This window comes from Thalassophryne amazonica, chromosome 11 (assembly GCF_902500255.1).
Source record: "Thalassophryne amazonica chromosome 11, fThaAma1.1, whole genome shotgun sequence".
NCBI classification, from domain to species: Eukaryota; Metazoa; Chordata; class Actinopteri; order Batrachoidiformes; family Batrachoididae; genus Thalassophryne; species Thalassophryne amazonica.
This window is the reverse complement of record NC_047113.1, coordinates 30,989,250-31,133,428: the sequence shown is the minus strand read 5'-3', so window position 1 is coordinate 31,133,428 and position 144,179 is coordinate 30,989,250. Positions and strand designations below refer to the sequence as shown.

The 144,179-nt window shown below is 41.3% G+C and overlaps 4 protein-coding genes across 5 annotated transcripts; all 4 read left to right on the top strand.

The window, feature by feature from the left end:
• Positions 1–27,934: 27,934 nt before the first annotated feature.
• Positions 27,935–96,679, top strand: LOC117519654. Its single transcript, XM_034180927.1, is given in 29 exon segments — positions 27,935–30,689; positions 32,687–32,745; positions 33,642–33,769; positions 34,899–35,198; positions 55,301–57,642; positions 58,218–58,327; positions 59,087–60,657; positions 60,660–60,740; positions 60,743–61,018; positions 61,021–61,197; positions 61,200–61,492; positions 81,351–81,612; positions 81,615–81,737; positions 81,740–81,793; positions 81,796–82,229; positions 82,231–82,638; positions 82,641–82,935; positions 82,938–83,534; positions 83,537–83,788; positions 85,225–85,493; positions 85,495–85,899; positions 85,901–86,371; positions 86,374–86,473; positions 86,476–87,528; positions 87,531–87,639; positions 91,342–92,018; positions 92,579–93,750; positions 93,993–94,009; positions 94,237–96,679. Coding segments are annotated over 29 exon segments (17,001 nt in total). The 5' UTR covers positions 27,935–28,166.
• On the top strand, positions 91,156–92,470 carry LOC117519861 (protocadherin alpha-C2-like). Its single transcript, XM_034181128.1, has one exon. The coding sequence runs from the start codon at positions 91,361–91,363 to the stop codon at positions 92,363–92,365; it is 1,005 nt and encodes a 334-aa protein (XP_034037019.1). The 5' UTR covers positions 91,156–91,360; the 3' UTR covers positions 92,366–92,470.
• A 2,321-nt stretch (positions 96,680–99,000) lies between the features above and the next one.
• On the top strand, positions 99,001–138,327 carry LOC117519860 (protocadherin alpha-C2-like). Its single transcript, XM_034181127.1, has 3 exons — positions 99,001–101,599; positions 131,925–131,960; positions 137,843–138,327. The coding sequence occupies exons 1-2, from the start codon at positions 99,194–99,196 to the stop codon at positions 131,934–131,936; spliced, it is 2,418 nt and encodes an 805-aa protein (XP_034037018.1). The 5' UTR covers positions 99,001–99,193; the 3' UTR covers positions 131,937–131,960; positions 137,843–138,327.
• Positions 113,707–138,327, top strand: LOC117519859 (protocadherin alpha-C2-like). 2 transcript variants are annotated; one of them, XM_034181126.1, is made up of 2 exons: positions 113,707–116,433; positions 125,333–125,353. In XM_034181126.1, the coding sequence occupies exons 1-2, from the start codon at positions 114,025–114,027 to the stop codon at positions 125,336–125,338; spliced, it is 2,415 nt and encodes an 804-aa protein (XP_034037017.1). In that variant the 5' UTR covers positions 113,707–114,024; the 3' UTR covers positions 125,339–125,353. The 2 variants fall into 2 exon arrangements, with proteins under 2 accessions (XP_034037017.1, XP_034037016.1); XM_034181125.1 differs by lacking the exon at positions 125,333–125,353 and adding an exon at positions 137,843–138,327 and having other exon boundaries at positions 113,708–116,433.
• Positions 138,328–144,179: the final 5,852 nt, after the last annotated feature.

Below are 144,179 nucleotides of genomic sequence, written 5' to 3'. Positions count from 1 at the left end.
TATTTATTTTTGTTTATTTGTTTTTGTTTCTTTGTTTGTTTTTGGTGGTTATTACGAATATCTGAAGAAATAAACGTCATCTCCAATCACGTGACCTATATGAGCGGTTTTAGTACAAGCTGCACCTCGAATAGAACACACTGCTTGCACAATCACATTATGACGTCAAATGGGATATTTACAATAAATAATGACGAAAAAAGCCAGTATTAAAAATAAATAAATAAACTTTGGCTTTTTTTCTACGTTTCATATTTGGAAATTAAGCCACCACTTGACATTAACATACTTTGTCCGTTGAAGTCAGTCAGTATTTGACCCACAGGTTCCTCTCAGGTTCTCCGGCGCTGTTTGGCTCAGCAGTTACTTCCAATCAAAGTGTGATATGTCCAACTTCAATAACCTCCAGGTTAACGGGGTTCAAACCGCGGGTGCTGTCCAGTGTTTTTTCCAGCCAACTACGGCATTTTGGTACTTTTAATGTATTATTTTCCTGACTATGTCTGCTGCTGAACATGAGAGTGTAAAGTAGGCAGTTCCGCATGTCAGCTGTAAAATAAGAAACATAATCAAATAAGCAATAAAAATTCGAAAAAATATCTTCCACAGATCCCATATTTTATAATTCTTTACTAAATCAAACGATGTATTTGTCAAGATCATAAAATATTTTCTGTATTCATGACTGATTTTTTTTTAAATGGAAAGACTTAAATAGGAAAGGAAAAAAAAAAAAAAACTTTTTCACACTTTCACACTTTCCTTTGTGGTCATAGGAACTGTTGTGCAACTACAAGTCCAGCAGATGTCGCCGTGGATGCCGTTGAAAGGAGTTTTGTTTAATGAATTTTTATTTTCAAAATAAAACCTGAACTATTTAATCGTTTGTGGTTCTCGACTGTTTATCCTCGAAACCTTATAATTGATCCCAACAGATCACAGCCTGACTTCATCAAATCATGACTAAAGTGTTATCTTCTTCCTATTGTTGTATTCAGTGTTTTTTTTTCTTTTTGTTTGTGATTATTGACAGTAACACAACTTTATTTCGATTCACAAACGTTGCCCATCGCATGTTTTGACTGAGGCGTGCTAAAAATATCTGATTGTTTTCATGGACAGAGCAGATGTACAGTTGTGCTCAAAAGTTTACATACCCTGGCAGATTTTTTATTTTTTTTTACTCATGGTTAGTGGTTGGGTGAAGCCATTTATTGTTAAACAACAGTGTTTACCCTTTTCAAATCATAATAACAGAAACTATCTAAATGACCCTGATCAAAAGTTTACACCCCCCTGTTCTTAATACTGTGTATTGCTCTCCTTTAACATCAATGACAGTTTGGAGTCTTCTGTGGTCGTTGTGGACGAGGCTCTCTGATGGTATAGCTGCCACTGAATATGCTTTGGACGTCATTTGCATCAGTTACAAAGAAATACAAACAATATGACACTCTATGGTAAATCTGCATGGAGAAGACAGTTCTCAAAAACTGAGTGACTGTGCAAGAAGTAGAAGAGTGAAGAGTAGAAGAGAAGTAGAAGTAGAAGAGTAGAAGCCACCAAGACAACCCAGAAGAAGTTATAGGCTTACGTGGCTGTGATTGGAGAAAATATGCACAGTGCAAGCTTTGCATTTTGTATCATGTTATCCATCTTCATGATGAAGTGGTATAGAGGAGGATTTTCTTAAAAAGAAGACCTGATAGTTTAGCTACAAATTGTCAGAAGGTACATCTGAGAATGCAAGCCTGGATTTGATTTGTTTTGGTGAAAGAAAATCCTTCTCTGCTCTACTCCACTATGAAGCTAAGAGTAGTGATGCAAAGCTTGCACTGTGCACAGTTTCTCCAATCACAGCCACATAAGCCCATAACTTCTCCTGGGTTGTCTGGGTGTCTTGGTGGCTTTCCTCATTCTTCTCCTTCTTGCACAGTCACTCAGTTTTTGAGAACTGTCTACTCCATGCAGATTTACCATAGTGTGCCATATTGTTTGCATTTCTTTGTAATTAATGTAAATAAAGTCCAAGACATATTCAGTGCAGCTTTACTATCAGAGAGCCTCGTCCACAAACTACCATCAAAGACTCCAAGCTGTCATTGATGTTAAAGGGGGCAACACACAGTATTAAGAAAAGGAGTATGTAAACTTTTGATCAGGGTAATTTGGGTAGTTTGTGTTGTCATTATGATTTCAAAAGAGCAATCACAGTTGTTTGACAATAAATGGCTTCACCCAACCACTAACCATGAGTGAAACAAAGTTTTTTGTGTCATTCATATTCTCTGGAAAATGGCCCAAAAAAAAAAAACAAACAAAAAAACCCAAAAACAAACAAACAAAAAAAAAACCCAAAAACAAACAAACAAAAAAAAAACCTAAACTTCTGCCAGGGTATGTAAACTTTTGAGCACAACTGTAACTATTTTCAAACACTGCAAGAACATGTAGGGATGGATTTGCAGAAAAGGACTGAGCCTGGTTCTAAATGAAAATGCTGTTCAACACAGAATTGTAATATTTCAGTTTATAATTCATGCATTAAAATAGTAATTTATAGACTGCACTGAATTTAAATGGTCACATTCACTGGTTTTCCCATTGTTTAAAAGTGAAATGAATTTATTTCATCTTGGTATATCTGTCAGGTTTCGACCCCGGGGTGGGGGCAGTTCTCTTATTTACCCTTTCCACAGCTCAATATTCTAGTCATTCTTTGTTCTGAGTTCCTCATTTATTTTCTGTTCTGTATTCTGTAGTCTCTGTTTTTGTTTTCTGTTTATTTTGTATTTTCTGTTCTTCTTACTTTAGTTATGTGGTTTATTCAGTTGTAGTTTCTGTCCAGTTATTGTCTTTTCCATTGTGTTATGCTTTTGTTTCTGGTTTTATTTTCTGCTTCTTATAATGTAGTCTTTAGTTGTTTCATTCTTTTTTTGTTCTTCACTTAACTAATACAGTTAGCTTGTGTTTTGTTTTCTGTTCTACTGTTCAGCTGTTTATCTATAGGATCTTTGGTATGTTTATTATCTTTTAGACTTTAGCCATATAGATAGATAGATAGATAGATAGATAGATAGATAGATAGATAGATAGATAGATAGATAGATAGATAGATAGATAGATAGATAGATAGATAGATAGATAGATAGATAGATAGATAGATAGATAGATAGATAGATAGATAGATAGATCGATCGATCGATCGATCCCAAGGGAAATTGTGCATTGTCCGTGCTCCAAGGATAGATAGAATTAAAAGATACAATAAAATGGAAGGAACAAAGTCCACCACAAAAGTAAATAAATAATAACTAAAAACTAGCTGCTAAAGCACATTCTCCCTCCTGCTCCTTCCAGCAGAGGCCTCGTTAACAGCCTGATGGCACGCAGAACAAATGAGTTCCTCGGTCTCTCTGTAGAACATCTCAGTGAGAGAAATCTCGAGCTTACTGAACTTCTCTGGATGGAGAAGACAGAGTTCAGAGGGTGACAGGATGGCATGGGTCTTTGTGTTTAGTTTATTACATTTATAGTCATTGATTTTGGTCACCATTTGTATTTCTTTCACTTACACTCTTGCACCTGTCTGTCTCTTCTTTGTCTCTGTTTCCCCCGTGTGTTCCCTTCTCTCTTGCACTTGCCTGTTTCATCTTTGTCACAGTTTGCCTGAATCACTCTCTCAGTCTCTTGCATCTCTTCCCTCCTCTTGGATTCACCTGACCACACCTCCCTTCTAGAACATTCTTCCACACGTGCACCTTGTTAACCTAATTACCCCACCTGTGTATTTATGCCCGTCACTTTCTCCGCTCCCCTGCTTGTTTGTCCTGGTCCTTGTATCCACAGTCCAGCCTTTTGCCTTTGTCTTGTTTTGCCTCATAGTGATACAACCTTGCTTTGTTTACCGGACCTTGTTTTTGCCTCTGCCTTTGATACAGTATCTCGCAGTGTTTTTGAACCCAGCCTTGTCTCTCGACCACGTTTTTGCTTAGCACTTATCTGTACTTCTGCTTCACTGCCTACCTTCCCATGTACCGTACCCCTGCTTGTGTATACGATAAAGATTATTTTTCACTTGTAACACCTTGTCCTCGAGTCTGAGTCTGCATTTTGTGCCCCCCCCACCACATTCTGTGCCATGCATCCTCGAGTTCTGACAATGTCTGTCAATTCCACAAAAGTTGATTGCTGAAATGAGAAACATAAGCAGCTAATGGCAACAATTTGTTACCATTTGCTTTTCCCATTTAATCTACCAAGTTTTGTGGAACCAGTTGACGTAACTACATCAAGTAAATATAATGTTTTGTTAGAGTGCCTTGAGTGTGAAAGCAGATTTTAAGATCCTTGTGTTGATTTATACAATAATACAATGTTGTAGACATTCTTAACTTGTAGAACATCCTCTTTTTTTTTTTTTTTTTGACATGCTCATTTCTTAGTGTCCCTGAAAGTGCTGCATAAATAGCCTCACTCCCTTTTTATTAAGTCAGTTGCAGGTCGAGGTCAAGATCCAGTCTGAAGTCTGGTTATTAACGGCAGGTTTAGATTTGATTGGCACGGGGGTTTGAGTTATAGGTCACCTAGAAAAAATACTGAAATGACCCATAATTGCAGAAAAATGCCACTGGCTTGCTCCAAGCACACATTTGGGGTATGTTTTGGTGGCGTTGCTATGGTTATGTCCCCACTTGCCAACTTCACATTTGGCAAAGATGGACCCTTGGGGGTGTCCCCTTTCCAATGATACCAAACATAAAATTATTTATTGAGTTGCAACACAGGGCCATTCTCAGCATAGTCTCAGGATACAGATTCACTCTTTATTCTGAGGGTTGAGAAAAAGAAAGAGATTTTTCCAATTCATTGAATAATCTCCTAGTGGATGTCAAGTGGCGTTCAGTCAAAGCTTTCAAAGGCAAACTCTTCTGTTGTTTATAATTAATGTATATTTAACTTAATTCATCCAAATATTTTAAATTCACATTTTTTGATTTCTCATTTGTTTTATGTAATAAATTATTTATTGTTTTGATGTCCAGTTGTTGATGTGAAGTGCTTTGGAATGAATTATCCTGAAAGTGATACAAATAAAGCTATTATTGTAATGAGCTGCTTTCAGAGTTAAAGATTTACCTTTAATTCAAGAATAAATCAGGGTTTAAACTAAACTTCCAGAGAGGCAGGGATATCTTAATCCTTATATTATTTATCATTTGAGACAACATGATTGCATCAGTAAACAACAGCAATGACCATTGACCATCCCTGACTGGAGTGACCCATTACATCATTGTTATGACATGCAGTGGGAGGCATTTCATATTTGGTACCAAACATTTCACCCTTTATATATCACATCTTATTTATAGTGCAGCAGATAAGAGAATATTTAGAGGGGAATCCTGCAAATGGTGGTAAACGCATCAAATTCGGCAGAAATACTCCTCAGACAATGATTGGCCACTTGAATTTTCAATTGGTGGTCAGGTAGGGGTCAATTGAAGAATTACACAGAGGTCAAAATTAAAAGATGCTCCAATCATATTGAAAAATATTCCACATTATTTGCCTGATCATAAAGATTCCAAAAAGGTATAGTTTGGACTATCTGTGACTGAATTCTATGGAGTTATGGGATAAAAACAGCAAGAATGGTGACAAAGGTCAGTTTCATTTTCTACAGGAGTCAAAAGTAAAAGTTGATCCAATTTTGGTAAACAGTGACGCAAATTACTAGTTGAGTCAACATCTTTGGCATTGACTGAATTAACAGAAGAAATTACAAATTGTATAGAAAAAAAGTATATGCAGCTGGACTAGTCATAGATTTAAAGAAAGCATTTGACACAAATGATCATGGCATACTTTTTCATAAATTAGAGATGTATGGTGTAGAGATGAGATGAGATCTACTTTATTGATCTCACAGTGGAGAAATTATTTTTACACTCCAGTTACCTCAGACAGCAATTAGTCCACAATTATTACTTGTTTACCATAATAATGGCACACATCAGAATTAAAGACAGCACATACATATTTGACATTGTTTATGTGCACTAAGTTTGAAGAAGTTTGTTATCCGAATTGAGGCAAGTGGGTGAAGGCCACGCAGCAACCCTGAGATGCGCCGCTGTCAGCTTGGGGGGAAGAACGGGGGCTGCAGCTAAAACTGCACTGCCCCCGCCGAAGGGGAAAGGAGTGCCGTTAGCAGGCGCCGGAGAGGGGAGTGTTGATGGGGGATAGGAGGTGGGTGGGGGGAGGGAATGGAGCATGCTTCAGTCCTGTGAAAAGCAGTTTATTGTCTTTGTGAGTTGAGATAAGAAACAGCCAATGTTCCACAGGCCGAAAAAAAATTCCTCTGTAGGAAAACAGTCGGGCAATTTGACCTTCAGGCTTGATAAGCCTGTAATGTTATGGTTTGAGCAGTGAAAAACACTTTTTAACAGTTCCACTTGAACAACCAAATCCCAATTATGAATTAAGAATATTCCCAATTATGAATTAAGAATATTCACCGGCCTCTGAAATCTTCAGCTTCAACTGCAAGGCACGCATCTGCTCCAGGTGTAGAGAGGTGGGTCTGAGTTGTGTGAGAAGCTATATCAGGCAGCAGGTTGTACAGTTAGGTGATTAAATCAGAGGGCATCAATATACACTCAACAAAAATATAAACGCAACACTTTTGGTTTTGCTCCCATTTTGTATGAGATGAACTCAAAGATCTAAAACTTTTTCCACATACACAATATCACCATTTCCCTCAAATATTGTTCACAAACCAGTCTAAATCTGTGACAGTGAGCACTTCTCCTTTGCTGAGATAATCCATCCCACCTCACAGGTGTGCCATATCAAGATGCTGATTAGACACCATGATTAGTGCACAGGTGTGCCCTAGACTGCCCACAATAAAAGGCCACTCTGAAAGGTGCAGTTTTATCACACAGCACAATGCCACAGATGTCGCAAGATTTGAGGGAGTGTGCAATTGGCATGCTGACAGCAGGAATGTCAACCAGAGCTGTTGCTCGTGTATTGAATGTTCATGTCTCTACCATAAGCCGTCTCCAAAGTCGTTTCAGAGAATTTGGCAGTACATCCAACCAGCCTCACAACCGCAGACCACGTGTAACCACACCAGCCCAGGACCTCCACATCCAGCATGTTCACCTCCAAGATCGTCTAAGACCAGCCACTCGGACAGCTGCTGGAACAATCGGTTTGCATAACCAAATAATTTTGCACAAACTGTCAGAAACCGTCTCAGGGAAGCTCATCTGCATGCTCGTCGTCCTCATCGGGGTCTCGACCTGACTCCAGTTCGTCCTCGTAACCGACTTGAGTGGGCAAATGATCACATTCGCTGGTGTTTGGTACGTTGGAGAGGTGTTCTCTTCACGGATGATGCGAAGGAGATGTGTTGCACTGCATGAGACAAATGGTGGTCACACCAGATACTGACTGGTATCCCCCCCAATAAAACAAAACTGCACCTTTCAGAGTGGCCTTTTATTGTGGGCAGTCTAAGGCACACCTGTGCACTAATCATGGTGTCTAATCAGCATCCTGATATGGCACACCTGTGAGGTGGGATGGATTATCTCAGCAAAGGAGAAGTGCTCACTATCACAGATTTAGACTGGTTTGTGAACAATATTTGAGGGAAATGGTGATATTGTGTATGTGGAAAAGGTTTTAGATCTTTGAGTTCATCTCATACAAAATGGGAGCAAAACCAAAAGTGTTGCGTTTATATTTTTGTTGAGTATAACTTGGGGAGTACCTCAGGGCTTAGTTTTCCTGCCTGCTCCTCCAGAACGGAAAGAAGTCAGGCACACACATTGGCAAACCTGAGCAGAAACCATATAGAATCTTTATGGCAGAAATGTGCCTGGTTGTGTGGTTACTCACAGGAAAAGTGGAGAAATTGATTTCTTTATTTTCTTTGCTGTTCTGCTTTCATTTTGCATGTGAGTGAAAAAACATTTACATGGACAAAAAAAAAAAAAAAAAAAAAAAAAACAATTTATGAATAATATAATTTTATGCAGGGACAAATAAACATGCATAAAAAGAGCCTATAAGCGCTCAGGGCTCTGATGACCTCAGAGGAGGCGGGTCCCAGTCAGCTTGAACTTTTCTTTTTTTTTTCAGCTTTGAACTTCCTCATATTTGCTGCGTTCTGTGACGTCGCACCAGACAAAGTCTACATATGACACTTGTACTGATTCATCACCTGGCGCAGGTGTGGCTCAGTGGTTACTTCTGTGCCCTCGCTAAAAGCATTCGTTCCCTAACTAGTCCGTGGGCTATGGGATCATATCACGGACGCTGTCCAGCGTTTTTACCCGTCATATTTAACCTTTTTCTACCTTTAATCTGTATCATCACTGTTGACATTAGATAGTGTTTTATAAACCACCTCCACTGTCCAGTGTCGTTACTTTCCGCTCTTGTTTTAACTATGGAAGGTACAGGTTTTAACACTCAACGATCAACATTAACAACAATCAACATCCGCAAAAGCCAGTGCTTTTCGTGACGGGGGCACGAAAAAAAAGTGAGACTGGGTTGGTATTTTCCTGACTATGTCTGCTGCTGAACATGTGTACAGGCAGTCCCGCATGTCAGCTGTAAAAATATAATGAAAATCAGATAAACAATAAATAAATAAAAATAACGAAGATATATCTTCCACGGACCACATAATTCCTCACTAAATCAAATTATGTATTTGTCAAGATCATAAAATATTTTCTGTATTCATTCATGTTTTTTTTTAATGGAAAAACTAAAATGGGGGATTTTTTTCCCCCACACTTTCCTTTGGTCATAGGAACTGTTGTGCAACTACAAGTCCAGTAGATGTCGCCCGTGGACGCTGTTGAAAGGAGTTTTGTTTCATGAATTTGTATATTCAAATTAAAACCTGAACTATTAAATCATTTGTGGTTCTCGACTGTTTCTCATCAAAACCTGATAATTGGCCCCAACAGTTCACAGCCTGACTTCATCAAATCATCACTAAAGTGTTATCTTCTTCCAATTGTTGTATTCAGTGTTTTTTTTTCTTTTTGTATTTGATTATTGACAATATACATTTGAAACACAACTTCATTTTCAATCACAAAAGTTGCCCAATCGCAAGTTTTAACTGAGGTCAGTTTATAATTCATGGATTAAAAAAGTAATTTACAGACTGTAGTAAATTTAAATGGTCACACTTGTACTGGCCTCCATGGTTTCCTACTGTTTAAAATGGAAATTTATTTATTTCGTCAGCCAATTCCACAAAGGTTGATTGTTGAAACGAGAAACATAAGCAGGTAATGGCAACAATTTGTTACCATTTGCTTTTCCCATTTAATCTAGCAAGTTTTGTGGAACTAGTTGACATAACTAGATCAAGTAAATGTAAAACTTGATCCAGAATCCGGATCCCGATCACCTCCAAAATTTAATGGAGTCTTCAATGGCCTAATATCTCTGTGGTGAAAATGTCATCAAAATCTGTGCAGTAGTTTTGACATAATCTTCTAACAGTCAGACAGACAGAGAGACAAATAAACGCCAATGATTTATTATGTCCTTGGAGGATGTAGTAATATATTATTATTATTATTATTAAATCATCCTATTTTTTCAAAGTACTAGAATCAGATTACTGTTAATATTGCTTTTATTATTATATTATTATTATTATTATTATTATTATTATTATTATTATCATCATCATTATTATTATGTGCAACAAATGTCTTTAAAATGGCTACAAAAGTGAACCTTTAAGGGATGGTGGGTGGCTTTCCCACCCCTCACCCCTGTGGGCCCACTCCTGCACCAGAGCCCTGCAGTGTGTGTGTGTGTGTGTGCAGTTGTAGAGAAAGAGTTCTCGACGCGGTGCTCTCAAACAGAGACTGATGATCTAAAATAGACATAATGCATATTTAAAGTCAAGCAGTGTGTTTGTGTATTTAAAAAAATAAAATAAAATAACTGTGTCAACCCAAAGAACATGCGCTTCTTTAAGTGAATCACCTGACTAATCAAAAAACACCTTAGAGAGATTCTTATTTGATTTGATCAGCAGATAGGAGGGTCTTCAGTTTGGTGGGCTCAAGGTCTCATCACAGCTTTTTACAGATGATGTGGTCCTTCACTGTCTTGTGACCTCCAGCACTCACTGGGTTGATTTTGAATTTAACCAGATTAGTCCCATTGAGATCGAGACCTCTTTTGCAAGGGAGACCCGGGCAATTCTAAAGTTTCCAATTCATCTAACCTGCATGTCTTTAAATGTGGGAGGAAAACAGAGCACCCAGAGGAAACCCACACAAACTCTACAGAGAAAGACCACAGGTGGGAATCGAACCTTCTTGCTGTGAAGCAACAGTGCTAACTACTACTCCACTGCGCTGCCACCATGCTGCCCACACTTGGTTCTCAGCCATGTGTGAAGTGGCTGGGATGAGGATCAGCACCTCTAAATCTGAGGCCTTGGTTCTCAGCAGGAAACCGATGTATTACCTACTCCGGGTAGGAAATGAGGTCTTGTTGCCAAAGTCAAGGAGTTCAAGTATCTCGGAGTTTTGTTTATGAGTGAGGGGACAATGGTGTGTGAGATTGGCCAGAAAACTGGCACAACAGGATGGTATTGCACTTGCATGATCGTACTGTTGTGAGTGACGAAAAGAGAGCTGAGCCAAAAGGTGAAGCTCTCGATCTACTGGTCAATCTTTGTTCTTATTCTCACCTATGGTCATGAGGGATGGGTCATGACAGAAAGAACAAGATTGCAATACAAGTGGCTGAAATGAGCTTCCTCAGGAGGATGGCTGGTGTTTCCCTTAGAGATAAGGTGAGAAGGTGAGTCATCCACTGCTCCTTTGCATTGAAAGGAACCAGCTGAGGTGGTTTGGGCATCTGGTAAGGATTCCTCCGGGGTGCCTTCCTAAGGAGGTGTTCCAGGCACGTCCATCTGGGAGGAAACCCTGTGGAAGACCGAGGACTAGGTGGAGAGATTATAACTCCACACTGACCTGGGAAAGCCTCGGTATCCCCCAATCAGAGGTGGTCAATATGGCCCGGGAAAGGGAAATTTGGGGTCCCCTGCTGGAGCTGTTGCCCTCGTGACCCAATCCCTGATAAGCGGTTGAAGATGTATGTATGTATGTATGTATGTATGTATACATGCCTTACTGAATGTTTCTCACCAAAACCTCATATTTGAGCCCAGCAGGGTGATATCATAAAAACTCATGAGCAAAGTGTCATCTCCAATCACATGACCTGTATGAGTGGTCTAGCTGCACCTCGAATAGAACACTGCTTGCACATAAAGATGCTCAATGTGATATTTACAATAAATAATAACGATAAAAGGAACTATTAAAAATAAATCAATAAACATTGGCTTTTTTTATTGTTCCATATTTGGAAGGTCAGCATTAATGTTAAAGTTTGTCCGTTGAAGTCAGTCACAGTATTTTACCCACAGGTAGAGGTGGGCAGATCGATCCTAATATCGATAATATCAATACCACCGCTGATATTGATAGTGAACGATCCTCGTGTAAAAAGATTGATACTCAAGCTTTTTTTTCTCTCCCCCACACACTGACTGCTGCGCACGCAGATTCATCAAAGTCTACTCTCTGTCTGTAAGAGCAGCGCTGCGCTGTGTCACACAACATGGAGCAGCGCACCCTTGCCCCTCTGGTCTTTTGTTGTTGTGCCGTCATGTGGCTCAGCAGCGCCAGCCAATTTTGTTGTGGTGTGTTAATTTTGTTGTATTGTGGTTTGTCAGCCCTCTACCTCAGGAGATTTTGTTTTAAGTTGTGTTGAGTGATACTTTTTTAAAAAAAAATGTTGATTGTTATAATAAAGTATTTTGTTGTCACGTACAATGTTTGGCGAAATTCTATCCTAGGTCTTTTGGATACTTTGGATCTATGAAGCTTAAATATGAAAAAAGTATCGGTATCGGTATAAGTATCGATATTGGCGATACTGGGCCTGTATTTACTTGGTATCAGATCAATACCAAAATTCCCGGTACCCACAGGTTCCTCTCAGGTTCTCCAGTGCTGGTTTAGCTCAGCGGTTACTTCCAATCAAAGTGTGATATGTCCGACTCCAATAACCTCCAGGTTAACGGGGTTCAAACAGCGGGTGCTGTCCAGTGCCTTTTTTCCCCACCCAACTACAGTGTTTTGTTATTTTTTAATTTATAATTTTACTGAATATCTGCTGCTGAACATGAGAGTGTAAAGTAGACAGTCCTGTATGACAAATGAAAAGTAAGAAACATCATCAAAATTAAATATATCTTCTGGAGATGCCACATTTCATAATCCTTTACTAAATCAGACGATATATTTGTCAAGTTCATAAAATATTTTCTGTATTCACGAATTATTAAAAAATGAATAACATTAAAACAGGAAAAAGTTTAAGCCTTTTCGTTGTTTTTAAATCGGAACTGTTGTGCAACAACAAATCCAGCAGATGTCGCCCGTGGACCCTCTTGAAAGGAGTGTTTCATGAATTTGTGTGTTCAAAATGAAACCGGAACTATAAAATCATTTGTAGTTCTAGATTTCTTGCTGGATATTTCTTATCAAAACTTAATAAATGACCCCAACAATATCACGACTAAAGTGCCATCGTCTTCCTATTATTTATTGTTGTTGATGTGAAACACTTTGGAATGATTTATCCTGAAAGAGCTGTACATATAAAGTTATTATTGAAATAATCCGCTTGGCAAGAACAAGTTAAATATACTATGAAAACAGAGATATCATGATGATGTTTCAGTTACAAATACTAATAAACCATCCTCATGGCCAGCTACAAAATGTAGGATATCATTTATAACCATTTTTAAATGCAGCATGTCAAAATGACAAACCCTTGTTTCATTTTATGACAAATACATTTTTTGTACTATTTGAACTTCCATTTATTCACCGTGTTTGCCTGTAGAAATGTGTAATTTAATGCCTAGGGCTAACTGCTGTCATAAAAGCTAATAACTAAATTAAACAGAGTGTGACTTTAATCACAGTGCAACTAAAAAAAGAAAAAAGAACAGTTACTGCTAAAACATCGCCCTAAACTAGAAAAGAGCTGAAATCAGATCATATTATTTTACCTTTTCTGCTTATTAAATATCATTTTCTGTGTCTGATAGAATCGCAAAAACAAACAAACAAAAAACAAAACATTTTCCTTGTGCACATGGTATGAGTATTATGATTATTTCAACATTTTGACAATTGTTAACAGGGGCACCGCCAGGGATTTTGAGCCCCAAGAAAAGAAATCTTACTGGGCCACACCCCCATGTTGTCAGTATTATAATTGTATTAGAGGCCTCTCTGGCCTCCTGTCAATCATGGGCCCGCAGAATCCTTCTCCTTATTCTACCCTTTTCGGCACTCCTGATTGTTAATATTTACAAAAGTCCAATTCTATATATTCTAAATGCACAAACTCTTTTAATGCTCTGCAAAATGACAGTTCTTCTCATGCACACTGATGTTTTTTTTTAATTGAGATTTTATTTCATGCATTTCCCTTCTTGATTCTTCAGATTTATTCCCCGTTTTATAAACATTGTTGCTCTCATTATTCCAGAGGAGCACAGGTCTTTGGTAGTTGACTTAATTCGAGACTCTGCAGGCCTGAAGCCATTATTATGTTGAGACTTACTGTCAGTCCTAAATTAAACCTTGTCTGCAAAACAGGCTTGTGCTTATAGAACTGCTATGTACGGTAGTGGCCAGTAGATGGAGCCCTAAGACTATTGTTGAAAAGATTCTGGCGCCAAAGCCCCACATGGTGCACTCACTGGTTTTATTAAACAACTGAAAAACAAAAGATATTTCACTTTCAAAAACGATTACAGGCCATTTTCAAACCACTGTGCCTAAATTTTTCACAGAAAAGCCTCTGTACTCTCAGCCGTTTGTTCTGATAAGAGTTTTTCATGAATTTCAGAGAAATAATGTCACATTGACCTTCATATCTTGAAGACTACACCAGTAAAGAGCTCAGAAAGAACTCATATTTTCTTGTCCCAGCTTTCTCTGGAGGAGGAGAACATGCCCCTTTTCTGTCACATATTGATTTGGCTGGATCTGTATTCGCTTACTCTTGTTTCTAAATAAAACCCTGTGGGAACAAATGGTTTGATACGTACTCGCTGACGCTCTGCTTAGAGATATGATATAATGATCCTGTGCACAATGATGCAGCAAATTTTGCCAGTGGCTCTGATCTCTAATAACAGAATTCATCAGGCCAGCCATAGTTAATTATAGATACTAAAAGAGCCGTAAGCTGTCTCATCTGGCCTGCAGGCCTCCAGTTTGTGCCCTCTGGCTAAAAAGTCACTTTATAGTTCATTAAAATGAACTATTCTTGCTGTGGCATTCAGCACCCAATAGATGGCACCATAAGATCACAAATGACAATAAAAGTGTTACAAACAGAGGTTGCTTTGGTGGTGATCAGCTTTTGAGATGAAAAAAATCTGCTCCCCCCCAACAGGAGCTAATTTTAAACCACAGCTACACATTTTCATACGATAAAATCAGTGCCTGCTTTTAATTTCCATCATGCACATTATATTGAAATTATCCCCTTTAACATTTCCAGGCTGCAGACATTTACAGATAGTGGCATAATGTTTGTAAGGCTGCCTCTGTACACCACCACCATGGAGTTAAAATGAAACACTCACAATGTGACTGAAGTGTAGATGCTCAGCTTTAACTCAAAGGGTTTAACACAAATATTACATTACACATTCAGGAATACCAATCATTAGAGGTGGGCGATACCGGGAATTTTGGTATTGATTCGATACCAAGTAAATACAGGCTCAGTATCGCCGATATCAGTACCGATACTGATACTGTTTCATATTTAAGCTTCATAGATCCAAAGGATCCAAACGACCTAGGATAGAATTTTGCCAAACATTGTACGTGACAACAAAATACTTTATTATCACAATCAACATTTTTGTTTAAAAAAAAAAATCACTCAACACAACTTAAAACAAAATGTCCTGAGGTAGAGGGCTAACAAACCACAATACAAGGGTGCACTGCTCCGTGTTGTGTGACACAGCGCAGCGCTGCTCTTACAGACAGAGAGTAGACTTTGATGAATCTGCGTGCGCAGCAGTCAGTGCGTGCGGGAGACAAAAAAAGCTTGAGTATCGATCTTTTTACACGAGGATCGTTCAATATCAATACCAGCATTGGTATCGATATTATCGATATTAGGATCGATCCGCCCACCTCTACCAATCATTCTTATACACAGTATCTCCACCTTCAGACGCCAAAAGTAACTGACAAACAAACATCTTGGTAAATATAAGGATTGTTGTTAATACTCTGATGAAAATCCCTGACAGCCAATGATTGCTTGAAGTCTGGAACCCATGGACATCACCAAATACTGAGGTTTCTCCTTTCAGATGCTTTGCAAGTCCTTTATTGCAGCACTTGCTTGTGATTTGTTTGTCCTTCTGCCTTCAGTTTTGTCTTCAGTCAGTGAAAAGCTGCTATATTGGGCTGAGGTCAGGTGACTGGATTGGCCGGAAAAGAATAATCAATTTCTTTGCTTTGCAGTGTACTTGGGGGGCTTTGTCTGTATGTTTTGGGTCATTATCCATTAACACTGTGAAGCTCTGTCCTGTCTGTTTAGCAGCATTTGGCTCAATGTGAGAAGATAGTTTAGTGCTATACACTTTAGAATTCCTTGTTACTTTCATCACCACTGCGTGTGATGCAGGCAAGTATGGCAGTTTATGGATTGTGTAGAAACTCAGCCATGTCCAAGCTAGTTTTCTAGTCTTTAATCTAGTAAACAGAAGGTGCGTGCAATAGTACTGGGTGCACAAACCGGAACCAAACTTGGATTCTGAGTTTCTGGATCCAGGGCAAGATATAGTCGAGATGCTGGGCAAGACGAGAGTTTGCAGTCAAGATGCACCATCAGGGAGATCCTCTGCCACACCAGGATCTAGTCGTTGATCAGGGGTCTACACTGATCCACTTGATCTTGGAAAGGTTCTACACCGCATTGGTAGCAGTATCATAACCCTGACATGGGAGGCTCATGGGTGATACACCTTGAGCCAGGGTGCCCCAGAGCAGATGGTGACTATGGAGCAGTGACATTCTCTCCGAAACCCTGTAACTCCTGAGCCAGGCGCTCACTACCAGATGCAGTTTAAAGTCTTTCCCAGGACTCACCTTCAGCATACACATCATCAATAGACACCAATGATTAAATTCCACTGGCAGCCATACATGAAAATTCAGTAAGGTATGTCTTCTATAATATATTCCAGTTCTAAAGTAGAACTATACTAGTGTATACTAAGGTATATCTAAATATCTAAAAAAAGGAAGAGTAGAATAGAGTAGAGTCACTTAGGTGCCTGGTCTTGAGAACCAGGGATGGTTGTCCCACGTCCATGCTGTAACACTGTGTCCACCATGTTTAACAGATGATTTACTTCAAGTCATGAGCTGTTTCTTTCCATCTCTATACTTTTCTCTTACCATTACTTTAGTACAAGTTAAGCTTGGTTTGATCTGTCTAAAGAATCTTGTTCTAGAATGGGGCAGGCATGTTTAGATGTTTTCTGGTAAAGTCCAAAGTGGCCTAGTTGTTAGCACCTTGTTACAAACTCTATGTTTATACATGCCCATATATAGAGGGGGTTCAGGGGGTTCAACCGAACTCCCCCCCCGAGAATTCTGCAGATTTTTTTCTGCTGATATTTTCTGATCTGGATATCAACGTTATGTATTTTCTTTTCATTGATAATAATCAACAAGCACTAACTGTTACACAGCTATTATCACACACCCTCAAGTATCAATTTCCTCTGCCAGAGTAATCCCTTAAGTGATGAAAGGGGAAACTGCTAGATAAACTTTTCCCATGGGGGTTGAGAATTTTTGCTCCCTGGTCCCTATCCTCCTCTGATATCAAACAGATTACTACCCATGTAGACACACAATTACACTTGTCTGGTTTGTAAAAACATGTTTGTATGTATAAGCTGAGAAATAAAGGGAGCTTCTCCTTCCTGTTGCAAATACTGTAAAGGTGCAAATATTCGCGTGGGATTTATTATGCAAATTTTGTAAGTTAAACAAGGTCGCCAAATTAAATACCACTATTTTAATACATAACGTACATATACGTACATATTCATAATGTAAACACGAATATTAATACCGCTAAATACGAGGTCTGTTAGAAAACTATCTGACCTTGTTATTTTTTGCAAAAACTATATGGATTTGAATCATGTGCGCTTGCATCAGCCAAGCTTGAACCTTCGTGCGCATGCATGAGTTTTTTCATGCCTGTTGGTTGCGTCATTCGCAACTGACAGGCAGGTATAAAGTTTGCATTAATATTATCTTGGTTCTTCCTGGGTGGTTCTTATGGCAACTGATCCAAGCCCAAGCAAGGACTATTTGTATATAAAAATGTATTTCCTAAAATGATACATTTTGGGTTTCAAATTAAATTTTTGTATCTTTTTACCCCTCGAAATCCTCAAAAAGCTTCTGCTTTGGGGGGCTTCGCCCCCCTGAGCCCCCCACAAGGGCGTTGCCCCTCGACCCCATCGGGGGCCCTGTGGCCCACTGGACCCCAACTCAAGGATATGAACCTCCCCTTTCACATTCCTATATACGGCCCTGTTATATTCATGAAGGTGTCTCTTGACTGCAGACGTTGATGGTGATTCACCTAGCACAGTTTTGGAGTGAAGTCAATACATTTCACTGCATGGTGTAAGAGTATAACTATAACAAATGACAAATCTTGAAAAACCTACCTCCTTGAGAGTGTTCTTGACTTGATTTGATGTTGTGAAGGGTTTTTTTTTCTTTCACCAATAAAATAATTCTGCCATCATGCACATAGTTGTCTTTCATGATCTTCCAGGACTTTTGGTGTTATTTCACTCATCAGTATGTACGTTCTTTATTAGAATGGACCAAATTGTTGTTTTGGCCACTCTTAAAGTTTCTGCTATCTGTTGGACAGGTTTTAATTAGGTTGTTGTCAGTTTAATTATGGCCTCCTTCACTTACATCAACACCTTTCTGTACCTCATATTGAGAGTTACAATGAACCCATGAACCAACCAAATGCCAACAACACTTACATCAATTTGCCATAAAATATGGAACATGATGCACCTCATCATGAAACAACTTGTCAGTCAACTATCCAATTACTTATGGCATCTCAAAATAACAGTTCAGTAAGGCTAAGGCGTCACCCACGTTTCACCTGGCGGCAGCAAATGGCTGGTTACTTTTGAGCAGTGGGGATGGTGATCGGGTGGCTGCCATCCAAGACAGACATGACCTTACCTGACTTCCAAAAATGGATTGCGTATAAAATTGACTGTAATTCTTAAATGGTTAGGGAGATATTTTTGTTAAACCCCTTGAATTAAAGCTGAAAGCCAACACTATATGCAAATCTTAAATCATTCATTTTGAACAATTGTTATAGTGTACAGAGGCAAAATTTCACTGTCCAAATACTTGTGTGCCATCATGCCAATTCATGTCCCCAGATACAGTAACATGAAGTGGAGTCTATGACTCTCACTGGACACCAGTCTATTGCAGGTTACTAACTCAGCCAAAGCTGTGTAATCATGTCCACAAACTCATCTTTTCATCCACTCGCAACATTTTTCAGGTCAGCTTATGTGCCTAGGCTGTTGTCAAAGCCTAGAAATGGATCCTCACTTGTGCCCTTTCTCACACACTTTGAACCAACAGAAAACTGAATGAAACCATGGCAAAAATATCCCTTTAAACTTTTCAAAAAAACTTCTTCAAATATCTTCTAGCGGTGACACAAACTTCAGTGGCTGCATCGATGGTTAGCAGGCACATTTTGGAGATGATAGGTGGTAGTTCACAGAAAGTGAAGGCCGTTTTTCTGTTAGACAATGGGAGTGAGAGAGAGAGGGTGATGGAGCGGATGAGACCGGCTTATGCTCCGTGTAAAGCATGTTAATGTAACAGGCACGGTGGGGCCGCCGGCCGCAGTGTTTTGGGATTATTTATCACAAAACATTTGTATTCTTCTGTCAGAGGACGGTTGATCCGGGATAGCTTCGCACTAATCCTTCACTCCGTTAATTAAAAAGAAGAGAAAGCAATGCCACTGCCGAGGGTGATTATTTATTTTTCCCCCAGAAATGTAATCATTTCTGAAGAAGCTTAACCATCTGCTTGAGGTTAAGACTGCAAGCAGATGTGTTTTCTGCTTGTTTAAACCTGGGATGTTATTATGATTGTCTTTTTCCTGAAAATGGCAAGGCAATTTATTTTTCAGGAACGTTTGTAGAAAGGAAGTGGCTTACTTGATTTTTGCACCCCAGGGGGAATATAACATACTTATGATAGGTTTTTTTTTCTGAGATCACACTGATATGACTGAAGCTATAAATTAAAAATAAGGCTTAGCGTCTGTTACTCTGGCACCCAGGGGCACAGCCAGACATTTAGTGTGAGGGCAGGCATGCTGGAACTCAGTGTCTACTAGACGTTGCCATTATTGTGCTTGAAGCGCTTTAAAATATTGAATAAATTTCTTCAGCGATTGTTTCATTTACTGTTTCAAGAATGATCAGTCACTCATTTTCTGAGGCAACTGGTTCATGTTCATGCTGTTTTCTGTTGGATTGTTTTTTTAATTTAATATTTTGTACAATTTGAAAAAGTGACTTGCATTCTGCAGTAAATGTTTCATTTGCTGTTTTGCTTTGAAACCATCATCTTCTGAAACATGCATTTTATGTCACATTTCAAGATAGATAGATAAATTCATTGTCATTACAACAAGTGCGATGAAATTTCTTCCCACCCAGTCACCTCAGACAAAAATACAATTAATCCACAATTATTAAAAGTCGAACGTAACAATGGCACACATCAGAATTAGAACACATATACACAAGGTTGGGTAGGATTATGTAATCCAAAAGTAATCATATTACAAGTAATCCAAATGTATGTACATACATACATGTAATCCACGTGTATTCTTTCAAAGTAATCCTACCCAACCTTGCATATACATTTGATTGTTTATGGATGCTAAACTTTAAGACAGTCCGTCATCTGAATTGAGGCAATGTGAATGTGTGTGGGGGGTGTGGGTGCACAGCAGTGTCCCGCACAGCCTCAAGCTCGGGGCGAGAGGCAGGGTGGAGGCAATGGGATGGTGGTGGGTGGGTGGTGGTATGTATTTTGTGTGGTGTTCCCTCCAGATGCTCCAGCTTCCTCCCACTTCTAAAGACATACAGGTTTGGTGAACTGGTGACTTTAAACTGACCGTGTGAATGCATTTGTCTGTCTATATGTGACTCTGTGACAGACTGGCAGCCTGTCCAGGGTGTATCTTCATCCTGTCTCTTTCTCAATGACTGCTGGAATAAGCTCCAGTGCACCCCCCCCCCCCGACCCTTAACTGGAATAAACGGGTTGAGCAAGTGAGCCATTTTCTGTTGTTGTGTTCTTTTAGTGTTTCAGAGGCTTTGGAATAATTATAACCTGAAACATGCATTTCATTTAGTGTTTCAAGAGTTCTGAAACAGTGAATTATTTCCTGCAATAGATGTTTCATATTTAGAACCACTTAAAAAATAGTATGTGACTATATATGTTTATGTGGAATGCACAACCCATTCTCACGGCAGTTCGTGGTGGCATTATGAAAAGTACATTAATCTATGGGTTTGTGATGGGGGTACAAAAATGGGGCGCTTTTCATAATAGGGGCAAAAATGTATTTTTTGATAGGGCACGAAATGTGGGGTGAAGGGGGAGTGTGTGGGGGTTATGGTTAATGTTTCGGGATGGTACACACTTACGCTATGGTTATGGTTTGAGTTAGCAGAAGGAGAAGATTATAAATAGCAAAATCAAAAACCATGTCACGAAAAGCGGGCACTTTTCGTGATGGGGCACAAAAAACAAAATGTGAGGCTGGGCTGGGAATGCAATAAACTGTCACATGCGGCACCCCTGGTTGAAGGCCCAGCTGCATATTTACCATGGCTCTTGCCCAAATGGATGCTCATGCAGACTTTGACAACATCCTACAAATGGTCTTTGTACTTGATTTTGAACTTGATTTTATTTCCCGTTTGATGATTTGTTGTTTGTACTTTGCACTTTATTTATTTTATCCCTGTTACCTATAGAAGCCAGGGCTGGAGTGGGACCAAAAAAATGGCCCTGGCATTTTTGGCCATGCGGTCCACCATGATTGTTTATATGATATGTGAAGGCGCATGACATACCAAAGGATACTTTGAGTTGTTTCAAAAATTAAAAGAAAGCACAGCAGCCTACATGGAAGAGAGTAACCATGTTAAAAATTGATACACTCTTTCTCTACTCACAGAGACTTTCATCTTGGGAGAGATGGCCACAGTGTCACAATTCCCATCTTGAAGTGAAAATGGATGTCAAAGACAGTGCTAGAGATGTCTTTTCAGTGTTTTCAGTGTCAGCTGTCTTCCCTCAAGGAGATGACCAATGCTTGCTCTGGAGAAGTTCAAAAATATGCCTCAGCACACTATGTGCCATGCCTCTCTCATGCTCCTCTGTTCTTTGGTGCACAAGGATCCACTCTGTCATGCCTCTAATGAAAATACTTGGATCATTGGGCTTGCTAAAAACAAGGCAAACAAAACAAAATAAAGCATGTCGTTGACCACAATAAGTCAGCCACTTCCATGCCATGTCATCTGTTCTAGTGAAGAACCTCTGGACGACAGGGTTTGCAGCATCCTGTTGTGGGTGAACCTTAAAGGATTTCTTCCTCTTTGTGGAACAAGGGCGAGTAAAATAATGGACAACTGCCTGATCTGCCTGCATCTCCTCCACTTCTATTTCAACAGTGTGGCTTGATTAAACACAGAGAAAGAGAGAGAGGCAGGAATGTTAATTTCACTAGTGTTATTTCTCTGGTTACCTGCCAATGAAAAAACATTTATTTCGGCAAAGCAATGTTTCAGTAATATTCTATAATAATAACTGTAAGCTGTAACACCTACAAACTGCAACTTTACAAAAGCTAAGATAACACTGTAAGTTGGACACCAAGTCGACTCAGCATTATTTGAAAACTAAGGCTATAAAGGCAATTCTCTCTCTCTCTCTCACATACACGCACACACACACAACCTCCAAACCAGGAAGGATAAGGTTGTGCACAAAACTCTATAGGCTAACATTATTATACGGTCTGACTGAATAAAATGAGTGTTGTAATACTGTCCTATATTGAGCTTTTGCACACTTTTTCCCCAGATACTATTTAGTGAAGTGAAGGTGTGTATCTCTAATCAATTTTAATAATTTTCGAAATTGTATTAATTCTGTTTTCTAACTGTTCTAACATTTTCTTACTTTTGATGTTTTCTGTTTTAACTCATTATTATTATTATTACACACATCCCTAAACATTTTCATTGTTAATTCCATAGGCGATCATCATTTCTGTGTCTTTCTGACTGTGTGCTAGCCTACGTGTGAAGGCTACCCCCCGACACACACACACACACACACACACACACACACACACACACACACACACACACACACACACACACACACACACACACACACACACACACACACACACACACACACACACACACACACACACACAGCCCTCTGCCATCCTTAAATGAAATGTCCCTCTTCATAAACATTTCGGTTACTTCTTACAGGGCTGACAGTAGGTACTCTAACCTTCTCCTCAGTCTGTCCCTGGGTCACATCTATCTCCTTCTCTTCCGAATCCCCCTGAATAGCTACTTCTCCAGCCCTGCAGCTGCTGCCACCGGCGCCATCGAGCTTGTGGTGTCAACGGCAAACATATCAGTATGTTTGGCACATTTTGCCTGCATCCACTTGGAGCCTTTCTTGTCGCAGCTTTCTGCACCCCCTTGTGCTTTGTGGTTTATCCATTTCCAATCTGGTCATCTGAAATGGCAAAATTTGATAACTTTGGTCAGGGGAGGGTTGGGCTGAGGAGGGCTGAGACATTTCATTGGGTTAGCTCGGTGTCCTTCAAGAAAATCAGCCAATGGGCTGTCGTGATCGATAAAAATGATTTATAATATACTTTTTTGCCTAAATTATGACAGCCCAAAAATGCACATCGGCCCACCAAGCATTGTCCAGTACACCACATGGCCTGCCCATGCTTGGATTAAGCAGTGGGTCACCCCTCTGAGTTGATTTGCTTGAAGCATCTTAAAAAAAAAAAAACACCAGAGGGAGTTTTTCCTTACCACTGTTGCCTATCTGCTTTATTATTTTCTTATTATTTTTATTATTTATTATTCGGGGGGTTGGTAAGGTTGGACCTTGCACATGTGATTAGCTTTGGGGTGACTTAAGTTGTGATTTGGTGTTATATAAATAAATTTAATTGAAAATTTCAGCTGAATAAACTGGCTATTGACCTTTTTCTATATAAGTATTTTGATCAAGTGTTTACACATGTTTCTTGTAAAATATGCCATTTATATTCCCTTTTACTTTCTGGTGAAGTGTGGTGGGCAAGCAGGTAGTGCACTTGCTTCTAAAGCAAATATTTCCTGGTTCAAGGCCACCCCTGCCCATTATGGTGTAAAACTTGTGCCAAATGAACATGCAGATCTATCTTGGATCTGCTGTTGTGACCGTGAAGGTAGGGAAAGCAGAAAGTAATACTCAAATAGGATGTTATATGGCAGGGGCTTATGCAAAGTATGGTAGATTGGATTAATATTGGAAGGTCACTGTCTGTGTAAATGTAATCAGTTGCATTTTTTAATGATACTAACATTCAGAACCGATGAATCACTTTGTGACACAAATGTTTCAGAAAAAATGGTTTCTTCCATCATAATGTGAGCAACACTTAAGGAGGACTTTAACATCTGCCCCTCCCATTCAGGACATAACAACCCATATGACTTTTCCTCCACAACTCTTGTCATTCAGGACTTGTTTCAAAGCAAATATTGCTGAGCAGTTGTCAGTCTCCTTGTCAGGATGCTGATTGTGGATAATCACTCATCAACATCCACCTTTGGTGAAGGCTGCGCTGCGCTTGTTTCTGACATTGTCGGTGACAGTGGCGTCAGCTGAGAGATCGATTTCGAAGTTAAAAATGATCAACACATACCTGAGGAGCTCCATGGGGCAGGAGCGGCTGAGTGTTGAAAACTCAAGATCCAGGGAGTTGGACATTGGGCAGAGGTGTAAAACTCCTCCTTCAGAAAGTACAAACCTTCCCATGTGTTGCTTCTACCTGTGCACCTAAAACAGGTGATCTCAATAATTAGCTCATCCACCTGCCTGAAGAGTTGAACTAATTACAATCAGCTGTTTTTTTAGGAAGATGGAAGAAATATGTGGCTGGACTTTTACTTTCTGAAGCCAGAAAGCTCACAAGTTGCTCTTTCACTGAGCCGAATATATTTCAGGGAACTTGGGGTATCTTCATAATCTGACTGTGGGGGGTTGTCATGCCTATTCCCTGTTTGATTACTGCTGTGCACCAGTTTCACGAAAGATCTGTGTTTTTCACATGTCACACTGTTGCTGTTTGATTGGAAGATCTTTAAATAAAGTGTCCAAAAGCAAACAAAGAAACAACAAAACAAACAATAATATATCTCTACTGTCTTATCATGCTATTGGCTTCATTTTATTACCACCTCTTCTTGCCTTAAGGTTGATATGTAAGGATGCACTCTTGACTTGTGTTATACGATACGATATGATACATTTTATTGTCCCCAAAGGGACATTTGTCTTTGACTTCAAGTGCTCTGCAAACATTTCTGTCTCAAAAATCAATAAACACAACAACAAAACAGTACACTGCTTGCATGCCCATGGAAAATTCATCATCATATTGCACATTCCTAAAATATAATTTACATTTAAAACAACATAATAAAACAGATAAAAACCAGATTAAAACAGATAAGTTAAAGTACACACCTTACATGTACACACACACACTTTGCAAGAAAAAGGATTTTGTAGTCATTTCAGCACCGCCATGACCAGACAGCTCCTCCCTTGCTGTCTGATGCGATGATGGATGATGAAGTATGTTGACCTGCAGCCTGCAGATTGTTGTGCACATGCGATTCAGAGCTGGGGTGTTAAATCTAGATTCTCGACCTCTTAAAAAAATTCAAATACAACAACCCAAGTCATTTATTTGATTGTAAAATCTAACACACTGCTGGTAAAATCTATATAGACCTCATAGTGTGGGTGGATGCGTGCATGTCAACTAGCAACATCTGCATAGGGGCCCGTCAATATACACTCAACAAAAATATAAATGCAACACTTTTGGTTTTGCTCCCATTTTGTATGAGATGAACTCAAAGATCTAAATCTTTTTCCACATACACAATATCACCATTTCTCTCAAATATTGTTCACAAACTAGTCTAAATCTGTGATAGTGAGCACTTCTCCTTTGCTGAGATAATCCATCCCACCTCACAGGTGTGCCATACCAAGATGCTGATGAGACACCATGATTAGTGCACAGGTGTGCCTTAGACTGCCCACAATAAAAGGCCACTCTGAAAGGTGCAGTTTTATCACACAGCACAATGCCACAGATGTCGCAAGATTTGAGGGAGCGTACAATTGGCATGCTGACAGCAGGAATGTCAACCAGAGCTGTTGCTCGTGTATTGAATGTTCATGTCTCTACCATAAGCCGTCTACAAAGTCGTTTCAGAGAATTTGGCAGTACATCCAACCAGCCTCACAACCGCAGACCACGTGTAACCACACCAGCCCAGGACCTCCACATCCAGCATGTTCACCTCCAAGATCGTCTGAGACCAGCCACTCGGACAGCTGCTGAAACAATCGGTTTGCATAACCAAAGAATTTCTGCACAAACTGTCAGAAACCATCTCAGGGAAGCTCATCTGCATGCTCGTTGTCCTCATCGGGGTCTCGACCTGACTACAGTTTGTCGTCGTAACCGACTTGAGTGGGCAAATGCTCACATTCGCTGGCGTTTGGCACGTTGGAGAGGTGTTCTCTTCACGGATGATGCAAAGGAGATGTGTTGCACTGCATGAGGCAAATGGTGGTCACACCAGATACTGACTGGTATCCCCCCCAATAAAACAAAACTGCACCTTTCAGAGCGGCCTTTTATTGTAGGCAGTCTAAGGCACACCTGTGCACTAATCATGGTGTCTAATCAGCATCTTGGTATGGCACACCTGTGAGGTGGGATGGATTATCTCAGCAAAGGAGAAGTGCTCACTATCACAGATTTCGACTCGTTTGTGAACAATATTTGAGGGAAATGGTGATATTGCGTATGTGGAAAAAGTTTTAGATCTTTGAGTTCATCTCATACAAAATGGGAGCAAAACCAAAAGTGTTGCGTTTATATTTTTGTTGAGTATATATTGCACTGGGGCCCGTGCTGAGGCTGCTACACCACTGGTTGCAGCCTGTCACTCATGACATCCAAAGTCTGCATGCACTGATTTTCCACAGAGTATACAGTGAGTCATTTGATCACTGCCAAAGCGAACCTACTAAACTGTGCGGAAGATGTTGCAACTTCTTGCATGATTTCTCTTGATTTCTTACTTTTGCAGCAGTCATCAAACCAAAACTGTGTGCTGTCGCCTCTGTGTCGTCAGCCCCAAGAGGAGACTTTCACATTTAAAACCACCGTTTATTAAGATGCCACTCATGTCTGTCTGGAGTCGAACCAGTACTCACAAAGGAATCTTTGGTTCCCTTGTGGCTCAGCAGGAGACTGACTGGACCAGGATTAGGAGGGAAAACGTTAGATCTCTCTGAAGAAGCCGACTCATCCTCTTTGACATGTGAACACAACGTGTTTGTATTTTTATCTAATAAACCGCAACCACATTACTGTTGCAATTTTCCCTTAATGTCATCTAATACCTGATTACAGTCAGCATGATCATGATTATGATATTGCTTTTATGTTGATTGAGTTGATATGTGTCCAGACCTTCTTATGTGATTTAAAGTCGTGTTATTTGTGTTTTCATGTGCATCACGAATGTCACTGTAATCATTTTAAGCTGCAGCTCACACTCAATTACATATTGATTAAAATAAAATGTCCTGACCCATCATCAATAATTCCTTTTGCACGATCACATTTGTTTGTGATGATTAATGGATGAGTTTTTTTTTGGCAATAGGGATGTTCATCTTCAAAAGGACTCTCATTAAAAAGCATCACAGAATCCCACGAGTCCAAATCTGGCTGTGCGTGGTCACTGGCGCGTTTGAGGGGTAGCCAAAAGGGCACTGGTTTACTGTTTTCCCTGCATATACTGATTTAATAGTTGGGGCTTTGCTGAATGAAATCAAAGCATAGATGTAGGTTTGAATATTGCAGGAATGATTCAAAAGAATAATAAACTGATTTTATATAACAAATCCAGTTGTTGAGAACTTTTTTTTTTACATAATTTATTCCACCATGTCTCGACATTGTACACCCACAGAATAATTTGTCTCCTAATCCAAATCTGTCTCTAGTGTCACATTTCCTCCTCGTCGGTTCCATTAATGGGTCAAATGAAAGGCAGACGCGTGGCCGAGAAAGGGTTAAACGTCCACAATAATTAGAGTCGCGCCTGGTGTCAGCGTCCTCCAATACGGAGCTGCGAGGAGTTACGTCCACCCTCTCTCTCTCTCTCTCGCTCTCTCTCTCACTCTCTCTCACGCACACACAATCACACACACGCACGCAGACACGCGCCTCCCTCACCAGCATCAAAGCGCGAGCCTTCCTGCTTCACACATCATCAGCGTTGCGCGCGGATCACAGCAGACAGAAGGAGAGAAGGAGACAGGCACTTCAGCGCTCCTCTCACTTAAAGTTATCAGTTCATCCAGATGTTACCTACGTACAGCTGGTGATTCTAACTTTTAAAAAGGCTTTACTTCTGTGTTTAATTAGAAAAAAGTTAAATGTCTTTGTGACGTGGAAAATGTCTCGGTGAGGAGCTTTTTACGCGCGCCGCTGAAATGGATCACGGGCTCTCCAGAGGCAGCTGGGTATCCGTCACAAGCATCGTTGTGTCCCTGCTTCTGTGCGCTTGTGTAGTGGATCTGGTTCTTGCGCAAATTCGCTACTCTATCCCTGAAGAGCTGGATCACGGAGCTTTTGTGGGTAACATCGCTGAAGACCTGGGCTTGGATGTGGCCAAGCTCTCAGCACGTCGATTCCGAATCGTCTCGGGCGCAAAGAAGCAGTATTTAGAAGTGAACCTGGAGAACGGCATCCTGTTCGTGAACGAAAAGATTGACAGAGAGGAGCTGTGTGAGCGAAGCCTAAACTGTTTTCTGCACTTACAAGTGGTTATTGAAAACCCTTTAGAACTGTATAGAGTGGAGGTGGAGATTTTAGACGTGAATGATAACTCTCCCACTTTCCCATGGAGCGAGTTTAATCTTGACATCACCGAATCGGCGGCTCCTGGCTCCTGTTTCCCGTTAGAAAGCGCGCAGGACCAGGACGTGGGTGCCAACTCTCTGCGCTCCTACCAGCTAAGCGCAAACGAGCACTTTGTCCTGAACATCCAGACGCGTAATGACGGCAGCAAGTTTGCGGAGCTCGTACTGGACATCCCGCTGGACCGGGAGCAACAGAAGAAGCACGAAATGGTTCTGACTGCTTTTGACGGCGGGTCGCCGGAGCGCTCTGGCACCGCGCTGATAACTGTCACGGTATTAGACGCAAACGACAACGTGCCAGTATTCGATCGCTCAGTTTACCGAGCAAGTCTGGTGGAGAACGCACCAAGAGGGACTCTGGTGCTTAAACTGAACGCCACGGATCTGGACGAGGGCGCAAACGGAGAGGTGGTCTACGCGTTTAGCGGGCACGCTCCGCTCAAAGTGCGCGAACTGTTCACCGTGGACCCTTATAGCGGTGAAGTCAGGGTGAAGGGCATTGTGGACTATGAGAAAGCCAGTGTGTACGAGCTGTACGTGCAGGCGAAAGACAGGGGACCCTCTGCTGTGGCGGTGCACAGTAAAGTGCTCGTGGACATCCTGGATGTGAATGACAACGCGCCTGAAGTCATCCTCACATCAGTGTCCACACCAGTGCAGGAGGACGCGCCACCGGGCACGGTGATAGCCGTGATTAGTGTCATGGATCGGGACTCGGGAGAGAACGGGAACGTTGATTGCCAAATTCCTAGCAGCGTCCCGTTTCAGCTCCACTCATCCTTTAAAAACTACTACACCCTGGTGACTAGCGAGTTTCTCGACAGGGAAGCAGTGTCTGAGTACAACATCACCCTCACTGCCCGCGATCTGGGCTCCCCCTCGCTCTCCACAAAGAAAACCATCCTTGTCCAAGTGTCTGACATTAACGACAACCCCCCGCGGTTCTCTCAACCTTCCTACACCGTCTATGTGACCGAGAATAATGCCCCGGGCGCTTCCATTTGCTCAGTAACTGCATTCGACCCCGATTCTAACCAGAACGCCTATCTGTCTTATTCCATTCTCGAGGGTCAGATTCAGGGCATGCCAGTGTCCACTTATGTTTCCATCAACTCCGACAACGGCAACATTTACGCACTGCGCTCTTTTGATTATGAACAACTTAGAAACTTTCGGATTCTGGTCCAGGCGCAGGACGCGGGTTTTCCTCCTCTGAGCAGTAATGTCACTGTTAATGTTTTTGTTCTGGATCAAAATGATAATTCTCCTGTTATTGTATCCCCGCTGCCGAAAAACGGGAGCGTGGCCACAGAAGTGGTTCCGCGCTCAGTGGACGCTGGATATCTGGTTACTAAAATAACGGCGCTCGACGCAGACGCGGGTCAAAACTCCCGACTGTCATATCAGGTGCTGCAGGCGACAGATCCGGGGCTGTTTAGTGTGGCTCTGTACACGGGGGAAATCCGGACTATCCGACGCTTAATGGAAAAAGACGCAACAAGACAAAGACTGGTCGTATTGGTCAAGGACAACGGACAGCCGCCTCTCTCCGCCACCGTGTCTATTGTTCTCTCTGTAGTAGACACCGTTCCTGAGTCGCTGTCAGATTTCGGAGACCTCACACTCAGCCCGCAGCCCCCTTCAAACCTCGCCCTCTACCTGATAGTGTCACTGAGCACAATATCTGTAATATTCCTGGTGGCGATCATCGTCCTGGCGGTGGTGAAATGCTACAAGGACAGGGAGACCTTCAGCGGATACAACATGCCACCGTTCGCCTGCTGCTGCTGCGCAGGCTTCCAACCCGAGCCGCCCCCGGAGGTGTTCAAAAAATCCAACCTCAACCTGCAAATTTCATCTGCGGCCAAAGTGCCGACCAACTGCACGGAGGTAAATGGAAACAGCAGTCTGTCACAATCATACTGTTATAAAGTGTGCCTGACGCCCGAATCAGCCAAAAGTGACTTTATGTTCCTGAAGCCGTGCAGCGCGAGCGGCACACCGAGGAACAACGAGGCGACGAGCGCGGACAGCTCGTGGAACGCGCAAAGCCGGAGCGCATCTGTGAACAACGGAGCCACGACTCCCTGTGAGGTATTCAGTTTAAATATAGAACTGTGAAGTATTCATCTTAAAGAGAGAACTGTTCATTTAAATCAAGCTGTTTCAGTCCCCGCCTCCCCCTAAAAAAAAACAAAACAAAAACAAAAACAAAAACATCGTAGCTTTATATCTGATAAGGATCAACACCGTGACATTCCCTCACGAAGGTCAAATTACTCATCCGAGTCTGATTTAAACTTACTCCGTGTAAAAAAATTCCCCTTTTCAGAATGCTGTATATTGTCTCAGTGGTTCGTAATTATGGTAATAATTTATCCTGATTGTTTTGTTAATTATAACATTTAGCGTGATGAATGAAATGAGATTATGTGGGATTACATTTCAAGTGTTAATGACACGAAGCGAAAGGAGCACATTGTGCACATCCCCTCTCCTAAGGATGAGAAATCAATTACTGCGTGAAAGGAAGAAGAGATAAAGCAATGACCTGGATTCGCAAACATGGCACATTGTCATACAAGTGACTTTGTCAGATATACGCACGAACCCGTTACCTGAGCTCATAAAAAAACTCAAGGTTATGTGCTTGACAGACAAGGTGAACTGCAGTGGAATCCGTGTCGAGTTCAGACGACTCTGCGTCTATACTTCTTGTCTTTCTCAAAGTAACAACACAGGACAGATAACCTCACTAACTGCGCCTCAAGGGCACAGCCGAACCATTATAGTTCGCACAATATGGCGTATACGCGGGTGGATGGGGGTGGGGTGCTGTCCATTATTGATGAAAAATGGCAAATGGTCGGTTTTGGGGAGACAGGAAAGGACATCGAGTGAGGAGAGGAGCAAGGAGAAGGAGGGGGGCAAGGACATGGCTGGACTGAGACGTGGGCCGCCTGTAGATTGGCCAATTTGAATGCGAGGAGAGAGGAAGGGAGAGAGAGCGAGAGGGAGGGAGATGTGGTTTCATATTTGTCGAGCAGTGATAAGGTGGGGGGGTGGGGGGTGGGGTGGATTCACGGAGGCCATTGTTTTTTGTTTTTGTAATTCCAATAGGCGGAGAAGCGGTGCGTAAATGTGTGCGTAATGGTCACTGTCGTCTCCAAGGCGCGCAGACGAGGAAATGTCAGCGCGGTCTCTGCTCCATAAAACCTCTGACCACGAGAAGGACTTGGAGGTCACGATGATTGTTCTGCCTCGAGCAGGAGAAAGTGTCCTTGCTGACGTTAATTGCTTCACCCACGGGTGCCCCTCCCCTCCCCACACGAACATTTCACTGCCACATTAAATTTCACAGACAAACTCCTCGGCCTTTAACGAAGCGGGCGCGCGTGGATGATGAATTGAAGGTGAAACCAGACTTTAAACTCACATTCGAGCATGAAGAACGCGCACGACAGGTACGTGCGCGCATGCATAGGCGTGCTCTCACAGCAGCAAGGACTGCAAACTTCCCAAGGCTCCCTGCGAAACTTTTAATTAAAAAACATGCTCGAGGAACATTAGGCAAATATTAATGCAAAAATGATGCATAAACCCACAAAACAATGACGTGTGTAATTTTCTTAATTTCCTCCCTGGCACAGTTTCCTTTGAAGATAAAATCTTGTTTGGTTTCGTCCCGGTGGGATTCTAATTGGTTTTGTGCACACTTGGCGTTGAGTGTATTTTATATACCGATTCTAATAATAAACGCTTACGACGCATTTTTTTTTCTTGTTAACAACTTGGATTCCAACAAGAGTCCCAGCCGGAGTAAACAGCGCTTGGTTGCCCTCCTCTGCACCTCCTGCTGCGCCGCGAAGGATAAAAGCAAAAGTGACAGGCGAGTCGTTGCTGTAAAACCACATTCAGTCTTTTAAAACTACGTTCCCTCCAACAGCCACAGGGCGGCAGCCACGATCCATCACAAATTCAATATTCCCAGTAAAGAAACTTGTTATCGAAACCTCTCATTTTTGAAAAAAAAATGTTATTTTCCAAGTATTTATTGCTTTAAGCCATATTTTTTTTTTCTTTTTCTGCAGCTGAAGCAGCCAAATACAGACTGGACTCTGACAAAGAATCAGAACTCCTCCATTAAGAGGTAGCAACTGCAGTAAATTCCACGTGGCACTTTTCGTGATGGAATCACGGACTAATAGATTAATTAACTTTTCGTGACGCCATCACGACGAAAGCAAACCACATATAACAAGAGCAATCAGAGATTTCTGATGTCTGCCAGTCCAGATCCCGATCATCTCCAAAATTAAGTGGTCTGTGGTGCAAATTTAGTGAGAATCTATGAAGTAGTTTTGAAGTAATCCTTCAAAGCCTATAAAAAAGGAAAATCTTGATCCAGAATCTGGATCTGGATCACCTCCCATATTTTATGGAGTTTTCCATGGCTTAATATGTAACAGTGGTGAAAATTTGGTAAGAATCCATGAAGTAGTTTTGACATAATCCTTCAAAGCCTATATAAAGTGAAACTTCATCCAGAATCTGGATCCAGATCCGGATCATCTCCAAAGTTTAATAGAGTCTTCCATGGCATAATATGTATCTGTGTTGAAAATTTCGTCAAAATTCGTCCAGTAGTTTTGACGTGATCTTGTTAACAGTAATCCTTCAAAGCATAAAAGTGCAACTTGATCCAGAATCCAGATCCGGATTCGGATCACCTCCAAAATTTAATGGATTCTTCCATGGCCTAATATCTATCTGTGGTGAACAGTTTGTCAAAATCCATGCTGTAGTTTTGATGTAGTCTTGCTAACAGTCAGACAGACAGACAGACAGACAAATAAATAAATAAATAAATAAACGCCAATGATTTTATTACACCCTTGGTGGACATAATAATTATTCCTAGTTAGATCTACCTCTTTGGATTTAGGTCCTTGTAGTGTGCAGCTGGTCAATAAGTCAGTTATTATATGGGTGTATTACATGAATCAGTTTGATGTGATCACAGACTGGCAGCTTTCTCTTTTGCAGTTACAACTCTATCAACATGGATGGCACATTAATGCATAAGACCATGCATGCAGATCCAGAAAACTATGTCACCTCCATGGGACCTGGACAGTACTGGACCTGGGGCACTCACATGAAAGGGATGAAAGGTAAGAGAGGTCAAATGCACCTGAAACAGGCTGTCAGTTCAACTTAATCCTGTCACCTGAAGTCCCCCAAGCACAACACATGCTGTCACACTCCACACTTGGCTGGGTGCTTTTGGAAGAGTTGGTGTTCAGTAACTTTTTATTAGTCTGTCAACATTTCAGGCATAGATCATTTTTGCACTGAATAAGCAGGGTATTGTCTTCACTGGCCTGTGTGTGTGTGTGTGTGTGTGTGTGTGTGTGTGTGTGTGTGTGTGTGTGTGTGTGTGTGTGTGTGTGTGTGTGTGTGTGTGTGTGTGTGTGTGTGTGTGTGTGTGTGTGTGTGTGTGTGTGTGTGTGTGTGTGTGTGTGTGTGTGTGTGTGTGTGTGTGTGTGTGTATACATCTGTAACTTGGAACTGACTAGAAATATTTCCTTCAAATGTAGTGGGAATGTTACTTGGATAGATATTTAGAGGTGTTTAGTTTTGGTGTAGTTTGGTCAAAGGTCAAGGAAAAAGATGTTCCTAAAAACATTTTTTGTGGGATATCTCAACAACAAAGACACCTAGATGGATGATTTGAAGCATATATTGATCAGCAAATACTTGTTGAGTGATTAGTTTGAATGGCTTTCACAATGAAGTCATGCAGATGTGATATGGTACATAGTCAAAACACCCTTACAGGCAAACAGTAACATCAAACATCAGGCAAACATCATGGTGTGTTGAGTATTATGTTTTTGTCATTAACCTGCCACACATCATGCACATTGTCCAAGTCCACCCAGGTGAAAATGGGTACGTGTCTGGGGAAGTAACCTGTGATGTATTGGTGTCCCATCTAGGGGACTGTTGTAGACTCTCATTTGTTTCATGCTAGTCCAGGAATGACCACTAGGGACTCAGGCCCAGAGACAAGAGTTAAGAGTTCTGTGAATTCTAAAACAAGTCATTTCAGACCCAAATTAAATTTTCAGCAGAAGAACCTTTACATGCTTAATCATCTGAATATAGAACTTTGGGGATATCTTACATAAAACACCATCTATATCTAAGTGTAAAAGGTAGAATAAAAATAACCTTTCAGACATTATGACCCCTTTAATTTGATTGTCTGATTCTTTTTTTTTTATTTTTTTTATACAGATTATAAAATGTCTCCTTCTGCTAGTGGGGCACCATCTCGCCCATGGTCTCCCCGATGCACACCACCACCACAGCAACAGCAGCCTTCACTTCCTTCCCATCCTCACCCTCACCCACCACCAGACTACCACCACAACGTGTACATCCCTGGGACACCATCAGGCTTTTGCACCCTGAGGCCTGCAGTGCAGAAAAGTGAGCTAGACGTCCACAACTCCTTCTCAACCTTCGGAAAGAAACGACGTCTTCAGATGTCCCCCCAGGGAGAGGCTGTGAGGATAAATAATGACTTGTACAATGACTGATTTTCAAATGGACTGCTACAAGGCATGATTAAAGTGATGGATAATCTCATATGACTATTGAGAATGAGCCTATTTGGTATATAAATGAATGAACTTGTAATGTAAGTGGGGTGAAAAATACGAGGAACATGCAGCTCACTGAATGACAGAAATAATGAAAAAAAGATGAAAGGAAATGACAATTCATTTAATTTGACATGTCACTGCAACCTGGTTAATCCGTCAGCCTCATTATTATTAATATTGTTTTTATTATTTAGACAATCAAATGGGAGTTATGGTTGGTGCATCCAAATAATAATAATAATAAAAAAACATTACTGTAAACATCCTTTGCACACATTTTGAATTTATATTTTTCAGTTTTAAGGAGACAAAAAAGTTATTTGTATATTTGTTTGCTACTGGAGGTTGTGTGAGTAATGAAGAGTAGTAGTTTTCGTATATATGCAAGCTGCAAATGTCATGGAAAACTGTAAAAAACAAAACAAAACAGGGGAAGCTTTCCCTACACGTGTACTGTATACATTTATGAAAATAAAATATTTTTTCCATATGGTCTTCTGAATGTCTCCTGAATAAGTGGTCTCCCTCAGCACATAAGATCATACAATCTATGGCTGTAATCCTGTTGTGGGGAGAAGAATAAAAGAGAAACTCAAAGGCATTTAAATGTAAGTTTGTGAGATCTGTGTTTAATTAGCTCTAGTCAATTTTTCTGGTGTGCAAAAGGTTCAACAGCTCCCCTCTCAGGGTTGGAAAGCTTTTTGCCTTGGTAAGCTGTTTTTAGCACAGTGAGGAATAAACACACTAAAATGCTAACATATGCTAATTGGAGTGCTTGCATTTCCATTTGCCCGCAGAGAATAGTCGGGTTCATTAACTGAACAAACAGAACCTCATCTCTCGAAATATCACTTTAATTAAGACAGCGAGCGTGAACACAAGCATCAGGGAGGAAGCGGGGCTCAGCTCCAAATACCACACCTGAATGTGAGCTGAAGGGCCCCTGGCTTCTCTCTGTGCCCTTTTAAAATCTTGCTTCTCAGGGATTTAGTTCCTGCCATCAACACTCCAGAGCTGGCCAGTGGCTAAATTAGCTGGGTAATTAGGTCATCATATGTGGCTCAGATCGAAATTAATTCTCTTAATAAGAAATGAGTGTCCACAGAGAGAATTGTGGAGGAGCAGGGTACCCTCGTCTGCAGCAAGGGAGTCCACAGGGAGGACTGCCGGGCCAGAACATATTTAGGTCAGCTCGTCTGACTTTCAATTAAAGCACTAAAAAGGAGTGCTGTTCCTAAAATTCAAGGTTGGGATTTACTTTTGAGATCAAATATATTCAGGAAGAAGTGTGAACACACAAGGGATGAATCATTTCACAGAAAATCCTCCAGTCTCAAGCTTCAGTCATATGACACACAAATAAGACAGTCTTGCTCATCACAGGTTTAAATATAGGAAATAGGAAACAGAATGTGACCTTTTGACCTCTTAAAATAGGTCAAGGTTAGCCATGATTGAACTTGTCCAAGGTCTGTGTTACAAGAATGGTTCCTGTGAATTTGAAGACGCTGGCAGTAATAGGACTGGACTTATGCTGAGCACAGACAGACGGACAGGCGCAAAGTCTGGCCTTGGGTAAAAATGATGGACATTCACATTCGAAGCTGTCCGTGGTGCTGAAATGTTTTTGACCTTTTCATCTGTAATATTTTAAGGTGTCCAGCAGAGGGCGCGTCGATACCTTCCAATCAACAAAGATTGCTTGTCACACAGACAAATACACAGAAAAAAGGTCATTTTTACCCACATACGTATATCTAATACCCTGATTACAAGTAATTGCATAACATCATTACATATCCTCCAAAGATTGATCAATCATATGGAAGCAATCCCTGCACGATTTCACTAAATTTCACCACTGTGATCATATAAAATATCCCAAACAACATACTTATATGCCTTTATTTCCCCTCATGGTGTGAGAGAAATAGCAATCTATTAGTTTTAAGCTACTAAAACATAAAAAAAAAACCCCTTCAAAATCAAATGTATTGAGGCTTTTAGTATTTATGGCAGTCAAATATAACGTGGTGGCCAAGTGGTTAATGCGCTTGGTTTCAGTGCAGAAGGTTCCGGGTTCAAATCCCACCCCTGCCACATTTCTCCATGTAATGTGGAGTTGCGTCAGGAAGGGCATCCGGCGTAAAACCTGTGCCAATTCAACATGCAGATCTACCTTGGATTTGCTGTGGCGACCCCGAATGCAAACAAGGGAGCAGCCGAAGGGACTTACTATATAAAATTGCTATAAGTCAATAGAGTCATCTCAGGGAAGATTTCTAAGGAAATTGTTTTTTTAGACAAACCAATGGACTGATAAAATGCCCTAACGTAAACATGTGGTGCACGTTCTAACACTAGTGATGTAATAGCCTTTATTCGCCTGCAGAGGGCACCATTGTATAAGATTTACTGAACAGAGTTTTTAGGTGCTCTGTGTAATTGGAGATTATAAAGAATTAAAACAAAACTGAAAAAAAATCTAATTAGAAAATCTGGTGGAAAAAAAGACAACACTGAGAGCAAACGTGACACTGAGAGGAGTAAGGATGCACTGGTTTCACACAATTACAAATGGTTTAAAAAAAATCACAGTATTCTTCCACATGAATTGATGCTTTACTTACGCTAAACGACTTATAGATATAGCATTTGCTCAATTAACATTCCCAATATAAGGTGCAATGTGTATGCCTTTATAAGAGCAGAACGTGTAATCCCAAAGCACTGTGTGTTTGTGTTTGTGTGTGTGTGTGTGTGTGTGTGTGTGGGGGGGGGGGGGGGGGGGGGGGGGGTATTGCCAGCCCAGATTCATTGGCCCAATTTTTGAATGCCTTTGACAGGCGAACTAAGACTCCTTAGTAGCTGAACGACAAACACAATGTAATGATTTAAAGCAATGATGACGACAACTGTACATGTGCAGTGGAACAGAAACAGCAAGATTTATACGGGGTGTGAAGAGTCCATGATGAGAGTCCCCCTGGACATGGCACCAGTCCATCACAGGTTACTCACCCAGCCAAAACCAGCACCCATTTACAGCTGGATGGAGTGGGACAGATAAGATGTGTTGTGCAAACATACAGAAAGGTAGCCTGAACCAAACACCTGAAATCAAATCCTCAACTCAGTCTCATGTCTATGTGTTCACACAACTATGAAGAGTATGTGTATTTCAGGTTGTGGGGTGGATTTATTGAATGGGTTGGATAAAGAAGTGCAGAGAAGCACAAATATACAGTGCCTTGAAAAAGTAGTCAGCCCCTTGGGATTTTACAGATTTTAATTTGTTTATGCCATTTCATATTCAAAAAGCAATTCAGGCTTCTTGATACTAAAATTTCTAAAATGAGCCTCCTTAAACTCAAGGCAGATCTCTACAACTTGATATAAATTAAATAAAAATACCAAAGCCAAGATGATGGGTTGCAGAAGTAATGCTCCCCTTTGGAAACACGTAAATAATCCTTTTTATTGCCAGTTTTCTTCAGACAATTCAGGGGATGGATACGTTGACATTTCCAAAATATGTCTTGGACTTAAATTGCATCGGTCTTTAAGAAATACAAACAGTATGATACTGTATGATGAATCTGTCTGGAGGAGGCAGTTCTCAAAAACTAAGTAACTGTGCAAGAAGGAGATGAGGGATCAAAATGAGATGAAAGCCACCAAGACACCCAGAAAAAGTTATAGGCTTCAGTGGCTATGATTGGAGAAACTGTGCACAATGCAAGTTTTGCATTTTGTATCCCCAGTTATACAGCTTCATGATGAAGTGGTACAGAGGAGGATTTTCTTAAAAGGAAGACTTGAAAGTTCAGCTACAGTTTGCCAGAGGGCACATCTGAGATGCAAGCATAGATTTGATCTATTTTGTTGAAGGAAACTCTGTCTCTGTTCCACTCCACTATGAAGCTGAGAGTGGTGATGCAAAATACAAATATCTTGGATTTACGTAATTAAGTTGTCATCTATTTTAATGTATGGTATAAACTCCCCACTGAGAATGGGGAGTTTATAAATGTTTACTTTTTCTTACTCCTTTTCAAGCATTGGTTGCTGGTTGGCATATTTTTCTTGTGGATTATTATTATTATTATTTCTTTTCTTCAGTCAAAATAAATGCAGTTAATTAATTAATTCGTGTTGGTAGTCCAACTCTTTTACCACAGAGCCACCTGCTCTGCATATGCCAAATGGGATTTGCTTATACTTTTAGTTTGTCAGCTTTCACTGAAATCAAATCTGAGGGCTAAATGTCACTGCAAATCACATATCTGAAATAAATTAACTGACCTGGTTGTGAATTGCATATATCGTATCGTATCATATCATATCATATCATATCATATTGTAGCGGGAGGACGGTCCTGGGTCCTGATTGAAAAGACGTTCCCGCTAGTTTGGCTAACGGGGAATTCCCCTTTGGCTGACCTGGTAGAGAAATGGTCTTTAGTGCGAGCCGTCTGGGTTCGATCCCACCACCAGGCCACAAAGGTCCTGCAGTCACAAACATCATATCATATTGTGTTGTGTCATGTCATGTCATATTGCATATTGTATTGTATTCTATCGACACGTCTCTGTCATGTTCCTGCCCATGATGGGTTCATGTTCTGAATTTTCTGTGTTTTATTTATATTATATCAGATTGCCATGGTCATGCTTCAACTATGATTGGTTTTGTTTCCTTTTGTCTTTGTGTATCTTTTCTTTGCCATGTATTTAGTTTTGCTTTGTTTATTATTTGCTTTCACTCTTGGTCTCTTATACTGCTTTAGTCTTAGTTTCATTCTGTTTATCACATTAATTATATTATGCTTTAGTCGCAGGGTTTTGTTATTATTTATCTTCAGTGTTGCTGATCTGATTATGTTCCATTTGTTATTTATTGCATTTTCTGTTTATCAGTTATCTTTTATTGATTGCATTATTCTGTAGTCACCAGGTTTGTTTATTCTCTATTTATCAGTAGTTTATTTTGCTCTTCTCAGTTGTGGTTGCTTAGTTTGTTGCCTGTCATTGTTGTTCTGCATTCTGTCCATGGTTTATGATTTATCTTTGTTTTCAGTTTTTGCCCTTCTTATTTGATTGCCCCTGCACCAGCCCTTGTGTCTTGTCTCTCACTATTACTCTTTTGCTCTGTTTTCATCCACCTCCGCTCTTGCACCTGTTCACATATCTTTGTCTCTTTCATCACTCTACTCAATTTTCCTGCCTTCACTATCTTGCCCCTTGCTTATCTTTGTACACTAGTCATGCCCCCTTCCAGAACTTTCACTGACACCTGCATCTTGTTTCACTAATCACACCACCAGTTATTTAAGCCCTCACAGTCTCACAGCTCACTGCCAGATCGTCGACTTCGTGTTACTTTCCAGCCGCCATCCCGTGCTTAGTTTTGTTCTGTTGTCCTGTCGGTATTTTGACCTCGAGTTTGTCTTGCCTCTGATTGCCCTTACGCTGTGTATTTTGACTTGTGCTTGTTTTTTGACTATGCCTCAGTCTCTCGTCTGACTGCTACCTCTGCCACGCTGCTGGACCACACATATACCAACCACCTGCCTGTTAAACCAATTTTTTTAACTCTATCAGTCATGTGAGTTTGCAGTTGTGTCCATACAGTTTGTGCCACGCCTGATAGTCTCTGTCATCATCAGTATTGCAAATCCCACATGGTGATGATAGAGAAGTCACAGAAGGTGCAAAAGAGCAACAAAGTGAAATATTTCGGACTGACACATATTAGTTGTTGTGATTTTGGTTTTTAATCGATCTCAATCCCATTGTTGTTTCCACTAAATTTTAACTTGCATTCACTCAGTGCTGAAATTAATATTCTGCTTTTTATTAGAGGCCAAAATATAGCCATTGGGTAATGTGAAGGCCTTGCATCCAGCCATCTGTCCGTCCATCTGTCTTTGCTCAGTATAAGTCCAGTCCTATTACTGCCAGGGTCTTCAAATTCACAGGGAACATTCTTGGGACACAGACTTTGGACAAGTTCAAAGATGGCTAACCGTCATCACATTTTGTTTCCTATTTTTTAATTTAACCAGGTTATTCCCATTGCAATCTCTTTTTCAAGGGAGACCTGGACAATTATAAAGCTTCCAATTCATCTAACTTTCATGTCTTTAAATGTGGGAGAAAGCCAGAGCACCCGCAGGAAACTCACACAAACATGGGGAGAACATGCAAACGCCACATAGAAAGGCCACAGGTGGGAATTGATCCCATGACCTACTTTCTTTGAAGCAACAGTGCTAACCACTAATTCACTGTGCTGCCCAGTGTTGAATGAATGAATATTTTTATGCTCATATGGTTGAGGGGATTTTAGCATTGCATTATATTACAGTCTTTGAAGTCTAAAATGTTTGAGTGCACTCTGTGTAGCTCTGTGTGAAATGAAGCTCTTATTATTTATTTATTTATCTGAAGTTTTGAATGTGGTAACCGAATGAGTTTTGTGTAATTCAGTGAGAAAATCTTGTACTTAATATTTATTTATTCATTTTCTATACCACCAACCCCAATCAAAGGTCATGGGATCTTGGAACCTATCCCAACAGCCATAGAGCAAGAGGCAAAGTAGACCACGGACAGAACACCAGTTCATTACAGGGCCACATGCAGACAGATAAACACATTCAGAGTTAGAACGGACCCATTTAAATGGGGGAGAACATACAAACTCCACACAGAAAGGACCAGGTGAGAAGCGATCCAACCTTCATGCTGTGGGCAACAGTGCTAACCACAAAGCCATGTTTACTTATGTATTTTACTTTTTTGTGGGACCAGGTAGCAATGTTTCGACATTTTATATTTGATTTTCCACTGAGCCTCTGTTAATTTAAATAAATAAATAAATAAATAAATAAATAAATAAATAAATAATAACAGTGTAGGGGTGGTGGCCAAGTGGTTAGTGCACTTGGTTTTGGTTGCAGAAGGTTCCCGGTTTCAAATCCCTCCCCTGCCACATTTCTCCATGTAATGTGGAGTTGTGTCAGGAAGGGCATCTGACGTAAAACTTGTGCCAATTCAACATGCAGATTCACCTCGGATTTACTGTGGCAACCCCAAGTGCAAACAAGGGAGCTGCTGAAGAAACTTACTACTACTACTAATAATAATAACAGTAATAATACCCAAACACTTCACTGATGTTAATTTGGCTGAACTGTTTGCAAATACTGTATCATCTTGAGTTTGTTGTGAAATTATTACCAATATGCAAAGCAATTCAAGATGAATATTCAGCTGTGAGTCTTTACATTCTGTCAACTTTCTCCCCTATACATATGCAGACAAATGTTTACATCCATCCTGATGAAAAACTTTCAAACCCTGATGAAAAACTTTCAAACTCATTTTTCCTCTACTGCACATATTCCCATTTATCAAACAATGTTTGTGAAGCTACTTGTAATGTCTAAGAGTCAAGTACTTTATTTCCATAAACTGTTATTTAAAATAACAGATGTGACACAGATTTATTTCAGTTTGCTTTTATTTTGGTCAGATTTTCATCACAGAATATGTACACCAAGATGAATGCCTCTTTAAACTGCTCAACAGAATCCAGAAGTTAGTGGAGATGCTTGAACGAATGCTGAATGATATAATATGCAGTTAATTAGGGAACTTCAGTTGGATTTACAATATAAAGTGACCTGTAGAACCACTGCTGCTGTGTTTCAGAGTATGAAAAAAGTTTGAATTAAACCAAGGCTTTTACTACAAAATTATGGATTTTCATGTAAAATTATGGATTTCCAGTAAGTCATACTTGTTTTCGGTGGAGGCTGGCCTCCGCCAGGGCTGCGCCTTATCACCAATCTGTTTGTGATATTCATGGACAGGATACCGAGGCATTAGTCTGGGGGAGGAGGATTTTCAGTTTGGTGGGCTCAGGGTCTCATCACTGCTTTTGCAGATGATGTGATCCTATTGGCTTCATCGGCCGGTGACCTCCAACACTCACTGGATCGGTTCACTGCCGAGTGTGAAGTGGCTGGGATGAGGATCAGCCCCTCTAAATCTGAGGCCATGATTTCTCAGCAGAAAACCGATGGATTGCCTACTCTGGGTAGGGAATATGGCCTTGCCCCAAGTGAAGGAAATTCAAGTACTTTGGGTTCTTGTTCATGAGTGAGGGGACAATGGAGTGAGATTGGGCTGGAGAAATCAGTGGCAGCAGGGAATGATTGCATTCACTTCGCTGTACTGTTGTAATTGAAAGAGAGGCTTGAGGCCCAAAAGACAAAGCCTCTTGATCTACTGGTCAATAGGATGTGTTGGGTCATGACCAAAAGAACTAGATCGTGGGTAAAGTGCTGGCCGAAATGGGCTGCCTCAGGGGGTGGGTGTTGTCTCTCAGAGATTAGGGTGAGAAGTTTGGTCATCCGTGGGGAGCTCGGAGTAGATTCGCTGTTTCTTCGTGTTGAAAGGAGCCAGCTGAGGTGGTTCGGGAATCTGGGCGCTTCCCAAGGGAGGTGTTCCAGGCACGTCCATTGGGGGGGAGACCTCGGGGACGACCCAGGACTAAGTGGAGAGATTATATCTCCACACTAGCCTGGGAATGCCTCGGGATCCCCCAGTCAGAGGTGGTCAATGTGGCACGGGAAAGGGAAGTCTGGGGTCCCCTGCTGGAGCTGTTGCCCCCGTGACCCGAACCCGGAAAAAGCGGTGAAGGTGAGTGATAAGTGAGGTTCCTCATTAGGATCCATCTAAAATCACTCATGATACCACAAGCAACTGTCTACCATTATTCAAATAATGAATGTCCATGAGGGTAATGGTAAGAATATTTCATGAGGTGAAAGATGACATGAATGAAAAAAAACATTCATTATTTTTTTATATAATGCCTTAAATAGATCCTTGTCATTTAATATTTTATTAATTTATAAACAAGAGAAAAGGGAGTTATGTCCTTCCTGATCCTACAGTGTCTGACAAAGCTTGGTAGCGAGACTGAAATGCCTCGTCTCACCCTATCATTTGACAGAGCCTGCTGTGCCCCAATTGCTCTCCACAAACCCAGAGCTGTGGCAGGGCCAACCTGACCTGCAATGGGGCCAACCTGGCCTGCGCGGCTTTGCCTCTGGCAAACAATGTTTTCTCAGGACCTTCCGACTCTTTCTCAAGCTCCCTTGGTGCATCCAGCATTTCTCTCTGTTACCATCGAGTCTGGGCACTGTGTTGGGCTGCTGTTTGTTTTTAAGCTAAGTGCCATCGCCACTAGTGTGAGCGTGCGGTAGTCGCGGCATGCAATGTACAAAACATATGGAACCAAAATTGCATGGTAAATGGAACGCAGTGGCAAATGGGGATGAATGATCAATATCATGTGACATACAAACCACCAATCAAATGACAAGGATCTCTTTAGGCGTTATATAACAAAAATAAAACACACTTTGGACCATACAAACTTTATGATGACGAAGGAGGAGGGCCACCTTAACACATAAGAATTCCAAAGCTTTCTTCTGAAGGTCAAACAGACCATCAGAAACTAATGAAAGAGTTGCAAGCAATGCACAACCAAAACAAGCCAGTACTGGGGCTGGGCAGGGATTAACAAAACCATCGCTCAGCTAGATGGTGGCAGTAGGTGGTCAAGGTCTCAGATCCATATAGCAGAGTTGGCATAACAACAGCTTTGTAGAGGAGAATTTTCATCTGCTGTTGAAAGTCTTTGTTGTTGAAAACACTGGTGTGAAGCTGGCCAAAGGCAGTTCCTGCACACTGAGCCAGTGTTGGATCTCGCCATTGATGCCAGTATTTGATGACACCTGGCTACTCAGGTATGGAAAGTGGGTCACACTTTCCCAGACATGTCGTGCAGTTTCACACCAAGAAGCTTGGGTTGACCATGTTGGGTGGAGGCTGGTACAGGATCTGTGTCTTCTTCAGGATGATGTGAAGACCAAGCTTGGGGTAGGCTTCATTAAAAGCTTCAACGATTTTCTGAAGACCTTCTTCCCTAAGGGCCCCGTCCACACATAACATGAATGGGGCCGAATGGTGCCCGAAGGAGGATACAAATGGCAGTCGTAAAAATCGGAGCCGCACTCAAATGGCTTGTACAGCAGTCAGCACAAACCATTCAGCCACAGCACATACTCTCCACATTCACGTCACGCTCGTGCTGGAATGGTGTCAAGATGAGGTCGGACTGCCAATCTGACCATGATTTGCAATATTTGTACAGCATGTCGTACACAGGTCGGACTATTCGGACTGTGGTTGAAGGGCTGCACAAAATGATTGGCCATGTGAACCCTGGCCGAATGTCATGATCAAGCCAGTCTTCACACCAGGCTGAATGAGGGCTAATGGTGGGCAAATGCCCATTCGACCCACACTTGGCCACAGTCAAGGTGCCACTCACGAACTTCCAACAGCAGTTGCTGGGCACTTAGAAAATGTGCACCCATTGGCGTGGCTAGCACGAATGTAGTGCCCAGGACACCAATGTCGAGGTGCGGCCAAGATGGTGACAGTTCAAAGGGTGCCAGCATATCATGTCCGCCCCCCCAGGCAACACAAATGGCATGCGAGTGTGTTGTGCCTCCCCAAGCAACACGAATGACCTATGAGTGTGTCGTGTCCCCCCAAATGTTTGTTGCTCAGATCATGTCAGTGCAGGAAGGAGCCTGCAAGGTGATCATTGTGTTGCACCTGACCTCTGTGTCATTGCAACTCACAGCTGGAGCACACATATCGTCCCATGTACAACCCCAACTCCAGTGAAGTTGGGACATTGTGTAAAATGTAAATAAAAACAATATAATGATTTGCAAATCCTCTTCAACCTATATTCATTTGAATACATAACAAAGACAAGATATTTAATGTTCAAACTGATAAACGTTATTGTTTTTGTGCAAATATTTGCTCATTTTGAAATGGATGCCTGCAACATGTTTCAAAAAAACTGGGACGGTATGTTTACCACTGTGTTACATCACCTTTCCTTCTAACAACACTCAATAAGCATTTGGGAACTGAGGACACTAATTGTTGAAGCTTTGTAGGTGGAATTCTTTCCCATTCTTGCTTGATGTACGACTTCAGTTGTTCAACAGTCCGGGGTCTCCGTTGTCATATTTTGCGCTTCATAATGCGTCACACATTTTCAATGGGCGACAGATCTGGACTGCAGGCAGGCCAGTCTAGTACCCGCACTCTTTTACGATGAAGCCACGCTGTTGTAACACATGCAGAATGAGGCTTGGCATTGTCTTGCTGAAATAAGCAGGGACATCCCTGAAAAAGACGTTGCTTGGATGGAATTGTTGGTGCCATCTCAGATGTGTAAGTTACCCATGCCATGGGCACTAACACACCCCCATACCATCAAAGATGCTGGCTTTTGAACTTTGCGCTGGTAACAATCTGGATGGTCATTTTCCTCTTTTGTACCGGAGGACACAACGTCCATGATTTCCAAAAACAATTTGAAATGTGGACTCATCAGACCACAGCACACTTTTCCACTTTGCGTCTGTCCATTTCATATGAGCTTGGGACCAGAGAAGGCGGCAGCGTTTGTGGATGTTGTTGAGGTGTGGCTTTTGCTTTGCATGGTAGAGTTTTAACTTGCAATTGTAGATGTAGCGCCGAACTGTGTTAACTGACAGTGGTTTTTTCAAGTGTTCCTGAGCCCATGCGGTAAGATCCTTTACACAATGATGTTGGTTTTTAATGCAGTGCCGCCTGAGGGATCAAAGGTCATGGGCATTCAATGTTGGTTTTCAGCCTTGCCGCTTACGTGTAGAAAGTTCTCCAGATTTTCTGAATCTTCTGATTGTATTTGGACTGTAGATGATGGAATCCCTAAATTCCTTGCAATTGAGCATTGAGAAACATTGTTCTTAAACTGTTGGACTATTTTTTCATGCAGTTGTCCACAAAGTGGTGAATCTCACCCCATCTTTGCTTGTGAATGGCTGAGCCTGTTGGGGATGCTCCTTTTATACCCAATCATGACACTCACCTGTTTCCAATTAGGTGTTCTTTGAACATTCATCAACTTTCCCAGTCTTTTGTTGCCACTGTCCCAACTTTTTTTGAAATGTGTTGCAGGCATCCATTTCAAAATTAGCAAATATTTGCACAAAAACAGCAAAGTTTATCATTTTGAACATTAAATATCTTGTCTTTGTGTTGTATTCAATTGAATATAAGTTGAAGAGGATCTGCAAATCATTGTATTGTGTTTTTATTTACATTTTACACAACGTCCCAGCTTAATTAGAATTGGGATTGTATATTCAATTGACTACTCCACAAAGACAAGATATTAATGTTCAACTGATAAACTTTATTGTTTTTGTGCAAATAAGTGCTCATTTTGAAATGGATGCCTGCAACACGTTTCAAAAAATCTGGGACAGTGGTATGTTTACCACTGTGTTACATCACCTTTCCTTCGAGCAACACTCAATAAGTGTTTGGGAACTGAGGACACTAATTGTTGAAGCTTTGTAGGTGGAATTCTTTCCCATCCTTGCTTGATGTATGACTTCAGTTGTTCAACAGTCCGGGGTCTCCGTTGTCATATTTTGCGCTTCATAATGCGCCACACATTTTCAATAGGCGACAGGTCTGGACTGCAGGCAGGCCATTCTAGTACCTGCACTCTTCTACTACGAAGCCACGCTGTTGTAACACCTGCAGAATGTGGCTTGGCATTGTCTAGCTGAAAAAAGCAGGGGCGTCCCTGAAAAAGACGTTGCTTGGATGGCAGCATGTGTTGCTCCAAAACCTGGATGTACCTTTCAGCATTGATGGTGCCATCACAGATGTGTAAGGTGCCCATGCCATGGGCAGTAACACACCCCCATACCATCGAAGATGCTGGCTTTGGACTTTGCACTGGTAACAATCTGGATGGTCTTTATCCTCTTTTGTCCAGAGGACACAATGTCCATTATTTCCAAAAACAGTTTGAAATGTGGACTCATCAGACCACAGCACACTTTTCCACTTTGCATCTGTCCATTTCAAATGAGCTCTGGTCCAGAGAAGGCGGTGGAATTTCTGGATGTTGTTGATGTATGGCTTTCTCTTTGTATGGTAGAGTTTTAACTTGCACTTGTAGATGTAGCAATGAACTGTTAACTGACAATGGTTTTCCCTAAATCCCTTGCAATTGAGCATTGAGAAACATTGTTCTGAAACTGCTGGACTATTTTTTCATGAAGTTGTTCACAAATCCTTGCCCCATCTTTGCTTGTGAATGGCTGAGACTTTTGGGGATGCTCCTTTTATACCCACTCATAACACTCATTAGTGTCCTCAGTTCCAAAACACTTATTGAGTGTTATTAGAAGGAAAGGTGATATAACACAGTGGTAAACATATTACTGACTGTCCCAACTTTTTTGAAACGTGTTGCAGGCATCCATTTCAAAATTAGCACTTATTTGCACAAAAACAATAAAGTTTATCAGTTTGAACATTAAATATCTTGCCTTTGTGGTGTGTTCAATTCAATATAGGTTGAAGAGAATTTGCAATCATGTATTCTGTTTTTATTTACATTTTACACAAAGTCCCAACTTCATTAGAACTGGGGTTGTAGAACATACAGCCCTCTAGCCACTGTGATACACATAGGTTCTCATGACATGGAGAAAAATGAGAACACATATCACCTTTGGAACATGTTCAGCTGCACCTCAGTGCGTACTGCAGACACCTTCAGCCAAGCTGGTCCATGTGAAAATATCCATCTGATCATGTGAACGGCCAGCTGGTGAGGCAAACGTCACATCAACCACATGAGTTCTCGTCCACATGACGCGGTGTCCTTTGGTGTGGTGCGCGCCGATTGGCCAGCCACAGCTGGATGCACAATCACTTCGTGTGGCTGGCTGATATGTTCATGATGTGAGTGCATTATTTAATTCATCTAATTTATTCATTCCTTGTTTACTTCCATGGCCATGGTTCATGAACATAAAGGAACAGAAGGATGATAATTATTGTATTCTTTGCTCTTTATAACAGGAATTAAATATTTTAACAGACAAAAAGAAATCCATTTGTTTCCTCAATTCCAACACAGACGCCATCCCAGCTTAAGTCATCAAGCATCAATTAACATCATTACCAGTAACATGATTATCGTACATTAAACAGTACAGTCATTGTGCTTATAATGTTCTGTGGTCTGTCATTATTTTGCCTAACCCTAACCCTAACCCTCACACATTTTCTTCAATTTATTGACATTTACAACATTTAATTGCTTCCGCTGCTTTGTCAGCGTAATGTGGTATCATACCTCTCACGTGGTTGCACTCTGTTTGTGCGTGTGCACATGAGCATGCACGAAACCGTTGCCACGGGATTGTACAGCATCCGTACGTGGCTGTCTGACCGTCTGTCCCTCCCGACTGCAGCTGGAATTTTTTGGGTTTTGCCCATTCGGCCTGTTTCAGCCAGATTGGCTCAACTTTGTGTTATGTGTGAAGGGGCCATAAAGCATGAAGCAGTGCTGTTGTTGGCATTCTGGAAGTCCAGGAGTGAAGTGGTAATTTTCTTCTTGGCTCTCAGTTGGCTCAGGTTGAAGAGCTTTCCATCCATTCTGTAGAATAGTGCAGCACATAAGAGAATATTTACAGTGGAATTCTTCAAATGGTGATGCAAGCACCAAATTTGGCACAAACACTTCTTTGACATTACTCATTTGAAAAAGCAGAGTGTCCACTTGGATTTTCAATAGGTGGACAGATAGGGGTCAAATGAAGAATTACACAGGGGTCAAATTTTTAAAATGCTCCAATCATATTGAAGGGTATTCCGTATTACTTGTCTGATCATAAAGATTACAAAAAGGTATAGTTGGACCATCTATGACTGAATTCTATGGAGTTATGGGGTTAAAAAACAAAAAACTGCGAGAAAGGTCAATTTCATTTTGTACAGGGGTAAAAAGTTAAAGTTGCTCAAATTTTGGTAAAAAAAAAAGTAGTGCAAATTATTGGTTGAGCCAATAGTATTAATAAATGAATAGTTTTTGACTGTGTTGAATGCTTGGCTGCAAAATAAAGGTTAAGGGCCCCTTCACACCTAACACGAATGTGGCTGAATCAGGCCAAATGAGGGAGAATGAGCCAAATCCCGAAAAAGTCAAGCCTCAGTCAGAAGGGAGCCATGTACGAGATTCATACAAATGCCATGTGCATACCCAGACTGTGTGTGAAAACCCCCTTGAATGATTTGTGCACATTTGGCTTGCAGCATGTCCAGAATCCAAGTAGTCTACACAGTACCAAACAGGACAAAAATAAATAAATAAATAAAGAGAAAAAAGCACTGCATGAAACCCGGCAATGTCGACAGAATGCAGCAAGAAAATTCTGAATGCACCTCCAGCGCTGTACGTGCCACCCGAAGTCTGGTGTAAGGCAAGCGGGTGGCCATGTCAGGAGGAGCAATGTGGTCATCTCCCCTGTCTCACTCCCTCTGTCCCTTTTATCTTTGATTATTTGTTTTACTTTATCCTATTTTACCTTATTTATAATTTAATTTCCTTATTTTATTTTGTGTTATGTATTTATTGTTTTATGTTCGTTATGTATTATGTAATTATGTATTTTTTTATTGTATATTTTTTTATTTTCCTCCCTCTCTCTGTTCTCTTTGTTTTAATTTAAGATGTTGTGTTCACTCTCAGTGTCAGCTGAGAGAGTGAGTTTGAGCTGGCCACGCCCCTTTGTCAAAGTGGTGAACAGCAAAAGTGATCACACATGAATGAATTTCACGTCTTTCCCCTTATTGATGTATGTATTTATGTATTGTCCCACTCCCACTCTTCCTTCTTAATTGAACACCCCGTTGTCACTCACACTCAGGTGGCTGGCATGCCCCCTTGTCCAGAGCAGATTGTCCCTGTTTTGAGTGGCAGTGCTGTGATGATCATGATCTTTCAAATACATTGTGTAACCTATAGGAGGAATGACAATGTATGTGTTAAATGACATCTTTGCGGTGGACAGTGATCACACTGTACTCCATCCACCATTCAAGCTTTTGCTGCCTCGGAACTTGGCTGCACCTCGACAATGTTGGATGGGGCAGGGGGAACAAGACACACTCGCACGTCATTCGTCAGTGGTGTCATGGTCGCTACATTTGTGCTTGCCAAGGGAATAGGCCCCATTTTCTATGTGCCCCGCGGCTGCTGTTGGACGTTCACGGGTGGCACCTCGACTGTGGCCGAGTGTGAGTCGAATGGGCATTGCCTGCCATTCGTCCTCATTCCGTCGCTGGTGTGAAGGCTGGCTCAATCGCAACGTTTGGCCAGGGTTCAACATAGCCCATCATTCATTTCATGCAACCCCTTGACTGTGCCGAATGTGGCCCGACATGCGAACGACATGCCGTACGAATGCTGCAACTACAGTCAAATGGCAGTACGACCTCATCTTCACCATGTGGCGTGCATGTGGCTGTGCTGAATGGTTGTGCCGACTGATGTACGAGGCATTCGAGGCGGCTATGATTTTTCACAAGTGCCATTCGTACACCACTCAGCTTCATTCATGTTACATGTGAAGGGGCCTTAAACAATGGTGACGTCCATTGGATTCTAGGACATGTGAATGCTAACCCGTAACATGATAACTAAACATGACACATAATGCCAACTATTCCTTTTTAAAACCCTATTAACTCAACCATAATTTGCATTATTTTTTTCCCAAAATTAGAGCAACTTTAACTTTTGACCCCTGTACAAACTGAAATTGACTTTTGTCACCATTCCTGCAGTTTTTACTCCGTAAATTCAGTCACACATAGTTCAAACTGTACCTTTTTGGGATCTCTGTGATCGGACAAATAATGTGGTATACTTTTCAATATGATTGGAGCATCTTTTAATTTTAACCCTGTGTAATTCTTCAAATGACCCCGTACTGGCTGCCTATTGAAAATTCAAGTGGACACCTTGCCTTTTCAAAAGGATAATGTCTGTGTATTTGTGCCAAATTTGGTGCTTGCATACCCATTTGAATGATTTTTTTCATTTATCCGCTGCACTAAACAAACAAACAAAACAAAACAAACAAAAAAAAAACAAAGCAAAAGTGCATCAGCAATAGTTTCATTGGCTCAAATTGTTAGTGCGTTGCTGCCACCAAGTGATAGTGAGAGGCAATTGCATCTTTAATTTTCCAGGAGATTTGACTGGTGATAAACCAAATTTATTAACCTGATATTTGATCACAAATGGACTGCATTTAAATAGCGCTTTTCCATCTGCATCAGACGCTCAAAGTGCTTTACAATAATGCCTCACATTCACCCCAATGTGAGGGTGCTGCCTTACAAGGTATTCACTACACACTGGGTGCAACAAGGGGATTAAGGACCTTGCCCAAGGGCCCATAGTGATTTTCCAGTCAGGCTGGGATTTCAATTGAGGATCCTTTGGTCTCAAGTGCTTAACCACTAGACCATCACCTCTCCTAAGATCACAGACCACAATAACATCTATATGTAGACCATTTGTTGGTACATTTTTGGAAGAATGAAAGCTATGCAGTTATGCTTTTTTATGACAATCTAATCATGCATATTTTGTCAAATGGTGTTTGTTCATTCATAAAATGTATCATTTTTCACTGAAATTAGTCTGAGAACTAAATATCACAAATACTCTTCACATATATGGGAAGGGAAGTGCATAAATCACAATTTGTGAATGTATCTTCAATATTTTAAGCACAGTCAAATAGTGATGATAGAAGAAGTGCTAAAATAATTTGAATGAGGTACAAGGTGAAATGCAAAAAAAAAGTGTGTGTGTGTGTGTGTGAACATTTAATATTTGATTTTCCATTGGCCTGCTGTTAATTAGAGAAATAAAATAAAATAAACTCTACATTGTTATTAACCATTCAGGATATCTAAATATTGCACAGTAGTCTTGAGTTTGGTGTAAAATTATTCCCATTAAGTTGATCGCTTGTGTGAAAATAAATACATTTCTGACCTGCACTGTATTGCAAGGGTTTCTTTCTTTCTTTTTTTTTTTTTTGAGGTCAAAAGGTTAATACGGAAACTTTTGGTCATATTTTGGGAAAATATTCAATTGGCTTCAATACACATTTGGAGTCACTGAATGATGAACACCACAATGTACTTTCTAAGATGGATAGTGGGTGAATTTTATTGTTTTTGCATTTGACAAAGTGTTCCATTTTTTAAAAATAACACTATGTAACAAATTTTTATTTTTGTTTTGTTCCTGGGTACACAGTGTGTTTTCCTAACCTGTTATGCCTTAAATAAATAGAAAATAGCTGTTATTCCACAGAAACTTTGCTTCTGTGATCAGGACAATGATATTTTGAAATTTGTCTGTTTTCAAGAATATTCTCGATTTGCCTTCACTACTACTGAGTAGTCTTCTAGAATATTTTTTAACCGCTAGAACTGTCCAGAATTTTCTAGAAGTTTCCAGAATTATCTAGAAATTTCAAGAAACTTTTAGAATTTTCTAGAATGTAAAAACAAAACAAAACAAAAAAATCAAAGTTTGTGCTGAATGTAGTCATTTTTCCATAAACCTTAGACATAAGCAGTTGAAATATAACACTTAGAAGCCAGGAACAAAAATTGTGTTACATAGTGTAATTCATAAGCAGTAGTTTGAGACAAGGCATGTTATTCCTCTGCATGCACACAGACAGATATGCAGAATATGGCATCCTCCATGCCATTTTTATTGGTTGAAATTGTTCATGCATTTATTGGCTATGATCAATATTTGGTGAAAAGGTTGAAGGCTGAAGATTCCCTCCTTTCCTTTTTGTGATAAATTGAATTTGAGTTTACAGAACCCCCAAAACAAAAACTAAAAATTGTGTCAACTCAATGCAAGCATATTATTGCTTACAATAAAATAGATTTGCATTGTTTGATCTAGTAATTGCACATGCTTTACACAAAGTATGAAATCATTACATATTTATCACACACATACACTAAAAGTGAAAATGTGAGCTATATATTTTTTATTCAGTAATAATAATAATCATAATTTCTTTGTAAGTGTAGAATATCACACAAACGCAGTTGCAAATGATCACAATATTAAAATGAGTGTAAAACACAATTACTCACGTTATCCTTAAAATAGTTTTGAGGTCCTGTGACTTATGGTGCAACTTTAATGCTGAAAAACAAACAAACAAACATGTAAATAGAACACAACTGTATCACTGAAGTTGAAATTCCCCACACATTTCACTTATTTATGAATATCTACCAGGTTTTCAAACTTTTTATTATTTTATGGTGCATATGTGCTTAAACCTTTCGCACAATGTGATCTTTGTCTTCTATCTAAGTCATATTGTGTGAGACTGGGTTGTGTGTGCAGGAGTAGCTGTTTCACAGTTTGGCTATAAATGAGCAAAGTGCAAGACAAATCACAGACATTGTGACATCAATAATAATAATAATAATAATAATAAATAATAATAGTGAAGTTGAACTAATATTCTGTCAGAGAAGAAAGAAAACATGCAGCAATGTAGAACGTAATAGGACAAAAGTGATTGTGAAGGTTTTCTTCTGCCATATGAATTCAAAATGCAAGATTTCATCTTCATGTCTTTGCCATGTGAAAATATGAGTCATGAATCTCCAATTTATAATATTCAGTGTGGGACACTGCATTAAGTATGATTTGTGTCACACGGTGTCACTGTTTACCAGTAAACTGTACAGTAGGTGCTCTCTTAAATCACGGCACACCCATTATTGGAAAAAAAAAAAAGAAACCGGAGAGGGCCACGCGCTATTTTCTCGTACAGCAGATATGCTTTTTTTTATTTTTAAGAAGACGACTTCTAAACGGCTCGGAAGACATTTTAAAGCTTTAAACGAAGAATAAATGCACAGGAACAGAAACATCTGGATTATTTTTGTGCGCAGCTGACAGAATGGATCTCCAAGCCGCGGTCTTTGTCTTGTGCGCAGTGTGGCCCTGCGCTTTGTCCGTGACGCGGTACTCCATCGCCGAGGAGATGGAAAAAGGTTCTGTTGTGGCAAATCTGGCAGCGGATTTGGGACTTGAACCTGGAGGTTTGGCACAGCGTGAGGTAAAACTTGACATTTTCACCAACAAAAAATATCTCGACGTCAACAAGCAGACGGGGGAGCTGTACATCGCGGAAAAACTGGACAGGGAATATCTTTGTCTCGCGAAAACATCCTGTTTCCTAAAGCTGGATGTTGTCATACAAAGCCCGTTGCGCATATTCAACATTGAGCTCGGTATCACGGACATAAACGATAACGCTCCTTATTTTCGTCGGGACAGAGTAGAACTGGACGTGTCGGAATCGGCGACGCCAGGAGAGAGATTCTCCCTGCCCAACGCCGTGGATCCAGATGTTGGCATAAATACAATAAAAACATACAGATTGAGTTCCAGTGAGCATTTTACGATAGAAATCCAGACAGGCAGCGACGGAACTCAATATGTAGATCTGGTTTTGACCAAGTCTTTAGACAGAGAGGTGGATGCTGTTCATAATTTAATCCTGACTGCGGTGGACGGCGGGGTGCCTGTGCGCTCAGGCACCGCAAACATTATTGTTCTCGTACAGGATACAAACGATAATCCCCCTAGTTTTGATAAACAGGTTTACACACTTAACATGACAGAAAATTGTCCCGTTGGCACCTTAGTGATGAAACTTAACGCGACAGATCTGGACGAGGGTCTGAACGCAGAGATCGTGTACTCATTTACGCTTTATACGTCGGAAAAAACGCAAGATATGTTCGCGCTGAATCCCAACACAGGAGAAATAACAGTGAAAGGAACTATAGATTATGAAGATATGACATTTTATGAGATGCACATCGAGGCGAGAGACAAAGGTGCGCATCCGTTATTGGGGCAGTGCAAAGTGGTCATCCACGTGACGGATATGAATGATAATTATCCTGAAATCACCATACAGTCTGTTAAAAACACAGTGGGTGAAAACATTCCTGTGGGAAGTGTGATTGCTTTGCTCGGCGTAAGTGACAGAGACACGGGCGACAATGGAAAAGTGAGCTTATCCTTAAATCGGAACCTGCCTTTTATTCTTAATAAGTCGTCAGATAGGCCCATGCATTACAACCTCATCGTTTCCGAACCGTTAGATCGAGAAAAGGTGCCAGAATATGACATCACACTCACTGTGACTGACGCAGGGACACCACCTCTATCAGATAATGAAACAGTAAGTGTGCATTTGATGGATGTTAATGACAACGCGCCTCAGTTCCCTCAGTCATTTTACACCATACGTGTGATGGAGAATAACGCACCTGGAGCTTTGCTCAGTTCCCTCACTGCGTTTGACCCTGACCTCCATGAAAACCAGTATCTAGTTTATTTCATCGTAGAGAAGGAGATAGCCAACACCTCCATGTCCATGCTGTTCTCCATCAATCCAGAGAACGGTAATCTTTACGCACTCAAAACTTTTGACTATGAGATTGAGAAGGAGTTTCTTTTCCACATTGAGGCCAGAGACTCTGGCTCTCCTCCACTCAGCAGTAATGTGACCGTCCACATCATTATTGTGGACCAGAATGACAACACTCCAGTTATTGTCTCTCCGTGGAGACCACACGGCTCAGTGGTGGAGGAGAAGATCCCCAGATCTACTGATAAAGGATCTCTTGTTGCCAAGGTGATCGCCATAGACACAGACTCAGTGCACAACTCTCGGATTACCTACCAGTTTCTCCAGGTGACTGATGCCACCTTGTTCAGTCTGGACCAATACAATGGAGAGATCAGGACCATGAGGATGTTCAGTTACAGAGATCCACGTCACCAGAGAATGGTTGTTGTTGCCAAGGACAACGGGGATCCTGCTCTCTCTGCTACAGTCACCATCAAGCTGTCCACAGTGGAGACTGCTGTTAAGACCTACTCTGACATGACTGAGGAGCGTCTAGAATATGACATCTTTTCAGACTTAAATCTGTATTTGGTCATCGGTCTGGGCTCGGTGTCATTTCTTCTACTCATCACCATATTGGTCACCATCGTGCTGAAGTGTCAGAAAACCACACCCAGCAAAGCAGCTCCACCCTGCAGGAACAGTGTGATCAGTGAGAGGAACTCCACCATCGCTGATTCCACTCTGGTGTCCAACGATGCCTACTGGTACAGTCTGTTTCTAGCAGAGACCAGGAAAGGAAAGCTGGTGGTTAGACAGCCTCTGCCAAAAGGATCCAGATACATCGTGTCCAGTATACCAAGAAGCACAGGACTGACAGAGACTAGTGAATCTGCTGCCTCCACTCTGCAGGTAAGAACTTGTTTTACAACTTGATTCTGATCTGAAATGGTTTAATTTGTATGTTTATTTCTTCAAACATTACTAATGGAGCGGGAACCATGAAATCAGATGAGAATCTTGTGAAGTGAGGGACAGGGGTCATACTGAATGAATGGTTTTAAAATATTCTGAATGGTTTTAAATTAATATTTCCCAAACAAATTCTGCTTGCTTGTGAGCTGTTCATCACAAACAAGAATGGGAAAGTACATCTGTAATTCAAAAGGATCAGTTTCTTGGTGTCTAAAACTCCGGGTAACACTCAAACATCCATTATGGACTTCAAAGATATGCAAACTTTGGCCATGAAGGACAATGCCCTCCAGTTTCGTGGAGACACTATACATCTGGACATATCTACATCAGGAGGAGATTCAAGATTCAACATTCAAGATTCATTTATTAATGACCATTAATGTGAGGGAATTTGTGCAGATGGAGAAAAGCCAAGGGGAAAGAACACAACCCTGAGGGGCACCTGTGCCGAGGGACAGAGGTTGGGACAGTAGGCTACTCATCCTGACGCTCTGTGTCCTTTGTGACAGGAAGTTATGGATCCAGTGGGAGAGAGTAATGCCAAGATCCATGTCCATGAATTTATTGAAGAGGTTGATCGGGTTGATTGTGTTAAAAGCAGAGCTGAAGTCAATGATCAGTAAGTCACTGAAAAGATTCAAATAGTTGGAGCCGAGAAAAACAGATCAACATGCCACCAAGCAAATATCAACAATGTCATCAACAAATATGATTAAATGAGATTCAATATACAATAACAACTGAATTTAAATTCCATCATGCTAATTTAGTTTTGGAAATTACAAAAGTTTTACACAATAAAATGGACTGGTTGTTCTGCAAAGGCATCTATCTATCTAAACAGAATCATTCTGTAACTACACCTGCCAGTATTTGCTTTTTTTAATTGTATGTTTATTTCTTCCAGTTTTATGATGAAGTTTCATTCATTATGGCACCCGAGAATTCTGTGAAGCAATGTTGTTGCAGACAAGGGGATAAATAAATGGTTTAAAATATGCTGAATGGATGGTTTTAAACTTATATTTTTTGTAAATAAAACAAACAATTAATCGAATGACGTTTTTCAACGCTTGGTATGATATGCCATTATGCAAACAGTCATTCAAACACAAAAGGTGGCGCTGTTCATTTATAAAACATTAGCTCGCACTGACCGTGATTCACCAGCAGGAGGAGCAAAGTCAAAAATTGACGGACAGCTTCGTGGTGCTGAAAATTCTAATGACACGAACAACGCCATTGCAGCCGAATTCACTGCGGGAACAAAAGCGTTTCTGTTTGCGTTGTTCATACTTTTGGAGATCTTATTATTATTATTATTATTATTTATTTTTTTTGTTAAAATATGCGTGATGTTGTCTGAAATCTACTAAACAAGAACGGATTTAAAGGTAACGATGCAGCCACACAAAAGGTTCGTGCCGCTCGCTGTTCTTTTGTTCTTGGTGGATCACATATCGGCCTCAGTCACTCATTACTCCATACCAGAGGAATTAAAAGAAGGATCAGTTGTCGCAAATCTCGCCACCGATCTGAGTCTGGATGTTAACACGCTGAATGAAAGAAAAATGCGTCTGGACATCATCGCTACCAAAAAATACCTTGATGTGAACAAAGAGACTGGTGAGCTGTTCATCGCTGAAAAGATCGACAGAGAAAACATCTGTCCTACAAAATGGTCGGTGTCTTGCTATTTAAAACTCGAGGTGACACTCGAAAATCCATTGCGTATATTCAACATTGAACTTGAAATTCTGGATATGAACGACAACGCCCCGCAGTTTCGCAGAGACGCCATCCATCTGGACATATCAGAGTCCACGTCAGCAGGAGAGAGATTCTCTCTCAGTAACGCTGTGGATCCTGATGTTGGCATTAATTCCGTGAAAACGTACCAACTGAGCGAAAGTGAACATTTTAAGATCGAGGTTCAGACAGGAAGAGACGGCTCGAGGTTTGCAGATTTGATTCTGAAAAAGACTTTAGACCGGGAGCAGCAAGCTGTTCATCATTTAATCCTCACAGCTGTAGATGGAGGAACTCCCGCTCGTTCCGGTACTGCAAGTATTATAGTTCATGTTTTAGACACAAATGACAACGCACCGAAATTTGACAAAGAAATCTATAATATTAATATTATGGAAAATTCTCCAATTGGAAGCCTTGTTGTTCATTTAAATGCGACAGATTTAGACGAAGGATCAAATTCTGATATTACATATTCATACAGTCTGTACACATCAGAGAAAACACAAGAAACATTTTATTTGAATCCTTCAACAGGTGAGATTACTGTTAAGGGAGTGTTAAATTATGAAGATTACAAAATTTATGACATGGAAGTTATAGCAACAGACAAAGGAGCAAATAGTTTATCAGGACAATGTACATTAAAAATTCTAGTGGAAGACATGAATGACAACCACCCAGAAATATCAATAAAATCATTCCACAGTCCAGTCAATGAAAATATTGATTTGAACACAGTGATAGCTGTAGTTAGTGTGAGTGATAAGGACTCAGGTGATAACGGAGTGGTTGATCTTCATATTCCTGATAACATGCCTTTCAAACTGAGAGAATCCTCTGATAATTATTATGAATTAATCATCTCAGAGCCTTTAGACCGTGAGAAGGTTCCAGAATATGACATCACTTTCAGTGTAACAGACAGAGGTTCTCCTCCTTTATCTGACAATGAAACTATGACTTTAGAACTGCTGGATGTTAATGACAATGTTCCTCAGTTCCCTCAGTCATTTTATACCATACGTGTGATGGAGAATAACGCACCTGGAGCTTTGCTCAGTTCCCTCACTGCGTTTGACCCTGACCTCCTTGAAAACCAGTATCTAGTTTATTTCATCGTAGAGAAGGAGATAGCCAACACCTCTATGTCCATGCTGTTCTCCATCAATCCAGAGAACGGTAATCTTTACGCACTCAAAACTTTGACTATGAGATTGAGGAGTTTCTTTTCCACATTGAGGCCAGAGACTCTGGCTCTCCTCCACTCAGCAGTAATGTGACGTCCACATCATTATTGTGGACCAGAATGACAACACTCCAGTTATTGTCTCTCCGTGGAGACCACACGGCTCAGTGGTGGAGGAGAAGATCCCCAGATCTACTGATAAAGGCTCTCTGGTTGCCAAGGTGATCGCCATAGACACAGACTCTGTGCACAACTCTCGGATTACCTACCAGTTTCTCCAGGTGACTGATGCCACCTTGTTCAGTCTGGACCAATACAATGGAGAGATCAGGACCATGAGGATGTTCAGTTACAGAGATCCACGTCACCAGAGAATGTTGTTGTTGCCAAGGACAACGGGGATCCTGCTCTCTCTGCTACAGTCACCATCAAGCTGTCCACAGTGGAGACTGCTGTTAAGGCCTACTCTGACATGACTGAGGAGCGTCTAGAATATGACATCTTTTCAGACTTAAACCTGTATTTGGTCATCGGTCTGGGCTCGGTGTCATTTCTCTGCTCATCACCATATTGGTCACCATCGTGCTGAAGTGTCAGAAAACCACACCCAGCAAAGCGGCTCCACCCTGCAGGAACAGTGTGATCAGTGAGAGGAACTCCACCATCGCAGATTCCACTCTGGTCTCCAACGATGCCTACTGGTACAGTCTGTTTCTAGCAGAGACCAGGAAAGGAAAGCTGGTGGTTAGACAGCCTCTGCCAAAGGGATCCAGATACATCGTGTCCAGTATACCAAGAAGCACAGGACTGACAGAGACTAGTGACTCTGCTGGCTCCACTCTGCAGGTAAGAACTTGTTTTAGACCTTGATTCTGATTTGAAATTATTTCGCATATTTATTTCTTCCAACTTTATTCATGGGGCTTGACTCAAGAACACAGATGAGAATCTTGTGAAACGTGCATTCTGAGGGACAACGGACATACTGAATGAATGGTTTTACAATATACTGAATGAAAGGTTTAAAAACATTATGAATGTTTTTAAATTGATATTTTTCAAGCAAAATTAGCTGTGTTTGGAATTATACTCTCTTTTTCCCACAAGCTTCTCATCAAAAACAAGAATGACAAAGTATATCTGTAATGCAAATGGGTGGGTGTCTTGTGATCTAAAACTCCAGGTAACACTCAAAAATCCATTACAAATTTTTAACAGAGAATAAGAAATTGTGGAAGTGACGGTCGATACCCAACAGTTTCACAGAGATGCCATATACAACCCCTGGCAAAAATTATGGAATCACCAGCCACGGAGGATGTTCATTCAGTTGTTTAATTTTGTAGAAAAAAAGCAGATCACAGACATGACACAAAATTAAGAAACAGTATAAGAAATCAGGAAAAAAAAAATTGTGGCAGTCAATAACGGTTACTTTTTTAGACCAAGCAGAGGAAAAAAATATGGAATCACTCAATTCTGAGGAAAAATTATGGAATCATGAAAAACAAAATGTTGTGAAAGTGTAGGTACACGGACCCACAACAGGGGGCGCAATGAACGGACAATGGAGAAAAGTAAGAACAAGTTTTACTGTTGTGAAAATAGCACAACTGATACAACAATTAGCAATTTGGAGGTGTAAGCCGAAATCTGCTGGTGTCTTGTGGGCAGGCCCGAAGGTAGGAGACGTCCGTCCTCGTTGAACCGGAACCACCCAGATCTCCTCTGCCACCGAAACCCAGAAGTACTGGAACCGCCAAGTCCCGAATCCCCAGGTGGCCACTGCCTCCGCTCGTCGGATCCGGTACTGCTGGCGGGAAAGAACACAAACACACAGGTTGGGATGCGACCGCACCCGGTAGATGAGAGGGGCAAAGCCGCCTCCACCTCTTGTCACACTGAAGCAGGAAATGTGAGTACTTATCTGAGCACTTGGCCTTCCGCTGTCCTGAAAAGTTTATAAAGTGTCGTCACACAGATATATGTTGCAGAGGTGATTACCTTAAACTCAAGGTGATATCTCGGCAATAGGTGGAGACGCTGTCCTGCTGATATACCTCCGTACTGAGTGAAGTCAGCTGTGTCCATAAATGGGTGACAGCTGTCACCCTGGCTGCTTCATCAGGCGGCGGCGCCCTCTGGTGCCTGGAGCCCGCACTCCAGGCAGGGCGCCCTCTGGTGGTGATGGGCCAGCAGTACCTCCTCTTCAGCGGCCCACACACAACCAAAAGAACGCTCCAACACATCACTAGTATTTTGTTGCACCACCTCTGGCTTTTATAACAGCTTGCAGTCTCTGAGGCATGGACTAATGAGTAACAAACAGTACTCTTCATCATCTGGCTCCAACTTTCTCTGATTGCTGTTGCCAGATCAGCTTTGCAGGTTAGAGCCTTGTCATGGACCATTTTCTTCAACTTCCACCAAAGATTTTCAATTGGATTCAGATCCGGACTATTTGCAGGTCATGACATTGACCCTATGTCTTTTTGCAAGGAATATTTTCACAGTTTTTGCTCTAAGGCAAGATGCATTATCATCTTGAAAAAGATCCCCACATCCTTTCAACTGATGGGATAAGAAAAGTGTCCAAATAAACGTAAACTTGTGCATTTATTGATGATGTAATGACAGCCATCTCCCCATGCCTTTACCTGACATGCAGCCCCAATATCAACGACTGTGGAAATTTACATGTTCTCTTCAGGCAGTCATCTTTATAAATCTCATTGGAACAGCACCAAACAAAAGTTCCAGCATCATCACCTTGCCCAATGCAGATTCGAGATTCATCACTGAATATGACTTTCATCCAGTCATCCACAGTCCACGATTGCTTTTTCCTTAGCCCATTGTAACCTTGTTTTTTTTCTGTTTAGGTGTTAATGATGGCTTTCGTTTAGCTTTTCTGTATGTAAATCCCATTTCCTTTAGGCGGTTTCTTACAGTTCAGTCACAGACGTTGACTCCAGTTTCCTCCCATTCGTTCCTCATTTGTTTTGTTGTGCATTTTCGATTTTTGAGACATATTGCTTTAAGTTTCTGTCTTGACGCTTTGATGTCTTCCTTGGTCTACCAGTATGTTTGCCTTTAACAACCTTCCTTTAGACAAACCAATGGACTGATAAAATGCCCTAACGTAAACATGTGGTGCACGTTCTAACACTAGTGATGTAATAGCCTTTATTCGCCTGCAGAGGGCACCATTGTATAGATTTACTGAACAGAGTTTTTAGGTGCTGCTGTGTAATTGGAGATTATAAAGAATTAAAACAAACAATGAAAAAAAATCTAATTAAAAAATCTGGTGGAAAAAAAGACAACACTGAGAGCAACGTGACACTGGAAGTAGTAAGGATGCACTGGTTTCACACAATGATACAAATGGTTTAAAAAAATCAACAGTATTCTTCCACATGAATTGATGCTTTACTTACGACTAAACGACTTATAGATATAGCATTTGCTCAATTAACATTCCCAATATAAGGTGCAATGGTTTAGCCTTTAAAGAGCAGAACGTGTAATCCCAAAGCACTGTGTGTTGTTTGTGTTTGTGTGTTGGTGTGTGTGTGTGGGGGGGGGGGTATTGCCAGCCAGATTCATTGGCCCATTTTGAATGCCTTTGACAGGCGAACTAAGACTCCTTAGTAGCTGAACGACAAACACAATGTAAGATTTAAAGCAATGATGACGACAACTGTACATGTGCATGGAACAGAACAGCAAGATTTATACGGGTTGAAGAGTCCATGATGAGAGTCCCCGGACATGGCACCAGTCCATCACAGGTTACTCACCCAGCCAAAACCAGCACCCATTTACAGCTGGATGGAGTGGGACAGATAGATGTGTTGTGCAAACATACGAAAGGTAGCCTGAACCAAACCTGAAATCAAATCCTCAACTCAGTCTCATGTCTATGTGTTCCACAACTATGAAGAGTATGTATATTTCAGGTTGTGGGGTGGATTTATTGAATGGGTTTGTATAAGAAGTGCAGAGAAGCACCAATATACAGTGCCTTGAAAAAGTAGTCAGCCCCTTGGGATTTTACAGATTTTAATTTGTTTGCCATTTCATATTCAAAAAGCAATTCAGGCTTCTTGATACTAAAATTCTAAAATGAGCCTCCTTAAACTCAAGGCAGATCTCTACAACTTGATATAAATTAAATAAAAATACCAAAGCCAAGATGATGGTTGCAGAAGTAATGCTCCCCTTTGGAACACGTAAATAATCCTTTTTATTGCCAGTTTTCTTCAGACAATTCAGGGGATGGATACGTTGACATTTCCAAAATGGTCTGGACTTAAATTGCATCGGTCTTTAAGAAATACAAACAGTATGATACTGTATGATGAATCTGTCTGGAGGAGGCTTCTCAAAAACTAAGTAACTGTGCAAGAAGGAGATGAGGATCAAATGAGTGAAAGCCCCAAGACACCCAGAAAAAGTTATAGGCTTCAGTGGCTATGATTGGAGAAACGTGCACAATGCAAGTTTTGCATTTTGTATCCCCAGTTATACAGCTTCATGATGAAGTGGTACAGAGGAGGATTTTCTTAAAAGGAAGACTTGAAAGTCAGCTACAGTTTTGCCAGAGGGCACATCTGAGATGCAAGCATAGATTTGATCTATTTGTTGAAGGAAACTCTGTCTCTGTTCCACTCCACTATGAAGCTGAGAGTGGTGATGCAAAATACAAATATCTGTGGATTTACGTAATTAAGTTGTCATCTATTTTAATGTTGGTTAAACTCCCCACTGAGAATGGGGAGTTTATAAATGTTTACTTTTTCTTACTCCTTTTCAAGCATTGGTTGCTGGTTGGCATATTTTTCTTGTGGATTATTATATTATTTATTTCTTTTCTTCAGTCAAATAAATGCAGTTAATTAATTAATTCGTGTTGGTAGTCCAACTCTTTACCACAGAGCCACCTGCTCTGCATATGCCAATGGGATTTGCTTATACTTTAGTTTGTCAGCTTTCACTGAAATCAAATCTGAGGGCTAAATGTCACTGCAAATCACATATCTGAAAATAAATTCTGACCTGGTTGTGAATTGCCTATCGTATCGTATCATATCATATCATTCATATCATATTGTAGCGGGAGGACGGTCCTGGGTCCGATTGAAAGACGTTCCCGCTAGTTTGGCTAACGGGGAATTCCCCTTTGGCTGACCTGGTAGAGAAATGGTCTTTAGTGCGAGCCGTCTGGGTTCGATCCACCACCAGGCCACAAAGGTCCTGCAGTCACCAAACATCATATCTATTGTGTTGTGTCATGTCATGTCATATTGCATATTGTATTGTATTCTATCGACACGTCTCTGTCATGTTCCTGCCCATGATGGGTTCATGTTCTGAATTTTCTGTGTTTTATTATATTATATCAGATTTGCCATGGTCATGCTTCAACTATGATTGGTTTTGTTTCCTTTTGTCTTTGTGTATCTTTTCTTTGCCATGTATTTAGTTTTGCTTTGTTTATTATTTGCTTTCACTCTTGGTCTCTTATACTGCTTTAGTCTTAGTTTCATTCTGTTTATCACATTAATTATATTATGCTTAGTCGCAGGGTTTTGTTATTATTTATCTTCAGTGTTGCTGATCTGATTATGTTCCATTTGTTATTTATTGCATTTTGTTTATCAGTTATCTTTTATTGATTGCATTATTCTGTAGTCACCAGGTTTGTTTATTCTCTATTTATCAGTAGTTTATTTTGCTCTTCTCATTTGTGGTTTCAGTTCTATGTTTCATGCTTAGTTTGTTGCCTGTCATTGTTGTTCTGCATTCTGTCCATGGTTTATGATTTATCTTTGTTTTCAGTTTTTGCCCTTCTATTTGATTGCCCCTGCACCAGCCCTTGTGTCTTGTCTCTCACTATTACTCTTTTGCTCTGTTTTCATCCACCTCCGCTCTTGCACCTGTTCACATATCTTTGTCTCTTTCATCACTCTACTCAATTTTCCTGCCTTCACTATCTTGCCCCTTGCTTATCTTTGTACACTAGTCATGCCCCCTTCCAGAACTTTCACTGACACCTGCATCTTGTTTCACTAATCACACCACCAGTTATTTAAGCCCTCACAGTCTCACAGCTCACTGCCAGATCGTCGACTTCGTGTTACTTTCCAGCCGCCATCCCGTGCTTAGTTTTGTTCTGTTGTCCTTGTCGGTATTTTGACCTCGAGTTTGTCTTGCCTCTGATTGCCCTTACGCTGTGTATTTTGACTTGTGCTTGTTTTTTGACTATGCCTCAGTCTCTCGTCTGACTGCTACCTCTGCCACGCTGCTGGACCACACATATACCAACCACCTGCCTGTTAAACCAATTTTTTTAACTCTATCAGTCATGTGAGTTTGCAGTTGTGTCCATACAGTTTGTGCCACGCCTGATAGTCTCTGTCATCATCAGTATTGCAAATCCCACATGGTGATGATAGAGAAGTCACAGAAGGTGCAAAAGAGCAACAAAGTGAAATATTTCGGACTGACACATATTAGTTGTTGTGATTTTGGTTTTTAATCGATCTCAATCCCATTGTTGTTTCCACTAAATTTTAACTTGCATTCACTCAGTGCTGAAATTAATATTCTGCTTTTATTAGAGGCCAAATATAGCCATTGGGTAATGTGAAGGCCTTGCATCCAGCCATCTGTCCGTCCATCTGTCTTTGCTCAGTATAAGTCCAGTCCTATTACTGCCAGGGTCTTCAAATTCACAGGGAACATTCTTGGGACACAGACTTTGGACAAGTTCAAAGATGGCTAACCGTCATCACATTTTGTTTCCTATTTTTTAATTTAACCAGGTTATTCCCATTGCAATCTCTTTTTCAAGGGAGACCTGGACAATTATAAAGCTTCCAATTCATCTAACTTTCATGTCTTTAAATGTGGGAGAAAGCCAGAGCACCCGCAGGAAACTCACACAAACACATGGGGAGAACATGCAAACGCCACATAGAAAGGCCACAGGTGGGAATTGATCCCATGACCTACTTTCTTTGAAGCAACAGTGCTAACCACTAATTCACTGTGCTGCCCAGTGTTGAATGAATGAATATTTTTATGCTCATATGGTTGAGGGGATTTTAGCATTGCATTATATTTACAGTCTTTGAAGTCTAAAATGTTTGAGTGCACTCTGTGTAGCTCTGTGTAAAATGAAGCTCTTTATTTATTTATTTATTTATCTGAAGTTTTGAATGTGGTAACCGATGAGTTTGTGTAATTCAGTGAGAAAATCTTGTACTTAATATTTATTTATTCATTTTCTATACCACCAACCCCAATCAAAGGTCATGGGATCTTGGAACCTATCCCAACAGCCATAGAGCAAGAGGCAAAGTAGACCACGGACAGAACACCAGTTCATTACAGGGCCACATGCAGACAGATAAACACATTCAGAGTTAGAACGGACCCATTTAAATGGGGGAGAACATACAAACTCCACACAGAAAGGACCAGGTGAGAAGCGATCCAACCTTCATGCTGTGGGCAACAGTGCTAACCACAAAGCCATGTTTACTTATGTATTTTACTTTTTTGTGGGACCAGGTAGCAATGTTTCGACATTTTATATTTGATTTTCCACTGAGCCTCTGTTAATTAAATAAATAATAAATAAATAAATAAATAAATAAATAAATAAATAACAGTGTAGGGTGGTGGCCAAGTGGTTAGTGCACTTGGTTTTGGTGCAGAAGGTTCCCGGTTCAAATCCCTCCCCTGCCACATTTCTCCATGTAATGTGGAGTTGTGTCAGGAAGGGCATCTGACGTAAAACTTGTGCCAATTCAACATGCAGATTCACCTCGGATTTACTGTGGCAACCCCAAGTGCAAACAAGGGAGCTGCTGAAGAAACTTACTACTACTACTAATAATAATAACAGTAATAATACCCAAACACTCCACTGATGTTAATTTGGCTGAACTGTTTGCAAATACTGTATCATCTTGAGTTTGTTGTGAAATTATTACCAATATGCAAAGCAATTCAAGATGAATATTCAGCTGTGAGTCTTTACATTCTGTCAACTTTCTCCCCTATACATATGCAGACAAATGTTTACATCCATCCTGATGAAAAACTTTCAAACCCTGATGAAAAACTTTCAAACTCATTTTTCCTCTACTGCACATATTCCCATTTATCAAACAATGTTTGTGAAGCTACTTGTAATGTCTAAGAGTCAAGTACTTTATTTCCATAAAACTGTTATTTAAAATAACAGATGTGACACAGATTTATTTCAGTTTGCTTTTATTTTGTCAGATTTTCATCACAGAATATGTACACCAAGATGAATGCCTCTTTAAACTGCTCAACAGAATCCAGAAGTTAGTGGAGATGCTTGAACGAATGCTGAATTGATATAATATGCAGTTAATTAGGGAACCTTCAGTTGGATTTACAATATAAAGTGACCTGTAGAACCACTGCTGCTGTGTTTCAGAGTATGAAAAAAGTTTGAATTAAACCAAGGCTTTTACTACAAAATTATGGATTTTCATGTAAAATTATGGATTTCCAGTAAGTCATACTTGTTTTCGGTGGAGGCTGGCCTCCGCCAGGGCTGCGCCTTATCACCAATCCTGTTTGTGATATTCATGGACAGGATATCGAGGCATAGTCTGGGGGAGGAGGATTTTCAGTTTGGTGGGCTCAGGGTCTCATCACTGCTTTTTGCAGATGATGTGATCCTATTGGCTTCATCGGCCGGTGACCTCCAACACTCACTGGATCGGTTCACTGCCGAGTGTGAAGTGGCTGGGATGAGGATCAGCCCCTCTAAATCTGAGGCCATGATTCTCAGCAGAAAACCGATGGATTGCCTACTCTGGGTAGGGAATATGGCCTTGCCCCAAGTGAAGGAATTCAAGTACTTTGGGTTCTTGTTCATGAGTGAGGGGACAATGGAGTGAGATTGGCTGGAGAATCAGTGCAGCAGGGAAGGTATTGCATTCACTCTGCTGTACTGTTGTAATGAAAAGAGAGCTGAGCCAAAAGACAAAGCTCTTGATCTACTGGTCAATATGAGTGTTGGGTCATGACCAAAAGAACTAGATCGTGGGTACAAGTGCGGCCGAAATGGGCTTCATCAGGAGGGTGGGTGGTGTCTCTCAGAGATAGGGTGAGAAGTTTGGTCATCCGTGGGGAGCTCGGAGTAGATTCGCTGTTTCTTCGTGTTGAAAGGAGCCAGCTGAGGTGGTTCGGGAATCTGGGCGCTTCCCAAGGGAGGTGTTCCAGGCATGTCCATTGGGGGGGAGACCTCGGGGACGACCCAGGACTAAGTGGAGAGATTATATCTCCACACTAGCCTGGGAATGCCTCGGGATCCCCCAGTCAGAGGTGGTCAATGTGGCACGGGAAAGGGAAGTCTGGGGTCCCCTGCTGGAGCTGTTGCCCCCGTGACCCGAACCCGGAAAAGCGGTTGAAGGTGAGTGATAAGTGAGGTTCCTCATTAGGATCCATCTAAAATCACTCATGATACCACAAGCAACTGTCTACCATTATTCAAATAATGAATGTCCATGAGGGTAATGGTAAGAATATTTCATGAGGTGAAAGATGACATGAATGAAAAAAAATTCATTATTTTTTTATATATGCCTTAAATAGATCCTTGTCATTTAATATTTTATTAATTTATAAACAAGAGAAAAGGGAGTTATGTCCTTCCTGATCCTACAGTGTCTGACAAAGCTTGGTAGCGAGACTGAAATGCCTCGTCTCACCCTATCATTTGACAGAGCCTGCTGTGCCCCAATTGCTCTCCACAAACCCAGAGCTGTGGCAGGGCCAACCTGACCTGCAATGGGCCAACCTGGCCTGCGCGGCTTTGCCTCTGGCAAACAATGTTTTTCTCAGGACCTTCCGACTCTTTCTCAAGCTCCCTTGGTGCATCCAGCATTTCTCTCTGTTACCCATCGAGTCTGGGCACTGTGTTGGGCTGCTGTTTGTTTTTAAGCTAAGTGCCATCGCCACTAGTGTGAGCGTGCGGTAGTCGCGGCATGCAATGGTACAAAACATATGGAACCAAAATTGCATGGTAAATGGAACGCAGTGGCAAATGGGATGAATGATCAATATCATGTGACATACAAACCACCAATCAAATGACAAGGATCTCTTTAGGCGTTATATAAACAAAAATAAAACACACTTTGGACCATACAAACTTTATGATGACGAAGGAGGAGGGCCACCTTAACACATAAGAATTCCAAAGCTTTTCTTCTGAAGGTCAAACAGACCATCAGAAACTAATGAAAGAGTTGCAAGCAAATGCACAACCAAACCAAGCAAGTACTGGGTGCTGGGCAGGATTAACAAAACAATCGCTCAGCTAGATGGTGGCAGTAGGTGGTCAAGGTCTCAGATCCATATAGCAGAGTTGGCATAACAACAGCTTTGTAGAGGAGAATTTTCATCTGCTGTTGAAAGTCTTTGTTGTTGAAAACACTGGTGTGAAGCTGGCCAAAGGCAGTTCCTGCACACTTGAGCCAGTGTTGGATCTCGCCATTGATGCCAGTATTTGATGACACCTGGCTACTCAGGTATGGAAAGTGGGTCACACTTTCCCAGACATGTCCGTGCAGTTTCACACCAAGAAGCTTGGGTTGACCATGTTGGGTGGAGGCTGGTACAGGATCTGTGTCTTCTTCAGGATGATGTGAAGACCAAGCTTGGGGTAGGCTTCATTAAAAGCTTCAACGATTTTCTGAAGACCTTCTTCCCTAAGGGCCCCGTCCACACATAACATGAATGGGGCCGAATGGTGCCCGAAGGAGGATACAAATGGCAGTCGTAAAAAATCGGAGCCGCACTCAAATGGCTTGTACAGCAGTCAGCACAACCATTCAGCCACAGCACATACTCTCCACATTCACGTCACGCTCGTGCTGGAATGGTGTCAAGATGAGGTCGGACTGCCAATCTGACCATGATTGCAATATTTGTACAGCATGTCGTACACAGGTCGGACTATTCGGACTGTGGTTGAAGGGCTGCACAAAATGATTGGCCATGTTGAACCCTGGCCGAATGTCATGATCAAGCCAGTCTTCACACCAGGCTGAATGAGGGCTAATGGTGGGCAAATGCCCATTCGACCCACACTTGGCCACAGTCAAGGTGCCACTCACGAACTTCCAACAGCAGTTGCTGGGCACTTAGAAAATGTGCACCCATTGGCGTGGCTAGCACGAATGTAGTGCCCAGGACACCAATGTCGAGGTGCGGCCGAGATGGTGACAGTTCAAAGGGTGCCAGCATATCATGTCCGCCCCCCCAGGCAACACAAATGGCATGCGAGTGTGTTGTGCCTCCCCAAGCAACACGAATGACCTATGAGTGTGTCGTGTCCCCCCAAATGTTTTGTTGCTCAGATCATGTCAGTGCAGGAAGGAGCCTGCAAGGTGATCATTGTGTTGCACCTGACCTCTGTGTCATTGCAACTCACAGCTGGAGCACACATATCGTCCCATGTACAACCCCAACTCCAGTGAAGTTGGGACATTGTGTAAAATGTAAATAAAAACAATATAATGATTTGCAAATCCTCTTCAACCTATATTCATTTGAATACATAACAAAGACAAGATATTTAATGTTCAAACTGATAAACGTTATTGTTTTTGTGCAAATATTTGCTCATTTTGAAATGGATGCCTGCAACATGTTTCAAAAAAACTGGGACGGTATGTTTACCACTGTGTTACATCACCTTTCCTTCTAACAACACTCAATAAGCATTTGGGAACTGAGGACACTAATTGTTGAAGCTTTGTAGGTGGAATTCTTTCCCATTCTTGCTTGATGTACGACTTCAGTTGTTCACAGTCCGGGGTCTCCGTTGTCATATTTCGCTTCATAATGCGTCACACATTTTCAATGGGCGACAGATCTGGACTGCAGGCAGGCCAGTCTAGTACCCGCACTCTTTTACGATGAAGCCACGCTGTTGTAACACATGCAGAATGAGGCTTGGCATTGTCTTGCTGAAATAAGCAGGGACATCCCTGAAAAAGACGTTGCTTGGATGGAATTGTTGGTGCCATCTCAGATGTGTAAGTTACCCATGCCATGGGCACTAACACACCCCCATACCATCAAAGATGCTGGCTTTTGAACTTTGCGCTGGTAACAATCTGGATGGTCATTTTCCTCTTTTGTACCGGAGGACACAACGTCCAGTATGATTTCCAAAAACAATTTGAAATGTGGACTCATCAGACCACAGCACACACTTTTCCACTTTGCGTCTGTCCATTTCATATGAGCTTGGGACCAGAGAAGGCGGCAGCGTTTGTGGATGTTGTTGAGGTGTGGCTTTTGCTTTGCATGGTAGAGTTTTAACTTGCAATTGTAGATGTAGCGCCGAACTGTGTTAACTGACAGTGGTTTTTTCAAGTGTTCCTGAGCCCATGCGGTAAGATCCTTTACACAATGATGTTGGTTTTTAATGCAGTGCCGCCTGAAGGATCAAAGGTCATGGGCATTCAATGTTGGTTTTCAGCCTTGCCGCTTACGTGTAGAAAGTTCTCCAGATTTTCTGAATCTTCTGATTGTATTTGGACTGTAGATGATGGAATCCCTAAATTCCTTGCAATTGAGCATTGAGAAACATTGTTCTTAAACTGTTGGACTATTTTTTCATGCAGTTGTCCACAAAGTGGTGAATCTCACCCCATCTTTGCTTGTGAATGGCTGAGCCTGTTGGGGATGCTCCTTTTATACCCAATCATGACACTCACCTGTTTCCAATTAGGTGTTCTTTGAACATTCATCAACTTTCCCAGTCTTTGTTGCCACTGTCCCAACTTTTTTTGAAATGTGTTGCAGGCATCCATTTCAAAATTAGCAAATTTTGCACAAAACAGCAAAGTTATCATTTTGAACATTAATATCTTGTCTTTGTGTTGTATTCAATTGAATATAAGTTGAAGAGGATCTGCAAATCATTGTATTGTGTTTTTATTTACATTTTACACAACGTCCCAGCTTAATTAGAATTGGGATTGTATATTCAATTGACTACTCCACAAAGACAAGATATTTAATGTTCAACTGATAAACTTTATTGTTTTGTGCAAATAAGTGCTCATTTTGAAATGGATGCCTGCAACACGTTTCAAAAATCTGGGACAGTGGTATGTTTACCACTGTGTTACATCACCTTTCCTTCGAGCAACACTCAATAAGTGTTTGGGAACTGAGGACACTAATTGTTGAAGCTTTGTAGGTGGAATTCTTCCCATCCTTGCTTGATGTATGACTTCAGTTGTTCAACAGTCCGGGGTCTCCGTTGTCATATTTTGCGCTTCATAATGCGCCACACATTTTCAATAGGCGACAGGTCTGGACTGCAGGCAGGCCATTCTAGTACCTGCACTCTTCTACTACGACGAGCCACGCTGTTGTAACACCTGCAGATGTGGCTTGGCATTGTCTAGCTGAAAAAAGCAGGGCGTCCCTGAAAAAGACGTTGCTTGGATGGCAGCATGTGTTGCTCCAAAACCTGGATGTACCTTTCAGCATTGATGGTGCCATCACAGATGTGTAAGGTGCCCATGCCATGGGCAGTAACACACCCCCATACCATCGAAGATGCTGGCTTTGGACTTTGCACTGGTAACAATCTGGATGGTCTTTTCCTCTTTTGTCCAGAGGACACAATGTCCATTATTTCCAAAACAGTTTGAAATGTGACATCAGACCACAGCACACTTTTCCACTTTGCATCTGTCCATTTCAAATGAGCTCTGGTCCAGAGAAGGCGGTGGAATTTCTGGATGTTGTTGATGTATGGCTTTCTCTTTGTATGGTAGAGTTTTAACTTGCACTTGTAGATGTAGCAATGAACTGTTAACTGACAATGGTTTTCCCTAAATCCTTGCAATTGAGCATTGAGAAACATTGTTCTGAAACTGCTGGACTATTTTTTCATGAAGTTGTTCACAAATCCTTGCCCCATCTTTGCTTGTGAATGGCTGAGACTTTTGGGGATGCTCCTTTTATACCCACTCATAACACTCATTAGTGTCCTCAGTTCCCAAACACTTATTGAGTGTTATTAGAAGGAAAGGTGATATAACACAGTGGTAAACATATTACTGACTGTCCCAACTTTTTTGAAACGTGTTGCAGGCATCCATTTCAAAATTAGCACTTATTTGCACAAAAACAATAAAGTTTATCAGTTTGAACATTAAATATCTTGCCTTTGTGGTGTGTTCAATTCAATATAGGTTGAAGAGAATTTGCAAATCATTGTATTCTGTTTTTATTTACATTTTACACAAAGTCCCAACTTCATTAGAACTGGGGTTGTAGAACATACAGCCCTCTAGCCACTGTGATACACATAGGTTCTCATGACATGGAGAAAAATGAGAACACATATCACCTTTGGAACATGTTCAGCTGCACCTCAGTGCGTACTGCAGACACCTTCAGCCAAGCTGGTCCATGTGAAAATATCCATCTGATCATGTGAACGGCCAGCTGGTGAGGCAAACGTCACATCAACCACATGAGTTCTCGTCCACATGACGCGGTGTCCTTTGGTGTGGTGCGCGCCGATTGGCCAGCCACAGCTGGATGCACAATCACTTCGTGTGGCTGGCTGATATGTTCATGATGTGAGTGCATTATTTAATTCATCTAATTTTATTCATTCCTTGTTTACTTCCATGGCCATGGTTCATGAACATAAAGGAACAGAAGGATGATAATTATTGTATTCTTTGCTCTTTATAACAGGAATTAAATATTTTAACAGACAAAAAGAAATCCATTTGTTTCCTCAATTCCAACACAGACGCCATCCCAGCTTAAGTCATCAAGCATCAATTAAACATCATTACCAGTAACATGATTATCGTACATTTAAACAGTACAGTCATTGTGCTTATAATGTTCTGTGGTCTGTCATTATTTTGCCTAACCCTAACCCTAACCCTCACACATTTTCTTCAATTTATTGACATTTACAACATTTAATTGCTTCCGCTGCTTTGTCAGCGTAATGTGGTATCATACCTCTCACGTGGTTGCACTCTGTTTGTGCGTGTGCACATGAGCATGCACGAAACCGTTGCCACGGGATTGTACAGCATCCGTACGTGGCTGTCTGACCGTCTGTCCCTCCCGACTGCAGCTGGAATTTTTTGGGTTTTGCCCATTCGGCCTGTTTCAGCCAGATTGGCTCAACTTTGTATGTGTGAAGGGGCCATAAAGCATGAAGCAGTGCTGTTGTTGGCATTCTGGAAGTCCAGTGAAGTGGTAATTTTCTTCTTGGCTCTCAGTTGGCTCAGGTTGAAGAGCTTTCCATCCATTCTGTAGAATAGTGCAGCACATAAGAGAATATTTACAGTGGAATTCTTCAAATGGTGATGCAAGCACCAAATTTGGCACAAACACTTCTTTGACATTACTCATTTGAAAAAGCAGAGTGTCCACTTGGATTTTCAATAGGTGGACAGATAGGGGTCAAATGAAGAATTACACAGGGGTCAAATTTTTAAAATGCTCCAATCATATTGAAGGGTATTCCGTATTACTTGTCTGATCATAAAGATTACAAAAAGGTATAGTTGGACCATCTATGACTGAATTCTATGGAGTTATGGGGTAAAAAACAAAAACTGCGAGAAAGGTCAATTTCATTTTGTACAGGGGTAAAAAGTTAAAGTTGCTCAAATTTTGGTAAAAAAAAAAAGTAGTGCAAATTATTGGTTGAGCCAATAGTATTAATAAATGGAATAGTTTTGACTGTGTTGAGTGCTTGGGCTGCAAAATAAAGGTTAAGGGCCCCTTCACACATAACACGAATGTGGCTGAATCAGGCCAAATGAGGGAGAATGAGCCAAATCCCGAAAAAGTCAAGCCTCAGTCAGAAGGGAGCCATGTACGAGATTCATACAAATGCCATGTGCATACCCAGACTGTGTGTGAAAACCCCCTTGAATGATTTGTGCACATTTGGCTTGCAGCATGTCCAGAATCCAAGTAGTCTACACAGTACCAAACAGGACAAAAATAAATAAATAAAGAGAAAAAAGCACTGCATGAAACCCGGCAATGTCGACAGAATGCAGCAAGAAAATTCTGAATGCACCTCCAGCGCTGTACGTGCCACCCGAAGTCTGGGTGTAAGGCAAGCGGGTGGCCATGTCAGGAGGAGCAATGTGGTCATCTCCCCTGTCTCACTCCCTCTGTCCCTTTTATCTTTGATTATTTGTTTTACTTTATCCTATTTTACCTTATTTATTAATTTAATTTCCTTATTTTATTTTTGTGTTATGTATTTATTGTTTTATGTTCGTTATGTATTTATGTAATTATTTTTTTATTGTATATTTTTTTTTATTTTCCTCCCTCCCTCTGTTCTCTTTGTTTTAATTTAAGATGTTTGTGTTCACTCTCAGTGTCAGCTGAGAGAGTGAGTTTGAGCTGGCCACGCCCCCTTTGTCCAAAGTGGTGAACAGCAAAAGTGATCACACATGAATGAATTCACGTCTTTTCCCCTTATTGTATGTATGTATTTATGTATTGTCCCACTCCCACTCTTCCTTCTTAATTGAACACCCCGTTGTCACTCACACTCAGGTGGCTGGCATGCCCCCTTGTCCAGAGCAGATTGTCCCTGTTTTGAGTGGCAGTGCTGTGATGATCATGATCTTTCAAATACATTGTGTAACCTATAGGAGGAATGACAATGTATGTGTTAAATGACATCTTTGCGGTGGACAGTGATCACACTGTACTCCATCCACCATTCAAGCTTTTGCTGCCTCGGAACTTGGCTGCACCTCGACAATGTTGGATGGGGCAGGGGGAACAAGACACACTCGCACGTCATTCGTCAGTGGGGTCATGGTCGCTACATTTGTGCTTGCCAAGGGAATAGGCCCCATTTTCTATGTGCCCCGCGGCTGCTGTTGGACGTTCACGGGTGGCACCTCGACTGTGGCCGAGTGTGAGTCGAATGGGCATTGCCTGCCATTCGTCCTCATTCCGTCGCTGGTGTGAAGGCTGGCTCAATCGCAACGTTTGGCCAGGGTTCAACATAGCCCATCATTCATTTCATGCAACCCCTTGACTGTGCCGAATGTGGCCCGACATGCGAACGACATGCCGTACGAATGCTGCAACTACAGTCAAATGGCAGTACGACCTCATCTTCACCATGTGGCGTGCATGTGGCTGTGCTGAATGGTTGTGCCGACTGATGTACGAGGCATTCGAGGCGGCTATGATTTTTCACAAGTGCCATTCGTACACCACTCAGCTTCATTCATGTTACATGTGAAGGGGCCTTAAACAATGGTGACGTCCATTGGATTCTAGGACATGTGAATGCTAACCCGTAACATGATAACTAAACATGACACATAATGCCAACTATTCCTTTTTAAAACCCTATTAACTCAACCATAATTTGCATTATTTTTTTCCCAAAATTAGAGCAACTTTAACTTTTGACCCCTGTACAAACTGAAATTGACTTTTGTCACCATTCCTGCAGTTTTTACTCCGTAAAATTCAGTCACACATAGTTCAAACTGTACCTTTTTGGGATCTCTGTGATCGGACAAATAATGTGGTATACTTTTCAATATGATTGGAGCATCTTTTAATTTTAACCCCTGTGTAATTCTTCAAATGACCCCGTACTGGCTGCCTATTGAAAATTCAAGTGGACACCTTGCCTTTTCAAAAGGATAATGTCTGTGTATTTGTGCCAAATTTGGTGCTTGCATACCCATTTGAATGATTTTTTTCATTTATCCGCTGCACTAAACAAACAAACAAAACAAAACAAACAAAAAAAACAAACCAAAGCAAAAGTGCATCAGCAATAGTTTCATTGGCTCAAATTGTTAGTGCGTTGCTGCCACCAAGTGATAGTGAGAGGCAATTGCATCTTTAATTTTCCAGGAGATTTGACTGGTGATAAACCAAATTTATTAACCTTGATATTTGATCACAAATGGACTGCATTTAAATAGCGCTTTTCCATCTGCATCAGACGCTCAAAGTGCTTTACAATAATGCATTACATTCTTACATACATACTTTACATTCACCCCAATGTGAGGGTGCTGCCTTACAAGGTATTCACTACACACTGGGTGCAACAAGGGGATTAAGGACCTTGCCCAAGGGCCCATAGTGATTTTCCAGTCAGGCTGGGATTTCAATTGAGGATCCTTTGGTCTCAAGTGCTTAACCACTAGACCATCACCTCTCCTAAGATCACAGACCACAATAACATCTATATGTAGACCATTTGTTGGTACATTTTTGGAAGAATGAAAGCTATGCAGTTATGCTTTTTTATGACAATCTAATCATGCATATTTTGTCAAATGGTGTTTGTTCATTCATAAAATGTATCATTTTTCACTGAAATTAGTCTGAGAACTAAATATCACAAATACTCTTCACATATATGGGAAGGGGAAGTGCATAAATCACAATTTGTGAATGTATCTTCAATATTTTAAGCACAGTCAAATAGTGATGATAGAAGAAGTGCTAAAATAATTTGAATGAGGTACAAGGTGAAATGCAAAAAAAAAGTGTGTGTGTGTGTGTGAACATTTAATATTTGATTTTCCATTGGCCTGCTGTTAATTAGAGAAATAAAATAAAATAAACTCTACATTGTTATTAACCATTCAGGATATCTAAATATTGCACAGTAGTCTTGAGTTTGGTGTAAAATTATTCCCATTAAGTTGATCGCTTGTGTGAAAATAAATACATTTCTGACCTGCACTGTATTGCAAGGGTTTCTTTCTTTCTTTTTTTTTTTTGAGGTCAAAAGGTTAATACGGAAACTTTTGGTCATATTTTGGGAAAATATTCAATTGGCTTCAATACACATTTGGAGTCACTGAATGATGAACACCACAATGTACTTTCTAAGATGGATAGTGGGTGAATTTTATTGTTTTTGCATTTGACAAAGTGTTCCATTTTTTAAAAATAACACTATGTAACAAATTTTTATTTTTGTTTTGTTCCTGGGTACACAGTGTGTTTTCCTAACCTGTTATGCCTTAAATAAATAGAAAATAGCTGTTATTCCACAGAAAATTTGCTTCTGTGATCAGGACAATGATATTTTGAAATTTGTCTGTTTTCAAGAATATTCTCGATTTGCCTTCACTACTGAGTAGTCTTCTAGAATATTTTTTAACCGCTAGAACTGTCCAGAATTTTCTAGAAGTTTCCAGAATTATCTAGAAATTTCAAGAAACTTTTAGAATTTTCTAGAATGTAAAAACAAAACAAAACAAAAAAATCAAAGTTTGTGCTGAATGTAGTCATTTTTCCATAAACCTTAGACATAAGCAGTTGAAATATAACACTTAGAAGCCAGGAACAAAAATTGTGTTACATAGTGTAATTCATAAGCAGTAGTTTGAGACAAGGCATGTTATTCCTCTGCATGCACACAGACAGATATGCAGAATATGGCATCCTCCATGCCATTTTTATTGGTTGAAATTGTTCATGCATTTATTGGCTATGATCAATATTTGGTGAAAAGGTTGAAGGCTGAAGATTCCCTCCTTTCCTTTTTGTGATAAATTGAATTTGAGTTTACAGAACCCCCAAAACAAAAACTAAAAATTGTGTCAACTCAATGCAAGCATATTATTGCTTACAATAAAATAGATTTGCATTGTTTGATCTAGTAATTGCACATGCTTTACACAAAGTATGAAATCATTACATATTTATCACACACATACACTAAAAGTGAAAATGTGAGCTATATATTTTTTATTCAGTAATAATAATAATCATAATTTCTTTGTAAGTGTAGAATATCACACAAACGCAGTTGCAAATGATCACAATATTAAAATGAGTGTAAAACACAATTACTCACGTTATCCTTAAAATAGTTTTGAGGTCCTGTGACTTATGGTGCAACTTTAATGCTGAAAAACAAACAAACAAACATGTAAATAGAACACAACTGTATCACTGAAGTTGAAATTCCCCACACATTTCACTTATTTATGAATATCTACCAGGTTTTCAAACTTTTTATTATTTTATGGTGCATATGTGCTTAAACCTTTCGCACAATGTGATCTTTGTCTTCTATCTAAGTCATATTGTGTGAGACTGGGTTGTGTGTGCAGGAGTAGCTGTTTCACAGTTTGGCTATAAATGAGCAAAGTGCAAGACAAATCACAGACATTGTGACATCAATAATAATAATAATAATAATAACAATAAAGTGAAGTTGAACTAATATTCTGTCAGAGAAGAAAGAAAACATGCAGCAATGTAGAACGTAATAGGACAAAAGTGATTGTGAAGGTTTTCTTCTGCCATATGAATTCAAAATGCAAGATTTCATCTTCATGTCTTTGCCATGTGAAAATATGAGTCATGAATCTCCAATTTATAATATTCAGTGTGGGACACTGCATTAAGTATGATTTGTGTCACACGGTGTCACTGTTTACCAGTAAACTGTACAGTAGGTGCTCTCTTAAATCACGGCACACCCATTATTGGAAAAAAAAAAAAGAAACCGGAGAGGGCCACGCGCTATTTTCTCGTACAGCAGATATGCTTTTTTTTATTTTTAAGAAGACGACTTCTAAACGGCTCGGAAGACATTTTAAAGCTTTAAACGAAGAATAAATGCACAGGAACAGAAACATCTGGATTATTTTTGTGCGCAGCTGACAGAATGGATCTCCAAGCCGCGGTCTTTGTCTTGTGCGCAGTGTGGCCCTGCGCTTTGTCCGTGACGCGGTACTCCATCGCCGAGGAGATGGAAAAAGGTTCTGTTGTGGCAAATCTGGCAGCGGATTTGGGACTTGAACCTGGAGGTTTGGCACAGCGTGAGGTAAAACTTGACATTTTCACCAACAAAAAATATCTCGACGTCAACAAGCAGACGGGGAGCTGTACATCGCGGAAAAACTGGACAGGGAATATCTTTGTCTCGCGAAAAAATCCTGTTTCCTAAAGTGGAGTGTCATACAAAGCCCGTTGCGCATATTCAACATTGAGCTCGGTATCAGGACATAAACGATAACGCTCCTTATTTTCGTCGGGACAGAGTAGAACTGGACGTGCGGAATCGGCGACGCCAGGAGAGAGATTCTCCCCTGCCAACGCCGTGGATCCAGATGTTGGCATAAATACAATAAAAACATACAGATTGAGTTCCAGTGAGCATTTTACGATAGAAATCCAGACAGGCAGCGACGGAACTCAATATGTAGATCTGGTTTTGACCAAGTCTTTAGACAGAGAGGTGGATGCTGTTCATAATTTAATCCTGACTGCGGTGGACGGCGGGGTGCCTGTGCGCTCAGGCACCGCAAACATTATTGTTCTCGTACAGGATACAAACGATAATCCCCCTAGTTTTGATAAACAGGTTTACACACTTAACATGACAGAAAATTGTCCCGTTGGCACCTTAGTGATGAAACTTAACGCGACAGATCTGGACGAGGGTCTGAACGCAGAGATCGTGTACTCATTTACGCTTTATACGTCGGAAAAAAACGCAAGATATGTTCGCGCTGAATCCCAACACAGGAGAAATAACAGTGAAAGGAACTATAGATTATGAAGATATGACATTTTATGAGATGCACATCGAGGCGAGAGACAAAGGTGCGCATCCGTTATTGGGGCAGTGCAAAGTGGTCATCCACGTGACGGATATGAATGATAATTATCCTGAAATCACCATACAGTCTGTTAAAAACACAGTGGGTGAAAACATTCCTGTGGGAAGTGTGATTGCTTTGCTCGGCGTAAGTGACAGAGACACGGGCGACAATGGAAAGTGAGCTTATCCTTAAAATCGGAACCTGCCTTTTATTCTTAATAAGTCGTCAGATAGGCCCATGCATTACAACCTCATTGTTTCCGAACCGTTAGATCGAGAAAAGGTTGCCAGAATAGTGACATCACACTCACTGTGACTGACGCAGGGACACCACCTCTATCAGATAATGAAACAGTAAGTGTGCATTTGATGGATGTTAATGACAACGCGCCTCAGTTCCCTCAGTCATTTTACACCATACGTGTGATGGAGAATAACGCACCTGGAGCTTTGCTCAGTTCCCTCACTGCGTTTGACCCTGACCTCCATGAAAACCAGTATCTAGTTTATTTCATCGTAGAGAAGGAGATAGCCAACACCTCCATGTCCATGCTGTTCTCCATCAATCCAGAGAACGGTAATCTTTACGCACTCAAACTTTTGACTATGAGATTGAGAAGGAGTTTCTTTTCCACATTGAGGCCAGAGACTCTGGCTCTCCTCCACTCAGCAGTAATGTGACCGTCCACATCATTATTGTGGACCAGAATGACAACACTCCAGTTATTGTCTCTCCGTGGAGACCACACGGCTCAGTGGTGGAGGAGAAGATCCCCAGATCTACTGATAAAGGATCTCTTGTTGCCAAGGTGATCGCCATAGACACAGACTCAGTGCACAACTCTCGGATTACCTACCAGTTTCTCCAGGTGACTGATGCCACCTTGTTCAGTCTGGACCAATACAATGGAGAGATCAGGACCATGAGGATGTTCAGTTACAGAGATCCACGTCACCAGAGAATGGTTGTTGTTGCCAAGGACAACGGGGATCCTGCTCTCTCTGCTACAGTCACCATCAAGCTGTCCACAGTGGAGACTGCTGTTAAGACCTACTCTGACATGACTGAGGAGCGTCTAGAATATGACATCTTTTCAGACTTAAATCTGTATTTGGTCATCGGTCTGGGCTCGGTGTCATTTCTTCTACTCATCACCATATTGGTCACCATCGTGCTGAAGTGTCAGAAACCACACCCAGCAAAGCAGCTCCACCCTGCAGGAACAGTGTGATCAGTGAGAGGAACTCCACCATCGCTGATTCCACTCTGGTGTCCAACGATGCCTACTGGTACAGTCTGTTTCTAGCAGAGACCAGGAAAGGAAAGCTGGTGGTTAGACAGCCTCTGCCAAAAGGATCCAGATACATCGTGTCCAGTATACCAAGAAGCACAGGACTGACAGAGACTAGTGAATCTGCTGCCTCCACTCTGCAGGTAAGAACTTGTTTTACAACTTGATTCTGATCTGAAATGGTTTAATTTGTATGTTTATTTCTTCAAACATTACTAATGGAGCGGGAACCATGAAATCAGATGAGAATCTTGTGAAGTGAGGGACAGGGGTCTATACTGAATGAATGGTTTTAAAATATTCTGAATGGTTTTAATTAATATTTCCCAAACAAATTCTGCTTGCTTGTGAGCTGTTCATCACAAACAAGAATGGGAAAGTACATCTGTAATTCAAAAGGATCAGTTTCTTGGTGTTCTAAAACTCCGGGGTAACACTCAAACATCCATTATGGACTTCAAAGATATGCAAACTTTGGCCATGAAGGACAATGCCCTCCAGTTTCGTGGAGACACTATACATCTGGACATATCTACATCAGGAGGAGATTCAAGATTCAACATTCAAGATTCATTATTAATGACCATTAATGTGAGGGAATTTGTGCAGATGGAGAAAAGCCAAGGGGAAAGAACACAACCCTGAGGGGCACCTGTGCCGAGGGACAGAGGTTGGGACAGTAGGCTACTCATCCTGACGCTCTGTGTCCTTTGTGACAGGAAGTTATGGATCCAGTGGGAGAGAGTAATGCCAAGATCCATGTCCATGAATTTATTGAAGAGGTGTTGATCGGGTTGATTGTGTTAAAGCAGAGCTGAAGTCAATGATCAGTAAGTCACTGAAAAGATTCAAATAGTTGGAGCCGAGAAAAACAGATCAACATGCCACCAAGCAAATATCAACAATGTCATCAACAAATATGATTAAATGAGATTCAATATACAATAACAACTGAATTTAAATTCCATCATGCTAATTTAGTTTTGGAAATTACAAAAGTTTTACACAATAAAATGGACTGGTTGTTCTGCAAAGGCATCTATCTATCTAAACAGAATCATTCTGTAACTACACCTGCCAGTATTTGCTTTTTTTTAATTGTATGTTTATTTCTTCCAGTTTTATGATGAAGTTTCATTCATTATGGCACCCGAGAATTCTGTGAAGCAATGTTGTTGCAGACCAAGGGGATAAATAAATGGTTTAAAATATGCTGAATGGATGGTTTTAACTTATATTTTTTGTAAATAAAACAAACAATTAATCGAATGACGTTTTTCAACGCTTGGTATGATATGCCATTATGCAAACAGTCATTCAAACACAAAAGGTGGCGCTGTTCATTTATAAAACATTAGCTCGCACTGACCGTGATTTCACCAGCAGGAGGAGCAAAGTCAAAAATTGACGGACAGCTTCGTGGTGCTGAAATTCTAATGACACGAACAACGCCATTGCAGCCGAATTCACTGCGGGAACAAAAGCGTTTCTGTTTGCGTTGTTCATACTTTTGGAGATCTTATTATTATTATTATTATTATTTTATTTTTTTGTTAAAATATGCGTGATGTTGTCTGAAATCTACTAAACAAGAACGGATTTAAAGGTAACGATGCAGCCACACAAAAGGTTCGTGCCGCTCGCTGTTCTTTTGTTCTTGGTGGATCACATATCGGCCTCAGTCACTCATTACTCCATACCAGAGGAATTAAAAGAAGGATCAGTTGTCGCAAATCTCGCCACCGATCTGAGTCTGGATGTTAACACGCTGAATGAAAGAAAAATGCGTCTGGACATCATCGCTACCAAAAAATACCTTGATGTGAACAAAGAGACTGGTGAGCTGTTCATCGCTGAAAAAGATCGACAGAGAAAACATCTGTCCTACAAAATGGTCGGTGTCTTGCTATTTAAAACTCGAGGTGACACTCGAAAATCCATTGCGTATATTCAACATTGAACTTGAAATTCTGGATATGAACGACAACGCCCCGCAGTTTCGCAGAGACGCCATCCATCTGGACATATCAGAGTCCACGTCAGCAGGAGAGAGATTCTCTCTCAGTAACGCTGTGGATCCTGATGTTGGCATTAATTCCGTGAAAACGTACCAACTGAGCGAAAGTGAACATTTTAAGATCGAGGTTCAGACAGGAAGAGACGGCTCGAGGTTTGCAGATTTGATTCTGAAAAAGACTTTAGACCGGGAGCAGCAAGCTGTTCATCATTTAATCCTCACAGCTGTAGATGGAGGAACTCCCGCCTCGTTCCGGTACTGCAAGTATTATAGTTCATGTTTTAGACACAAATGACAACGCACCGAAATTTGACAAAGAAATCTATAATCTTAATATTATGGAAAATTCTCCAATTGGAAGCCTTGTTGTTCATTTAAATGCGACAGATTTAGACGAAGGATCAAATTCTGATATTACATATTCATACAGTCTGTACACATCAGAGAGAAAACAAGAAACATTTTATTTGAATCCTTCAACAGGTGAGATTACTGTTAAGGGAGTGTTAAATTATGAAGATTACAAAATTTATGACATGGAAGTTATAGCAACAGACAAAGGAGCAAATAGTTTATCAGGACAATGTACATTAAAAATTCTAGTGGAAGACATGAATGACAACCACCCAGAAATATCAATAAAATCATTCCACAGTCCAGTCAATGAAAATATTGATTTGAACACAGTGATAGCTGTAGTTAGTGTGAGTGATAAGGAGCCTCAGGTGATAACGGAGTGGTTGATCTTCATATTCCTGATAACATGCCTTTCAAACTGAGAGAATCCTCTGATAATTATTATGAATTAATCATCTCAGAGCCTTAGACCGTGAGAAGGTTCCAGAATATGACATCACTTTCAGTGTAACAGACAGAGGTTCTCCTCCTTTATCTGACAATGAAACTATGACTTTAGAACTGCTGGATGTTAATGACAATGTTCCTCAGTTCCCTCAGTCATTTTATACCATACGTGTGATGGAGAATAACGCACCTGGAGCTTTGCTCAGTTCCCTCACTGCGTTTGACCCTGACCTCCTTGAAAACCAGTATCTAGTTTATTTCATCGTAGAGAAGGAGATAGCCAACACCTCTATGTCCATGCTGTTCTCCATCAATCCAGAGAACGGTAATCTTTACGCACTCAAAACTTTTGACTATGAGATTGAGGAGGAGTTTCTTTTCCACATTGAGGCCAGAGACTCTGGCTCTCCTCCACTCAGCAGTAATGTGATCGTCCACATCATTATTGTGGACCAGAATGACAACACTCCAGTTATTGTCTCTCCGTGGAGACCACACGGCTCAGTGGTGGAGGAGAAGATCCCCAGATCTACTGATAAAGGCTCTCTGGTTGCCAAGGTGATCGCCATAGACACAGACTCTGTGCACAACTCTCGGATTACCTACCAGTTTCTCCAGGTGACTGATGCCACCTTGTTCAGTCTGGACCAATACAATGGAGAGATCAGGACCATGAGGATGTTCAGTTACAGAGATCCACGTCACCAGAGAATAGTTGTTGTTGCCAAGGACAACGGGGATCCTGCTCTCTCTGCTACAGTCACCATCAAGCTGTCCACAGTGGAGACTGCTGTTAAGGTCTACTCTGACATGACTGAGGAGCGTCTAGAATATGACATCTTTTCAGACTTAAACCTGTATTTGGTCATCGGTCTGGGCTCGGTGTCATTTCTCCTGCTCATCACCATATTGGTCACCATCGTGCTGAAGTGTCAGAAAACCACACCCAGCAAAGCGGCTCCACCCTGCAGGAACAGTGTGATCAGTGAGAGGAACTCCACCATCGCAGATTCCACTCTGGTCTCCAACGATGCCTACTGGTACAGTCTGTTTCTAGCAGAGACCAGGAAAGGAAGCTGGTGGTTAGACAGCCTCTGCCAAAGGGATCCAGATACATCGTGTCCAGTATACCAAGAAGCACAGGACTGACAGAGACTAGTGACTCTGCTGGCTCACTCTGCAGGTAAGAACTTGTTTAGACCTTGATTCTGATTTGAAATTATTTCGCATATTTATTTCTTCCAACTTTATTCATGGGGCTTGACTCAAGAACACAGATGAGAATCTTGTGAAACGTGCATTCTGAGGGACAACGGACATACTGAATGAATGGTTTTACAATATACTGAATGAAAGGTTTAAAAACATTATGAATGTTTTTAAATTGATATTTTTCAAGCAAAATTAGCTGTGTTTGGAATTATACTCTCTTTTTCCCACAAGCTTCTCATCAAAAACAAGAATGACAAAGTATATCTGTAATGCAAATGGGTGGGTGTCTTGTGATCTAAAACTCCAGGTAACACTCAAAAATCCATTACAAATTTTTAACAGAGAATAAGAAATTGTGGAAGTGACGGTCGATACCCAACAGTTTCACAGAGATGCCATATACAACCCCTGGCAAAAATTATGGAATCACCAGCCACGGAGGATGTTCATTCAGTTGTTTAATTTTGTAGAAAAAAAGCAGATCACAGACATGACACAAAATTAAGAAACAGTATAAGAAATCAGGAAAAAAAAAATTGTGGCAGTCAATAACGGTTACTTTTTTAGACCAAGCAGAGAGAAAAAAATATGGAATCACTCAATTCTGAGGAAAAATTATGGAATCATGAAAAACAAAATGTTGTGAAAGTGTAGGTACACGGACCCACAACAGGGGGCGCAATGAACGGACAATGGAGAAAAGTAAGAACAAGTTTTACTGTTGTGAAAATAGCACAACTGATACAACAATTAGCAATTTGGAGGTGTAAGCCGAAATCTGCTGGTGTCTTGTGGGCAGGCCCGAAGGTAGGAGACGTCCGTCCTCGTTGAACCGGAACCACCCAGATCTCCTCTGCCACCGAAACCCAGAAGTACTGGAACCGCCAAGTCCCGAATCCCCAGGTGGCCACTGCCTCCGCTCGTCGGATCCGGTACTGCTGGCGGGAAAGAACACAAACACACAGGTTGGGATGCGACCGCACCCGGTAGATGAGAGGGGCAAAGCCGCCTCCACCTCTTGTCACACTGAAGCAGGAAATGTGAGTACTTATCTGAGCACTTGGCCTTCCGCTGTCCTGAAAAGTTTATAAAGTGTCGTCACACAGATATATGTTGCAGAGGTGATTACCTTAAACTCAAGGTGATATCTCGGCACTGAGGTGGAGACGCTGTCCTGCTGATATACCTCCGTACTGAGTGAAGTCAGCTGTGTCCAGTAATGGGTGACAGCTGTCACCCTGGCTGCTCTCATCAGGCGGCGGCGCCCTCTGGTGCCTGGAGCCCGCACTCCAGGCAGGGCGCCCTCTGGTGGTGATGGGCCAGCAGTACCTCCTCTTCAGCGGCCCACACACAACACAAAAGAACGCTCCAACACATCACTAGTATTTTGTTGCACCACCTCTGGCTTTTATAACAGCTTGCAGTCTCTGAGGCATGGACTTAATGAGTAACAAACAGTACTCTTCATCAATCTGGCTCCAACTTTCTCTGATTGCTGTTGCCAGATCAGCTTTGCAGGTTAGAGCCTTGTCATGGACCATTTTCTTCAACTTCCACCAAAGATTTTCAATTGGATTCAGATCCGGACTATTTGCAGGTCATGACATTGACCCTATGTGTCTTTTTGCAAGGAATATTTTCACAGTTTTTGCTCTAAGGCAAGATGCATTATCATCTTGAAAAAGATCCCCAAACATCCTTTCAACTGATGGGATAAGAAAAGTGTCCAAAATATCAACGTAAACTTGTGCATTTATTGATGATGTAATGACAGCCATCTCCCCAGTGCCTTTACCTGACATGCAGCCCCATATCATCAACGACTGTGGAAATTTACATGTTCTCTTCAGGCAGTCATCTTTATAAATCTCATTGGAACAGCACCAAACAAAAGTTCCAGCATCATCACCTTGCCCAATGCAGATTCGAGATTCATCACTGAATATGACTTTCATCCAGTCATCCACAGTCCACGATTGCTTTTCCTTAGCCCATTGTAACCTTGTTTTTTTCTGTTTAGGTGTTAATGATGGCTTTCGTTTAGCTTTCTGTATGTAAATCCCATTTCCTTTAGGCGGTTTCTTACAGTTCAGTCACAGACGTTGACTCCAGTTTCCTCCCATTCGTTCCTCATTTGTTTTGTTGTGCATTTTCGATTTTTGAGACATATTGCTTTAAGTTTTCTGTCTTGACGCTTTGATGTCTTCCTTGGTCTACCAGTATGTTTGCCTTTAACAACCTTCCCATGTTGTTTGTATTTGGTCCAGAGTTTAAACACAGCTGACTGTGAACAACCAACATCTTTTGCAACATTGTGTGATGATTTACCCTCTTTTAAGAGTTTGATAATCCTCTCCTTTGTTTCAATTGACATCTCTCGTGTTGGAGCCATGATTCATGTCAGTCCACTTGGTGCAACAGCTCTCCAAGGTGTGATAAATCCTTTTTAGATGCAGACTAACGAGCAGATCTGATTTGATGCAGGTGTTAGTTTTGGGGATGAAAATTTACAGGGTGATTCCCTAATTTATTCCTCAGAACTGAGTGAGTCCATATTTATTTTTCCCTCTGCTTGGTCTAAAAAAGTAACCATTACTGACTGCCACAATTTTTTTTTTCTTGATTTCTTATAGTGTTTCTTAAAGCCAGAAAGTTGCCATTTGAAATGACTTTAGTTTTGTGTCATGTCTGTGATCTGCTTTTTTTCTACAAAATTAAACAACTGAATGAACATCCTCTGAGGCCGGTGATTCCATAATTTTTGCCAGGGGTTGTATATGGACGTATCTGAATATGTCAGCAGGAGAGAGATTCAAATACTTGGAGCTCCGTGAGGATAAAAAAAAAAAAAAAACAGATCAACATGCCACCAAGCAAAAAGTATGCACAACAATATCAAAACAAAATATCATTAAATGGGATTCAATGTAAAATAACAACTGCATTTAAATTGTACAGAAATATAATAACAATATCACAATGCAAATTTAGTTAAAATAGGATAAATAGTTTAATATGCATTTCTAATAATAATAATAACAATAATAATAATAATAATTATTATTATTATTATTATTATTATTAGTAGTAGTAGTAGTAGTAAATTACAAAAGTTTTTTTTTCCTTAAAACTGAAGGGCTGTTCTGCAAATGTATTTGTATATCTTTTACCTATTTTTTAAAGAATTATTCTGTCATCCACAGCTGACAGAATTTACACTGTGAACACAATGGATTTTTTATTTGTTTATTTTTACAGTGTAGCGTTTATTGTACCTCTATGAATCAAGGGACAATCGTTCATGCAGTCAAGAATTTTGTGAAACATATTGAATGAAATTTTAACATTTTTGAAGACAAAATAAGTTATGACTTGATTTACATATTCTTTTCAAAGGTTTACATATGCCAAATTGGAAAAGGTGGCGCTATAAATTTATAAAACATTAGGTCGCATTGACTGTGATTCACCAGCAGGGGGAGCAAAGTCGAAAAGTGACGGACAGTTCCGTGGGGCTGAAAAATTTCAGGACACCCAACAACGCTATTGTTGCGATTTTACTGCGGAAACAAAAGCTTTTCTGTGTGACTTGTTCATACGTTTTTGAACGACTTGATTTTTGTGGAAATATGCGTGATGATGTCTGAAGTCTAACGTGTGACTAAGAAACAAGAACGGATTTAAAGGTAACGATGCAGCCACACAAAAGGTTCGTGCCGCTCGCTGTTCTTTTGTTCTTGGTGGATCACATATCGGCCTCAGTCACCCATTACTCCATACCAGAGGAATTAAAAGAAGGATCAGTTGTCGCAAATCTCGCCACCGATCTGAGTCTGGATGTTAACACGCTGAATGAAAGAAAAATGCGTCTGGACATCATCGCCACCAAAAAATACCTTGATGTGAACAAAGAGACTGGTGAGCTGTTCATCGCTGAAAAGATCGACAGAGAAAACATCTGTACTACAAAATGGTCGGTGTCTTGCTATTTAAAACTCGAGGTGACACTCGAAAATCCATTGCGTATATTTAACATTGAACTTGAAATTCTGGATATGAACGACAACGCCCCGCAGTTTCGGAGAGACGCCATCCATCTGGACATATCAGAGTCCACGTCAGCAGGAGAGAGATTCTCTCTCAGTAACGCTGTGGATCCTGATGTTGGCATTAATTCCGTGAAAACGTACCAACTGAGCGAAAGTGAACATTTTAAGATCGAGGTTCAGACAGGAAGAGACGGCTCGAGGTTTGCAGATTTGATTCTGAAAAAGACTTTAGACCGGGAGCAGCAAGCTGTTCATCATTTAATCCTCACAGCTGTAGATGGAGGAACTCCCGCTCGTTCCGGTACTGCAAGTATTATAGTTCATGTTTTAGACACAAATGACAACGCACCGAAATTTGACAAAGAAATCTATAATATTAATAGTATGGAAAATTCTCCAATCGGAAGCCTTGTTGTTAATTTAAATGCGACAGATTTAGACGAAGGATCAAATTCTGATATTACATATTCATACAGTCTGTACACATCAGAGAAAACACAAGAAACATTTTATTTGAATCCTTCAACAGGTGAGATTACTGTTAAGGGAGTGTTAAATTATGAAGATTACAAAATTTATGACATGGAAGTTATAGCAACAGACAAAGGAGCAAATAGTTTATCAGGACAATGTACATTAAAATTCTAGTGGAAGACATGAATGACAACCACCCAGAAATATCAATAAAATCATTCCACAGTCCAGTCAATGAAAATATTGATTTGAACACAGTGATAGCTGTAGTTAGTGTGAGTGATAAGGACTCAGGTGATAACGGAGTGGTTGATCTTCATATTCCTGATAACATGCCTTTCAAACTGAGAGAATCCTCTGATAATTATTATGAATTAATCATCTCAGAGCCTTTAGACCGTGAGAAGGTTCCAGAGTATGACATCACTTTCAGTGTAACAGACAGAGGTTCTCCTCCTTTATCTGATAATGAAACTATGACTTTAGAACTCCTGGATGTTAATGACAATGTTCCTCAGTTCCCTCAGTCATTTTATACCATACGTGTGATGGAGAATAACGCACCTGGAGCTTTGCTCAGTTCCCTCACTGCGTTTGACCCTGACCTCCTTGAAAACCAGTATCTAGTTTATTTCATCGTAGAGAAGGAGATAGCCAACACCTCTATGTCCATGCTGTTCTCCATCAATCCAGAGAACGGTAATCTTTACGCACTCAAAACTTTTGACTATGAGTTTGAGAAGGAGTTTCTTTTCCACATTGAGGCCAGAGACTCTGGCTCTCCGCCACTCAGCAGTAATGTGACCATCCACATCATTATTGTGGACCAGAATGACAACACTCCAGTTATTGTCTCTCCGTGGAGACCACACGGCTCAGTGGTGGAGGAGAAGATCCCCAGATCCACTGATAAAGGCTCTCTGGTTGCCAAGGTGATCGCCATAGACACAGACTCAGTGCACAACTCTCGGATTACCTACCAGTTTCTCCAGGTGACTGATGCCACCTTGTTCAGTCTGGACCAATACAATGGAGAGATCAGGACCATGAGGATGTTCAGTTACAGAGATCCACGTCACCAGAGAATGGTTGTTGTTGCCAAAGACAACGGGGATCCTGCTCTCTCTGCTACAGTCACCATCAAGCTGTCCACAGTGGAGACTGCTGTTAAGGCCTACTCTGACATGACTGAGGAGCGTCTAGAATATGACATCTTTTCAGACTTAAACCTGTATTTGGTCATCGGTCTAGGCTCGGTGTCATTTCTGCTGCTCATCACCATATTGGTCACCATCGTGCTGAAGTGTCAGAAACCTACACCCAGCAAAGCGGCTCCACCCTGCAGGAACAGTGTGATTAGTGAGAGGAATTCCACCATCGCAGATTCCACTCTGGTCTCCAATGATGCCTACTGGTACAGTCTGTTTCTAGCAGAGACCAGGAAAGGAAAGCTGGTGGTTAGACAGCCTCTGCCAAAAGGATCCAGATACATCGTGTCCAGTATACCAAGAAGCACAGGACTGACAGAGACTAGTGACTCTGCTGCCTCCACTCTGCAGGTAAGAACATGATTCCCACCTTGCTTCTATTTGGAAAATGTATAGGTTTATTACTTCCACTTTCAATGATGAAGTTTGATTGATGAAGGCAGCTGCGAATCTTCTGAATCACATACGTTGTGACGGACAATGGGCATACTGAATGAATGATTTTAAAATATGCTGAATGAAAGGTTTAAAAACATTATGAATGCTTTTAAACTGACATTTTCTTTATTTTTTATAACCCATAATGCCAACAGTTTTGCAAACACAAAAGGTGGCGCTGTTACAGTCTAAATCATTAGCCCGCACTGACCGTGATTCGCCAGCAGGAGGAGCAACGCCAAAAAGCGATGGACAGCTCCGTGGTGCCATAAATTTCAAACCACACCAACAACGCCATTGCTGCCGATTTTACTGCCGAGACTAAAGCTTTTGTTTTGGACTCTTATGCACTTTTTGGACAACTTGATTTTGTGAAAATATGCTTGATGTTGTCTGAAGTCTAACGTGCGACTATTCAACAAGAACGGATTTAAAGGTAACGATGCAGCCACACAAAAGGTTCGTGCCGCTCGCTGTTCTTTTGTTCTTGGTGGATCACATATCGGCCTCAGTCACTCATTACTCCATACCAGAGGAATTAAAAGAAGGATCAGTTGTCGCAAATCTCGCCACCGATCTGAGTCTGGATGTTAACACGCTGAATGAAAGAAAAATGCGTCTGGACATCATCGCTACCAAAAAATACCTGGATGTGAACAAAGAGACTGGTGAGCTGTTCATCGCTGAAAAGATCGACAGGGAATCTCTCTGTCCTTCAAAGGGGTCGGTGTCTTGTTATATAAAACTCGAGGTAACACTAGAAAATCCATTACGGATTTTTAATATAGAACTTGAAATTCTGGATATGAACGACAACGCCCCGCAGTTTCGCAGAGACGCCATCCATCTGGACATATCAGAGTCCACGACAGCAGGAGAGAGATTCTCTCTCAGTAACGCTGTGGATCCTGATGTTGGCATTAATTCCGTGAATACGTACCAACTGAGCGAAAGTGAACATTTTAAGATCGAGGTTCAGACAGGAAGAGACGGCTCGAGGTTTGCAGATTTGATTCTGAAAAAGACTTTAGACCGGGAGCAGCAAGCTGTTCATCATTTAATCCTCACAGCTGTAGATGGAGGAAGTCCCGCTCGTTCCGGTACTGCAAGTATTATAGTTCATGTTTTAGACACAAATGACAACGCACCGAAATTTGACAAAGAAATCTATAATATTAATATTATGGAAAATTCTCCAATTGGAAGCCTTGTTGTTCATTTAAATGCGACAGATTTAGACGAAGGATCAAATTCTGATATTACATATTCATACAGTCTGTACACATCAGAGAAAACACAAGAAACATTTTATTTGAATCCTTCAACAGGTGAGATTACTGTTAAGGGAGTGTTAAATTATGAAGATTACAAAATTTATGACATGGAAGTTATAGCAACAGACAAAGGAGCAAATAGTTTATCAGGACAATGTACATTAAAAATTCTAGTGGAAGACATGAATGACAACCACCCAGAAATATCAATAAAATCATTCCACAGTCCAGTCAGTGAAAATATTGATTTAAACACAGTGATAGCTGTAGTTAGTGTGAGTGATAAGGACTCAGGTGATAACGGAGTGGTTGATCTTCATATTCCTGATAACATGCCTTTCAAACTGAGAGAATCCTCTGATAAATATTATGAATTAATCATCTCAGAGCCTTTAGACCGTGAGAAGGTTCCAGAATATGACATCACTTTCACTGTAACAGACAGAGGTTCTCCTCCTTTATCTGACAATGAAACTATGACTTTAGAACTCCTGGATGTTAATGACAATGTTCCTAAGTTCCCTCAGTCATTTTATACCATACGTGTGATGGAGAATAACGTACCTGGAGCTTTGCTCAGTTCCCTCACCGCATTTGACCCTGACCTCCTTGAAAACCAGTATCTAGTTTATTTCATCGTAGAGAAGGAGATAGCCAACACCTCCATTTCCATGCTGTTCTCCATCAATCCAGAGAACGGTAATCTTTATGCACTCAAAACCTTTGACTATGAGATTGAGAAGGAGTTTCTTTTCCACATTGAGGCCAGAGACTCTGGCTCTCCTCCACTCAGCAGTAATGTGACCATCCACATCATTATTGTGGACCAGAATGACAACACTCCAGTTATTGTCTCTCCATGGAGACCGCACGGCTCAGTGGTGGAGGAGAAGATCCCCAGATCCACTGATAAAGGCTCTCTGGTTGCCAAGGTGATCGCCATAGACACAGACTCAGTGCACAACTCTCGGATTACCTACCAGTTTCTCCAGGTGACTGATGCCACCTTGTTCAGTCTGGACCAATACAATGGAGAGATCAGGACCATGAGGATGTTCAGTTACAGAGATCCACGTCACCAGAGAATGGTTGTTGTTGCCAAGGACAACGGGGATCCTGCTCTCTCTGCTACAGTCACCATCAAGCTGTCCACAGTGGAGACTGCTGTTAAGGCCTACTCTGACATGACTGAGGAGCGTCTAGAATATGACATCTTTTCAGACTTAAACCTGTATTTGGTCATCGGTCTGGGCTCGGTGTCATTTCTTCTGCTCATCACCATATTGGTCACCATCGTGCTGAAGTGTCAGAAAACCACACCCAGCAAAGCGGCTCCACCCTGCAGGAACAGTGTGATCAGTGAGAGGAACTCCACCATCGCTGATTCCACTCTGGTGTCCAACGATGCCTACTGGTACAGTCTGTTTCTAGCAGAGACCAGGAAAGGAAAGCTGGTGGTTAGACAGCCTCTGCCAAAAGGATCCAGATACATCGTGTCCAGTATACCAAGAAGCACAGGACTGACAGAGACTAGTGACTCTGCTGCCTCCACTCTGCAGGTAAGATGATGTTTTTGGTTCACCTCCAGGACATCACCAATCTTTTAAATAATCCCTATTAGAATCCTTCAACATCTTATGGAATTTATATTGTGCATTTCTAATCAGTTTTTAAAAAAGCCTTCTATTGATGTGTTTCTTCAATTTCTATGATTTATACTCTAGCACAGCCTGCAAATGTTTCATTTTTTTCTTGACTGGGTTGATTATTTGGTTCGTTTTCTATGTCATTTTCATAAATCTCACATAAAGTGTAAGTTTTTTCACATTCCAACAACTTTTATTTCAAGGAAAATAATCAGTTATCATTTTACAAACCGTTTTGTTGTAACAAAACAAACAAACAAAAAACAGTCATATGAAAGCTGATTTTCTTGATGGTGTCCTGCCTGTTACACTGTAGCACGAAGACAGTTACTGGTCATTATTCAATTAAAATAAAACTGCAAAAACGTCATTAAATGGTACCTGATTTTCTTTTAAACAAAGACCCCTAAAATAAATAATACAGTTTCATCAGGTCCTGTCAATTTTTTTCAGTCATTCCTGTTGGAGATGTCTTTAAGTTTGCATAAACGCAGCTGATTTCTTTTTCAGTATTCATTTTGTGCCATTTATCATCAATCAATCAATCAACTTTTTTCTTATATAGCGCCAAATCACAACAAACAGTTGCCCCAAGGCGCTCCATATTGTAAGGCAAGGCCATACAATAATTATAAAAAACCCCAACGGTCAAAACGACCCCCTTTGAGCAAGCACTTGGCAACAGTGGGAAGGAAAAACTCCCTTTTAACAGGAAGAAACCTCCAGCAGAACCAGGCTCAGGGAGGGGCAGTCTTCTGCTGAGACTGGTTGGGGCTGAGGGAAAAAACCAGGAAAAAGACATGCCGTGAAGGGGGGCAGAGATCGATCACTAATGATTAAATGCAGAGTGATGCATACGGAGCAAAAAGAGAAAGAAACAGTGCATCATGGGAACCCCCCCACAATCTACGTCTAAAGCAGCATAACCAAGGGATGGTCCAGGGTCACCCGATCCAGCCCTAACTATAAGCCTTAGCGAAAAGGAAAGTTTTAAGCCTAATCTTAAAAGTAGAGAGGGTATCTGTCTCCCTGATCTGAATTGGGAGCTGGTTCCACAGGAGAGGAGCCTGAAAGCTGAAGGCTCTGCCTCCCATTCTACTCTTACAAACCCTAGGAACTACAAGTAAGCCTGCAGTCTGAGAGCGAAGCGCTCTAATGGGGTAATATGGTACTATGAGGTCCCTAAGATAAGATGGGACCTGATTATTCAAAACCTTATAAGTAAGAAGAAGAATTTTAAATTCTATTCTAGAATTAACAGGAAGCCAATGAAGAGAGGCCAACACGGGTGAGATATGCTCTCTCCTGCTAGTCCCCGTCAGTACTCTAGCTGCAGCATTCTGAACCAACTGAAGGCTTTTTAGGGAACTTTTAGGACAACCTGATAATAATGAATTACAATAGTCCAGCCTAGAGGAAATAAATGCATGAATTAGTTTTTCAGCATCACTCTGAGACAAGACCTTTCTGATTTTAGAGATATTGCGTAAATGCAAAAAGGCAGAAGTGATGTCTTCAAAACTTGAGAATCATTTCAAATTTTACAGATATTGTACTGATGTAATTAATAACTTTATTCTTCATCATTTCTTATTCTTGTATCTCTTAATTGTACAATGATATACACATGTATTTTATATCATCACAATAATGAGTTTTCTTCATCTAAGATATTCCTTAACAATGAAAGGATGTGTTTTAATGAACCGTGAAATGTGGGGACGACTAGATAAGATTTGTAATTGCGTTTGAGTAATTTTAACATCTAACCTGAATACATTATTTGGTTTATCATTTAGAAATGTTAATCGAAGTGAACATGACTCAAACATGTTTACTCCTAAAACTTAGATGCCTGTCTTTCACAATCCTGTTTTTCATAAATTTTGCGAATTTAACATATTCATTTAAAAAATATAATTTAAAATCGATTTAAATAGAACTGCATAAAATGTGAATAATTTCTTTGCAGTAAAATTTGTAATTCATACACCTTAACTATGAAAAAGAAAAAAGAAGGAAAAAAAAAGAATCAGTCTCATGCTTACAGGAAAATTAATCGAACAAAAACTATGAATTAATGAAGATGCAATCATACAGATTTAATGCCACAGTGAAGAAATTATCCATGCACGAAGCTGAGTGTGCTCGTTATTTGCGCACAGCGTCGCTGTTCACTCACGTCACATTTCTCTGCTCATACCGGATGCGCTGCTGACCCTCCTGATATTTGAAGGAAGAAAAAAAAAAGAGGACGAAAAATCAGGAAACGATTGGGTCTGACGGACGAGCAAATGTGGATTTTATGGGCTTTTTGCACTCGCTACTCGTGCTGGCTGCAGATTTTTTTTTTGACGCAGGAGTGAAACATTTGTCGAATCCTCCTCCGGATCGGATTACACAGTCCTGGAAAACGAAAACACGTCTGTCGAAACAATGGTTGCTCGTATCTGTTCTCAGCACTGGTCACGGTACGTGTGCGCAGCTCTCTTTTTGACTGCCGCCTCCTTAAAAGTCGCTTCTGCCGTTACGCATTATTCTGTTCCAGAAGAATTGGAAGAAGGTTCGGTTGTCGCGAATTTAGCTGTCGATTTGGGACTAGACGTGAAGGCATTAGTCGGGCGGAAAATGCGGATTGAGATCATTGGGAACAGAAAATATCTGGACGTGAACAAAGAAACGGGGGAGCTCTACATCGTGGAACGAATGGATCGAGAATTTCTCTGCCCCGCCAAGACGTCCTGTTACCTGAAAATGGAAGCCATCATCGAAAACCCCAAAAGAATATTTTACATCGAACTAGAGATACTGGATATTAACGACAACGCCCCTCATTTTAGAAGAGACACCATAGATTTAGACATTTCAGAGGCGACGCCGGCCGGAGAGCGTTTTTCTGTCAGCAACGCAGTCGACCCAGATGTTGGCGCAAATTCAGTGAAAACGTATCACTTGAGCGACAATGATTATTTCACAATGGAGATTCAAACTGGAAGAGACGGATCGAAATTCGCGGATTTGATCCTGCAAAAGACTTTAGACAGAGAGCAGCAGGCCGTTCATAATTTAATAATAACTGCTGTCGACGGCGGTGCGCCGTCTCGGTCTGGAACCGCCAGCATCATTGTTCACGTTTTAGACACGAATGACAACGCCCCAATATTTGACAAAGACTCTTACCACGTTAATGTCATGGAAAATTCTCCCATTGGAAGTCATGTAATTCAATTTAACGCAACAGATTTAGACGAGGGATCAAATTCAGATTTATTATACTCATACAGTCTGTACACACCAGAGAAAACGCAGAAAACATTCAATTTAAACCCCAACACGGGTGAGATTACTGTAAAGGGAGTCCTAAATTATGAAGATTTTAAGATTTATGATATGGAAATTGTAGCCACAGATAGTGGAGCAAATGCTTTATCGGGCCAGTGTAAAGTACAAATTGCCGTTGAAGACATGAATGACAACCATCCAGAAATATCAATAAAATCATTCCACAGTCCAGTCAGTGAAAATATTGATTTAAACACAGTGATAGCAGTAGTTAGTGTGAGTGATAAGGACTCAGGTGATAACGGAGTGGTTGATCTTCATATTCCTGATAATATGCCTTTCAAACTGAGAGAATCCTCTGATAATTATTATGAATTAATCATCTCAGAGCCTTTAGACCGTGAGAAGGTTCCAGAATATGACATCACTTTCACTGTAACAGACAGAGGTTCTCCTCCTTTATCTGACAATGAAACTATGACTTTAGAACTGCTGGATGTTAATGACAATGTTCCTCAGTTCCCTCAGTCATTTTATACCATACGTGTAATGGAGAATAACGCACCTGGAGCTTTGCTCAGTTCCATCACTGCGTTTGACCCTGACCTCCATGAAAACCAGTATCTAGTTTATTTCATCGTAGAGAAGGAGATAGCCAACACCTCCATGTCCATGCTGTTCTCCATCAATCCAGAGAACGGTAATCTTTACGCACTCAAAACATTTGACTATGAGATTGAGAAGGAGTTTCTTTTCCACATTGAGGCCAGAGACTCTGGCTCTCCTCCACTCAGCAGTAATGTGACCATCCACATCATTATTGTGGACCAGAATGACAACACTCCAGTTATTGTCTCTCCGTGGAGACCACACGGCTCAGTGGTGGAGGAGAAGATCCCCAGATCTACTGATAAAGGCTCTCTGGTTGCCAAGGTGATCGCCATAGACACAGACTCAGTGCACAACTCTCGGATTACCTACCAGTTTCTCCAGGTGACTGATGCCACCTTGTTCAGTCTGGACCAATACAACGGAGAGATCAGGACCATGAGGATGTTCAGTTACAGAGATCCACGTCACCAGAGAATGGTTGTTGTTGCCAAGGACAACGGGGATCCTGCTCTCTCTGCTACAGTCACCATCAAGCTGTCCACAGTGGAGACTGCTGTTAAGGCCTACTCTGACATGACTGAGGAGCGTCTAGAATATGACATCTTTTCAGACTTAAATCTGTATTTGGTCATCGGTCTGGGCTCAGTGTCATTTCTTCTGCTCATCACCATATTGGTCACCATCGTGCTGAAGTGTCAGAAAACCACACCCAGCAAGGCGGCTCCATCCTGCAGGAACAGTGTGATCAGTGAGAGGAACTCCACCATCGCAGATTCCACTCTGGTGTCCAACGATGCCTACTGGTACAGTCTGTTTCTAGCAGAGACCAGGAAAGGAAAGCTGGTGGTTAGACAGCCTCTGCCAAAAGGATCCAGATACATCGTGTCCAGTATACCAAGAAGCACAGGACTGACAGAGACCAGTGACTCTGCTGCCTCCACTCTGCAGGTAAGAATAATTGTTGTTTAAATTTAACACATGTATATGTAACATCTTCTCCAGTTTGAGAAGACGTTCCTACTAGCTTGGCTCATGGAAAAGTTCCCTTTGGCTAACCTGGTAGAGTCTTGGTCTCAAGTACGAGCATGCTGGTATCCTCAAGGTTCTTAACTCTGCTGTGGCTATGAAACTATATCATCCACTCACATATATCTGCATATATCTCAAAAGAGTGCCTTTAAAAACACATTTATTCAGATGTGAAATGTAAAGCTATGTTGCAATTCAATTACATAGGCAAGCATTCATGCTAACATAGAATTGTGTTCAAAAAATAGTTGATTTTTCTTCATCAGTGTGTCAACAACAAAACTGCACTGAAAATGGTCAAACATTCAAAATAGCATGTGAGATTATTTTCTTCATTGTTGTTACTTATTAAGGAGCAAACCTCGATAATAAATTAGAAAAACAAAACAACGAAGAAAAAAACCCTTAATTTAATTGTAGTTCTCTTGTCAGGTACATTAACAACACAGACAGTCTAAGAAGAGAATTCAGTCATAAAAATGTCTGTAAAAAACTTATCAAATACAAACCGATTTCCTTAAAAATGACGGAAAACCAAAAATTCTGAAGTTTGGTTATCTAAAGAAGAATCAAGTTGTCAGACAATGTTGTTACACTTTTTCATTAATGCATGTAAATTCAGTAAGGTATGTCTTCTATAATGCATTCCACTTAGAACTCTACTCGTGTATACTAAGGTATATCTAAAAAAAAAAAAAAAAGAAGAAGAGTAGAGTAGAGCCACTTAAGTGCCTCGTATTGAGAACCAGGGATGGTGGTTGAAAAGCTTTTTTTTTAATCCAATGGTATTTATGTATTTATTATTATTATATATTATTAGTTTTAATAATATAATATAACAATATTAATAACAACAATATATTATTATTTATTCATTTTATCCCATGGCATGATATTTATTAGGTTTTCATTAGTTTTTCTTGCAGTGTTGTATTAGTTTCATCAGACAGACAAGGTTTTACTGTAGCTCAGGTTGGACAATTAACACCTCTGTAAATACATTCATTATTTACTATCCCTGACATTGATAAATCTATTCAGTGAACTTTTTTTTTTCAAAACTAGATTATTGAAGTTGTGAGTGCAAACACTTTCAGGACGCAAAGCGTCGCTCCTTACCACGAAATTTTTTTTTTATTGTGACGTAACAGTCGCCACAACCGTTCATTCAAAGACAGGAGCTGCCATTTCTGTCCATCTGCGGCTGAAATACAAGAACTCGTTTCGTCGTGGATTCATTTTGAAATCGATAGGCTATTTAAATTGCAGCAGAGCTTTCAATCCATCAGAATCATGGATTTGATTTTCGGAGACCAGCAAAGGAAAAGGTACATCTTGCGGTTTGTGTTCTTTTGTGTCTCGGTGTCAGTCACGGCTGCTGTTACGCATTACTCGGTTCCAGAGGAGATGGAGCAGGGATCCGTGGTCGCGAATCTAGCAACGGATCTGGGTCTGGATGCCAAAACGTTGGACCGCCGTAAAATTCGATTGGACTTTATCAGTAGTAAGAGATATCTCGAAATTAACAGAGACACCGGGGAGCTGTTCGTTGCCGAAATAATTGACAGGGAATATATATGTAACAAAAAGAATCCGTGTTTTCTCAAAATGGATGTGACTATTGAAAATCCAGTTCGGTTGTTCAATATCGAGGTGGAAATAATGGATATTAATGACAACGCGCCTCATTTCCACCGGGACACGATGCGTTTGGACATATCGGAGTCGACCTCAACAGGGGAGCGCTTCTCCTTAACAAATGCTGTCGATCCCGATGTGGGTTTGAACTCTGTGAAAACGTATCTTTTAAGTGAAAGTGAACATTTCGCCATTGAAATTCACACGGGAAGAGATGGATCAAAGTTTGCTGATTTAATTCTGATCAAAGCTTTGGACAGAGAGCAGCAGGCGGTTCATAATCTCACACTGACGGCTGTGGACGGAGGAGTACCGACGCACACGGGCACAGCCAGCATCATTGTTCGTGTGCTCGATGTGAACGACAACGCCCCTGTTTTCCAAAAAGACAAATACGTCGTGGATGTGATGGAAAACTCCCCGATTGGCAGTCTGGTAATTAAACTTAACGCCACTGATTTGGATGAAGGATCCAATGCTGATATTGTTTATTCATATAGTTTGTACACGTCAGAGAGAACACAAAAAATATTTGAGTTAAATCCAGAAAATGGCGAAATCAGAGTGAAAGAGATGATAAATTATGAAGATTTTAAATTTTATGAAATGGAGGTTATTGCCAGCGATAAAGGCCCAAACTCTTTATCTGGACAGTGCAAAGTGACAATAAATGTGACAGACATGAATGACAATCACCCAGAAATTTCAATTAGATCATTTCAAAGTCCAATCAAAGAGAATCAAGTTGTAGACACAGTGATAGCTGTAGTTAGTGTGAGTGATAAGGACTCAGGTGATAACGGAGTGGTTGATGTTCATATTCCTGATAATATGCCTTTCAAACTGAGAGAATCCTGTGATTATTATTATGAATTAATCATCTCAGAGCCTTTGGACCGTGAGAAGGTTCCAGAATATGACATCACTTTCACTGTAACAGACAGAGGTTCTCCTCCTTTATCTGACAATGAAACTATGACTTTAGAACTGCTGGATGTTAATGACAATGTTCCTCAGTTCCCTCAGTCATTTTATACCATACGTGTGATGGAGAATAACGCACCTGGAGCTTTGCTCAGTTCCCTCACTGCGTTTGACCCTGACCTCCATGAAAACCAGTATCTAGTTTATTTCATCGTAGAGAAGGAGATAGCCAACACCTCCATGTCCATGCTGTTCTCCATCAATCCAGAGAACGGTAATCTTTACGCACTCAAAACTTTTGACTATGAGATTGAGAAGGAGTTTCTTTTCCACATTGAGGCCAGAGACTCTGGCTCTCCTCCACTCAGCAGTAATGTGACCGTCCACATCATTATTGTGGACCAGAATGACAACACTCCAGTTATTGTCTCTCCGTGGAGACCACACGGCTCAGTGGTGGAGGAGAAGATTCCCAGATCCACTGATAAAGGCTCTCTGGTTGCCAAGGTGATCGCCATAGACACAGACTCAGTGCACAACTCTCGGATTACCTACCAGTTTCTCCAGGTGACTGATGCCACCTTGTTCAGTCTGGACCAATACAATGGAGAGATCAGGACCATGAGGATGTTCAGTTACAGAGATCCACGTCACCAGAGAATGGTTGTTGTTGCCAAGGACAATGGGGATCCTGCACTCTCTGCTACAGTCACCATCAAGCTGTCCACAGTGGAGACTGCTGTTAAGGCCTACTCTGACATGACTGAGGAGCGTCTAGAATATGACATCTTTTCAGACTTAAACCTGTATTTGGTCATCGGTCTGGGCTCGGTGTCATTTCTCCTGCTCATCACCATATTGGTCACCATCGTGCTGAAGTGTCAGAAAACCACACCCAGCAAAGCGGCTCCACCCTGCAGGAACAGTGTGATCAGTGAGAGGAACTCCACCATCGCTGATTCCACTCTGGTGTCCAACGATGCCTACTGGTACAGTCTGTTTCTAGCAGAGACCAGGAAAGGAAAGCTGGTGGTTAGACAGCCTCTGCCAAAAGGATCCAGATACATCGTGTCCAGTATACCAAGAAGCACAGGACTGACAGAGACTAGTGACTCTGCTGCCTCCACTCTGCAGGTAATGTAAAACATTCTCCAAACATGTAAGGCCAGGTTTTATTGGCACACTTAACTGATGAATGCATATATACTTTGCACATCTGTTGTGCCTCATATTTCAATATAGCTGTATCTCTACAACACTGACCTCTTGCAATGTTGAGGATTCAAAATTTTGACTGACACTAAAATGTCTGAAGGGCAGTCAATTTTCATTCATTCATTTTCTATACCTGCATACCCCAATCACGGGTCACAGAGGGCTGCAGCCTATCCCGGCAGTCACAGGGCAGGAGGTGGGGTACAACCTGGACAGGACGCCAGTCTGCTGCAGGGCCACATACAGACTGACAAACACATTCATACTTGCCTGCACACCTACAGTGAATTTAGAGACACCAATTCACCGAACTTGCATGTCTTTTGAAGTGGGAGGAAGCCTGAGTACCCGGAGGAAGCTCAAACTCACATGAACATGAGGAGAACGTAAATTCCACACAGAAAAGCCCAGGCTGTGACCTTCTTGCTGTGAGGCAACTGTACTAACCACTAAACCACTGTGCTGTAGTTATTATTCAGATGCATTTAAATTCTTATTTTATTTTTGGTAGTTTTTTTTTTAGATACTTAAACTCCTCCACGTAAGTATCTCTCACTATAGTGAAGAGAGAGCTGAGCAGGGGGGCAAAGCTCTTGATTTACCAATCGATCTACGTTCTGACCCTCACCTATGGTCATGAGATTTGGCTCATGACTGAAAGAATGAGATTGCGAGTACAAGCGGCCCAGATGAGTTTCCTCCGTAGGGCGGCTGGGTGCTCCATTAGAGATAGGGTGAGGAGCTCGGTCACTCTGGAGGAGCTCGAAGTCGAGCTGCTGCTCCTCCATGTCGAAAGGTTCCAGCTGAGGTGGCTTTGGCATCTTTTCCAGATGCCTCCTGGATGCCTTGCTGGAGAGGAGTTCCGTGCACGTCCCATTGGGAGGATGCCCCGTGGAAGACCCAGGACACACTGGAGGGACTACATCTCTCAGCTGGCTTGGGAATGCCTCAGGGTTCCCCCGGAGGAGGTGGGGGAGGTGTGTGTAGATTGGGAGGTCTGGGCAGCTTTGCTTGAGCTGCTGACCCCACGACCCGACTCTGGATAAAGCGGAAGAAAATAGATGGATGAATGTAATTTTTTCTAAAGATCTTGAATTTTGTCTTGTAGGCTATGTTAATAAACATTAATAATAATATTTAAGTCACAGTTAAGTATCAGCATAAATAACAATTTTATTGTAAGTCAGTACTTTGTCACTTCAGTCTGTGGACATTACAAATGAATACACTGTTGCTGCAAGCACTCAGTGGTTTTTATTAGGCAGGATGATAGAATAATTGCACTTGTAAAGTATGCATCTATTTTTACTTCATAAAGCATTTATGCCCAGAAAGCTGCTCTTGAAAAATCACTGCTAAAACATACAAAGTAAGTTAAAGGGGACACATGTTGTAAAATCAGGCGTTATCTTCCTTTGAGCATTGTGCAACGATGAGCTTTAAATATGATATAATTCCTGCATGTCCTTGTTATGCACATTTCAACTTCCTTGCAATGAGCAAATGTAAGTTTGAAATGGCTCCTCTTAGACTTCCATGAAATACAGAAATCAGTATCTAGAGTCTTGCGTGATCTGTGAGACAAACTAACCATGCCATTTGAAATTTGGTTGACAGAACTATCTCTGCTTGAGAGAGAAGGGGATGTAGGGCGTGAGATTGGGTTGTTCATTGATATAGAAAAGGTACCAACACCAGCAGCTACTTTACACTTAATGCAACAGACTGTTACTTTGAGACCTGAAAACAGACTTTTTTATTGACATTTTTTAAATAGGATGTGACACCTCGGTGTCTATTGGATATTTTTTGACTGCAAACAATATCTCTCTCTGTTTCAGATGATGCCGTGCATTAGAGTTTTTCACTATGACCCCCAACATAGCATTATACTAAGTCTAGTCCCTTGTGACAAAAAAAATGCAAAAAACACAATATTTTTCAAGCTGAGTGTTATAATATTTGCATGAAAGTCACAGATAGATTCAGAAAATCAAGTTTCAGAATAAAATCATCACAGTGCGACTCATCTGAATTGATTTATGATTGCAATAAACACTGAGACACTTTTATTGTTGTTTTCTGGAAATGTAAAATGTTCAAGACCACGTTTGTAGTACAGATTGACAAATATTTAAAATTATTTCAATATCAAAATTAAATGTTAGTGCTTCATTATTTTAAATCAGAATTTTGTACTCTCAATATTGACCAACAAGCAAATACACATATTTGTTCATATGTCCTAATAACTAATTGGAGATGATAACAGAGATTACATTTATACAATCTGGATTTGCTCCTCAAAACCTTTAAGCAGGAAGCTGCGTGAAAAAAAATCAACCCTGTCAGTTACAGTTCAGCTTTTGCACTAAAAATGGCAAATGTGGCATTGTACGAAAAATTAAACAACCATTCAAAACAGAAAACTGCACAAAAATTGTTTCGATTCCCGAGAACCACACTGATGAAGAAAATGAAGGTCAAGATCAAAATATGACTATGATATTATTATTTTAGACAAAATTTAATATTCAGGAAACTAGGTATTTGTTGATTCTGAAAATATAAAATGTTTAGATTTTTAGCGGTGCAAAGACTCACTCGGGACTCTCGACGTCGCTGCTTTCCATGAAAACAGCCGGTGATGATGTCATCAATTTCGCGTTAGATTATTGGAAGATGACATTTTGCACACGGATTTCTCTCACGATCATATGAAAGAAACGGTTTAAACTGGATTTTCTCTGATCAAGACGACGGACACCGAGCTCAGAGACACCCATCACCGTGTGAAAGAAGGATTTCTCCAATGGCGCATCACATCCATCCGTCATTCCGGAGAGGGTACGTGTCGGTGTTCCTCTTTCTTTGTGCAATCCTGGCGTCAGAATCAGCCGTTACTCATTATTCCGTGCCGGAAGAAATGGAGGAAGGCTCTGTTGTTGCCAATTTGGCGTCTGATTTGGGTTTGGATGTACAAACCCTGAAGAAAAGAAAAATGCGCATCGACGCTGTAGCCATTAAAAAATATCTGGACATTAACAAAGACACGGGAGAGCTGTACATTCTGGAGAGGATCGATCGAGAGATTTTGTGCCCCTTGAAGACAACGTCGTCCTGTTTTATTAAACTGGACGCTACAATTGAAAATCCAGTGCGGATGTTTAATATCGAGGTGGAAATTATGGATATTAATGACAACGCTCCTCATTTTCGGCGGGGGACGATGCATTTGGACATTTCAGAATCGAGTTCAGTTGGAGAGAGATTTTCACTGAACAACGCTGTCGACCCAGATGTTGGAATTAATTCTGTAAAAAGCTACCACCTGAGCTCAAGTGAACATTTTTCGACTGAAATTCACACGGGAAGAGATGGATCAAAGTTTGCTGATTTGATTCTGATCAAAGCTTTGGACAGAGAGCAGCAGGCGGTTCATAATCTCACACTGACGGCTGTGGACGGAGGAGACCCCGTGCGCAGCGGCACAGCCAGCATCATTGTTCGTGTGCTCGATGTGAACGACAACGCCCCTGTTTTCCAAAAGACAAATACGTCGTGGATGTGATGGAAAACTCCCCGATTGGCAGTCTGGTAATTAAACTTAGCGCCACTGATTTGGATGAAGGATCCAATGCTGATATTGTTTATTCATATAGTTTGTACACATCAGAGAGAACGCAAAAAATATTTGAGTTAAATCCAGAAAATGGTGAAATCAGAGTGAAAGAGATGATAAATTATGAAGATTTTAAATTTTATGAAATGGAGGTTATTGCCAGCGATAAAGGCCCAAACTCTTTATCTGGACAGTGTAAAGTGACAATAAATGTGACAGACATGAATGACAATCACCCAGAAATTTCAATTAGATCATTCCAAAGTCCAATCAAAGAGAATCAAGTTGTAGACACAGTGATAGCTGTAGTTAGTGTGAGTGATAAGGACTCAGGTGACAATGGAAGAGTTGATCTAAGTGTTCCTCCAAAGTTACCTTTCAAATTGAGAGAATCCTCTGATAATTATTATGAATTAATCATCTCAGAGCCTTTAGACCGTGAGAAGGATCCAGAATATGACATCACTTTCACTGTAACAGACAGAGGTTCTCCTCCTTTATCTGACAATGAAACTATGACTTTAGAACTGCTGGATGTTAATGACAATGTTCCTCAGTTCCCTCAGTCATTTTATACCATACGTGTGATGGAGAATAATGCACCTGGAGCTTTGCTCAGTTCCCTCACTGCGTTTGACCCTGACCTCCATGAAAACCAGTATCTAGTTTATTTCATCGTAGAGAAGGAGATAGCCAACACCTCCATGTCCATGCTGTTCTCCATCAATCCAGAGAACGGTAATCTTTACGCACTCAAAACTTTTGACTATGAGATTGAGAAGGAGTTTCTTTTCCACATTGAGGCCAGAGACTCTGGCTCTCCTCCACTCAGCAGTAATGTGACCATCCACATCATTATTGTGGACCAGAATGACAACACTCCAGTTATTGTCTCTCCGTGGAGACCACACGGCTCAGTGGTGGAGGAGAAGATCCCCAGATCTACTGATAAAGGCTCTCTGGTTGCCAAGGTGATCGCCATAGACACAGACTCAGTGCACAACTCTCGGATTACCTACCAGTTTCTCCAGGTGACTGATGCCACCTTGTTCAGTCTGGACCAATACAATGGAGAGATCAGGACCATGAGGATGTTCAGTTACAGAGACCCACGTCACCAGAGAATGGTTGTTGTTGCCAAGGACAATGGGGATCCTGCTCTCTCTGCTACAGTCACCATCAAGCTGTCCACAGTGGAGACTGCTGTTAAGGCCTACTCTGACATGACTGAGGAGCGTCTAGAATATGACATCTTTTCAGACTTAAATCTGTATTTGGTCATCGGTCTGGGCTCGGTGTCATTTCTCCTGCTCATCACCATATTGGTCACCATTGTGCTGAAGTGTCAGAAAACCACACCCAGCAAAGCGGCTCCATCTTGCAGGAACAGTGTGATCAGTGAGAGGAACTCCACCATCGCAGATTCCACTCTGGTGTCCAACGATGCCTACTGGTACAGTCTGTTTCTAGCAGAGACCAGGAAAGGAAAGCTGGTGGTTAGACAGCCTCTGCCAAAAGGATCCAGATACATCGTGTCCAGTATACCAAGAAGCACAGGACTGACAGAGACTAGTGACTCTGCTGCCTCCACTCTGCAGGTAAGAATAATTATATCATTTTACAAACGGATGTCCCACAAACTGAGGTTGAAAGCTGCAGTATGCAGAGTATTTAACATTGTTTGTTTAACATGAACTGACTGCAGTGTTCACTTCTGAGATTTTTTTCTTCACCTTTTCCTCATATTTCCTGTATACAGATTGCAGAACTACTGTATTTGACCGTTCATGAGCATTTTGCAAGTACAAGTGCATTTCAAATCATTTAAATGTTGTGAAAAAGTTCGATATTTTCATCAGTTTTTTTCAGAGTTAAAATTTACCATTCTAGTTTCAGTACATAGAAACTAAAATGTTTCAATCATTTTGAATTTTAATTTTGATAATCATGGCTTACAGTGCCAAATATAGAACATGCATATCTTAAAATAGTGGAATATTTTATTTTGAGTCACTGTTTTTGCACTTGGAAGACCATGAATCTTTCAAATCGGGTTCAGCACACACAACCACAATCATGGGGAAGACTACTGAAGTGACAGTTGTCCAGAAGACACTCATGGACACCATGAACAAGGAGGTTTAGCCACAGAAGGTTATTGCTGATAGCTCTGGCTGTTTACAGAGTTCTAGATGAAAGCATAGTCATAGAAAGTTCAATGGAGGGGAAAAGTGTACTCAGAAAAGATGCACAAGTCACAGGAATGACTGCAACCTTGAGAAGATTGTCAAGCAAAGCCAATTCCAGAACTTGGGGGAGCTTCAGAAGGAGTGGAGTACAGCTGGAGCCATTGCATCAAGAACCAACACGCACAGATGTGTCCAGGAAATGGGCTACAAGTATTCCTGGTGCCAGAAATGTCAGAAATGTTTTACCTGGGCTAAGGAGAAAAAGAACTGGACCGTTGCTCAGTTGTCCAAAGTTCTCTTTTCATGTGAAAGTAAATTTAGCATTTAATTTGGAAATCAAGGTCCCACAGTATGGAGGAGTGGACATGCACAGAATTCAAGCTCCTTGAAGTTTCGGGTGCAGTTTACAAAGTCAGTGATGATTTGGCATCATATTATATCTGCTGGTGTTTCTCCACTGTGTTTTATGACATCCAATGTCAACCCAACCATCTACCATGAGGTGTTAGAGCACTTCACACTTTCATCTGCTGCCAAGCCTTATGGAGATGCTCATTTTCTTTTCCAGCAGGACTTGGCACCTACTCACAGTGCCAAATCTAACTGAGGTGCTGACCATGGTGTTACTGTTCTTGATTGTCCATATAGACAATCCCTCCTATTCTCAATGTGATGTTGACAAGAGGAAGATCAGAAACACCAGAGAGACAACAACCCAGATGACCTGAAGGCTGCTGTCAAAGCAACCTGGACTTCAAGAACACCTCAGCAGTGCTAGAGGCTGATCGCCTCCATGCCACACCACACTGATGGAGGAATTAATTCAAAAGGAGCCACAACCAAATACTGAGTGCATAAATGAACACATGCTTTTAGAAGTTCGATATTTCTGTATCATAAATCATTTTTTTTAAACTGATCTCCTGAAATATTCTAATATTTTGAGATATGCATTAGCTGTTTTTAGGAGCTGTAGGCTGTAATTATCAAACTTAGAATTAAAAATGGCAAACATTTTGGTTTCTATGGATTGAAACTAGAATATGTAAACTTTTCGTCATCTAAAATTCGTGACAAACCAATATTGAACTTTCTGAGATGCACCTATCCACCACAAATGCCTCATATTGTTTGTTGATATCGAAGTGTCTTTACTGATATTAGACACCATTCAATTTTTTTTTTTCCATTTCATCCTTATCAATGAAATATTTAATCTCCCAGGTGGCTGTGACATTAAGTGGTATTCAACAAAACGCTAAGCATATTAAATAATTATAATTATGTTTTTGACATTTAATGTTGAACACCTTTTAAATTGTTTTCAAATAAATAAATTGGCAGCATCATTTGCCCTCCCCATTCTTTTTTCTTTCTGTTTGCACGTTTCGATGTGTGTTTAGTGCTGAAAATTTACACGCGGTGCACTTAATTGGATCATAATTAATTGCTGATGTGTATCAACACAAACGACGAAACGGACATTATTAACTTGTTCATAGCAGGAGCCACAGTCCTTTACGCACGGTTAACGTACATAAATCCGTGCATAAAACTCATCAACAGGAATGTAATGACGTTACTTTGAAACGAAAAAACTGATTAAAAGTCGAAAACACAGAAATCCGTGCGTAAAAGATCCCAACGAAACGGACACACACGGGTTACTATCATTTACGCACGTTTTACGCACAGAATACGTGCATAAAAGTCATCAAAAGGAAGATAAGAAATTAATCTGTCACTAATGAAGATGATTTTGAGAAAATCTTTGCAGTTTAAAGTATTTCTAACAAAAACGTCAATTGAATAGTTTGAGACTAAATAAACAAATAAAGCTGAACTTTTTAATTACTGCTCCATCATAAATTCAAAACCAGCAAAAGCTCAAATAACTTTTGGACCACAATGGAAATAAGTGTTTTCACTTTCTTGCGTCATCTATGTATTTTTTAATGTATTTACAATTATATTATGCACTTACATTGAACTTTCTAAATAAAATCAGTCGTCTGCTTCTACGTCTTCTTTCAGAAATATGACTCACTCACTCATTCATCTTCAACCGCTTACTCCAATTAAGAGTCACGGGGGCTGGAGTCTATCTCAGCAACCCCAGGGCGTGAGGCGGGGCAAACTTTGGACAGGACGCCAGTCTGTCTCAGGGTGACATATAGACAAACAAACACATTCAATCCGTGCACGCACGCCTATACGGACAATTTGAATTTTCCAACCTACCAAACCTGCATGCCTTTGGATGTGGGAGGAAGCCGGAGCACCCGGAGAGAACCCACGTAAACACGGGGAGAACATGCAAATTCCATACATAAAGGCCACAGGTGGGACTCGATCCCATGACCTTATTGCTGTGAAGCAACAGAGCTAACCACTGCCCACCATCGTGCTGCTCAGAAATAAAAAAAACAACAACAAAAAACTATATCCGAAATAATAATAATAAAATATATTGTCTAACACAAAGTAGAAATATTAAATGTTTTTTGACGTGACAATTTTCTCACAGGATCGATGTCGCTGCTCTCCACAAAAGCGTACTCACTGGTGAGGTCATAGCTGTCGCGCGCTCTCATTGGAGGATGAGAATCAGACTGATGATCAGACACTTTGCACGCACATCTCATGGTTTCATTTAAGGCTCTCTCGTGCTGAAGATCGTCTTTACTTTCGCCACCGGATCGTTCGACTTTTTCCTGCTCTTCACGTTTCAGTGGTTGAAGGAAGAAATCCTCTCGATGGCGCGTCATATCCGCCAGTTTTCCCGAAGATGGTTCATCTCAGTGTTTCTTTTTCTTTCTGCCATTATGAGCACGGTTTTAACCGTCACTCATTATTCTGTGCCGGAAGAAATGGAGGAAGGCGCCACCGTGGCTAATTTAGCGTCTGATTTGGGGTTAGATGTGAAGACCCTGACAAAAAGAAAAATGCGCATCGACGCTGTCGCCACTAAAAAATATCTCGACATCAACAAAGACACCGGAGAGCTGTATATCGTGGAGAGGATCGATCGAGAGTTTTTGTGTCCACTGAAAACAACAATCTACTGTTTCCTTAAATTAGACGCAACGATTGAAAATCCAGAACGCATGTTTAATATCGAGGTGGAAATCACAGACATTAATGACAACGCTCCTCATTTTCGGCGGGGGACGATGCATTTGGATATTTCTGAATCGAGTTCCGTTGGTGAGAAATTCTCACTCAACAACGCTGTCGACCCAGATGTCGGAACGAATTCTGTGAAGGGATACCACCTGAGCTCAAGTGAACATTTTGCCCTGAAAATTCAGACGGGGAGAGATGGATCAAAGTTTGCTGATTTGATTCTGATCAAAGCTTTGGACAGAGAGCAGCAGGCGGTTCATAATCTCACACTGACGGCTGTGGACGGAGGAGACCCCGTGCGCAGCGGCACAGCCAGCATCATTGTTCGTGTGCTCGATGTGAACGACAACGCCCCTGTTTTCCAAAAAGACAAATACGTCGTGGATGTGATGGAAAACTTCCCGATTGGCAGTCTGGTAATTAAACTTAACGCCACTGATTTGGATGAAGGATCCAATGCTGATATTGTTTATTCATATAGTTTGTACACATCAGAGAGAACGCAAAAAATATTTGAGTTAAATCCAGAAAATGGTGAAATCAGAGTGAAAGAGATGATAAATTATGAAGATTTTAAATTTTATGAAATGGAGGTTATTGCCAGCGATAAAGGCCCAAACTCTTTATCTGGACAGTGCAAAGTGACAATAAATATGACAGACATGAATGACAATCACCCAGAAATTTCAATTAAATCATTTCAAAGTCCGGTCAAAGAGAATCAAGTTGTAGACACAGTGATAGCTGTAGTTAGCGTCAATGACAAAGACTCAGGTGATAACGGAGTGGTTGATCTTCATATTCCTGATAACATGCCTTTCAAACTGAGAGAATCCTCTGATAATTATTATGAATTAATCATCTCAGAGCCTTTAGACCGTGAGAAGGTTCCAGAATATGACATCACTTTCACTGTAACAGACAGAGGTTCTCCTCCTTTATCTGACAATGAAACTATGACTTTAGAACTGCTGGATGTTAATGACAATGTTCCTCAGTTCCCTCAGTCATTTTACACCATACGTGTGATGGAGAATAACGCACCTGGAGCTTTGCTCAGTTCCCTCACTGCGTTTGACCCTGACCTCCATGAAAACCAGTATCTAGTTTATTTCATCGTAGAGAAGGAGATAGCCAACACCTCCATGTCCATGCTGTTCTCCATCAATCCAGAGAACGGTAATCTTTACGCACTCAAAACTTTTGACTATGAGATTGAGAAGGAGTTTCTTTTCCACATTGAGGCCAGAGACTCTGGCTCTCCTCCACTCAGCAGTAATGTGACCGTCCACATCATTATTGTGGACCAGAACGACAACACTCCAGTTATTGTCTCTCCGTGGAGACCACACGGCTCAGTGGTGGAGGAGAAGATCCCCAGATCTACTGATAAAGGCTCTCTGGTTGCCAAGGTGATCGCAATAGACACAGACTCAGTGCACAACTCTCGGATTACCTACCAGTTTCTCCAGGTGACTGATGCCACCTTGTTCAGTCTGGACCAATACAATGGAGAGATCAGGACCATGAGGATGTTCAGTTACAGAGATCCACGTCACCAGAGAATGGTTGTTGTTGCCAAGGACAATGGGGATCCTGCTCTCTCTGCTACAGTCACCATCAAGCTGTCCACAGTGGAGACTGCTGTTAAGGCCTACTCTGACATGACTGAGGAGCGTCTAGAATATGACATCTTTTCAGACTTAAATCTGTATTTGGTCATCGGTCTGGGCTCGGTGTCATTTCTCCTGCTCATCACCATATTGGTCACCATTGTGCTGAAGTGTCAGAAAACCACACTCAGCAAAGCGGCTCCACCCTGCAGGAACAGTGTGATCAGTGAGAGGAACTCCACCATCGCAGATTCCACTCTGGTGTCCAACGATGCCTACTGGTACAGTCTGTTTCTAGCAGAGACCAGGAAAGGAAAGCTGGTGGTTAGACAGCCTCTGCCAAAAGGATCCAGATACATCGTGTCCAGTATACCAAGAAGCACAGGACTGACAGAGACTAGTGACTCTGCTGCCTCCACTCTGCAGGTAAGAATAATTATATCATTTTACAAACGGATGTCCCACAAACTGAGGTTGAAAGCTGCAGTATGCAGAATATTTAACATTGTTTGTTCAACATGAACTGACTGCAGTGTTCACTTGTGAGATTTTTTTCTTCTTCGCCTTTTCCTCATATGTCCTGTATACATATTGCAACTCAGCCACATGGGGCGTGCAGCCAGTACATTCTGAGTGCCGGTCCCAAGCCCGGATAAATGAGGAGGGTTGCGTCAGGAAGGGCATCCGGCGTAAAACAAGCCAACCCAACTATGCAGACTCAGAATCGAATTCCCATACCGGATCGGTCGCGGCCCGGGTTAACAACGTCCGCCACTGGTGCTATTGCTCAACAGGGTGCCGGTGGAAATTTGGCTACTGCTGGGCGAAGACGACGAAGTAGAGGAGGAAAACATTGCCACGGACAGCGGGAGAAGAAGAAAACTAGAAGGGTGGAAATGAGAGTGGGGACTTTGAATGTTGGTAGTATGACTGGTAAAGGGAGAGAGCTGGCTGATATGATGGAAAGGAGAAAGGTAGACATATTGTGTGTGCAAGAGACCAAGTGGAAGGGAAGTAAGAGCAGGAGCATCGGCGGTGGGTAAAAGTTGTTGTACCATGGTGAGGACAAGAAGAGAAATGGTGTTGGGGTCATTTTAAAGGAAGAGTATGTTAAAAGTGTGTTGGAGGTTAAGCGAGTGTCTGACAGGGTGATGAGTGTGAAGTTGGAAATTGAAGGGGTGATGATGAATATCATCAGTGCATATGCCCCACAGGTAGGTTGTGAGATGAAGGAGAAAGAAGATTTCTGGAGTGTGTTAGATGAGGTGGTGGAGAGTGTGCCCAAGCATGAAAGAGTGGTGATAGGAGCAGACTTCAATGGGCATTTTGGTGAAGGGAACAGAGGTGATGAGGAAGTAATGGGTAGATATGGTATCAAGGATAGGAATGGGGAAGGACAGATGGTAGTTGATTTTGCAAAAAGGATGGAAATGGCTGTGGTGAATACCTACTTTAAGAAAAGGGAGGAGCACAGGGTAACATAAGAGTGGAGGAAGGTGCACACAGGTGGACTACATTCTTTATAGGAGATGCAAGCTAAAAGAAATCCCAGACTGTAAGGTGGTAGCAGGAGAGAGTGTCACTAGACAGCATAGGATGGTTGTTTGTAGGATGACTTTAGAGGTAAAGAAGAAGAAGAGAGTGAGAGCTCAACAAAGGATCAGATGGTGGACGCTGAAGGAGGAAGACTGTTGTGTGAAATTTAGTGAGCAGGTGAGAGAAGCACTAGTTGGAGGGGAAGCAATTTTGGACAACTGGAAAAGTACTGCAGATGTGGTGAGGGAGACAGCTAGGGCAGTACTGGGTATGACATCTGGACAGTGGAAGGAAGACAAGGAGACTTGGTGGTGGAATGAAGAGGTCCAAGAAAGCATAAGGAGAAAGAGGTTGGCGAAAAAGTTTTGGGATAGTCGGAGAGATGAAGAAAGTAGACAGGAGTACAAGGAGATGTGGCGTAAGGTGAGAAGAGAAGTGGTAAAAGCAAAGGAAAAGGCATATTGCGAGCTGTACAAGAAGTTGAATAGTAAGGAAGGAGAAAAGGACTTGTACCGACTGGCCAGACAAAGGGGCAGAGCTGGAAAGGATGCGCAGCAGGTTAGGGTGGTAAAAGATGCACATGGTAATGTGCTGACAAGTGAGGAATGTATGCTGAGAAGGTGGAGGGAATATTTTGAAGAGTTGATGAATAAAGAAAATGAGCGAGAGAAAAGGCTGGATGATGTGGTGAGAGTAAATCAGGAAGTAAAAGAGATTAGCAAGGAAGAAGTGAGGGCTGCTGTGAAGAAGATGAAGAGTGGAAAGGCAGTTGGTCCAGATGACATTCCAATGGAGGCATGGAAATGTCTAGGAGAGATGGCAGTAGAGTTTCTAACCAGATTGTTTAATAAAATCTTGGAAAGTGAGAGGATGCCTGAGGAGTGGAGACGAAGTATGCTGGTTCCTATTTTCAAGAACAAGGGTGATGTGCAGAGCTGCAGTAACTACAGAGGCATAAAGCTGATCAGCCACAGCATGAAGTTATGGGAAAGAGTAGTAGAAGCTAGGCTTAGAAAACAGGTGAAGATCTGTGAGCAGCAATATGGTTTCATGCCTAGAAAGAGCACTACAGATGCAGTGTTTGCTCTGAGAATACTGTTGGAAAAGTACAGAGAAGGACAGAAAGAGTTACATTGTGTGTTTGTGGACTTAGAAAAAGCTTATGATAGGGTGCCAAGAGAAGAGTTGTGGCATTGTATGAGGAAATCTGGAGTGGCAGAGAAGTATGTTAGGGTAGTGCAGGACATGTACAAGAATAGTGTGACAGCGGTGAGATGCGTAGTCGGAATGACAGACTCATTCAAGGTGGAGGTGGGATTACACCAAGGATCAGCACTGAGTCCTTTCTTGTTTGCAGTGGTGATGGACAGGTTGACAGATGAGATCAGACAGGAGTCCCCATGGACTATGATGTTTGCAGATGACATTGTGATCTGTAGTGAGAGTAGAGAGCAAGTGGAGTCTAGTCTGGAGAAGTGGAGATATGCTTTGGAGAGAAGGGGAATGAAAGTCAGTAGAAGCAAGACTGAGTACATGCGTGTGAATGAGAGGGAGCCCAGTGGAATAGTGCAGTTACAAGGAGTAGAAGTGGTGAAAGTAGATGAGTTTAAATATTTGGGGTTAACTGTTCAAAGTAATGGAGAGTGTGGTAGAGAGGTGAAGAAGAGAGTGCAGGCAGGGTGGAATGGGTGGAGAAAGGTGGCAGGAGTGATTTGTGACCGAAGAATATCAGCAAGAGTTGAGGGGAAAGTTTACAAAACAGTAGTGAGACCAGCTATGTTGTATGGTTTAGAGACGTGGCACTAACAAAAAGGCAGGAGGCAGAGCTGGAGGTGGCAGAGCTGAAGATGTTGAGATTCTCTTTGGGAGTGACAAGAATGGACAAGATTAGGAATGAACATATCGGAGGGACAGCTCAGGTGGGACGGTTTGGAGACAAAGTCAGAGAGGCGAGATTGAGATGGTTTGGACATGTGCAGAGGAGGGACCCAGGGTATATAGGGAGAAGGATGCTGAGGATGGAGCCACCAGGCAGGAGGAGAAGAGGGAGACCAAAGAGGAGGTTCATGGATGTGCTGAGAGAGGACATGCAGGTGGTTGGTGTGACAGAGGAAGATACAGAGGACAGGGTGAGATGGAAACAATTGATCTGCTGTGGCAACCCCTAACGGGAACAGCCGAAAGACAAAGAAGAAGAAGAAGAAGTCCTGTATGCATATTGTAGAACTACTGTATTTGACCGTTCATGAGCATTTTGCAAGTACAAGTGCATTTCAAATCATTTAAATGTTGTGAAAAAGTTCGATATTTTCATCAGTTTTTTCAGAGTTAAAATTTACCATTCTAGTTTCAGTACATAGAAACTAAAGTGTTTCATTTTGAATTTTATTTTTGATAATCATGGCCTACAGTGCCAAAATATAGAACATGCGTATCTTAAAATATTAGAATATTTTATTTTGAGTCACTGTTTTTGCACTTGGAAGACCATGAATCTTTCAAATTGGGTTCAGCACACACAACCACAATCATGGGGATGACTACTGAAGTGACAGTTGTCCAGAAGACACTCATGGACACCATGAACAAGGAGGTTTAGCCACAGAAGGTTATTGCTGATAGCTCTGGCTGTTTACAGAGTTCTAGATGAAAGCGTAGTCATGGAAAGTTGACTGGAGGGGAAAAGTGTACTCAGAAAAGATGCACAATTCACAGGGATGACTGCACCCTTGAGAAGATTGTCAAGCAAAGCCAATTCCGGAACTTGGGGGAGCTTCAGAAGGAGTGGAGTACAGCTGGAGTCATTGCATCAAGAACCAACACACACAGATGTGTCCAGGAAATGAGCTACAAGTATTCCTGGTGCCAGAAATGTCAAATGTTTTACCTGGGCTAAGGAGAAAAAGAACTGGACCGTTGCTCAGTTGTCCAAAGTTCTCTTTTCATGTGAAAGTAAATTTAGCATTTAATTTGGAAATCAAGGTCCCACAGTATGGAGGAGTGGACAGGCACAGAATTCAAGCTCCTTGAAGTTTCAGGTGCAGTTTCCAAAGTCAGTGATGATTTGGCATCATATTATATCTGCTGGTGTTTGTCTACTGTGTTTTATCACATCCAATGTCAACCCAACCATCTACCATGAGGTGTTAGAGCACTTCACGCTTTCATCTGCTGCCAAGCCTTATGGAGATGCTCATTTTCTTTTACAGCAGGACTTGGCACCTACTCACAGTGCCAAATCTACTAGTAACTGAGTTGCTGACCATGGTGTTACTGTTCTTGATTGTCCATATAGACAATCCCTCAGATTCTCAATGTGATGTTGACAAGAGGAAGATCAGAGACACCAGAGACAACAATCCAGACGACCTGAAGGCTGCTGTCAAAGCAACCTGGACTTCCAGAACACCTCAGCAGTGCTAGAGGCTGATCACTTCCACGCCACACCACACTGATGGAAGAATTCATTCAAAAGGAGCCACAACCAAATACTGAGTGCATAAATGAACACGTTTTTAGAAGTTCGATATTTCTGTATCATAAATCATTTTTTTTAAACTGATCTCCTGAAATATTCTAATATTTTGAGATATGCATTTGCTGTTTTTAGGAGCTGTAGGCTGTAATTATCAAACTTAGAATTAAAATGGCAAACATTTGGTTTCTATGGATTGAAACTAGAATATAAACTTTTCGTCATCTAAAATACGTGACAAACCAATATTGAACTTTCTGAGATGCACCTATCCACCACAAATGCCTCATATTGTTTGTTGATATCGAAGTGTCTTTACTGATATTAGACACCATTCAAATTTTTTTTTTTTCCATTTCATCATTATCAATTAAATATTTAATCTCCCAGGTGGCTGTGACATTAAGTGGTATTCAACAAAACGCTAAGCATATTAAACAATTATAATTATGTTTTTGACATTTAATGTTGAACACCTTTTAAATTGTTTTCAAATAAATAAATTGGCAGCATCATTTGCCCTCCCCATTCTTTTTTCTTTCTGTTTGCACGTTTCGATGTGTGTTTAGTGCTGAAAATTTACACGTGGTGCACTTAATTGGATCATAATTAATTGCTTATGTGTATCAACACAAACGAAGAAACGGACATTATTAACTTGTTCATAGCAGGAGCCACAGTCCTTTACGCACGGTTTACGCACATAAATCCGTGCATAAAACTCATCAACAGGAATATAATGAAGTTACTTTCAAACGAAAAAACTTTGATTAAAAGTCGAAAACACAGAAATCCGTGCGTAAAAGTCACCAACGAAACGGACACACACGGGTTACTATCATTTACGCACGTTTTACGCACAGAAATACGTGCGTAAAAGTCATCAAAAGGAAGATAAAAAAATCTGTCACTAATGAAGATGATTTTGAGAAAATCTTTGCAGTTTAAAGTATTTCTAACAAAAACGTTACTTGAATAGTTTGAGACTAAATAAACAAAGCTGAACTTTTAAATTACTGCGCCATCATAAATTCAAAACCAGCAAAAGCTCAAATAACTTTTGGACCACAATGGAAATAAGTGTTTTCACTTTCTTGCGTCATATATGTATTTTTTAATGTATTTACAATTATATTATGCACTTACATTGAACTTTCTAAATAAAATCAGTCGTCTGCTTCTACGTCTTCTTTTCAGAAATATGACTCACTCACTCATTCATCTTCAACCGCTTACTCCAATTAAGAGTCACGGGGGCTGGAGTCTATCTCAGCAACCCCAGGGCGTGAGGCGGGGCAAACTTTGGACAGGACGCCAGTCTGTCTCAGTGTGACATATAGACAAACAAACACATTCAATCCGTGCACGCACGCCTATACGGACAATTTGAATTTTCCAACCTACCAAACCTGCATGCCTTTGGATGTGGGAGGAACCCGGAGCACCCGGAGAGAACCCACGCAAACACGGGGAGAACATGCAAATTCCATACAGAAAGGCCACAGGTGGGACTCGATCCCATGACCTTATTGCTGTGAAGCAACAGAACTAACCACTGCCCACCGTCGTGCTGCTCAGAAATAACAACAAAAAATATATTTCCAAAGTAATAATAATAAAATATGTGTAACGCAAAGTAGAATTAAAAGTTTTTTGAAGTGACAGTTTTCTCACAGGATCGATGTCGCTGCTCTCCACAAAAGCGTACTCACTGGTGAGGTCATAGCTGTCGCGCGCTCTCATTGGAGGATGAGAATCAGACTGATGATCAGACACTTTGCACGCACATCTCATGGTTTCATTTAAGGCTCTCTCGTGCTGAAGATCGTCTTTACTTTCGCCACCGGATCGTTCGACTTTTTCCTGCTCTTCACGTTTCAGTGGTTGAAGGAAGAAATCCTCTCGATGGCGCGTCATATCCGCCAGTTTTCCCGAAGATGGTTCATCTCAGTGTTTCTTTTTTTTTCTGCCATTATGAGCACGGTTTTAACCGTCACTCATTATTCTGTGCCGGAAGAAATGGAGGAAGGCGCCACCGTGGCTAATTTAGCGTCTGATTTGGGGTTAGATGTGAAGACCCTGACGAAAAGAAAAATGCGCATCGACGCTGTCGCCACGAAAAAATATCTCGATATCAACAAAGACACCGGAGAGCTGTATATCGTGGAGAGGATCGATCGAGAGTTTTTGTGTCCACTGAAAACATCCATCTACTGTTTCCTTAAATTAGACGCAACGATTGAAAATCCAGAACGCATGTTTAATATCGAGGTGGAAATCACAGACATTAATGACAACGCTCCTCATTTTCGGCGGGGGACGATGCATTTGGATATTTCTGAATCGAGTTCCGTTGGTGAGAAATTCTCACTCAACAACGCTGTCGACCCAGATGTCGGAACGAATTCTGTGAAGGGATACCACCTGAGCTCAAGTGAACATTTTGCCCTGAAAATTCAGACGGGGAGAGATGGATCAAAGTTTGCTGATTTGATTCTGATCAAAGCTTTGGACAGAGAGCAGCAGGCGGTTCATAATCTCACACTGACGGCTGTGGACGGAGGAGACCCCGTGCGCAGCGGCACAGCCAGCATCATTGTTCGTGTGCTCGATGTGAACGACAACGCCCCTGTTTTCCAAAAAGACAAATACGTCGTGGATGTGATGGAAAACTCCCCGATTGGCAGTCTGGTAATTAAACTTAACGCCACTGATTTGGATGAAGGATCCAATGCTGATATTGTTTATTCATATAGTTTGTACACGTCGGAGAGAACACAAAAAATATTTGAGTTAAATCCAGAAAATGGTGAAATCAGAGTGAAAGAGATGATAAATTATGAAGATTTTAAATTTTATGAAATGGAGGTTATTGCCAGCGATAAAGGCCCAAACTCTTTATCTGGACAGTGCAAAGTGACAATAAATGTGACAGACATGAATGACAATCACCCAGAAATTTCAATTAGATCATTTCAAAGTCCAATCAAAGAGAATCAAGTTGTAGACACAGTGATAGCTGTAGTTAGTGTGAGTGATAAGGACTCAAGTGATAACGGAGTGGTTGATCTTCATATTCCTGATAATATGCCTTTCAAATTGAGAGAATCCTCTGATAATTATTATGAATTAATCATCTCAGAGCCTTTAGACCGTGAGAAGGTTCCAGAATATGACATCACTTTCACTGTAACAGACAGAGGTTCTCCTCCTTTATCTGACAATGAAACTATGACTTTAGAACTGCTGGATGTTAATGACAATGTTCCTCAGTTCCCTCAGTCATTTTACACCATACGTGTGATGGAGAATAACGCACCTGGAGCTTTGCTCAGTTCCCTCACTGCGTTTGACCCTGACCTCCATGAAAACCAGTATCTAGTTTATTTCATTGTAGAGAAGGAGATAGCCAACACCTCCATGTCCATGCTGTTCTCCATCAATCCAGAGAACGGTAATCTTTATGCACTGAAAACTTTTGACTATGAGATTGAGAAGGAGTTTCTTTTCCACATTGAGGCCAGAGACTCTGGCTCTCCTCCACTCAGCAGTAATGTGACCGTCCACATCATTATTGTGGACCAGAACGACAACACTCCGGTTATTGTCTCTCCGTGGAGACCACACGGCTCAGTGGTGGAGGAGAAGATCCCCAGATCTACTGATAAAGGCTCTCTGGTTGCCAAGGTGATCGCCATAGACACAGACTCAGTGCACAACTCTCGGATTACCTACCAGTTTCTCCAGGTGACTGATGCCACCTTGTTCAGTCTGGACCAATACAATGGAGAGATCAGGACCATGAGGATGTTCAGTTACAGAGATCCACGTCACCAGAGAATGGTTGTTGTTGCCAAGGACAACGGGGATCCTGCTCTCTCTGCTACAGTCACCATCAAGCTGTCCACAGTGGAGACTGCTGTTAAGGCCTACTCTGACATGACTGAGGAGCGTCTAGAATATGACATCTTTTCAGACTTAAATCTGTATTTGGTCATCGGTCTGGGCTCGGTGTCATTTCTCCTGCTCATCACCATATTGGTCACCATTGTGCTGAAGTGTCAGAAAACCACACCCAGCAAAGCGGCTCCATCCTGCAGGAACAGTGTGATCAGTGAGAGGAACTCCACCATCGCAGATTCCACTCTGGTGTCCAACGATGCTTACTGGTACAGTCTGTTTCTAGCAGAGACCAGGAAAGGAAAGCTGGTGGTTAGACAGCCTCTGCCAAAAGGATCCAGATACATCGTGTCCAGTATACCAAGAAGCACAGGACTGACAGAGACTAGTGACTCTGCTGCCTCCACTCTGCAGGTATGAGAAATATCATTTTGCAAACAGTTGGCCATCAAACTGAAGTTGAAAGTTAGTGTTTGGAATTTTTTTATATGATTTAACATTAGCTAACTGCAGTGTTCATTTCTGAGAAATTAACTTCTTTTCTTCATATTTTCTGCATATGTCTCCCAACTATTTGAATTCAAATTTAATCAGCATTTTGCAAGTATGCATCACAAAGCCCTCATATTGTTTGCTAATGCATCAGTTGCTTTTATTGGTATTGGGCATCATTTGAATTTTGTTTTCATCTCTATATTTAATCTCCCAGAAAACGGTTGACCTTCTTAAATGCTTTAGACGGTTACTTTATCACTGTTTATATGCTGATTTTTGAGAAAGCATTTGCAGCTTGAAGTATTTAAAACGAAAACCTCTCGTAAATGGTTTGAGACTCGATAGAACAAAAGTAATTTTACTGCTACACCAGCACAAAATTGCAAAATTGCAAAATAAATAAAAATAAAGATTTGTGAAATGGTTTTCTTTTCAGTGATACAAATCTACATCTAAAAATGTTATTGTCTTCCAGCCATTCATTAATATTCTGCCAAGTCACTGTGGCAGCGGTATTCCCCGTGGTCTTGTTTGACAGAAAGCTGAAATATTAAATGTTTTTGAAGTGACAGTTATCTCCTAGGATCATTGTAGTTGCTGCACTCCGCAAAAGTGTACTGACTGGTGGGGTCATCCCTGTTGGGCCATTGAGAATGGGGGCTAGAGTGCAGCTGGTGTTTTATACGTGTGATAGTTGGTGGCATGGTAGTGTGGCAGGTCCCCTTTGAGGAACCCTGGTATGTTGTGCGACCGCATGATAGGGGAAAAAAACTGTGTGAAGGCTCGACCTCTGAGGACAGTGACGCAAACAGTGGCTGCTGTGAGTCAGTTGAAGCTGACCTCAGACGTGTTTAAGGTACTTTTTGCATTCGGAGATGTTTTTTAGTTGGTGTTACCTGGTAACACTGACAAAGCATTTGTGTGCCAAATTCTGGGAGATAACACAGGCCAAGATTTTGTGTGATGGTTCCTTGTTTTGCAAAAAGACGAGGCCCAGTGTTACAAGGCCTTGATTGTTGCATCTTTATGTGGTAAGGAAGTGTCGTGTTGCAATGTTTCGCATCAAAAGTTGATTAGGGGAGTTATTTTTGGGGACCTGGACATGTTCCAAAATCAGATTTCTGCAGAGGACTGAAGATGGTATGCCTGTGGACAGTGAGTGTGTGATGTTAGTGTTTGATGGTGAAGGGTTTTTTTCTGTTCTGTTACGTGCAGCCACCTCTCTGGTGTTACCACTGCCAGTGGTTTGGCCACATTGCTGTGGTGTACCGGAGCAAGCAGAGGTGTGGCAGGTGGGTGTAAGGGGGAACAAGGTTATTGACTGTGTGAGAATGGACCCCAGTTTAAATGCTGCAACTGTGGCAGAGTTCCACAGTGCTGTGTATTGGGGATGTATTGTTTACAAGAAAGCCGAGGTTGTGATGTGGGTCAAGGCTGAATTTAGAGTTTTGTATGCAAACGCAATTAAGGGGACTGCACAGAGCAACCCACAGGCTGTGCGGAGTGCACCTGCTCTTAAGGATATTTGTTTTTATACCTCTCTGTAGCTCATTTGGGTCATCAGAGTCACAGATCACTGCCATTAATAATTGTTGACAATAAGATTACGTTTCATGGCCTTAATGTTGGTCAGGCTTCCTATTTGGATTTCTTTTTCTTTTGCTGTTACAGATCATGTTTGTCAATATGTTGTATAAAAAAAAATGCTTATACATTTACTGATGAAGTGGATGCAGGTTTTTACATTCTGTACCAGAGTTCCAGCTTCAGTGCACATTGTTTTGTAATGTGTTCCTTGATATTCACTTTCTAATTTAGAAGCTGTCATTGTTACATATGACATTACCACAGAAACTGATTTGGACAGTAGAGTTGGGCGATATGGTAAAAACTACAATCACGATTATTTTTCACCCATATTGGTTGATTTCTATTCATCACAATACATAATTTGACAATGCCGCTAGTTTAAAGAGTATAATAACTAAAGCCTGAAAAAACCTGTGTTTATTATTCCAACTTTAGAATATTTTATTAAAAATAGAACATTTAAATATACAATATATATATATATATATATATTTTTTTCTGCCTCAACAAAAGTTATCTTACCTTGTAACTCATAAATGCCATCTATGTGGACTTCATTGCTTTGACCAAACCCCTTCCATATAATGTCATATCTGTCTTGCACTCTAGACCAGCTGGTAGCTGCAATGGACCACTAGGTGTGAAAACTGCCAATAAAATCCACATGAAGGAGAAGGTGACTAGTTTTATTGCAGAAACAGATGTCAGAGCAGACAGAGGCAGGAGCTGCAAAAAACTCTTCTCACATTGAATTCAATGTGTTGTTTTTTTAACCTCTTATCTAAGGCATATGATGATACTGGCATTGCATCCAGACTCAATCATCTGATTTCCTGTTTTATTTTGTTTTGTTTTTTCCCCAGTTCTAATTCCTTTGGCAAACTGCTGTCGAAGCAATTCCCAGATTTGCTCTGCTTGCTTACATGTTAGAAGCAATAGGTTGGTCTGACCTGACTGTTCCAGCCTCTACGCATCTTCTAATTTACAATAACAAACCCAGTCTCACATGTTTTTTGTCGTGCTCCCATCACGAAATGAGTAAAATTTTTAAGACAGGGTGTCTTATTTATATCTTACTATTACTAACCGTAACCATAACCACCCCCAGACCCCCCCCCCCCCCCCCCCACAGTACTTTTCATTTTGTGCTCCCCTCACGGAATGTATTAGAATAAATTTGTGCTCCCCTTATGAAAATGTTGCACTTTTCGTGACAATATCATGAACCAATAGATTAACATATATTTCATGACGCTAAATCATGACATACCGTGAGATATGGTAGACCAAATCTTACCTCAGGCATACCACAACATCCCATAACATGTTTTAGTACAGTAACAATTTATTTCCCTCAACCCTATGAAAAGTTTGGTCAGATTTGTTGGTGTCTTTCCAGTCACATAATTGATTATTTGATGTATATTAAGAAATGCTTTTACTAACTGATCTATAAATGACGAGGCTTTTTATAAGCTGCTGAATTATGTCGAGCACAACGGATCGGATTTGATGAGTGAGTTGTTTGATTATTGAGCAGCAAGTGTTTTCGGATCACATACATTTTTGATTATCATCCTAAACTGATTTATTATTGAATCATGTGTCATCATTCATGAATGCCTTCATCATAGTTTGTGTAACATTGCTGGTGGTCCCACACAGTGTTGGTGTCTAGCCTATCAGCTGTGTTACATTAAAATTTTAAAAATGTGAATAAAGGTAAATACATGAACAAACTGAAATATCTGACACAATTAATACAAAAATCATTAATGTTGTCCATTATGCCACACAAAACTGTGAGAATTTATTCATGGTCAGTCATCACTATAGTGAACTCAGTAAGTACAGAATTCTGGCAAGATGCACATTTCCAACACTTTGGAATTTGGTTACTTTGTGCTTAATTGTAGAATATCACAGAAAATATTAATGTATTCAAGGTTATCCATTGAAATGACTGATTAAACAGTTTGGGGGAGGGGGGTGTTGCAATATTTTTGTGGGTAATGCATGCATGTTGCCTCCTTGTAAGGGGCTGAGCCCCCCTAAAGATCAGAGCCTAGATCTCTTGATTGTAATGGAATATCAGGTATGACTTTTTGGACATGGAGCACATTTCTCTGTGTGTGATCCATCATGGAGGTGCCTCAGTGTTGAGGAACCAAGCAAATGGAAAAGCTAAGGGGATGCCTAGATGTCATGTGGCTGTGGCAGATATAGATGGATACTTTCTAGAGGTGAGGATGGACTGGTTGTCTGCCTGGGTGGTTGCCATCCAGTATCCATTGTGGCTCTGCAGTGTGGTAGATGCAGTGATGCACAGCACCAGTGCATGCTTCCAGACCAGACCTGACCTTAAAACCCGAGAGCCACACACAAAAAGAATATAAATACTACATTGCTCATGTAGTTTGGAAGCAGTTACTCTAAATTTGAAGCTAACTGTCTGAAAAAATGAGCTCAATTTATATGTATTTATTTATTTGCTTTCAATTCTGTCATTGTCCCAATATATTTGTATGGAACTTTAATGTTGTGCTTTTTAGCATGTGCAGATACACCCTCCAACACTGGTGTGCATCCTTAATCACTGTAGAAGAAAATCATTAGCTACCTCCAAAACCTGGAGAAAGAGGGACTCATCAACAGGCAGACATACTACAGACTGTACCCTGGGGACGCCACTCCGTGCATCTATGGACTGCCCAAAATCCACAAACAGGACGTGCCATTCAGGCCTATTGTATGTAGCACAGATTCCATCACGTACAATGTGGCCAAGCACCTCAAGTGGATTTTGGCTCCTCTAGTGGGCAACTCAGAACACCATGTGGAGAACACACAAGATTTTGTGAACAAGATCAAGGACCTGCAGCTGGAGGCAGATGAAACAATTGTGTCTTTTGATGTGACTTCGTTGTTCACCTGCATCCCCACCGCTGAGGCTGTCTCAGCTGTGAGGCAGAGACTGCTGGAGGATATGTCTCTACTTGAAAGGACCAAACTCACACCAGACCACATCTGCCAGCTCTTGGAGATCTGTCTTAACACCACGTATTTCCTGTTTAGGGGGAATTACTACAGGCAGATTCATGGCTGTGCAATGGGGTCTCCGGTATCCCCCATTGTTGCCAATCTGTACATGGAGCGAGTGGAGAAGACAGCCTTGACATCTTTCACGGGCATCTCTCCCAGTCACTGGTTCAGATATGTTGATGACACATGGGTTAAAATCAAGCAACAGGAAGTTGAGGACTTTACAGAACACATCAACTCGGTGGATGCCAATATCAAGTTCACACGTGAGGATGCCAGAAACAACCATTTAGCCTTCTTGGACTGTGATGTTACGATTGGAGAGAACAGGCAGCTCCAGACAGGGGTTTACAGAAAACCAACTCACACTGACCAATATCTGCTCTTTGGCTCAAACCACCCCCTTGAACACAAGCTCGAGGTGATCAGGACGCTTCAACACAGAGCCCTACAGGTGCCCACAACTGCAGAGGGAAGGGCTAAAGAACAACAACTTGTCCGGAAAGCCCTCACAGTATGTGGGTACCCACGATGGTCCCTGGACAAAGTGCAGAAGTCCCAGAGAACAAAGAGACCAGATAGACAGGAGACGGAGACAAGAAGAAGAGGAGTGTCTCTCCCTTATTTAGCAGGAGTAGGGGAAAAACTACAGAGGATCTTCAGACACCACAAAATCCCAGTTTGCTTTAAACCTGTTAACACCTTGAGACAGAAATTAGTTCACCCTAAGGACAGGATCCCTAGTTACAAACAGAGCAATGTAGTGTATTCTATCAGATGTCAGGAAAACTGTAACGAACACTACATAGGTGAGACGAAGCAACCTTTACACAAAAGGCTATACCAGCACCGCAGAGAGGGCGCCAATGGACCTCAGTCTGCAGTTCATCTCCACCTTAAAGACACTAACCACACGTTTGAGGACAAGGAAGTTAAAATATTAGCCAGAGAGAAGAAATGGTTTGAGAGAGGGGTCAAGGAGGCATTCTTTGTGAAACGTTTGAAACCTAGCCTTAACTGGGGAGGGGGTCTGAGACACGCTTTATCCCCCGTTTACAATGGGGTACTTGGGTCAAAGGAGTTTCAGTCTTTTGTTCATGGTAATGAGTCATTCACTTCATCAGCAGAGTCGTCAAGGGAGCCATCAGGAGAGGGACAGCTGCCCTGTCATTGGGAGGGTGCTAACTAGAGCACAATAGGTGCTAATTAGAGCTATTGTTTAGTCACCAGCCTATAGCAGTCAGCCTCTCGGTAGGAAGGGTCTGGTTAGGTTTAAAACTCCAGCTTTTGTGACTTCTTGATTATTCTTCTCTACAAGAGTCAAGACAGAAGTCAGACCACCAGAGCAAGAATTTTAGCTGAGGAAGCTTCTGCGATTTGAAGCGAAACGTCCTCGCGTCAAGCAACCCAGTGCAGTCGAAGATTCAAGCTTCTCTACTATGGAAACGACCTGGACAACTGAGAGCCTACACAGAAACATCCTTAATCACTGTCAGCTTTTTCAGGACACACAAACTCTAGTAACGTTAATAATATTGTTTCTTGTGAGATTATCCAAGCAAACATTTGAAGGTGAAAAGAGAAGATTTCACTGACTTTCTTCACATGCCTAACTTTGTGTGGTAAGAATAACACACAAGGGTGAACAAAAAATGAAATATAAACCATACTCTACTGTTTTCTATTTGTTTTTAACCCCATTCAGTGTGTGATGTTTGTGTTTTGCACACTGGTGCCTGATAACATGGGGTCACAGTCTGCACTATTTCAGAATATTAATAATTTTCTAATGTAGGCTACATGCACAACCTTTCCACATCTTGTGTTTGCATTAACCTGACCATTAAATTGCTTGTTTCCTTTTCTCCTCCATCCAAAGTACCCTAAGTGAAGGAAGCCCACTCTGCAGCTGGAGGTATGCAGGCGTCTTACTCCCTCACCCCAGATGACTTTTATAATGTTTTTTTTGTCTCTGTTCTGTTCACAGTGCATTTTTTAAAATACATTTTCCCCTTTGTTTCTTTTGGAGAAGCTTATATGCTTTATTGCACAGGGACACTTCAATACAGCACATACAGTTTTCTGTATTCGATTTTTCACACTCACCATTTATGTATTGTTATTGTGTCACACTCTGTACAGACTCGGTGACATATAGACTCCTACTTCCTCTGTCTGATTGAGGTTTGTATGGGGCACGGCTGGTATGATTTAAATCACTGTAAAAAAAAATCTAAAAGATAATCAAAATTAGTTTTTTAGAAATCAGTATTTAAGGCATCACTGAAATAAGAAATCAGTTTCATTAATTAATGGTAATTATGTTTACTTGGACAAATGATGACTGAGAATCTCAAGTCGGTAATTTAAAGGTAAGATCACAGGTTGGCTAATTAGGGGATTATCTCCAGCAGGGTCATGCTCAGTCACGCATGAATGGAGGCTTTGTCTGTCATGCTTCTTCTGATAAGAAAGAAGCCTGAAAAGTTGCAGCCTGAACATTGCATATGGATAAATAAGTACCAAATAGGACTAAAATGCTTTCAAATATTGAACCTTTTCCAAAGTGAGAATTTCCATTGAAATAATGGGCCATCGGGGAGAGGCGGAGAGCTGGGGTCGCATTGCTTATTGCTCCACAGCTCAGTCGGCAAGTGTTGGAGTTCACTCCGGTGAACGAGAGGGTCGCGTCCCTACGCCTTCGGGTCGGGGACAGGTCTCTCACCGTTGTCTTGGCCTACGGCCGAGCAGCAGTGCAGAGTACCCGACCTTCCTGGAGTCCCTGGGAGGGGTACTAGATAGCGCTCCAACTGGGGACTCCATTGTTCTCCTGTGGGATTTCAACGCCCACGTGGGCGGCAACAGTGAGACCTGGAGGGGGGTGATCGGGAAGCACGGCCTCCCCGATCTGAACCCGAGTGGTGTTCAGTTGTTGGACCTCTGTGCTAGTCACAGTTTGTCCATCATGAACACCATGTTCGAGCACAAGGGTGTCCATAAGTGCACGTGGCACCAGGACACCCTGAGCCGGAGGTCGATGATCGACTTTGTAGTCGTATCATCTGACCTTCGGCCACGTGTCTCGGACACTCGAGTGAAGAGAGGGGCAGAGCTGTTGACTGATCACCACCTGGTGGTGAGTTGGATCCGCTGGGAGGGTAGGAAGCCGGTCAGACCTGGCAGGCCCAAACGTATCATGAGGGTCTGCTGGGAATGACTGGCGGAACCCTCTGTCAGCGAAGTCTTCAACTCCCACCTCCGGGAGAGCTTCTCCCAGATCCCGGGGGAAGTTGGAGACATGGAGTCCGAGTGGACCATGTTCTCCACCTCCACTGTCGATGCGGCTGCTCGTCGCTGTGGTCGCAAGGTCTCTGTTGCCTGTTGCGGCGGCAATCCCCGAACCCGGTGGTGGACACCGGAAGTAAGGGATGCCGTCAAGCTGAAGAAGGAGTCCTACTTATTTTTGTTGGTAGGTGGGACCCCAGAGGCAGCTGACGGGTACCGGCAGGCCAAATGTGCCGCAACCCGTGCGGTCGCAGAGGCAAAAACGCGGGTCTGGGAGGAGTTTGGGGAGGCTATGGAGGACGACTATCGGTCGGCCTCGAAGAGATTCTGGCAAACCGTCCGATGCCTCAGGAGGCGGAAGCAGCTCTCCACCAGCACTGTTCACGGTGCGGGTGGGGAGCTGTTGACCCTGACTGGGGATGTTGTCGGGCGGTGGAAGGAGTACTTCGAGGATCTCCTCAATCCCATCGTCACATCTTCCGAAGAGGAAGCAGAGACTGGGGACTCGGAGGCGGACTCATCCATTACCCAGGCCGACGTCACCGAGGTGGTTAGAAAGCTCCTCGGTGGCAAGGCTCCTGGGGTGGATGAAATCCATCCTGAGTACCTTAAGTCTCTGGATGTTGTGGGGCTGTCTTGGCTGACATGCCTCTGCAACATCGCGTGGCGATCGGGGACAGCACCTCTGGATTGGCAGACCGGGGTGGTGGTCCCTCTGTTTTAGAAGGGGGACCGGAGGGTGTGTTCCAACTATAGGGGGATCACACTCCTCAGCCTCCCCAGTAAGGTCTATTCCAGAGAACTGGAGAGGAGAATTCGACTGATGGTTGAACCTCGGATTCAGGAGGAGCAGTGTGGTTTTCGTCCTGGTCGCTGCACACTGGACCAGCTCTACACGCTCCATCGGGTGCCCGAGGGTTCATGGGAGTTCGCCCACCCAGTGCACATGTGTTCTGTGGATCTGGAGATGGCTTTCGACCGTGTCCCTCGGGGCACCCTGTGGGGAGTGCTCCGGGAGTATGGGGTCCGGGGTCCATTGCTAAGGGCTATCCGGTCCCTGTACAACCGCAGCAGGAGCTTGGTTCGCATTGCTGGTAGTAAGTCAAACCTGTTTCCAGTGCGCATTGGCCTCCGCCAGGGCTGCCCTTTGTCACCAGTTCTGTTCATTATTTTTATGGACAGAATTTCTAGGCGCAGCCAGGGTGTAGAGGGGGTCTGGTTTGGGAACCACAGAATCTCGTCTCTGCTGTTTGCGGACGATGTGGTTCTGTTGGCTTCGTCAAATCAGGACCTTCAACATGCACTGGGGCGGTTTGCAGCCGAGTGTGAATCGTCCGGGATGAGGATCAGCGCCTCCAATTCCGAGGTCATGGTTCTCGACCGGAAAAAGGTGCTTTGCCCTCTTCAGGTCGGTGGAGTGTCCTTGCCTCAAGTGGAGGAGTTTAAGTATCTCGGGGTCTTGTTCACGAGTGAGGGATGGATGGAGCGTGAGATCGATAGACGGATCAGTGCAGCATCTGCAGTGATGCAGTCGCTGTATCGGACCGTCGTGGTGAAGAGAGAGCTGAGTAGGGGGGCAAAGCTCTCGATTTACCGATCGGTCTACGTTCCGATCCTCAGCTATGGTCATGAGATTTGGCTCATGACTGAAAGAATGAGATCGCGAGTACAGGCGGCCGAGATGCGTTTCCTCCGTAGGGTGGCTGGGCGCTCCCTTAGAGATAGGGTGAGGAGCTCGGTCACTCGGGAGGAGCTCGGAGTCGAGCCGCTGCTCCTCCACGTCGAAAGGAGTCAGTTGAGGTGGCTCGGGCATCTTTTCCGGATGCCCCCTGGATGCCTCGCTGGAGAGGTGTTCCGGGCACGTCCCACTGAGCGGAGGCCCCGGGGAAGACCCCGGACACTCTGGAGGGACTACGTCTCTCGGCTGGCTTGGGAACGCCTTGGGGTTCCCCCGGAGGAGCTGGGGGAGGTGTGTGGATTGGGAGGTCTTGGCGGCTTTGCTTGAGCTGCTGCCCCCGCGACCCGACTCCAGATAAAGCGGAAGAAAATGGATGGATGGATAATGGGCCATGCTAGTAGTAGTCATACGAGGTCTATTAGAAAAGTATTCGACCTTATTATTTTTTTCAAAAACCATATGGATTTGAATCACATGTGATTACATCAGACATGCTTGAACCCTCGTGGGCATGCGAGAGTTTTTTCACGCCTGTCGGGTTACGTCATTCGCCTGTGGGCAGTCTTTGAGTGAGGACCCGCCCACCCTCTCATCGATTTTTTTTTTTTTCATTGTTTAGGAATGGCTCAGACTGCTGCTTTGTTTGATCAAAATTTTTTCAAAAGTGTAAGGCACAACTGAGTGGACACCATTTGATAAATTCAGCTGGTTTTCGGTAAAAATTTTAACGGCTGATGAGAGGTTTTGGTCTGGTAGTGTCGCCGTAAGGACGGCCCACGGCGCCTGACAGTGATCTGCGCTTCGAGGCGGCAGCGTCTCGCCGTTTCAAGTTGAAAACTTCCACATTTCAGGCTCTGTTGACCCAGTAAGTCGTCAGAGAACAGAGAACTTTCAGAAGAAGTCGGCATGAGGAGTTTATTCTGACATTTTGTAATGAAAGAACGTGCGGGCAGAGTCGCATGTCGGGCTGGACCCGACCGCGGGGGGTCGCGACAGGAAAAACACCTCCGTTGGAAACCTTAATGGGCAAGTTGGAACATGCCCAAGCTGTTAAACAATTTCTCAGTTACTCACTTGTTGAAAGCCATCAAAAGCCGCCTGAATTTTACAAATGGTTTTCAACATGGAGGTGTTTTTCCTGTCGCGGCGCACACAGATTTGCCAAGTCGTCATGGAAACGACTCGGCGAATTTGCGCGCACGTCTTTCATTTAAAAAATGTCCTTAAACAGTGGAATGTCCGCATAAAGTCCTCATGCCGGCCTCTTCTGAATCTTCTCTGTTCTCTCACGACGTCCTGGGTGAATTAAGCCTTAAATTAGGATGTTTACAGGTCGAAACAGGCCGGCGACGGCGCCTGGAAGCGCTGCACGACGTCCTGCTCCGTGGGAAGTCCTTACACCGACAGAAACACCCCATAATCTCTCATCAGCCGTTAAACTTTTCACCGAAAACCAGCTTAATTTCTCGAATAGTGTCCACTCGGATATTCCTCACAGGTCCAGAAAAATTTTTGATAAAGCAACGGGTGCCGTCTCGAGCAGCGTGTGAAACAAAGGAATTCAGCCGAGAGGGCTGAACCACATCTCACTCAAGGCCTGCCCACAGGGAAATGACGTCACCGACACGCGTGAAAAAACTCACGCATGCGCACGAGGGTTCAAGCATGATTGGTGTAATCGCACGTCATTCAAATCTATATAGTTAAAAAAAAAAATAAAAGGGTCGGTTTATTATCTAATAGACCTCGTATTTAGCATGGAATAACTTTGTACATGTTGTATGTGCACTTTTTATGTTTTAACATGTCAATAAAGATTTTAAGTAATATACTGATATTATATTATGATATTTGCATACTCTCATTTAGAACAGTGAAATAAATAAAAATGAAAAAAGTAAATTTAACTCAAAGGTAGATTTAAATAATAATAATAATAAAAAAAAATCAAAAACCACAACTTTTTTTAAGTGGATTTCTTTATCAGCCCTGGTAAGGGGGGATCTCAGCATTATCACACAAAAGTGTATTTGACAAAGGTCTGCAAAAACTAAATTTAATGACTTTGAGTAATCAAGTCATATTCCAAGTAGCATTCAAATTGTGAGACTTTCCTAGTTATCATTTATTTATTTCATTTCATTTATTTATTTTTTGCATGCAAACCAGAATGTAATACATAACTGTTATGAAACCTGTACTCTGGGACTAAAACTCAACCTGCTGCTGCACATAATCCACACACACACATCAACTAACACTGATGTTATTTTCTGGCTTTGTTTTACACCATCGGACATTTAATGGAACATACATATAAGAAAATATCTGTCAGATCTGTGCTGAATAAATTGAACTACCATGCTTTTCAAAGGTATGTGTACATGTGAAAATGAATTCATCCCAGCCCATTACTAATATACTGGGAGGTTGTCACATTCATGAATATGTGGTCTGAATGTGCAGTTCCTGTATGATTGCACTGATAAGAAGTCTAACTGGATTGAGTTTTACTGACTCAAATCACAGGATGACACTTCTGTTGCAGCGTGAAATGTTACCTCATTCTTTGTGCAGGAAAAATGCAAAGTGGAGCCAGCCCCCTTCGCTGTTACATAGCAACCACTCTCCTTCACATAACCTTACAACATGGTGCTCATTGAAAGACTCGTCACATCACCGCTAGGATTGACTCAGCCCCTCTACCCACTCTGTCTTTTGCTTGAAGCCCCTGTCCGAGTGACAGCCATCAGATGCGTGACATGTCAGTTTTGTCAGACAAAAGGCTTTTGGTCTTCTGCTTATTTCCTCTAATTCTGTTTTGTCATTGACAGGCATCAACAACCAGCAGCAGCAGCTCCAAATAAGACCACATCTCCAGTGGCATTTTGGACTGAAGCTAATAGGAAGCCTTCACAAAAGAAAGGAGAAACCCCAATCAATTATGGTCAATGCCCGCTGTTACCCAACCCCAACCTCCCACACCCACCCTTTTATCAAAGCACATGAAAAAAACAATCAGCAAAGCCTCTGTGTCCGTTCAGTGTGCATGATCAGTCTGCACACTCCAACCATCGCTTCAGACACTCCTATAAAAAAAAGATTGTACATAAAACTACACCATTTGATATTCAAGAAGACACAACATGAACTGTTTGAGTGGATGCAGACTGGGTTATCATGGTGATAACAGACTATTTGCCCTCTGCAACCAAGAAACAAATATTGGGTGTTAACATTTTTATCTTCTGTCTTGCACTGTTTGTTTTCATCACTTAACCAAGAAATGAAACATCCAATAGCACAATTAATATCAAAATGTAAGAAATGGACCAACTTATGTTCATGGAGTATAGAACAAAAAAGAATCAGTATTTTGGAAATGTAGAATTGACTCATTTTGTGCATTGTCTTTGACTTTATGGTTCATATGTGAGCAAGTCCTGGAGTACAAGTAATGAGAGAGATTATCATGTGTTTAAAAAAGCACATCAGCAAAGAGTGAGGTCCTTATTAATTACTGGGCAACTGCTTTTCACTTGTTTCTTGCATGAAATATTTAAAGTGCTTCGATTTAGCTGTTTTATAATACTAAACCATTCTTCAAAGGCTTCACTTTTTATTTTGAAAGGAAGAGGAAATATTACACTCATGTGACCAGGGGTGTAGTCAGCTGACCAGGGGTGTAGTCAGCTGACCTGTAATCATATGCACATGAGCAAAATAATGTTTATTTAACTACTATGGTGGTTTTATAATGTCAACAAAAAGAACTGGAATCCTCTGTTATCGTTGTTTGTTGGGGATGATGTAGTAAATTGCTGGGAGCCATTGGATGTTGCTTATGAAGTCTAAGGGCCCTATCTGCAAAGAACGACATATTGCAATGCAAGTGTTTTTGGTAGTATCCATCAAACATAGCTATCCTTGGAGCACATTGCAAGCATCAAGTCCACATCACATTGGACATGTACATCTTTGATAATGTTTTTTTTTTTTTCTCCACACTATATCTCCTGTCTTTTTTGTTTACACATTCACTTTGGGGTTTTCTTGTGTTGTATGTGTATGTATGTATGTATGTGTATGTATGTATGTATGTGTATGTATGTATGTATGTGTATGTATATACTTTTTCTTTTGCTGGCTTGTATAGCCGATACAGTCATCCACCTGACCTGAAAGTGCAACACATGTACAACATTTTATAACATAGAAACCTTAAAATATAAATATATACAGACAGACTAATCATCTGCATTTCTTTTGTTAGAATATTTTATAATCCAGATCCTGTGGGTCACACAGCTCCATGTGTATTTAGTTTAGGAGCATTTTGACCAATGAAGCATGGGAAAGTGACTTCTTGTAACCAGACAGCAGCCATGTGACTTTTTTCAGTTACTGAAACAGTTTTAAAAATTGGTATTTATATTTTTCATGCCTGTGAGTTCTTCCACAGTCACAGAAACTGAAGTAAAGGGTGTAATTATGTAATATTGCTGGTGTGATATCAAAATGACATTTTTTTTCTGTCTATTTTAGCTGCATTCATCTCACAGCATGCTTGAAAAATAGGCACCAGGTCTATTCACAAGAGGATGTGGTACATGCAATGCAGCACACGCATCAGGGACTTTTCTGGAATGTGTCCCTCATGCTTGTGGTCTGCCTGTTAACATAGACAACTGAATTAAAATCAGCATGTAATGCTGCTGTGATGTGAATGTGATGTTTCCAGTGTGTTTCAGGCCTTTATGGTTTTAACATCCAGTGCCCTTGTCCTTTTAATCAGGCATCCACTTACAACCCCTGGCAATAATTATGGTCTAAAAAAGTAACCGTTACTGACTGCCACAATTTTTTTTTTCCTGATTTCTTATAGTGTTTCTTAAAGCCGGAAAGTTGCCATTTGAATTGACTTTAGTTTTGTGTCATGTCTATGATCTGCTTTTTTCTACACAATTAAACAACTGAATGAACATCCTCCGAGGCCGGTGATTCCATAATTTTTGCCAGGGGTTGTACATCCATGATTGTATTGGCCTAAAACAGAGGTGTGGTCACAATGCAGAGCTGGTGCATGCATATCATCTGTCATCAGAAAGGATTTGAACTTTAGCCTAAAGACATGCAGCGTAGGTAACTTTAAAAAAATATTGTCCAGGTCTCCCTTGAAAGAGATCTTGATCTCAATGGGACTAACCTGGTTAAATAAAGGTTTATTTGTTGAGACCAACAAAATCCTGGTCTAATGTCCAGCCCAGTGTATCTCTGACATGTGAAGAGAGCACTAGACAGAAAACCTCACATGGTGGGTCCACAGTGCAAATGCACTCTGTATACAATGATGTGCAATAGTGCAAAATGTGATCAGTAGTCTGAATTCAACACAACAATTAAATGTAAGAATGAATGGGGGGTGCACGCGCGTGTATATATATATATATATATATATATATATATATATATATATATATATATATATATATATATATATATATATATATATATATACACACACACACACACACACAGAACTTTAATAACCACATTTTAATGGCAACTTTCACCGTCTCCGTGGCTGGGGCTGTGAGGAGGTCGAGTTGACAAACAGATTAATTAATTTTTCATTGGTGGTCAATACTTTATTTGTTTGAAATAAAAATAACCCGTAGATAGTACGTCTCCCTTGTTTGACTTGGGGTCACCACAGCAGAGCCAAGGTGGATCTGCATGTTGATTTAGTGCAAATTTGCCCATCCTGATGCAACTCCACATTATATGGAGAATGGGCAGAGGTGGCCTTAGACCAGGAAACCTGTAGATAATGTATCTTTAATATGCATAACATCCCATGCTTCAACACAGCTATAGGGACAGACCAAACAGTTTTTCACTTACCTGAAAAACTACTGCAGGCAATGAGTGAATAAATGTGAATGGTTTAGAGTGTTCATCACATATGTGACTTTTTTTAAATGCCAAAATATGACCGGCTGAAGATCAGTGTCTTTTGGGGTTATAGTAAAATTCAAAAACTTAGAAGTAACTATGATAACTTGATGTTTACTTTAAAATACTGAAACAATACATCTTTGATTTATTTCACTGAATGAAATCTGTACATATTTACACCGTATTGCCAACAACTATGCAGTATGTGTCTGCATATGTGCACATAGTTATGGATACAGAAATGACTGATATGCCTCATTCATAACTATATACTGTAACTACTTTCCTCTTTTTCATTTTTTGTGAACAAAGAGTGAAACGGCTGTGCCATCAAATTTATCAATCAGTTATGTGAATCAGTAATTATGTAAACACAGTACTGAACTAACTCTTATGCATTAGCTGAACTATATTCATTGTATAAATGTGTAATGTGTTAAAGGTGAGCATAAAGTAAGTGCTTTCGTATCGTGACTTTTTTGCTGCAATATGTAATAATGTTTGAGTACCGTGTGCTTATTGTATGCTATGTATGCTCTGACCATATGATCTGATAAAAATATAAATGTACAGAACAGCAACCTTCACAAAAGGAATTTCTGAATCTTCTCAGTTTTTCATAAAAGGGAATTTTGGGAGAGTTTAAAAAATGACTTTACTTCTAGTGTAGTTTGGTGAACAAATCAGCTATCAGTAATTATCTTTGAGCCTCTGAAAGAAAGGTTGTACTGTTTTCTGAATGGTGGTGATGTAGTTAAATAAATTGTTTCACATGGTGTTTATCGTGTACTTTCAGTCCAAGCCACACTGTGGCTGACCATCTACCTCAGGTTTAACTTTACTGAGACTTCTGCAGATGACAGTGTATCAAGCTTTCAAACACTGGAACACTTTTTGTATCAGTATTATTATTTTTTTTTTCAGAGAGAGAGAGATTATCAAAAATAAAAGTGTGTGTATTGATTTTACAGGACTTATGGCACAGCAAGTGTTACAAACTGTATTTCTGCTGTTCCAGATGACTGTGAAGTCAGCTTTAAAATGCCAAAACGTATTTTACGTTTTGTGAGAGGGAATGGCAAAATTACACAATGGTGGATGCTTTGGACATCCGTCTTATTATTTGGAAAATGTTACAGGCCTGGAAAGCAAGAACAATGTATTTTAACAAATGTAATGAAGCTGACCACATAAAATTTCTTGGGTTCATACTGTCTGCAGTGAAATAGAAGTCAAAGTCAATGTAAGAATCACTGTTTTTTGTTTTTTTGTTTTTTTGCATTTTCCATATTGTCCCAACTTTTCTGTTTTTTGGGTCATAGAAAAGGCCAAGGGGAGATGGTATAGCAGATAACTGTAAGAATTGTTCAAATACGGTTACAAGCACCACAATTTGACTGTGTATACCTTTTTGGTACATATTGTAGAAAAACCTTAGCCATTTGAATTTTCAATAGGGGCCAAGTAGGGGTCAATTGAAGAATTGCACACGGCCAAAATTAAAAAATGTTCCAATCATATTGATAGTGATACCACATTATGTATCTGATGACAATGATTCCAAAATTGGTATAGTTTGGAATATCTATAACTGAATGTTCTGGAGTTATGGGTAAAAACAGCAAGAGTGGTGACAAAGGTCAGTTTCAGTTTGTACAGGGGTCAAAAGTTAAAGTTGCTCCAGTTTTGGTAAAACATGGTGCAAATTATTGGTTGAACTAATAGGATTAACAAATGGAATAGTTTTGACTGTGTTGAATGTTTGGTCTCCAAAGTAAAGGTCAATGTCGACGTCCTTTGGATCAAGTATCAGTTAGACTTTATTAGCCCCCCAGGGGCAGTTTGTTGTGCAGCCAGCAGTAGAACACATTTGGACATACATAAACATAACCTCATCTTAAATACGGCATAAAAACTCACCATGAAAACTCACCACACAGTAAACATAATAACTCAATAATAAGAAAACCCAGTTAAAAACCACTCATGTGATAGTGTTTAAAAATCTAATAACAGTGGGAATAAAAGAGTTCTTGTACCTACTTGTCTTACATTTCTTAGACATAAATCTACGACCAGATGGAAGCATTGTGAACTCAGGGTACGGGGGTGACTGGAATCGTCCAACATCAACCTCAGTTCTATGACATGTGATGTATGTTACCATGTAACATGATAAGTAAGCATGACACATGGTGCAAACTATTCCTTTTTAAAATCCTACTCACTCAATCAATAATTTGCATCATATTTTACCATAATTGGAGCAACTTTAACTTTTGACCCCTGTACAAACTGAAAGTGACCTTTGTCGCCATGGTTGCTGTTTTTACCCCATAACTCCAGAACATTTAGTCACATACCTTATTGGAATCTTTGTGATCAGACACACACAGCTTTCAATATGATTGGAACATTTTTGTAACCCCTATGCAGTTCTTCAATTGACCCCTACTTGACCCACTATTGAAAATTCAAATGGCTGACATTATTTTTATTATTTACATTATTAAACAATGTCGGACTCTGTAGTTTTCTCTGGGCCCCTCCCCAATCGGACCGGGAGTGACATGTTTAGCCGCATGTTCTCCTTGAATTGCTGGCTGTCTGAGTGGTGTCCAAAAAATGAGGTGGGCTTCATAGATAATTGGCAAAGCTTCTGGGGAAAACCTGGTCTTGTTAGGAGAGACGGCATCCATCCCACTTTGGATGGAGCAGCTCTCATTTCTAGAAATCTGGCCAATTTTCTTAAATCCTCCAAACCGTGACTATCCAGGGTTGGGACCAGGAAGCAGAGTTGTAGTCTTACACACCTCTCTGCAGCTTCTCTCCCCCTGCCATCCCCTCATTACCCCATCCCTGTAGAGACGGTGCCTGCTCCCAGACTACCAATAACCAGCAAAAATCTATTTAAGCATAAAAATTCAAAAAGAAAAAATAATATAGTACCTTCAACTGCACCACAGACTAAAACAGTTAAATGTGGTCTATTAAACATTAGGTCTCTCTCTTCTAAGTCCCTGTTGGTAAATGATATAATAATTGATCAACATATTGATTTATTCTGCCTAACAGAAACCTGGTTACAGCAGGATGAATATGTTAGTTTAAATGAGTCAACACCCCCGAGTCACACTAACTGTCAGAATGCTCGTAGCACGGGCCGGGGCGGAGGATTAGCAGCAATCTTCCATTCCAGCTTATTAATTAATC

Excerpts from the sequence above, each read along its gene's own strand:
- LOC117519860 (XM_034181127.1), top strand. The coding sequence starts at position 99,194 with ATGGTTGCTCGTATCTGTTCTCAGCACTGGTCACGGTACGTGTGCGCA.
- LOC117519859 (XM_034181125.1), top strand. The coding sequence starts at position 114,025 with ATGGCGCGTCATATCCGCCAGTTTTCCCGAAGATGGTTCATCTCAGTG. Across the intron at positions 116,434-137,842 it reads CTGCTGCCTCCACTCTGCAG|GCATCAACAACCAGCAGCAG; the intron begins GTAAGAATAATT and ends TGTCATTGACAG.
- LOC117519861 (XM_034181128.1), top strand. The coding sequence starts at position 91,361 with ATGCAGCCACACAAAAGGTTCGTGCCGCTCGCTGTTCTTTTGTTCTTG.